The 144,179-nt window shown below is 47.1% G+C and overlaps 3 protein-coding genes across 4 annotated transcripts; 1 reads left to right on the top strand and 2 right to left on the bottom strand.

Moving 5' to 3' along the window:
- Positions 1-30,742: 30,742 nt before the first annotated feature.
- LOC133348616 (leydig cell tumor 10 kDa protein homolog) lies at positions 30,743-40,425 on the bottom strand. The gene is made up of 3 exons (XM_061561523.1): positions 40,228-40,425; positions 36,768-36,823; positions 30,743-34,426 (listed from the first exon to the last, which is right to left on the bottom strand). The coding sequence occupies exons 1-3, from the start codon at positions 40,328-40,330 to the stop codon at positions 34,247-34,249; spliced, it is 339 nt and encodes a 112-aa protein (XP_061417507.1). The 5' UTR covers positions 40,331-40,425; the 3' UTR covers positions 30,743-34,246.
- Positions 40,426-52,246: 11,821 nt separating this feature from the next.
- On the bottom strand, positions 52,247-64,081 carry LOC133348618 (caspase-6-like). Its single transcript, XM_061561526.1, has 5 exons — positions 63,863-64,081; positions 62,239-62,490; positions 54,682-54,848; positions 52,876-53,053; positions 52,247-52,537 (listed from the first exon to the last, which is right to left on the bottom strand). The coding sequence occupies exons 2-5, from the start codon at positions 62,477-62,479 to the stop codon at positions 52,287-52,289; spliced, it is 837 nt and encodes a 278-aa protein (XP_061417510.1). The 5' UTR covers positions 62,480-62,490; positions 63,863-64,081; the 3' UTR covers positions 52,247-52,286.
- Positions 61,574-104,811, top strand: PTPA (protein phosphatase 2 phosphatase activator). Of its 2 annotated transcripts, none has more exons than XM_061561524.1 (10): positions 61,574-61,688; positions 88,136-88,251; positions 89,370-89,456; positions 90,331-90,456; positions 92,578-92,695; positions 94,117-94,216; positions 97,243-97,367; positions 98,687-98,787; positions 100,144-100,251; positions 103,502-104,811. In XM_061561524.1, the coding sequence occupies exons 1-10, from the start codon at positions 61,661-61,663 to the stop codon at positions 103,574-103,576; spliced, it is 984 nt and encodes a 327-aa protein (XP_061417508.1). In that variant the 5' UTR covers positions 61,574-61,660; the 3' UTR covers positions 103,577-104,811. The 2 variants fall into 2 exon arrangements, with proteins under 2 accessions (XP_061417508.1, XP_061417509.1); XM_061561525.1 differs by lacking the exon at positions 61,574-61,688 and adding an exon at positions 85,046-85,133.
- Positions 104,812-144,179: the final 39,368 nt, after the last annotated feature.

Below are 144,179 nucleotides of genomic sequence, written 5' to 3' on the forward strand. Positions count from 1 at the left end.
CCTTCCTCCCCAACCAGGATTTAAACTCGTAACCTTCCTCGTTTGCGAGCCGCTCGATCTACTCGCGGAGCCACCATTGCCATGGCTCGAACCCAGGTGTGCTTAGTATGTTGTGCTGCCAACCTACGACGCCGCACACCGCGGAATGTGCGGCGGTCCGCACACGCCACTTAATGACCCAAGCCTCATTCCCGGTCTCGCATTTCTACAGAGGCAATTGGCACGCGAATGGGACTTGGCCCTCGCCTAGATACACTCAGCCCTAAAGTGACTACATTGCACGACTCTGTGTGGTTGCGTTCAAACATCAGCGTGTTGAGCGGCCCACCGAGCCATCCCGACGTGTTGACGCCACAATGTGTTGCTGGGAATGAACCGAATTCAGCAGCTCTTGAAGAAATTCCCCCCCCCCGCCAGCCAGCACGCGGAGGTCAAAGGTCGGACATCGCGTGCCGGAACAGCCGAGTCCTGTGTCACAAACCACACACTCTGAACCGAGCCCTGTGTCACAAAGCACACGAGGCACCGCTTTGCTTACTTCATCGCGAGTGCGTACAACGTTTCGGTAACGACGGATGTGTTAAATATTTATTAAGTTATAAAGTAGATTTTTTTTCTTCTTCTTCTACACGTCGTTCGCTCTTTTAAGGTCTTAATGTGACGATGGGGGTGGCGTGGGGGTGCCTGCGTGGCTAGTTATACAGTGGGCATTTGCGTGTGGCGCTGTTGTCGGTTCGTGTGGAGGTTGCGAGCGGACGGCAGTGTCCGCGAGCACTGCCGCGGGGTGCCCGGCGGACACTTTGATGGCCCCGCGAACATCCCCGTTGCCTGGATGAACGAAAACGTCGTTTTATTTTGGCGACGCTGCTGTTGTCCGTGTCATTGGCGGCGGTGCACAAACAACAACAACAACATGCCTCAACACATTCGTCAACAACAACAATACTGCTTCCAATAGGGAAGAGGAATAAATATATAGTCGGACGACGTTTCGAGTTAGTGGCCCATCCATGTGCTATGGAGAAGGGCCATCGCCCGAAACGTTAATCTATTATATATTTATTTTTCTTTGGGAGGAGGGGCGGTGGTGCTGTTGTTGTTTATGATGCATGTGTTGAATTGTGTTGTCTAAAAGGAAGCGCTGAGTCAAGCTGGTAGGCGTGCCGCGGTGGCGAGATGTTAACACCCTCGCTTGGTATGCAGGAGGTCGTGGGTTCGATCCCGATCCTGATACCTGCTGTATATTTGGAGTTTGCGTGTCTCTCTGTCTCTCTCCCCGTTGCCACATGGATTTTTCTCTCGGTCCTCCGGTTGTCCCTCTGCATTTAAAATCGACATCACGGGTTTAGAGTATTTAGCTGCTATAAATTCCCACGTGATAAGCCAACTTCGTTGAGCTATCATTTGTGGCCAGGTCGCTTTTGAAAAAGAGCTACGTAGCTCAGTGGGCCTTACGTGGTAAAATGTAAAATAGTTAAGTTTTTAGTTTAGAAGGATTGAAATTATTATATTTTTTTTACTGAAAACTAAATATCACGGTATGTTTTTTTTTCTTGTGCATTCATTCGAGAGTTCAGTTTCATCACTGGCGATTGAACCCGAATTCAAACCCAGGTATCATAGGTACCCGGCTCTTTTGGCCATTGACCGCTGAATAAACGTGGCTCCATTGAAGTTTACTGGAAAAATGTTATTTTCAGGAAAGGCTTCAGGCACTGCTTGGAAATGTTTTCCTAGCCCCTGGTGTATTTATAATTTGACCTGATTGTCAATAAGTCTATTTTTATTTAAGAAACGTATTCAACAGAGCAGAGTCATTTTCGAGTCGCCAAGTGCGTGTTCCTGTTTACATTTGAATGTAAATGACTGTGGACATTGTATTTGTATAAAAAGTAAAAAGTGTGGTGAAAATGTTCACTCTTCGCGTTTGTGGTTTAATGATGACAACTTGTTAGGTGACGTTGCCGCTGCATTGGCAAAAGCACAATAAAAAAAATGAAATCAACACGTTCATCAATAATAACACTGTGTGGCCTTAAAATAAAACAATATATAATCGGCAACGTTTCGGGCAACAGTACTTCTTTATAGCACATGAAGGGCATATAATTATAAGAAGCGCAGTATAATGCAATATAATTAGCGTAATTGAAAGCGCTCAAGGAATTTCTAGATTGACTCCACACTGCATGTGCCTGGGAACTGAAACTGAAGTGAAACTTGCAAAGTCATGAAAACGCATTTCCCCTATTAAATCACAGTCACAACGGTCTCTTATCTCTCGTACTGAACAAGTAGCAAGATGCAATGTCAGCGGAGAGTCTCATCCGGCTAAATAAATCATTTTCGGAATGCTGTGCGATGCTGTGTCAAAAGTGGGCTCAACACCAGCAAATGCCCAACACTACGCATAACGATCGTCACCCGTCGTCAGTGTTACAGCATTCACAAATCCATGCTTTTCGTTTCATGCGTGCAATGTAATTAATTGGAACAGGTGTTTATTTGGTACTCCCATTGTGCCCTGCATGCCACGTGACATCAGCACATGGCGAGTGTAATACGCACCGCCTTCGTTGATTTAAACTTGGTGGCTTCGTGAAGCCCCGGGGTGTCGCGTAGCACGAGGTCGAGAACAGTTCGATTCCCTCTAACGTCAGCCAATTTGCTTCTGTGGAGGTGTGAGCCGACGACAAGCACGGGTTTATCGTTCTTCGCCCAGTTATGCGCAAATGTATTTGGCATGCAAAACAGGTCCCTGCGGGGTGGGCTGGTAGGAACGAATAACCAAAGAATATAAACATAATGTATTATTACACTTGTTTAGCCAGGAAAGCCTCACTGAGTCTAAAGGTTTTTGTAGGGTCCTGCCAAGTGTTTGCAGTAGGGGGCGATGTTGCTACACCTAATCGGACATCGGACGGACGGACGGACGATATAATCTATTGTAGGCTGGTTCACTTCGTTCCTACCAGTATAAACCAGTCCCTAATCACGATGGGAGGCATAGAGTTCAAAGATCAGGGGTCAGCGTTTAGGAATGTTCAGCGTTAGTATAGTGGTTGTGCCTGTGAGGTTAGGATAATGAGTAGGCGCATGAGTGCAGTGGCATAGATAGTGTGGTTGTCATGGGCCCCATGGCGTTCCCGGGGCATGTTCACTGCCTTGCACATACGATGGCACCGCCAAAGGTGTGAGATGTATGTTGGGTTAAAGTTAGGCCCGGTAAAGGGCACAGTAGGTACTGGGGATGTTTCTAATTAACGGATTCATCAAAATAAAAAAAATTCGCACGATCCGGAATGTGTTTATTTGTGCTTTTCGAACCAAAAGTATTTCACCTTGCGTCGGGTGACACCACGAATACATCTTAAAGTAGTACACTGTAAATTATGTGAAAATCGGAAACATACATAATAGAAGCTTTTGGGTTAGATCGCATGAATATATAAATGTGTCGTTAAAACCCACCACCACCCGACACAGCCAACTAGTAAGGGTGGTCACGTAAACAGAACGTGGCCAATTCGTCACTAGTACAACACACCGATGTGTTGGAGAGCCAAGCCACAACATTTACAAACTGAGTACGACGTTTCGCCAGTAATTCGTACTAGCTTCATCAACATAAAAAAAATATTGAATCCTCCATCGTAAACGTTTAAATATAAACTCACCCCGAGTAGTTACTGAACATTTTAGATCGGCGTCAGGGTAATAGGTAAATGTGTGGCACTTGCGACACGTGTTAGACACTTTGGGTTTTTAGGCTATAAGGGAAACCTTATATTTATAGAGCACTTTCATCCAAATCGCTTTACAAGGGGTTATGAGTGATACAATTAGGGTCTAATTCTAGATTTGAAGTTTTCGTGACTGCGAGGATTCATACTCTTTGGTTTTTTCGGTAAAGTCACGTAGGTAAAAAAATGCTTTTTTTAAATAAATAAAATAAAAAAATAAAATGTTTTTAATTACCTATGTGACTTTACCGAAACAACCATAGAGTACAATTAGGGTCGCTAAAGGTAATATGGTGAATAGGAATGAGGTATGGAGGGGGAAGGTTAGTGTCTACGGGAATAGCGGGGGGTGCCTATGGATGGAAGGTTGCGCCAGGGACAAGAGGTGGGTCTGGAAGGAGGAGCAGAAACTAGACGACACGGAGACTACTCTTTGGTTCTTTCGGTAAAGTCACGTAGATGAAAAAGAAATAACGAATAGATCACGACGTTTCGATCGCAACACAAGCGATCGTCTTCAGGTGAAACAATACAGCAGGCGGACTGCTGAGGCAGGAAGAAATGTAGCGAGAGATCTACTGCAACCAAAGGTGATATACGTTTTATGTGGGTACAACCCAAGGGTAAGTGGGCGGGGCTAGAGATGGAATTTGCAAGTAAATGTAAGATCGCAGAGCTAGACATACCTCGGCTAATCCGAGATAATGAATTCCTGCAATCACCAAAGCTTCAAATCAAGATCAGACGGGGAGAGTTATTGCTTAATCTGGAGGGGAAAAGTATGTGGCAGATGCTATATTGGACAGACAGGGCGTAACGTTAGTGTAAGACTAAAAGAACACCAGAGAAATATTAAATTATCACAAACACAACTGTCGGCAGTAGCAGAACATGCATGCCAACAGGGACACTCAATTGATTTTGACAACGTTGAAGTGCTGTGTAAAACTAGTTACTACTGGCAAAGCTAGTTAGAGAATCGATTGAAATTGAGAGAAACAGAAATAACTTTAATCGCTCAGACAGCTACAGGCTTAGTGCGGCCTGGAAGCGTATTATTAAATAAGATACATTACAATTCCTTATAAGGGAAACAAACACTAACTGATTACTAATGTAGCATAATCACAATAAAACACATTCCAAAGCATTACTAATCTACAACTCGCATCGTAACAATAACCTGATTACTAATCTAGTATATAATTACAATAACTCCCCCCTCAAATCTTTGCACCTGATGAGTTAATGAGTTAATGATGACGTCACCCTGCTGCTTCTCTATATAACGGGAGACACAGCAGAGCCTCACCATTCTGGCGAATTGCCCGATGAGGGGGAAACTGCCCTGGCTTGCCAGGGGAGACACCAGGAGCATCGAGGTGATCCTTCCAGCCCGTCCGGATCTCAAGTGAGACCTAGCCACCAGCCCCGAGGCCTGCGAGGGCCCTGACCGTGTGGCCAGGGATGACCACGCTGCCAAGAAGCGGGGACTGCTGGAGAATGGAGACGGAAATCGCAACAGACGAAGAGGGGAAACGGCAAGAGTCAAGGACCACGAGGGCCACCCGAGTTGCTGAAGGAGACCGGGATGACCGAGCCGCCCAGCTTATGCTCGCAGCAGATGAAAAGGAAGCAGGGAGTGCATCAAGAGAAATGAATGCCACCTGCACTGCTGAGGGAGCCTGGGACGACAGAGTCGGCCAGACGGTGACTGCAGGAGATAAGAAGAAGACGCGGCGAAAGCAGAGGGCCACCGACACCACCTACGCTGCCGGAGGGGACTGGGGCAACCAGACCGACCCGCTGGCAGCAGGGGGATGCGTGGAGGAGGCATGGAGACGGATGGAGGGGAACGTGGCGGAGGCACGGCAGAAGGAGAGGATGGAGGAACTGGATGGGAGGGCGGGAGCTGATGGAGTGGGTGAGGGAGGCCGAGGAGAAAAAGGTACGGTGTCCGGACGCAGAGATGCGGGGGCCCCCGAGTGGAGGGTGTGGAATGAAGCCAGAGAGACCCCAGCAACCCTGGGGCAAGGGGAGGCCCGGAGGGAGAACGTGACAGTGGACGCTGGACCGGTGGGAGCTGGGAGGCCCCGGGAACGAGACGGGAAATGGCGAGGCGGGGCAGGGGTGAGTCTGACACCACCTCATGTCAAACGACATAATTGCGTCAGAGTAATGATGAAGGACGAGGTAGCAGAAGAAGTGACCATCGACCGAGCGACCTTTGTACGATCAATAATGATGGGCTTGCTACAAATAGAGCCGACAGACTTGTACTGTTTGATAACTCTGCCGGGAGGGAGGGCGTTTGATGTAAGCTTCAACTCAAGCCCCCTGCTACAAAGATTTATGACCCGCTTCGAGGAAAAGGCGGAGGAGAAGCCATTGATGTCAATGAAGCTACAACTGTTATCAGAGCTGGACACGAAGATGGTGACTATTTTCCTATACAATGAAGCCCTACATGACCACGACGTGGAGGTCTGGCTAAGACAGCACTGCTCGGTACTGTCGGGCTGTAAAAAGGTGAGGGACTCAGTGGGGATATGGACAGGGGCAAGACAATGGAGAGTGCGGCTGAAAACAGAGGGAGGGACCTTGAGACACATCCCGAGTGCCCTGAACATAGGAGGCAACCGGGGATATGTTGTGTATGCCGGACAACCTAAACTGTGTAGGAGGTGTGGGGGCAGCGGTCACCTGGCTGCAGTGTGCAAGACAAAAGTCTGCTATAGATGCAAGGCACTGGACCACGAGGTAGAAGAATGCAGTGTTCCGGCACAATGTAACCTCTGCGGTAGCCGAGAACACCTGTACAAAAATTGTCCGGAGTCGTACGCCAACAAGGTTAGGGTGTATAGGGTAGGAGGAGCGAGGGATGAGGAAGGGGGTGGGACCAAACTGGACCTGGATAAGGAACTGGTGAGGGAAGGACGTGGGGAGGTGGCTGAGCAGCAACCACCAGCGACGGATGGAGGGGGAGAAGGGGAGAGGCATGCAAAAAGAGCAGAATCGACATCGAGCGAGCAGGAAGAGGGGCTGGCGGGGGAGGGGAGCGACGGCATGGGCAGCATCTCCGAGACGACCGTGGAAGACTGGGCGGAGGCGGTGGAGGAGGATGAAGGAAAAGGGGAACAACAGCAGGAGGAAGGCGGTAGCGAGACATGGGAGGGACCAATCGGAAGGAAAAGGAGGATACGGAGAGCCCCAAAAAGAGGCGCCCCTTTAGGCAGCACGGAATCCTCGGACTCTTCGCTGGACACAGAGGCCTCGAGGGAGGGGATGGAGGAAAGGGTGGAGAGCCCGCGCAGGGGGAAACCCTTGAGAACAAGGGGCAAAATGAAATTGCGGGAACTGGCAAATGAAGATGGTTACGGAGGGCGAGCCGAGAAGGCCACTTCGGACTGAGACACATTCCAACATGGAACTTTCTGTGGCGTCCGTAAATGTGAGGAGCTTGAAGGGAAAGGGGAGGAGAGGAGCAATAATACAACTGCTACAGGCTACCAAGTGGGAGGTGGTCTTCCTCCAGGAATGCCACCTACCATACACCCTGGGCCGGGAGGAGCTGTTGGAGAGCTGGGATGGCTACTACTTTTGGTCCGGGAGTAATGAAAATCGATGCACGGGGGTGGTTACCCTCCTAGGCAGGAGGGGTATACAGATAGTCGGGTCCCAAGAGGTGATCCCGGGCCGCCTCCATTATGTGGACGTGTCTTATGGAGAGGCAAACCTGAGACTAATAAATGTGTACGCCCCCACGACGTGCACAGAAAGAGTGGACCTATGGAATAATGTAGCGACCCTACTCGTGACGAGACGGCAAGTCATAATGGGGGGTGATTTTAACTGCCCGTTGTGCCTGGCAGACCTATTATCGGTGGCTGGGAGGAGGAGGCTCGATCCTTCCTCTAGGAAGTTGAAGGAGCTGATAGAGGATTTTAAAATGACTGACACCTTCAGAAAGGTACACCCGGTGAGACCGGGATACACGTGGTCGGATAAGGGTGGTAGAAGGCAATCACGAATAGATTTCATCTTTGTGTCTGCCAATGTGAAGGTGGATGGAGCAGACCTGGAACCCTTCCCCTTGTCAGATCACAATTTGGTGAAGGCAAAGCTCGGTATTCCAGGTGGCCTGAAGATGGGGAAGGGAACCTGGAAAATGAATGTGAGCCTGTTGGAAGACAGAAGGGTTGTGGAAGACTTTGTAAGGAAGTACGAAGACTGGACGACCCTGCAGGAATGCTTTGCCACGAGGGTGGAGTGGTGGAGCATGGTGAAGGGCCGGATAAAGGCCCTCTTCCAGACACATAGTAGAAGGAGGAGTGTAAACAGGGAACTGCAGCTGGGGAACGCTAGAATCGAGAAGAAGCACAGGTTACTTGAGCTGGGATTCCCGGTGGGTGAGGATATACGGAGATTGAAGGGAAGGTTATCCTCGGTATTGGAGAAAAGAGTCAAACAAATGGCATACAGGGCAAGGGTCAGGGAAACGGAACAGGGAGAGAAATGTACGAGTTTCTTCTTTAAGAAATGCAAGGCAGGAGACAACACACTTAGGGAATTGGTGAGTCCGGTCAGAGGCAGGCAGGCAACGACAGAGGGTATGATAGAGATAGCGGAGGAGTACTATGGGGAGTTGTATGGGAGGAAGGGAACGGATAAGGGAATAAGGGAGGCACTACTAGGGGAGCTAAGACATGAGGTTAAGAACCCAGAGGTACTGGGAGGGAGGATCCAGATGGAGGAAGTGGAGGAGGCAGTGAGGAGGCAGAATAAGAATAGGACGCCAGGACTGGATGGAATTCCAGCAGAATTCTATATTACATTCTGGGATTTAATGAAAGGGGACATGCTGCAGATGTATAGGGAAATGCTGGAGGGTGGACTGGTGCCAGAAGAAATGTGTGAGGGGCTCATCATACTGATGTATAAGAAGGGGGACCGGAGAGAGTTGGGAAACTGGCGTCCAGTTACGCTCCTGAACTCGGACTACAAGATTATGGCAAAAATAGCTGCGACGCGACTGGGGAAGGTGGTGGAGGGAGTAATCGAACCCGACCAGACGTGTGCGGTGCCAGGAAGAAGGATTTCGGACTCCCTGATTTTATTAAGGGAGGCAATAGAGGTAGAAGGAGAGAGGGGATGCCCCCTAGGGCTTCTTAGCCTGGATCTTGAGAAAGCTTTCGACCGCCTCTCGCACGAGTATATGTTCGCAGTGTTGGAAAAAATAGGAGTGAGGGGACCCTTGGTCGATTGGGTGAGGCGTCTTTACCAAGGGCTCAAGACCAGACTACTGATAAATGGGGAGCTCTCGGGGACAATTCCAGTAGAGTCAGGGGTGAGACAGGGGTGCCCGATGTCCGCGGTTCTATTTGTAATGTGTATGGAACCCCTTGCACAGGCAATAAGAAACAATGAGGAGATTAAGGGAGTGACCATCCCCGGGAATAAGGAACAGGGGAAGGTGGCGCTATATATGGATGACGTAGTCGTGCTCTGTAGGGACGTGGCATCAGTGTGGGGGGCCATGAAGGAGACAAACCGCTTCGGCCTGGCCTCCGGCTTGAAGGTGAATGCGAGGAAGAGCGAATTGATGGCCTTCGGGGACCCGAGACTATTTGAGGGTCGGCCGCCTGAGTTGGGGATAAAGACGGAGGAAGTCAAGGTCTTGGGAGTGTCCTTTTGCCGAGAAAGGTCGGCGGAACGAAACTGGGACGGGAGGATAAAGCAGGTAAAGGGACAGTTAGGCAAGTGGGCCGGGAGACGGCTCACGATGGAAGGGAGGATTCTGGTAGTGAGGGTGGTGGTTTTACCAACACTCAACTACCTCGCATATGTGTACCCGCCAGGTAGGAGGGAGGCAAGAATCCTGGAATCGATGTTGTTTAAATTCATTTGGGGAGGCGGGATGGATAGAGTGAAGAGAGTGGTGATGTGTAAACGTGTCGAGAACGGGGGGAAGGGTGCCCCAAATATTGCACGTGTGCTGTCCTCAATTTTTGTGTGCAACACTTTGAGGTTATTCTTTTCCGAAGAGCCCCGGGGGAAGGCCGCGTGTTATTTAAGGTATCGCCTGATGTGGCTCCTGAGGGGGCTTGGGATGACCCAATTACCGGCGGGCACGCCCTTGGCCTGGCCACAAGGATGGCTGAATGCGGCGGTGGGTGACTACATAAAAGAGTACAATTTGAGTCAGAGAGGGGGATCGTGGAACTCCAAGGAGGTATTGGCCAAAGTAAACGAAGGGGAGGCCTGCGAGGGGGTGATGGGCGCGAAGAGGACTATGTACCGTCAAGTGTGGAGGAACACTTCATCAACGGCGCTCACAAAAGAACAGAGAGATCTGTCCTGGTTGGCGGTGTGGGAAAGATTGGAGACGAGGGGCTTCATGTTTTCTCGCCGAATGGCACGTTCGCCCAAATGCCCGAGGGGCTGCAACACAGATGAGGACGCGGTGCACGTCATGGTGAGGTGTCCCTTCGCACAGGAGGTGTGGAGACTGAGCAGTCCGCTGTTGTCCTGGTTTTACCCGTCGCAGGTGATAAGTCGGGACATTATGTGGGGAGTCTTAAGGGAGGTGCGGGGAGATGACAGAGATCGAACGTGGGCTATAATAGGTGCGACAAAGGAGGCCTTGTGGGGAGCTCGCAGAAAAGAGTTGGATGGGTCCCCTATATCACCGTTGGAGGTGTGCTACTGGGCGAGGAGGTTGCTAGAAAGGGTGATGGAAGTAGACCGGGTTAGGCTGGGATACAAGGCCGCAGGTGTGAAGTGGAAGTGGCCCCTACCCGGGGTGGGGTAGCGAGGGGACCGGCGGGTATAGGGAAGGGATAGTGAAGGATGGCCACGCACATTTTAGCCGGCCTGCTAAATCGTGTGGGCGAGGAATGTACGTGTTCGATCGGGGGAAGGCGATGTGATGGAGCAGCGCATGGGTGAATGGTGGTGATGAATGTGAATAAGGGGAACGGGGCGGTGTGCGTTATGGCGGCGAGCTTTGTTTTGTTGCATTGTATGTGGGTGGAGCCCGCGGATGTGACGGAGACTCGAAGGAGCCAACCGGGGCGCCCGGGAAGGAGTGGTTTTCAGTACTCTCTTTGGTTTTCCTTGTACCCGTTGAGAAGTTAATAAAAACCTTTAAATCGTAAATCGCAATTACCAGCGAAACGTCGTACTCAAATTGTAAATGTTGTGGTTTCGCGCTTCAACACACCGGTGGGCTAAAGCAGTGAACTAATTTGTCTTTTGTCAACGTGACACTTTTTTTACTGATTGGCCGTGTCGGGTGGTGGAGGGTTACGACACATTTATAAATAACGCGATCTAAACCCAAAAACGTTGATTATGAATAATATTGGTCGCGAAAGCCTACGTGTTAAACATATTAAGTTGTTATCGACCCAATTGTCACAACACTACAAGATCAAGATGTCATCTTGACCAAAGGCGTTAATGCCACCCACCACAGCGTCGCCGATCAATGTTACCCTCCGCCAGGTCCCAAAGCTGCTGCGCAGTAGACACGAGCACCTTTAAACCTATGCCCCTACAGCAAGGCCGTAGCCATGGAGTCAACATTGGGGGGTACCAAATCTTCCAGAGGGTCTGGGGTCCCCCCCCCAGAAAAAAAATCTAAATTTTAAAACGAATTTCCTGCCAGTTCCTGCCTAAAATATTAAAAAATTCACTAACACATAGGATGGACTTTTTATCTATTACAATAATGTCTAATAGTGTATTGTATTACATTGCTCTGTTTTTTCTTTTTTTACCTTTTCTTGTTTCATTGTATGTAATGGCAGAGATTAGGGATTAATAACGTACAACCATAACCACAGTCATATAAACAGAAATCTATTTTATCGCAATATATTGGGGGGGGGACATTTTGAGAATATTTCAATATTATAATTACGGCCTTGCCCTACAGCATTCCACTACCATCTTGCTATTGGGTCGCTTCCCCCTTCCACGTTCTTTCCCACTAAAATCTTGCCGCCTCTCTGGCCAATCGACCCTGCTCCGTCCCAGCGCGCACGTCCCCACCCAGTGCAAAAGTTTTTGTTTTGACTATTCACGAATAATAATTATTATTATGACGTGTAGTACAGTACTCGTAGTGCACGATTTCACAAACATGGAGACGACGATTTGTAATATGGTACTTTTCACTACTTGGTTGAGCCTGGGTCGGGCGATGCTTTCTGGTTCAGTGCTTTAAATTACTGTGGTCTGGGACTGTTATCGTTGCCTTGCCCAAGCTTGCATTTATTTTTCGATTTAAAGCTTTCGTGACTGCAGGGATTCATCTTCTTTGTTTTTTCGGTAAAGTCACGTAGAGGGTAAATACATATTACTTCCCTTCTACGTGACTTTACCGAAAAAACCAAGAAGATGAATCCTTGCATGTATTGTTGAAAAATCGGCAGAAATGTATATACTTTTACAATTTCTACTCATACACTTTATGGATTTTATGCACTTATTGTGAGCGATTTGCTCTCCTATACATACTCTGCATCCCAATCGATTTTGTTTGCATTGTTGGTTGTTGCAGTCACTGCCTGCCCTTACCGGGCATCTGTGAAAAAATAACTTCATAGCTCACCGGGTTTCTCGAGGATAAATACATAAATAACGGCTCGGATTCTCGAAAGATTTACTGCGACGTGGGTCGGAGGTCACGGGTTCTTTCGGTCGGATCCCTGTTACCCACTCCTTCCTCTGCCACCCAAATGGGTTTCCTTGGAAAGCGCGCGAGCGTCTAAACTTAGCTGCGTCCAACAACAGCGCAGCGTGCCAAGTCAGTGGCTCCGACTACCCAAACACCCACGGGCAGCCGCCCCCCATTAACATTGCTCAGCCCCTCGAAGCTGAGCGGCCTTAGCCCGCCTTTGCAAGGCAGCAGTCGTCGGCAGCGATGCCTTTCCCCAGTACGAGCATCAGCAAGCCACTGGTCACCCTACCCCTTTCGTATAGCGAGGTACGGTGATCAGCAATGGTAGTGTCCTGCATCTCGAGGTCGTCATTGTTGTTGTTTTTGTTGAGTCATTTGCTAGCTGCAGGGGTGATTATGTTGAATTTCTTCCGCACCGTACGTAGCCAACCGTGATAATCGGAGGTGCGGAGGAAGGACAGCAAACTAAACACGAACAGCAGCTCAAAATAAATTATTTTAAATCTAGACGATTTTAAAGTGCACAGTTCCAGTGGCTTTCCGAAATCAGAAGTGCGTTCCAGACGGCCGCAGAAGCGCGTCTGATGTGGCAAGAACCGCGGTAGTCTTTCATTTTTTGTCGGTGTAGGGAGATCGGGCGCTCAGAGGTTCGTTGAAGACCCAGGCCAGAATGTCAGGTGGCACGACCTTAATTAACGAATGGGGGGGGGGGGGGGGGGGTGGGGACATGCCTCTTGTGTGGTGCAATGCTTTCTCTATGTGAGACTTACACTAACCAACGCAGTGAATTATGGTTAAACAATCCCCATGTCCAAAAGGCATGGGGGAGGCCTTAATCCAACGGTGGATTGACTGTGGCTGACGGTGACGGTGGACTGTGTAGGGATGCCACCTATCCTGGTTTGAGCCAAGACAAGTCTGGAACTTGGCACCTGTGTTTGGGTGGCAGGAATTGATTTGTACCGAGACCTGGTGCTGTACCGGCATAGTATTGAACTTAATAAACGCATACTGCACAGTAGTTTTGATAAGAGCTCTCTCTCTCTTAGTGCTGATTGGTACATCTAAACTAAACACGTTTTTTTTTTATTTTACCAGGCAAGACCCACTGAGCTATATAGCTCTTTTCAGAAGTGACCTCGCCACAAAGGACAGCTCAACGAAGTGGCTTATCACGTGGACATTGATAGCGGCCATAGACTCTAAACGCGTGGTGTTGATTCCAAATGTGAAGAAAAAAAACGGAAGCACCCGGAGACACCGCAAACTCCACATAAACAGACACTGTCAGGGTTGGGATCGAACCCACGACATCCTGCATACCAGGCGAGGTAGTTTAACATCGCCACCGTTGTCCGGGGTTGGTCGACTGTGGGAAAAGGTGTGAACCACTAATAGTGGTTCTGGCATGAAACCCGCAGCCCTCCTCCGTGCTGTACCCTCGTGGTCCTTCCCCCGCACCTCCGATGAACACGTTGGGCTACGCACGGTGCGAAAGAAGTTCAACGTACGGACACAAATACCCAATGGCAGCGATGCAAACCGCCCCGCCCTCTCCCCCTCCACGCTACTGAATGCGCAGCAACAAAATATTCATTCGGAAGTGCAAAGCAGGGTTTGGTTTCGCGTTTCTCCTTCTGGCCGTTATCTCGGCCTCGCATGTCGGAGGTCCAGGTCCCAATCTGCGCTGCTGCGGAGCAATGGCACCCCCCACGACTCGCAGGCGATGCTAATCGGCGAAATACAGCAGCGACACAAAAAAACCCGATTAAAAACACAACACACAAATACATTTAGAACAGGTGCAACAACATGTAAAACCACGTGCGTGTTTTCCCAGAATGTTGCGATGTGCAGTTTTTTTTTTTTAGAAACGTGGAAATATCGCGCCGTTTAAAACCCAAGTTAACGAGAGGTGACATCGCAGCGATGGCAGCAAATGTGGTGCTACCTGACTTGCAGTCCACACGTCGCCGCCAGGTCGATCTCCCGGCGCGGCACTTAAGGCAATGGGCAAGATGTTTCAACCGCCCACCACTATCCATGGGGCTGTCCATAAATGAAGCCACGCACCTAGGGGGGGAGGGGGAGGGGGTCAGACATTTGTGACGATGTGTGACGATGGGGGGGGGGGGGGGGGGTGGTTGAGAAATGTGACGTCACATCAAAATGCGCAACTTTAAATGAATATAGACAACGCGTTCTACTTAAATAAATAGACCTTTTTTATCGAAATGTTTTCTCCTACAACCTCAGAGTGCAGCGCCACATTAAATACGCATTAGTGGGGTAAAGTGTGGGTACTCCCACCCCTTCCAAAGCGTCTGACCAGCGTGGAAGAGTGGGCTGAATGCCCTCGAGATTTACTCCAGATAGCTTCCTCGACTCGTAGGTGATAGTCTAAAGAGCTCCCTATGCTCATACACAGGTCGTACTCTGGATAGCTTCCTCTACTCATAGGTGATAGTCGAAAGAGCTCCCTCTGCTCATAGGTGATAGTCGAAAGGGCTCCTCCCTCTGGTCATAGGGTGTACTACAGAAGGGCTGTCCAGCGTTCCCTGGGGTGGACGTCATTCTGCCAATCAGTGGCACCTTTCATACCATATTATAAAAAGTATTCCTGGATGTCTGACAAGACGTGACGTCCTGGAGGGAGGGATGGACGGTCACGCCCTGATAATATTTGTTTTAATGTCTCACTCATAACCAGGAGAACTATGTTCACTCCCGTATTGTTAAAAAATGCGTTTACGATGCAAGAAGAGGACGAGAACAAGCTGTATCCCACTCCTGCACTTGTAAACTCCATACGAGTGGAGTGGCTCGTTTCGCCCACGTTCCAATGGGAAAGCGAGCGCTTGGTTCGCGTTTGCCTTGAAACCACGACCACTGAGAGAAGCAAACTGTGAACACCTGCACCCTGGAGGCTGGACACCAGTGACCCGAGTTAGATTCCCGATCACGGATCAACAGCAGCTGACGATTATCTGAACCGGTCATGGGCCTCCCCTAGGTCGACTCAGCCTCAAATGAGTACCTGGTGCGCTGTGTAAGCATCACCACTAGGAGGCAAAGGCGGCCGGGCGTGGTGTTGGCCACCCACCCCCTCGTGTGCCGTGCCGGCCTTCATAGGTGTTCGCTAACAGCACTTGCCCGAACAGTCTGTTAAGGCTATACGGGGTATCTTTGTCTTTGCACAGGTAATGGACTCGAGCGAGTGATGTTTTAGGTGGCGCCACCTTTGTATCCCACAACGCTGTATGACTTGTATTCACATTTACGCTGTTAAGATGGTTCGGTGGTCCAGACTAACGAGGGAATGCCAGCCACGGGAGTGACTGCGCTTGAGAGAACATCCATTCGGGACGTCACGTTCTGCCTGCCAGCCAGAGGTCGCAAACGGGTTTTGATTCCTTACCCGTACCCGGCCGCACTAGGGTCGCAATTGGGTACCCGTACCCTACCCGATACCCGGCTACCCGTACCCAGTCGGGTATCGGGGAGGGTACGGGTACCCGATTGCGACCTCTGGGATGAAGCCATGTTGCAGGCGCGGGTGGGTTGATTCTAGGAACTTGAATTGTGAGAAGAGACAAGACGTTGGGAAATTAGTGACAAACGGTGACTCACCAGTGACTCACGGCCTACCCGTACCCGTACCCGGCCGCACCAGGGTCGCAAACAGGTACCCGTACCCGGCCGGATACGGGTCGCCGGGTATCGGGTAGGGTACGGGTATCGGGTACCCGGTTGCGACCTCTGCTGCCAGCCAATCAGCAAAGGCGCCCTCCTCCTCTAACCCAGCTTAAATATACGCTGCCAAGCTTGGTGGTGTTCATTCGGACGCTGTCTTTCCGACAGCCCTGTTCTTCACCTGAGGACGGCTGCTTACGTTGTGGCCGAAACGTCGTGAGAATTGTATTTTATTATGTTTTATTTTTATTATTTTATTTCCCTTCTACGTGACTTTACCGAAAGAACCAAGAAGATGAATTCCTGCAGCCACGAAAGCTTTAAATCGAAATTTAACCAGCAAAAACTTTTAAAATTATATGTAAAGTGCAGCCATGTAATTACCGACTCACGCCACTGAGACCACTCTTGATGGATTGTCACATTCCAGGCCCGTGATGAATTGTGACGTCTTGGGGAGGCCTTCATCCAGCAGTGGAGTTATTGATCATGGCTGATGATGATGATGCTCATTCAGTGATGCTGACTAGGCTATCCGGCTGCAAGGAAAAACAGTATTTGGCATGATTGCTGGAACCAGATGTCATGTAGTAGCAACGTTCCCATGATGTATAACGATTCAATGACTCCATCACTCGCTGGAGAGATTACGCAACATCTCTGCTGTTATTCATTTTCGTCTGAAATGGACGACTGAGGGTTTTTTTTCCCACGGAAGAGCGTGCGAAGATTAAATATCGTTACGTTCCGATCCTTTACGCAGGGTTCGTTCGTTTTGGTGGAGTCTAAATCCAGCGCTGTTTCCCTCGGCGGTTGTGCTAGATAATGTCAATAATATCTCTGACTATTGGGAAAATATTAAATGTCCATCCACCCCCCCCCCCTTTATTGGTGGGCAGACAGCACGACAAGCCTGAGTCACTGGCAGAAGTTAAACACAGACGAAGGGCTTCAGTGTTTCCAAAGGACAGGCGAGGTTGACTTTACGCTGAGTGGGTCCACATCACCAGGGGCCTGAAAAGTGCACCTAACAATATATCTTAATAACATCTCCCATTCAATTAGAACACACAGACACATACATACATTTCCTTAAATCTATATATAGCCAATTATTCCGATGTATGTCTGTATGTATGTGCCACTTCCACTAAGCCTAATACAAATCCACATTTGTTTCTTCAAGTTATGCGTACAAATTTGGTATCGACCGAAAGCAGACATTCTGTCGATGTACAACAAAAATAAACTTTTGTTTCCCATACTCGTTCTTTGCCGAGTTATGGGTGCGATACCAACGATACCCCCCCCCCCCCCATGTTTATGCCGACTACAAAATTCAACCATCAAGAACCCTAACGTGCTTATGTGTATTACAAAATCAAATGTATCTCTGCCGGTCGCGAGGACCAATCGTCAGCTTAGCAACAAACATCCTTAGCAACGGTATCCCTAGCAACGGTATCCCTAGCAACGGTATCCCTAGCAACGTCTGGGCCTGCAGGAAGTCAGAGGAGAGCATCCGGAGTGGCTGGAGGATTGAATGAGGCAAGAATGAGAAGTGTGAGAAACGAGAAATGTAACCAACATTTTGTTTTTATTTTTCACAATTCTGCGGATGTATGTTGAACTTCTTTCGCGCCGTACGTAGCCAACCGTGCTAATCTGAGGTGCGGGGGAAGGACAACAAATTAAACACAAAAAAGCAGTTCAAAAGAAATGAAAAATCTGCACCATAAAGTGCTTATGTGCATTGCTAAATTCGAAGTTTCACTGATGTTCGTAAGAACACAGTGTGTGTGCGAATGTAAAAATGAGTGATTTAATGAGAGTGGAATGGGAGTGCGAGGATTGATTGAGTGAGCGAATGAATGAGAGGAATTAATAAATGAGGGAGGAATGAGTAAGTGAATGTGGCATGCGTGAATGACGAAATAATGAATACATGACAGAATGAGTAAATGAGGGATACATGAGTGAATGAAAGAATTGAGAGGACTGAGTACGCGAATACATAAATGGAATTATTAATTGAATGAGGTAATGAGAATGAGGAACGAGTGAGTGGACTGACTGAATGAGAGATGCATGAGTAAATGAGGGAGCAATGAGTGAGTGAATGAGGGAAAATAAATGAGCCAGTGTGATGGTCTAGTTTCATGGTGTTGTTTAGTTTAGCGGTGTGGTCTCGTTGCGAGGTATATAGTGTAAAGTGGTGGAGTGAAATGGGTGAGCAGTTTACATCAGTGGCGGAGTGTGGACTGCAATGGTGTAGTGTGGTGGTCTCTTCTTCTTCTTTCGTATGGCTGATGTAGAGGCAGAGCAACAACTACAACTTTCACATTGAGGTGGTCAAGCCAGACAACCGCGTCAGGAGCAGCGGAGTGTTATCATCGCTGTGATGTCTCCTTTGTATTTGTAGGATTCTATTATATTTAGGATTTACATAGCGACCTTTCCATGGTGCTTGGACCGGACATTGTGTCGTTATACGTCGTTATGAATTACCACAGTCGCACACAACTGGATAGTTTTTTTTCTATTTGTGCATCAGGTATCCGCATCTGCCATGGTTTTTGCGGGTGCGGTTTAGGGTGGACCATGAGCTTCGTGGAAGATGAAACACAGGGATCTTCTGAGTTGGGTCTTTCACAAGGTGGTGTTTGTTTGTGAGTTATTTGAACTCCATTGCAGTATGGTGTAGTACATAAATTAAGTGTATTGTGGTGGTGTAGTAAAGTGGTACACATTCTTGTATTGCCATAGGTGTGTGTATGTGGTTGAGTCTTTTATCAGTTGGTCTGGTGAGTGCGAATGATGAGGCTGGTGGTTGGTGAGTGTCTGCCGAGTGGTGAGGTCTCAGATGTGTCTGGTGAGGGTCTGATGGACGACTGGTGAGTGGCATCGTGTCGGTGGTAAGGCGTCTGGTAAGTTGTGTCCGGTGAGGGTCACGTGTCAGGTGAGTGTCTGGTGAGACACTGGCAGTGGTGTTAGGTGAGTGGTGTCTGGTCACAGTGTCAGGTAAGTAGTGTTCGGTTTTTGGTGAGTGTTGCAAGTGGCCAACAGTGGACGGGTGGAGCCAATTATGGAGACACCAGCAAAGGGTCAATAGTTGAGAGAAGGGGGCTGAGTCGATGGGGGGAGATAACCCCGTCTGTAGGAAGGGGTGCTCTCTAATTAAAGATGATATACAAAAGTTAAGAAAGATAAAAGTGCAGCCCCGTATTTGATTTCTAATGCCCCTGCTGGCAGAAGGGTCTCCACTCATGGAAGATATAGAGCCCCTCCACAGGGTAGAGTGCCCTTCCCGTGCACGCTGGTCACACGTCTTGGAAGAAGTGGGAGCACCCACACTTTACCCCACCACACTTGGCCTGCCGATTTACTGTGGTGTCCCCATATTTACTGCTGGGACTTAAGAAACGTGCGCCTTTGTTTAAAAGAGGTATCGTTAGTTTTACCCATCCCATCAATAATGTAATCTAAACCTTTTTTGTAAAACAAAAAAATATATCGAATGAACGTGGCCTTTTCTTGCGTCAACCAGCACAAGATCATGGCTCTCTTGTGCTTGTATTTCATCAGGTCTCTCCCTCTAGCCATGGCTCCACAAGGCATTCACCTTCACGCAGCGTGCAGAGGAACATATATTGAGGAGTGGAATGAGACAATAAAATGCAATGTTGATTTACATACAGTACACAGAAATAGCGTCATCCTCGCAGCGGCTTTTGGCTGGCCATCAAACAATGAGGGTCACTGCATCGCGCGCTTTCAGATGCGCTTCTGCGGCCGTCTGGAACGCTCTTACGATATAAGGAAGCCACTGGAGCTATGCACTTGTCAATCATTTAGATTGAAAACTCATTTCTTTAGAACATTTTTTTCGTGTTTAGTTTGTTGTCCTTCCCCCGCACCTCCGATTAGCAAGGTGAATAACGTACGGTGGAAAAGAAGTTAAACATACATACAGAGTGGGCACATATACACGTGGAACCTTTCTTGCCAATATTTAACATCTTGACACCTGTTTTATTGCCAGAAAGGGTAAACCCTATTGTTATATTGTTAAATGGGCATATATATTTTATACAAATAGGCAGTCAGCCATAGATACCCATACACTAACACAGAATCCCACAAACTCGCATAATATGGAATGTGGACTTGCAGAGCGTCGAAGTGCGACCGCATATCAATACGCTGTCCAGAAACAGTGGGTATGTTGACTTTATGGACAGTTATAGGCAGAGGAAAAGTGAAGTTCTTGAGCCTGAACTGTAGCCACTGGAGGTAGTCGACAGCACGAACCGTGGGAGGAAGGGCATTCGAGATCAGGGGTCGGCAAAGTGCGGCACCGGAGCTGCATGCGGCTCTTAAAGGGCCGCTTCGTGACAGTTATTTATTAAGGACCCATCGTCTCGTATTCATATGCATCGCGTCTCTTGAAATATTGAGGTTTTTTTTACCGAATTCGAAAAACATTGCCTCTGCTTGTTATTTTGGTTGCCGACTCCGATTCTAGATTACGGAGGGTGGACAACGAGCGACCTCCCACGTAACAATCATTCATGTTCCAATCTCGTATTTCAGACAAACAAGTGCCACATTTATTCCACGGCGATTTGACCTCTGAACTCAAGAGCTGTGCCAATGTCTGCAAGTGGTCGAGTGCGGATTGTCTGCGAGGGGCTCGGGTGTGATTCATCAAATCCACCCGGGCCACGGTGGTTCAGGACATGACTCAAGTCGTGTTTTTTGGTTGTGAGCTCTGTTGGTGACACACGCACGATGACCACCCCACACCCCCTTATCCGCTCGTGGTTTTTTTCCTCCCTGCGCGAGTTTCCCAACCCCCCCCCCCCCTTGCTGTGGGCTGTTTATTCCGGAGCTGGGCTCCACCGCAAGGCAAAGATCCGAGAGATCTCAAGCGGATAAAGCCCTGAGCCAATGGAACTCCGGCTGTGGGGGTATCATGCCCTCCTGCATCCATAGTTGGGGGAGGGAGCTGATTTTTTGCGGTATTTATATTTAGCCCATAACACTTTGCCCTCTTCCCCCCCAACCGTTCCGTCTTCTACAATGTGGGCGAAACGTCACGATTAAGGGTCGCGAAATATACATAGAGTAAATATTGTACATGTTGTTTATGTCGATTATTGTGAAAATTCGGTCACAGTTCCTATGATCACTGTTACATTGATTTTATGGCTTTATTTTGGTGATTTCGAAAAGTTTTTTGGTTTGGCCATGTCTGTTTGTTGTAGTACGGAGTTAGACTGATGGCCTTAATCTAAGTTGTCTTGTGGTTGTGGTTGTTGTTGTTTGACTTGCATCCCACTGGGATTTTTGCACACAGAGTTGGTGTATGGTGCTTTTTCTGTAATATTTTGCTGTCTTTTCTTGGCTTTTCTGTTTGCACATAGTTACATAGTCTCTTTAAGATGTTTTCTTGTTCATGTTTTTTTTGTTGCGGTTGCACCCGATTCAAGAGCCGAATGGCTCACGGGGCTGTACCAAATAAATGAAACTAAAAACTGAATGTTTTAACACTGGAGTGAAATTGTAACGCCCCTAGTGGCGACATAGGTAACGAATGAATGTAACAATTTATTTTGAAAATAATTGACGCCAACACACGCATGATTCGATGCGTGTATCATGAGTGTATCCATCGGTTTTAATCGACGCATCGTTCCAAGCCTGACATAACCAGGCACACATTGTCACTCGGAGCCTATATGGCAGTAAGCCCTCTCACGTTATAGATGCAATGCCGAGAGGTCACCACAGCCAATGACGTTGATAAGAATAATTAAAATGTATTAAGTGCCCTTGAAGTGAGAAATACGTTTGAAAATAGCTAAAGAGAGAAAGCCATTTTAAACAGATGTGTTTTTAGTCGAGAGTTGAAGATTTGTAGTGTTTTGAATGTCCTGACCTTGAAGGGCAAGGAATTCCAGAGTTTAGGTGCCGCAATTGCAAAGACACGATCACCTCAAGTGCGAAGCCAAGACCTTGGGACAGTGAGCAATGCACAATCTGAGCATATTAATGATCTTGATGGAATATACGAATATACGTGGCTGAAGGAGGTCATGAATGTAGGGAGGAGCAAGTCCATTTGAGGCCTTGAATACCAGCAAGAGAATCTTAAAATCAATACGGGTTCGGACAGGAAGCCAGTAAAGGGACAGAAGCACAGGTGTGATGTGATCCTTAAAGAGTGTACCAGTTAGCACCATGACGACCGCATTTTTAACATACTGCAACCATTACTTCCTTCCATGGCTTGATGCCATTGCTTCCTTCCTGCTGCATAATCACAACGCTGCCGCCAAGTCAACACCTGACTTCAAAATTCTCTTCGAGTGTCCCATCATCTGGCTTTAGGGTCTTCCCCATTGCGACACAGTTGAGGGTTCACTCCTGAAGTTTCAACACCACCATCACCACAATACTGTATGGCTTTAGGTCTTCCTCTTAGTCACCGACCTCTATCTACCAGTGCCTGTCGCGGTTATTCGCTCCTATATGCTGCAAATAAACACTGCATAGTTAGCTAAATTGACAAATGACATCGGTGCAAAGTGCATTACAAATTCACCTTCTCATTCTGCTGCTTAAATCAGAAGAGTTCTACTGGAGGAATCGGACGAGCTACAAAGCTCTTTTTCACAGATGTCTATTAGGGAAGGTCAGGACGTTACAACAACAAGCAATACAAAAAACACTATAGGAGTGCAAAGTATAGGAAAGGTAAACAAATCATTTTTAAACTATACACAAATAAAACTGAACTATTTTTTTCATCTTACCAGGTAAGGCCCACTGAGCTATTAGCTTATTTTTCGGAATCGACCTGGCCACAAAGGATAGATTATCACGTGGAAATTTTATACAAGAAAAATAATCTAAATAATCTAGAGGCATGTTTCTAAACGGTAAAGGTTTCCCCAATGTTCGAATGAGTAGTGGTAAAACAAATTCCACATTACCGTGGCCAGGATTATTCTCCATAGGGCAAGGGGTTGTTGACTTCTCACCAATCGGTGCAGCCTCGCAGGGTGCTTGCTGGTTCATCCCCCAACCTCGGAGTGACGATGCACCAAGTTGACACTGCCCTGGTGTATTCACAGGACGTGAGTTCCATCTCAAACGGGAACGTGGGATTATGCCCCAAGGTCAACGATAATCACTCTGCATGCATATCCCAGTACTCCATTGCTCACTTTTCAAATTGTGTTCTATTGTTGGTGTTGTTAATAACCATATTTATGAAACCATACCATGAGGTACGTACTGATTAGAAATGTACTTCTGTAGCTACATTGGTATGTTGCTTGTATTATCAAGTTCAGATTTCCAAAAGCGCTCTCATCTGCTTCTTTATTCAATAATTTTCATTCCAGTCCACCCTTCTGCTGTGTTTTCCATGTGTGTCCCTCCAAATTATATCACCTTACATTTTTTGTTATTCAGCAAACTTTTTTGTGCATTATACCTTTCATTTGCTCATGTTTATCCTGAGCTCAACTGACACGGACGCAACACGAGCCACACAAACACCTCGTAAAGGGACACTTGAACTCGAATCAAATGTGGCATTCTCACTAATATTATCGCGCAAGGCTATCGTGTAAGCCATTGTCTTTCACAGACAGAGTCTGCTGTAGTTTCGCAGTAGGGGCCTATGTTCCCGGTATTCTCTTTTTAACAAATTTCAACAGCGACACCAGCGCGGTGGGTGCTCAACATCCAGCAGTGGACTGATCATGGCCGATGGTGATGTTGAGTGTGGTGGATGCGCGCGCGTCTCTTTCTCAAGTGTTACACCACGACGGACGGACCTGGTGCCGTCACGACAACGTGGAATTTCCGCAACCGCGTTGTTTGTCGCTCTCTCACCTTCGGATCACCGCGTGTTTTTTTTCCGTAGTCCTCATCGACTCAACCAAGTTTGGGTTTAATCTTAGTTCATTGGCTCAGCCAGTTAATTGCCTCAATTCATGGCTCGGTGTGCCTCGGCTAAGTTGGCTCAGCCAATTAACTAAGACGCAGGAGTCGTGTTGTTGTGTCAGCCAGTGAGGCTGCATGTGTGTTTGTTTTATATTGCTAATAATTAGTATGGGAGCAGTAGTGCTAGCGGATAACGCGCTGCGCATCAAACCCGGCAACCCGAGATCGATTCCCGCTCACGATCAACACCAGTGACTATTATCGGAACCGGTCCTGGGCCTCTCCTATAGATCGACTCAGACTCCAGCGAGTACCTGTGTGACCATCGCCACTGGGGAGACAAAGGCGGCCGGACGTGGTGCTGGCCACCAACCCCCTTGTGTGCCGTTTCGGCCTTCATAGGTGCTCGCTAACAGCACTTATCCCAAAAGACAGTAACGGCTATACGGAGGATCTCTGTCTTTGTTTTCAATTATAATTGTTAGGATGGCCGTCTGTTCGTCTATTTAATGATTTTATTTGGAATTATGTCTATTGTATTCATTTCAACGTATGTGTATTTTTTAATGTGTTTCTATGTGCTTGCCTATTCATTATTTAATTTAACTGCCTGTTTTATGTTGATGTGTGTGTGTTAATGTCTTTGTTGATGTTATTTCATTCTCTGTGTGGCGTGATGTCATCTTCCTCGCCTGGTATGCGGGAGGTTGTGGGTTCGATCCCGACCCTGACACCTGTTGCTGTATATTTGGAGTTTGCGTGTCTCTCTCCCCGTGGTTGTGGTTTTTTTTTCTCCGGGTCCTCCAGTTTTCCCCTCCATATTTATAAACGTGCGTTTGGAGTATCTGGCTGATATACATGTCCATACGATAAGCCGCTTCATTGAGCTATCATTTGTGGCCAGGTCCTTTAAAAAATAAAACGATCTAAATAGCTCAGTGGGCCTCACCTGGTAATATAAAAACTAGTGTTTTTAATCGTTTCTAAAATACCACGGCACATCTGAAATTTAGGCGAGACACACCGCTTGCCAAAGCACTGCCAGACCAGTGCACAAGGGCTTTACCCTATATTTGAATAATATCATGGCAATCTTTGATGTCCACTGTGGACCAGACGGCGTGCATTTGATTTACGCACGCGCAGTATCAACGAGGGTGGCCGCGGGGGCTTGAATCGTACACGTTTTAGCACGCGTTGGACAAAGTAACTGGAGAAATTTGACTTTTAACTTGCTGCGTATTTTTCACGCACTGTAAACGACCACGCAAGGTTTTTTGTTTTTTAACGGAAGCGGCCTGTGGTTTGGTTTTTTGCACATGCTCATGGAAAAAAAGGTTTGAGGTGTCCATCTTACTTTTTGGTCCATTATTTTGCAGCAATTTAAAGTTCTTTTTTTTATTTACACGCGTCAAGTCCTGGGTTTGTCGTGTAATAAGTCACGCTGACAGGGATTATTTTAGTAGAATGTGTTCCAACATATTACATGGACAATCATCAGCCATGATGAACGCAGATGCCGTCCATCACGGCCCTGCGTTATGCTTTGTAACTGACCTTTAACACCCACAATGCTCCACAACCACGCACACAGTAATGAGTTTCGAGACAAAAATGCGTTTTCTCTAAACTATTATCTATTTTCATTTTACCAGATAAGACCGACTGAGGTATGTAGCTCTTTTTCAAAAGTGTCCTGGCCACAAATGATAGCTCAACGAAGTGGCTTATCACGTGGAAATATATTGCAGCCAAATACTCTTAAATGGATGTTTATAAATGTGGAGGGATAACCCGGAAGATCCAGATACAAATCCACACGACCACGGGGAGAGAGAGAACATGCAAATTCCAAATATACAGGTGTCAGGGTCGGGATCGAACTCACGAACTCCTGCATATCAGGCGAGTTAGTTAACATCTCGCCACCGTGGCGTGTTGAGCAGGGCTCTATCGTTGATATTGAGTGCTCTTGCCAATAACAGCAATGTGTCGAGCAGGCTTAACTGCGGAGATCTATGGCGAACAAAACTGGTCCAGTTCGCCTGCTAAAACAAAGAAAAACTGCTGAATAATATTGAAACTCGACAGTCGTCAACAACACTGCCCTTAAAAGTAAAATAAATATATACTTGGCGACGTTTCGGGCAATGGCCTTTCTTCATAACACATACACGGGATTGATGTTTTTTTGTGTGACATAAACAATGGCTATTGTCTGCAACGTTGCTGCTTGTTTTGTTTTAAGGCAGTGTTGTTGACGAATGTTTTGCGTTTGCTGTTCATTCTACTTGTACACCATTTCCAAGGCAACGTCCTCCAATAAAGTTGATGAATATTGTCCCAGAGAGCCAACGAATTTAACTACGTTATTTATTTACATGTAGAGACAGAACGGAGTTCCGTTTCTATGTAGTTTTACTAGCAATGCGTCACGGCTGAACATGAGTTTCTAGGGTTACATATGTATGTTGAATTTATTTCGCACTGTACATAACCAACCGTGCTCATCGGATGTGTGGGAATGAACAAACTAAATACAAACAACAATTCTCAATGAGATTTCGATCTACATTTAAAATTGCATAGTTCCAGTGGCTTCCTAATATCAGATGAGGGTTCCAGACGGCCGCAGAAGCGTATCTTGTTGACATCGATGATTACATTCAGGACCCTTGTTTGCAGAACTTGCCACGTTCCCCTAAGACTCCTGAGTCTGTCATTGTTCTAAAACAAACTATGAATTATACATTTTATATAAAAGGAAAGATTTATCCTCGACTAGACTGACCATATAAACACACTGTCGTTGACAATAATAGGATTGAAAACAGATATAAAGATGCAATTAATGTTTTTGCCCAAGTTTTATGAATGATTTTCCCTCGATCTGTACGGCATCGTCGGGACTGTGGAATGCTCATAGGTCTCTTTGACGCAGATCCACAATACCACGTGTTTCTTTTAAATGCGTGCGTAGCTCCATAGGATGCACAAGGCGAGTACAGATTTAAATAAAACATTTAGCAACCAAGACTCCCCCTGCTGACAAACATACAATGCAGATTTATACATGGCATATAAATACAAGCACATCTCAAGGTGCTGTACAGAATTTTAGGGGGGGCATCCTGATCACATTTTATTGGGACATACGGAAATTGGCAGAGGCAAAGAGGGTACAAGGGAAAGTGACCTCCCAACGAGCAAAGGTTGACGGTGGGCCTTTCACTAAATGCCTTGGTTGCTGGAGCAGTGTGTGGATAACACGAACACAGTGAAGACGAAAAAAAATCTCACCTGTTGCCACGTTGTACCGCTGGACCGGAGGTGATGGGCAAGGCTTGGAAACGTCATTGGCATCATCAGTGGCGCGCACGCGTAGGCGTGGCTTGCAGGGGGTTTCCTGCCTTTGGAAGGCCGGATGTGGAGAGTCGGCCTGCACTTACATGTTTCCCTCGCTTTATGCGACGGTAGTAGATGCGTTCCCAAAAAATGGCGCACAAAGCGAAACCGCACGCACCAGCTGCCTGCCGAGCAGCGAATGCAGCACGCACAAATATTGTTCCACATTAAAACCCAACAAGATTGTTTTAATTTAATTTTACCAGGTAAAGCCCACCGAGCTATGTAGCTCTTTTTCAGAAGCGACCTGGCCACAAATGATCGCCCAACGACGTGGTTTATCAAGTGGGAATTTATAGCAGCCTGATAGTCGAAACGCGTGTTTCTAAATGTGGAGGGGAAAACCGGAGGACCTGGAGAAAAATCCACGCTACCACAGGGAGAACGTGCGCGACTGCAAAGCCGCATATGAGTGACTTCAAACCTTACATCGCGAATTTTGGGTAGAAATAGGGTAGCCCCATCACGGCGAAATTGCACAAACCGAAACCCACATAAAGCCAGAAAAACCTTTGATCGTCCACAAAAAAGGAGACGTTTATAACATTTAATTGATATTATCGATTCAATTATAATCTAATCATCCTAGCTCACGTCACAAGGACTGGAATTTGGGAAACCCTGGGGTGGAGTTTTTGTTGTATCACCCGTATTTGTATACTGGCAGAGGGTGCATAAGTCCCGCACGGGTACCTTCATAAGTGAATACTACTTCAGGTTCCTCCAATAACAGAGGGAAGGGCACAACCCAGGCTGATTGAAGCAAATGTAGCTGTTGCGTTTGTAATTATTGAGTCCCACAAATTAAGAGCCACTGTGTATAAGCGACTTGATAATACAATCCCAATAGAATCCACTTAAGCAAAATGGAAGTTATATTTCTTGGACATGCAATGAGAAAACAAGAGACTGAATATAATATTTTGACTGGGAAATGTATAGGTACAAGAAGCTGGAGAAGACCGCAAATCAAGTTACATCAGCAAGTTTAACAATTGGATGCAACTGGGCGTAAATGGAGGCCATGATCACAGACATCTTTGACAAAGGAAATGGCATGACAGAATTCACGGGCGATTTCAATTCACTTGCCGGATGAAGGCCTCCCCACCACATGTCGGTTGTGGGGATTGCTTGCCCATTCTTCACCTCGCTGGTCAACGCTGATTGAAGGGGTTCCGAGGTACCCACACCTGTTTAGAAAATATCAATCGCCACCGATGTTAGCCATGGTTAAGATTCAAACTCAGGGTCGTAACATTCGCATGCTCAAATGAGCAGCGAGTGGCACTCATCGTCTGCAGTCCTGAATAGGTTGTAGAAATCCCACATTCCTTTGAGTGGGAATTTCATTTATATCGCCTGAATGTAACTCACAATGCGCTCCAATTTCTGGTGTGTCAAAAGACGGTGACATAATACTGGTAGGAACCTCCTGGTTACACCAGCCCACAGGGGATTATTGTGTCCGTCCGTCGTGCAGGGAGGAGCTGGGTGGGGAGGGTGTGGGGCTGGGTGGGGAGTGGGAGGGGTGGGGCTAGGTGGGGAGGGGCTGGTCACCCCGTGGTGCCCTTATAAAACTCAACGTTTAACCTACTCACGCCGGCTTGTGCCCGCCCTCACAGTCGGCCATATTTGCGGAATACACCACGCCGCCGTTGACCCTGGCCATTGACCGAGCAACCCAACGTTCCTACCAGCTCCCTCCGCAGGAATGTTATATATAGCCTGCTCTTTTGGAATACCAGTGTTTAATATCCGCTTCGTATTATAATTCATCTGCGACGTGGTTTGGGTTACTCTGGGAGCTAATATCAAATCATACGTAGCCAACCGTGCTAATCGGAGGTGCAGGGGAAGGGCAAACTAAACACAAAAAACAATTAAAAGAGCACCGAGCTGCAACCACTTAGATTCTGGGTTTGAATCCAAGAAATTGAATCTCAGCCTGGCCACCTAATGACTGGGGTACCGCAGTGGCAAAATGTTAACGAGCTCACCTGGTATATAGGTCATGGGTTCGATTCCAACCCTGACGCTTGTATATTTGGAGTTTGCATGTCTCTGTGGTCGTGCGGATTTTCCACCGGCTTTTCCCTCCAGTTAGAAACAAGCATTTAGACGCGGTCCCCAACCTTTTTGGCACCAGGGACCGGTTTCGTGGAAGACAATTTTTTTACGGACCGGGGGTAGGGTCATCATTGGGTCTTTCCCCCTTTTCAAAGCTCTCCAGCATCGTTTGTTTTTTACTCATTATGGCTAGGGGTTATCTTGTGGGCTTACCAAAACTGTGACAAGTGCGCAGTGCGGGGAAAGAGGCGCGGACGGAAGTGGTAAATAAAATAATTGGTGGGCCACGCGGACTCACCGCTCATTCCTGCTGTGCGGACCAGTTCCTAACAGGCCACGGACCGGTACCGGTCTGCTGCCCGGGGGTTGGGGACCCCTGATTTAGAGGATTCAGCAGCTATCCATTTCCACAATCCACTTCATTGGACTATCATTGGTGGCCAGTTCATTTGTGAAAAAGTTAAAGAGCTCAGTCGGCCTTACCTGGAAAAATAAAAAGTTTAGTCGACTGGAAAAAATATATTAGAATGAATTTGGTCTGTAGCTTACTTCGGCTCTGGGAATTGAAGGTTTTACTTGATATATGGGGAACACCCTGTTCAAGAAATGCAAAACGTGTTCCAAGCGCCAAGAGGCATTTTGAAGAGACTTCTAAAGTTATTCTGTGACAAAATCTTTTGTAGCCATTCTCAAATATAAGCCTGGTGCACTACTTGATGTTTACTATCCTGTCAAGACAATGCTCCACTATTCGATATTTTAAAAGGGAACATCATTTTACTTTTTTTTATCCAATAACCGATTTATTTATCCACAAAACACACTCTTTTCAATGTGAACACAAATGTCACGCAATAAAGATCCCCATATAGTCTTAACAAACCGTTGTAGCAAGTGCTATTAGCGAGCACCAATGAAGGCCGGCACGGCACACAAGGGGTTAGGTGACCAGCACTACGCCCACCTACCATTGTCTCCCCAGCGGCAATGTTTATACATTGCACCACTACTCATTGGGGCCGAGTCAACCTAGGGGAGGCTTAGGATCGGTTCAAATAATCGTCACTGGTGTTGGCCGTGAGTGGGAATCAAACTCAGGCCACCGGGTTTGTAGTGCAACGCGATAACCGCCGCACTGCCGCTCCCCACACACGTTCACGCACACAAACATCACAAAAACAACAGGTTTTCATTAAGCTTATTTTAATAACTCAAACTAAGTTAGCAAAGCGTAAATATCAACTACAGTACACAAATTAAAAAACACAATCTAAAACCTAAAAATCATGTAAAATTTCAAGAGTTAAACTGAAAATGTAGTTTTGATGACAAAAACCCAAATTTGGAATTCAAGTGTTCTTCGAGTACGTGTAGGTTTTTCTCCATACTCCCATTCCTCCAACAAAAATACTCAAAAATATATTAGCTAAACATCTCAAACAGCACCATTCTGAAAGTCTTGAGACTAAACGAGCCTTTCATAGGTAAACATTATCGAATGCTTGCAATGTTTTGTTTAACGTATATGGTTTTTGAGCAATGTTGTATTCGTCCTGCATTTGCGACAATTTCTGAATGTGGGCGAAACATTTCCTGGGTTTATTGAACACTTTGGTATCTTATAAGGCTGACTTTATTTCACTTCAATACTTTCTCAACGCAACTAACGAGGCAGTTTCAACCTCCAGTATCTGATCTTATTAACTCTTGTTACGTTACTAAATCAGCTGTATTGTTTAAACAGCTGACATCACGTGTACCAAACTTGATAAAGCAGATTTGTAAGCAACCCAGCATTTAGGTTTGGTCTATCGATGCTCAACGTATCGTTACTGAAATCTTTCGATCCCCTCTATTGTCCATATCTTGTCTTGGCTTCTGCAGAATATGCACTGTTACACTACAGGCAATCTAGAAAATGGCAGCCAGACTTCACACTGAGCAAGTCACCTCCAATCCAGAAATCCACCCACTGGCTCCCTGTCCATCTAAGTATTGCCTGCAAAATAATATTTCCAATATCCTTTATGGATTCATCTCCCCCGCTTCTCATTACACGATCCTCCTCATCCCCCATTTTTCCAGTAACCATCTCCTAATGCCATCAGTCCAACTTCACTCAAGGGGTGGGAGGCAGGGTTACTCCTCTGCATCCCTGCCTGTAATTGTCCTCATCAGCGTTGCCAGCCCCCCCACCCCAACTTAAGACCTTCTTTAAATGAACACCTAACTTTGCACTCTGATTACGATTCACTATTACAACTGACTTCTGTGTAATTTTTAATACTGCAGAAACTCGACATCCCTCTCAATCTTTTTCTTTGGTGCCCTGCCTTAACGGCAGCTCCTTAGATGCAATAATCTCCATCCTATTCTCTGCCCTCTTTATTTCCACAAGACCCTTCCTTCGGCTTTTACAACATCCCAATCCTCAGCCTCTCATTATTTTCCCATCCATTCTTCCCTGTACAATATCATTTATCAAAGCATCCTCTTGTAGAATGTGTCCTATCCAGTTCTTCTCCATCCTTCTGATGACTTCCATTATCATTATTTTGTTGATGCCATTAAAGATGTCTTCGTTGGTCTTCTCTTTCCAGCTCTCGCTCTCTCGACATCACTGATGAGCAACTCAGATGAGTCAGTGGGACACACGAGCGGCCCTCCTTCACATCAGTGGGCCACAAGCTTCAAAACTTGCTTGTCCACTCATCATGCCGTCATACATCACCCGAGACACACTTGGATCAGGCCACCACGAGGGGCTCCACAGGTCGTAGGTTGCCCACCACTGGCTCTAGATCCTTCTCCACCTTATTCCATCCTTTCTCAGTCTTCACATTTCCGCTCCAGGCAAAGAAGCGCTCCGCACCTTCATCTCAACTATCTTCCTTTTTTAGTTTCACGGATTGTTCTTGCCAACTCTTTCTTTCTTGCCAATTACCTGATTCACCATATCAATCCTTGACCTTAATCGCACACATCCATTTTCCATGAGATATGCTCCCAAGTAACTGAATGTCTTCACCTGTTCTACCAGTTGTCCAGTAATCAGAATATTCATTCTTCCTCAACCTAAACCTTGAAGTAGTAACCCCTCATCCTATTCAATAATAGTAAAAAAATTGCCACAAACGTTTCTACCCATTTTCACAACCTGTGTTGCACTGCTCTAAAGCGTTTTGATTAGATGTGGCGTTCAAAAGCGGTGCGAGTTTGATATTATATAATTCAAAATAAAAACTGCTATAACAACTGGGTTTCCAAACAAAATGCACGTTGATGCTTGCTGTATTTTACCGTCACCGTTAACCATCACCTCACATGGATCAATGGAGCGCCTCGTATGATAATAAGAGTGGGGGGCCATTTTGGAAACTGTCACCAAGCCAAATGAGTGCAGTATAGAGAAAGGAAGAACCTTGTTTCCTAAACACATCACGGATTTTTCTCCAGTTAGCGAGGCAGGCGCACATCTGACTGAGCGCTTGACAATATGAAATGAACCCATCAAGAAAAAAAAACACCAGTTTGAAACGATAAACAAAAAGGTTAACAGTTACAAGCCTGCAGACTGTGGCGGGTGGGCACATGCTGCTTCAGTTAGGTCGAGGGTGGCACACGGTAGGCACACTGAATAATCAACAAGGAAAATGCAACTGGGGCGTTTCAACACAAAGTGCTGGTCAACACCCCGATGCTCGACACTGATCTAAGCTGGCATGCATAAAGCATTTCCCTTTTTGTTCACCGTGTGTTTTACACATTCATGCGCATTCAACACAAATTGAATCGATCCTTTAACTTGAGAAATGTAAACATACGTACGTACACACTCTCCAATAGAGCTCAAATGATATGTGATAACCCGTCACTTGCATGAGCACCCACAAACTGGGCAACAAGGTTATGCCATCAGTACAGGCAGTAGGCTTCTAACAAATTACCCGTGTTGACTTGTGTGTTCTCCTCTAGTACGCACCAGTTTTCTCTAGGCACTCCAATTTTCAGCCACGTGCCAAAACACTCCCAAAACATAAATGGCTTATCACGTTCGGCACTCTCTTGAAAATAAATCTCGCCTTAAGACTCATCGATGTTTGCTTGCAAGTAATCCAGACAACGTTCTAGTCCACTATCCTATCACAACGCCAAAGCTGATTTTTCCCCACCGCTGGCTGTTCACTTGCTTGGCGTGCACAAACACAAAGTGTACCAAGGACAGTTTTAGGTCCGGATTTATGCCACACTTTTCCCATTTGGCAGCAGTTATGTAGATGCCACTACTAATTCTGCATTCAGATGTTCATTTTCAATTCCTGCCATTGGCTCAGTGTGGCCTGTGATGTGGATGCTTGCGAACGAAGACAATGTAAAAGACATGAGCCCTCAATACAATTGTGCATTATATAAAATGGACCATAAAAAAATTAAACGTGCCAGTGATCATCACGTGTATTTTTGTTGTAAACTTGCAACAAGGTAATGCTTTTACTGGCAGCAATTCTGACGACACACACGTGAAGATATATGGACGGATTTGAGTTGGACCACAGAGCAACTTTTATACTTCAGTGTTAGTGACTGTCATTCGAAGATAATAAACACCTACGTCACAACAGCAATAAAAACAAAAAACATCAACTCAACCACTAATGGGGCACCATCAGGAAATCCGCCACGTTTACTTCTAAGCAGATTTAGTCTTTGCTGCCGGTCTGCCTCGCTTAGGGGCCGACTTGCCTGGCTTGGCTTGGCTCTGACCGCCCTGCGAGGCCTTAGTGGCCACTGCCTTCCCTCTTGATTTTCTGGCGCTTGCCTTGACGCTCAGCTCCTCCTCGATGCGGCCTCGTATGGCCACCTCCAGACGCTGAGACGCGCACAAGCACAACACAAGCGCACGCATGCTTCATTTAACACCAGCAATGCTACGTGTTGTTCACCAGCCATGCCACTGGAGCTAAGTACAAAACTTAAGTGGTAAAAATTTGACCTGTTGCCCGAGTAGGCATTTCTCACATGAAAGAAACTGGTCAAGTTACATCATGCGACCTCCTTTGCCAGTACCAAAATATGAGAATAGGTTTTCCCCTTTTAACTAGCAACGAAACAGGTGTTTAGATGTCACAACACCAAACTGAAACCTTTTACAAGGAATCATGTTTAAATTAACCACAATACTTGTGGTCAGAATGCAAACAAAAAACATACTCTGATAATATATGCATTGTCTTTGAAACTGATTGATGTGGACCACTGATTGGTGTGGACCAATCAGTTTCAAAGACAATGCATATATTATCAGAGTATGTTTCTTGTTTGCATTCTAACCACAAGTATTGTGGTTAATGCAGACATAATTCCTTGTAAAAGGATTCAAGTTGGTGTTGTAACATCTTCACACTTGTTTTGTTGCCAGAAAAAAGGGGAAAACCTATTCTCAATCTGGTCCAGTGTAAACAAAAACATTTTGAAAACGTTTATCAATAACACTGCCTTAATAGGAAATATATAAACATGAAATCACCAATGTTTTGGGTAATGGCCCTTTTTCATGTGCTATGATGAAGGGCCAATGCCCGAAACGTTGCCAATTATATATTTTATTGTGTAAGGCAGTATTAATGAAGAGCATGTTGAATTTTTTGTCATTTGTGCTTGTGCATCACTGCCAACCCACGGTCGCCAAAATAAGCTGTTCGGTGTATTTTGTCCAAACCATATGGTATGAAAAATAAGAGGTAGGAAAAGTGGTCTTGGGTAGGACATGCCACTCAAAAGGATGATGGTTAATAATGTTGATGGGAGACAAAAGTACGACCACTGAGGAGACGGAGGGATGAAATGAGCTTGTGTGCAGGCGCTAAGGGGGATATAGTTGCATGACAGAACCACGAGATGACGATGGCTTGGGGAGGATTAATCATGTAGATTAATCATGTAGATTAATCATGTAGATTAATCATGTAGATTAATCATGGCTGATCATGATGACGATGATTCACGTGATGAGCCAAAAACGACTGACCTCCCAAAATTCAAATTAGGTCAAAGAAGTTGTTATTCGTCTGCGATTTTGTTTTAGCTGTAGTGGTCCCTCTGGCGGAACCGCTTCATGTAAACGAGGCATGCGACGGACAGGTTTTGCTTTGCATAGCAATCTCGTGACCCCTTTGTGCAATAGAAAAAAACACAACAGAGCAACATTATTCACGTAAACCAGCCGAGATCCCATTGAGGCGATACGTACTGGGAATCTGTGACACTAAGTAGGGTAAAAATATTTTTTTGCTTGATTAAATAACACAAAAACTGTTAAATATTCCAAATGTGTAAATTAACCATCTCACGATAAATCACCGTTCCTAAGAGATCAAGGAAAAACGTTATCAGCAGCGACCTATCTGTGAAACGCCCTTAGGCAACGGGCCATTACCCTAGCATTAGCTAAACACTTGATACATTTGTTCAAGTACAAGCCAATGTTTGTTCTAAGGCATGAAAGTGCTCTCGATCTGTGTTTGTCCACACAAGTGTTGTATTCATTAGGCACAATGCCACTTGCCTTTTAAATTATAAATGAGCTCTGGCTGTACAAAGGTGAGACTGTGATCATAAAAATACAAGCACAAACATAGACAAGACACATTTGAACAGTCAGTCTGCCTTTCCAATGTGACTTGGTGTGGAAATTGTTATTCTCAAGTGTTTTTTTTGTGGATTGTTACCGATTAAACACTTAAATATGGCTGATAAAAGGCAAAAACACATCGGCAAGTGATATCTCTGTTTCTACCGTCTATGCAAAAATAGGGTCCGATTTAGGACAATACGATCCAATTTACGATGGGGTTTCTAGGAATACATTGTTGTAAAAGTCTGGACTGCCAGTATATAGTTTACTGCCAGCAAGTAGATAACGCTGACTGAATCCCAGTGCATTTGATTCCTCAATTTATATAAATATGCTATTCTTTAAATGCTTAATATCTGTATCCAGCGACCAGTGGGAATGAATTGGTAAATCTAAACGATAAGTTTCACCGAGTATTAACGGTTTGGCACTGGAGGAGAAACAACTAAAGTGAAGTGACCATTTCTGAATTCGGTGCATGCTTATGAATGTGGGGTTCACACAATTAGCACAAACTGTAATTCAAATTTTAAAGAGCAACAGAGTTCCCTCCCTACAGACCCATTAAGCTGCTTACCTTCTTCAGCTTTTGGGACTCCACAACTTTAGCTTTCTTCGGGGCAATGACACGACCTATGCACGCATTCGCACACACACACACAGAAGCACATCAAGAGGTTACAATGAAGCATAAGAATGCTCCAGACTAAAATGTGTCAACAGTCCGGTAGAGAATATGAATGCATGTGCAAGTCGACTGAATGTTTATATCTGTTTTTCCAGGGAACAATGTGGAACTCTAGTTATACAGGGACAGTTGATAATTTAGACCTACTTTACAACTTGAGGCAGGTTTGCTAATTATTAAGCCTTGATATGAAAAGGTAAAGGTGCAGCCCAGCAATTACTTGCATAGGCCACTGTTGGCAGAAGGGCCTCCACTACAGGAAGCACAAGAGCCCCTCTGAAGGATATCTGGCCTACTCTTCCACACCGGTCAGACAGTGTAAAAGGTGAGAGTACCCACATTGCACCCCACCACACGTGACCTGCCGATCAGGTGGACAGAGGCCTGGAGGTTAAATAACTTGCCCCATTATTACAACTGCCCTGCCAGGAGTCTGATAGGAAGTCTGGATTAGATTGCAAGGACAGTGTACTAATCATCACACCACAGGCAGCATCTCAGCCTTCATATGAACCTTGTGGCAGGATCCCGAATAAACTTAAGTCAAAATCGTAATGAATGTATTTATTTATGGCGACTCCGTCCCACCGCGCACATAAACGCCGCGACCCACCAGAAATTAATGCTCTCGTTCTTCACCAAGCACCCGTCGCCAAAATTGCCAGTCATAAACAAAACTTTGAAACTTTAACTAGTGCATCGTGTAGAGCTCGTCGAGAGGAATAGATTGCCGTACCGTCCGCCTTCAACAGACATAAGATGACCTCGCAGCGCAGTTTATGCGATGGGGGCTTATGGGACCACGGAGTACCACAATGAGGTCCATATGACCAATAATTAATTTTCTTCTTACGCAACACTTTGAAACAAACTGATTAGCTAAAGCTAAGCAGCTGAATTAGTTGTGGTCTTTGTTCTCTGAAAACAAATCTGTCCTATTGGTTACTTACAGTCTATGTACTAGGAGCAAAATGTGTTCAGAACATGAATGCAGTCAATGAATGGCACCTCTTGACTGTCGTAATGAACAAAAGGAATTGGCGTGTGTCGTTACTCAACACGGTGTTGGGTGTTGTTCTCCACTGTGTGCATGAAGCACCGACATGACAGTTAAAAAGACAATTACCAACCCCTTGCATAATCTGGATGGCCCCCTCGAGAAACAAACTACCCATGGTGAGCGCACATTGAGAAGACGCAAATACACAAGGCTGCCCTGTCTCTCAACAGCTGACTTTCATTCAGGTTGTAAATGTCGTGTATTTACATTACTGGTAAGCATATAGAATAAAACCCGGTAAAAATCGGTTACCTGTTTGCATCCACATTATTTATTTTACCTTTCAACCGAGAAAATTAGGGGCGTTTCCGTGGTGTCATGGTTAGCACAATCAACTAGTCTACCGACAGGTCACGTGTTGGGATAAAGTGTGGGTAAGCCCACCTCTTCCAAGACGTACACGGTCAGCGAGGAGAGTAGACCAAATATCACACTACAGGCTCCCTCGAATGGCGTAAGTAAGCAATTGCAGAGCTGCATATTTACCTTTTAACTGAGAAACGAGGGCACATTTACCACGCGGTGACATAAGCCGCCGTGCCCTTTGTAGGCTGGCGCGTGCCAATCTTTACACTACTAACATTTCCCCTGAAATCGATGTCACCAGTTCCTGACGCTGTGAACCGGTAATTGATGAGTACAAACGGTTACCGGTTTACGGGTGCCGATAAACCTGAATGGTTTACGTTACGCCACCACACCTAGGGGAGGCACACAGGTGCGCCGAAATTTAATTTCATGACGAGTACCAACGAGAGGAAATCGAATATTTCTGGGGTTCAGTCGTTGTTCAAAGGGCGATCATAGCAAACATTACCATGCCAAGACTGTCTGTGCAAGAACTGTTAGAGAGCACCTTATGACGCCAGACGATAGCAAACAAATGACAGCAAAGGCCATCGAATTTACGACCACACCGAAGTCAACAATCTCCCCGTAGGACAACAGAATGTTGGGGATGTTGTCGTTCACGACCTCGTATTTCATTGGAGGCCGTGGGTTCGATTCCGACCCTGATGTCTGCGGTATATTCGGAGATTGCGGTATCTCTACTCGTGGTCTCGTGGATTTTCCTCCATGTCTTCCCGCTTTTCCCTCCACATTTGGAAACGCGCGTTCAGACTATTTGGTTGCTATAAAATACCACATCACGAGCCATTTAGTTGAGCTATCATTTGTGACAAGGTCGCTTCTGAAAAATAAGTTAACATCTCGGTGGGCTTTTTCCTGGTAAGATTTTTTTTAAAGTTTCGTTTGATTTCTATAGTATTAAGTGACGTTTACCTTTCCTATATTTTGCACCCATATCGTGTATTTCTATTGTTTATTATTGTAAGGTTCTGACCCGCCCCTCTTGGACATGTCCAGAAATATTATTATTCTGAGCAATGGTTTGGCCAGCACCAGGCTCGACCACCTTTGTCTCCCCTGTGCTGACCTTCGCACACACACACTGCACCATCAAATAGCGAATCATTTCAGACCGAGTCGGGGAGACCCAGGGCAGGTTGAGACAATGAGACATTTCGCCGTCGTGGCCGCGAATAGAATTCGGGTGGACGCAAGGTTTGTGGCGCAGTGCGCTAACCACTGCACCACCGCTCTCCCGTACAATATCTCACGATTTCATCTTAACACACACGGGGGGGGGCAGCCTTATTGAGGCTCAATGAGCCCCAATAGCCATTGTAAGCGCCACTGTGCGATTGGCTTTGTAAGCCCCATGATGATTGCGAGAGGGGGGGGGGCGAGGCTTTTATATTTTCTCTCCCAAAACAACGACAAAGATCCCCCGTTTCGCTTTAACATAATCTTAGTGCAATTGCTGCTAGCGAACACCTATTCCATATCTATATACCGCACACACGATTACCGCAAGCGGACCTCTTAACTGTGGCTCATTGAGAAGACTGCGCAACGTGTTAAGGGGGCAGAGGAACGACGCGGATAGCGTCCAATTGTCGAGACATCTTACGGGCAAATTAAAGTCACCGGGCTGGGTCAAAGCAGCCAGCCCAGCCCCAGAACGAACCCACGTGGAGGACACAAACGCACGTGGAGGGCACCGTCACCGCGGAGACGGAGCGAATTTAAAGATTTAAATTCACGTGCGAAACGAGCGTGATAGCGACAAGGCCTCCATCTAGCAGTGGATGGACAATGGCTCGCTGCTGACGCCGCCGATGATGATGACGATGATGTGGAGCCTAAGGATCGCACGACGCCATCCCAACAACAACAACGACGACGACGACTGCGGTTCGACCGCCAAATCATCCTCTCGCCCACCTCCCTTCTTGGGACTTTTGGCCTTTGCGGGCTGCGCCGACTTCTGCTTCTTGCCCGTGGCTGCACGCGCCTTCGCCTTCAGCTTCAGGTTGCCCTGCGCCATCGCGACCCTCACAGTCGGCGGAGCGGGAGGAGGACGAGGACGACGACGACAACGACACGGAGCCTGGATCGATTCCCGCGACTGTGAATCGGGTGGTTAATGAACGATGTCGATTCGATTCCGCGATTCGCACCCCCGCCCCCGCCCAGTAACGTTAAGCAGCCCGTGGGCTGTGGAATCGAGTGGTTTGTCGATTCCTCGAGAAGCGATCCACGCGTTTGTTGCCATTACAGAGGTTTTTTTTCCCTCTGACCTCGAGAAATATGGCGGATTTATATTTTTTCAAGGGGATTTTTGTTTTGTTTATTGGTGTGGGGGATTTACAAAAGGGGGGGGGGGGCGGAACTGTAGCACCCGGCATTTAGCTCGAAATAGTTAATATTCTCAGGTGGCTGGTTTGGTGATGCCGTCATCCAGCAGTGGATTGCTCATGGTGGATACTGAACATATATACTGGATTTTCATTTGCCGGAAGTTGTGATGATGCGTGCAAGCGATTACTACTGCCAAGCTTCACTGAGCCACAAAGAGTCCCAACACTTTCAGTTGGTGCGTGTCATATTGAAAACTTTACAAATGGAAATGAAAAACACCGTTTCCGCCGGACAATCAGTCGGTCTGGCTCGCTGTGGCCCTTTCGATGCCGCAATTGGTCGCCGATTTAGATGTGGAGATGTCCCCCTCAAATAGAGTGTCGAGATTCCTCATTGGTGGGCAGCCACGGTGCCGCCATTTTGTTTTAAAATGGCCGCTGGAAGGGGCCCTCCCACAAAATGAGAGAGGGGCAGGTTGAGGGTCACCTTGCCCATTCTACAAGGGCTGGTGGGAGATCACAAAACAGCTACAAGTTTTTGGCACAAATATAATTGAGTTGCCCCTTACAACTGTAGAAAGCTGCAATTAGCTTTTTTGGGGCCCTTCAGTTTGGTCTCCCAAAATGGGGAGGGAGGCTAAGGGCTACCAGGGCAGTGCGTACAAATACAGCAGAGTCGATACTCGAAACCAGAACATTAAAAAATTGGAATATTATTGTATTCAAACAAAACTTGTTGTATTTTACCAGGTAAAGCCCACTGAGCTGTATTGCTCTTTTTTTTAGATAAACGACCCGGTCACGAATGATAGCCCAATGAAGTGGCTTTTCATGTGGAAATGTACAACACACAAATACTTAGTGCAAGCGCATGATTCTAAATGTGGAGGGAAAACCCAGAGAAAATCCATGTGACCACGGGGAGAGAGACATGGAAACTCCATATATACAGGCGTCAGGGTCGTTGATCGAATCCACGACCTTTATACCATGTGATGGAGATAACATCTCGCCACCGCGGCTCCCTGTTAGGGCTCCCCAGAATAGGAGGGGGTGAGTTAGCTGACACTCCTAGAAAATGTAGAGCTGAAATTTGCAACAAAAAAAGTCGAGCCAATACAACGAGAATACGCTAAAACTTTCAATTTTCGAATTTTATTGGGCCCCCAAAATACATATAGTAATGTTGGGTTAAAATAATGATCGCTGGATATGATTCCGGCGGGAATTAACAGTACATCACTCAAGAAGATGTGTAATGGGTATTACAGAAAGAATAACATGTATATATTTAAAATGAAAAACTTTTTTAAAAGCTGATGAATAAAAAAAAACAAAGAGTAAAAAATAAAATGTTCATGCAATAGATCTTCCAAATGGCAATCCAACTGCCAGTTCAGCTGACAGTTGTATCCATCTTCCTATGCATTGCCAAAATATTTTCTGTGATCAGGGTAACTCGGTTAACACTTTTCAGTGTCATAGAATTCATAATCAACGTTTTTGGGTTAGATCGCGTTATTTATAAATGTGTCGTAACCCTCCACCACCCAACACGGCCAATCAGCAAAAAAAGTGTCACGTTGACAAAAAAAACAAATAGTTCACTACTTTAGCCCACCGGTGTGTTGAAGCGTGAAACCACAACATTTACAATTTTTGAATACGACATTTCGCTGGTAATTGCATCCAGCATCATCGGGCAATTTGCCAGAATGGTGAGGCTCTGCTCTTGCTCCCGTCTTGCTGGATGCAATTACCAGCAAAACGTCGTACTCAACCCTCCACCACCGTGTCGGGTGGTGAAGGGTTACGACACATTTATAAATAACACGATCTAACCCAAAAACGTTTATTATGAATAATATTGGTCGCGAAAGCCTACGTGTTAAACTGGCATATAGAGCTTGAACCAGTTAAGATGTTTAAGTGCTGTACTGTTCTAGAATAATGCAACGGCCCTTGGATTGCTAAGAAGTAATGTAGTATATTATAAAATAGCTTGATTTGCAAGGGGTGCTACAGAGTACTACTCTAGTGCATTGGTGGCCCATACACCAAGCACTCTGATCCATTCTGGGGTATCTCAACAGGCTCCGCGAACATCAAATGCTAGTGGGATATATTGGTAGATGCTATTATGTTCTTTAATGTTTTAATTCCTAGTCTCGGGTTTTTTTTGCCATCAGCTGTACAGAAAATAGTTTTATCCTCATATTAATGTTTTGATTTCTCCTGAGATCTGCATAAAGTGTTTACGATCCACCCATGGAATGCGATGTATGTGTAGCGACATATGTCTTGCGAGAGTCACTGACAGGAGAGTGGAATTGTGTGTGTGAAAGCCTCTCTCAAATACAAGTGTATGTTATGGCATGGAAGGGGACTCTCGGGGACAGGGTCCCGGGTGGCTGTCAGGGAGAGACAGTCGAGGACGTGACAGTATAGAGCAGGCATGTTAAAAGTCCGGCCCGCGGGCCAATCACGGCCCGCGGGCAGATTTCATACGGCCCGCGGCTTCGGTCTTATAATGTGTTATTTATGGCTCGCTAGCTCTGTCAGAATAAATAAATTCCTCTTTCCGCCACACGGTGGCAGCACCATTCTAATGCTCTCTAATTTTGCATCCGTGCCGCGAACCCTTCTCGAATCATTTCTGCCATGGCGACTGCAAAAAAAAGAGAAAAGTTGACAGTGAGGGCCGCCGCTTTCAGGAGCGGTGGGAATTACGATACTTCTTCACTGGAAATCGAGGAAATTGTGTTTGTTTAATTTGTAAAGAGACGGATGCCTTGTTTAAGGATTTCAACATAAAGAGACACTACGAGACTAAACATGCTACAACATACGACAAGCTAACAGGGAGTGACCGCGCTGAAAAAGTAAAGCAACTTCAAGCTGCTCTGGCATCGCAACAGCGATTCTTCACGCCGGCCTGTGAGTCAAAGGAAAACATCACCAAAGCCAGCTACGAAGTGACCATATTAATAGCTAAACATGGCAAACCTTTTACTGAAGGCGCGTTTATCAAATACTGTGTCATTAAAATGGTGGAGAACATTTTCCCCGAGAAGAAGCAAGAATTTATTAATGTTTGCCTGGCACGCAACACTGTGGCATGGAGAGTTGAGGACATATCGTCAGATATTACGAGACAACTGGGGGACAGGTGAGTGGCTTTTGATTATTTCTCATTAGCCTACGATGAAAGCACCAATGCATCTGACACTGCACAACTACTTATTTTTTTAAGAGGAGTTGATGACAACATGAACGTGACAGAGGAACTGCTTGACCTCAAAAGCCTTAAAGGGCAAACCAGAGGAACAGCTGTATTCGTTTCTGTTTGTGAAGCTGTTGATGATATGAAACTACCATGGAGTAAAGTTTCTGGGATCATTACTGATGGTGCACCTGCCATGGCTGGTGAGCGAAGTGGATTGTTCACACTGATCTGCAATAAAGTCAGCGAAGAAGCAGGTAACGCTATTAAACTTCACTGTATCAGTCACCAGCAGGCTCTCTTGCGCCAAACATCTCAAATTTGACGATGTTATAAAACCAGTGGCAAAGGCAATCAATTCTATTCGCTCTAAAGCTCTATACCACCGACAGTTTCAGCAGTTCTTGCGTGACATCCAGGCTGAATACGGTGACGTAATATATCAACGATGTGAGGTCGCTAAGTCGGGGGTCCGCACTGCAGCGATTTTTCTCTCTCAAAGAGGAAATTTAACATTTTTTGGGTGAGAAGGGACAACCAATGGAAGAACTGTCCGATCCTGTATAGCTGGTAAATCTGTTTTTTTTGGTTGACATGACGAAGGGAAAGATGCAGTGGTGAGCCAGCTATATGCTCACACCAAGGCCTTTGGAACCAAACTGCAACTTTTCCAAACACACTTGTCCCAAACAGAGCCCTGCACCGCGCACTTCCCAGCTTTGAAAAAGGTAATTGACAGTTTCTCACAGGACAACATCGGTGCGCAAATGAAGAGTTATGCAACAGCTATCGCATCTTTTTCTGTGGAATTTAACAAACGCTTTCGGGACTTTGCAGTTATTGAAAAGGACATGTTGCTTTTCTCTTCTCCCTTCTCCGTGGACCCTGATGATGCTCCTCCACAGCTGCATCTGGAGCTAATTGAGCTGCAGTTTGACGATGAGTGCCGCGGGAAACACCAGCAGTGTTCTCTTGTTGACTTTTACCGGCAGCTGGACAAAAGCAGGTTTCCAGAAATGCGGTCATTCGCTAAGAAAATTCTGTCGTTATTCGGCTCTACATATTTGTGTGAGCAAACATTCTCAGTCATGAACTTAAATAAGAACCGATTTAGGTCAAGGATGAGTGACTCCAAATTGCGTGGCATTTTATGCATCTCAACCACTGCCCTCAAGCCTGACCTGGTCTCTTTACTGAAATCTAGATCTCAGTATCACCCTTCTCATTAGTGATCAATCTGAAATTGAGTGTTTTGAACAGTAACATCTGTCACTATTAACAGTGAAAAGCCTAAAGCACACTAATGCACTTGGACTTATGGCACTTGTTTTAATTAAACTCTTGAATAAGATTTGGTTATAACTGTTGATGTTATGTACCTGTAGATGTGACACAAACTCCTGCTTTCTGAAAGATCTTGTAAAAGACAAAATTCACTTGTTTTAAAGTTTAATGATAACAGACCACTTTGCATTACTTATAACTCCTGTTTAAAATGTTCATGAGGCAAATATATTTAACTCATGGAAATTTAAGGTATTCTATACAGTTTGTTCAATGTTATCTGACTGAATGAAAGGCAGAATTGTGTATTTAGAGTTGTTCACGTCTGCCTGAGCGGCTTATATTTGGTTACATTGTCATTTGAAAAATAAAGGTAATTGTGACAATGATAATTGTTTTATAACAGTGTGTTTTCACGTAACTTTTGTGGTAAAAATGTCGGAAGGAACTATTGGCCCCCGAGCATCTTCACTTTATCAAATTTGGCCGTCTTTGCAAAAAGTTTGGATACCCCTGGTATAGGGGAACCCGGGAGGGCACGTGACGAGGAGAGGATATGGAGGGGGGGCGACAGGTGACGAGAAGCACAGGTCGTGTGAGGCCCCAGAACCTTCTGGGAAGATCCTGAAGGGGGCGGGGCTGAGGGCAGAGGGAGCCCCACTCAGGGGATAAAAAGGGGGTTCAGGAGAGCAATCGCGGCTGTCTTATGGAATCAACCCGCCGGGCTACGTCGCTTCGATCTTCGGTCATCACGTTCGGCATCATGGGTCAGGCAGTATTTTCTGACCTGACCCGGTTATGTAGTTAACTCATTGTTACGTTAGGTAGTAGCCCTGTTGGGGCCATATAATGATAAACGTGTTTCCTCCAAATTCAAGTGTATACCTCCGTGGAACTCACTACATATGTATTATTAGCCACAGCTGCCTACACTCTAATGATGATTTTGCCAACAATGTTGATCATAATTATGTTGGTGATTATGGGTTATGCATTGCCATGCATGTGTAGTGAGCGACTTCCGAGACACGACTTGTAGAGGGCTCCTTGTTTATTTCTCACACTTTACAGGCAAATTCACTGAGCAACATATACACTGGGCTACGTAGAGCTGACCCACTCATACAGCCACATCGCTGGCGTCTAACTATATAGCTGGCTGACTGATACAGCGATGACGACGATGGGGACCGTACAGCGGATCGGGTATACGGCCGGACGATGATGAAGAGACGACGGTGAAGACAGCGACAGCAGCCAGGACTCGAACCCTCACGACAGCCCCGAACCTCTGGTTACCTCCCTCTTATATACTCCTCAGCGTGGCCAAGCCCCGCCTCTGGCCACGCCCCCTTCTAGAACTCTCATGCAGGTTCCAGGAGCTTCCTGATTGATCACCGCCTCTGACCTTTGGCCCAGTTACACCCCCTTATGGTTGGCTGTTACGTAGTGCACCCATACCCGTAGTTACTCTTCATGGTCAACACCCTGTCACTACACATGTATGACAGTTTTCTGCGTTCTGATATAAGTAGAGGTAATTTAGGCCTCGCTGAAATATATTGTGAATGTTGCCAACAATCTATACAATTTTGAGGGCCTACAATTGTTTTCCAGACCAGCACAACCACTGTGGACGTGCAGGAGGTACGATTGGTCAGAACCTACTGGACAAGGCCGAATATAATATCGAGGGATTCAGCTTGCCTGGGGAAAAAAGTACATCGTAACTTGTATAGGGACGTGGCCGCAGATGCATTTGGCAAGTGTGAAAAAGGCTATAGAGAGTGTAGATAAACAAGCATTATTTATGGACATGAACCACTGGGTGATTTTTAGAGCAATGGTTATAATAGTAATAATTAAAATTTATAATGCGCATTCCATCCTAGGATCCCAATGTGCAATGGTTGAAAAGCAGGAAACAAAAAAATTAACCCGTAAAAACAAAGTTTTTCACTATAAATCCTTTATATGCGTGGCGGCTAGAGTCCTCTCGTCCTCTGGCTTGAGATGGCTGCCACCTATGGGTCAGATGATTGCCTGCCACCATTAAGCAATTGGTAATTAAATATAAAAAAAATTCCTAAAAAGTGTAAAGTTATGGAATTTTTTTTCACGAAAATAAATTGTCACGCACAACGAGTCTGTGTGCAAAATGTCAGCTCGATTGGATCACGGGAAGTGGGTTTAAAACGACCGAAAGATTTGCACGGTCGTAAGCGCGCAAGCAAGCAAGCAAGTGAACTTAATAGAAAGGATTTAAAAACAGAACCAGGGCAACCGACCAAACTAAAGAGGGAAGGCCAGTTTAAAGATATGGGTTTTCAAAGCAGACTTAAATATATCCGCCGACTCTGATTGCCTGATTTCAAGTGGCAAGGCGTTCCATAGCTTGGGTGTCATGCTAACAAAAGCCCGATCATGAAAAGAGCGCAACCTAGACCTGGGAGTGCTGAGCAGTTGGAGATCACAAGATCTTAAGGACCTTGATGGAATATATACATTTATTAGTTCCTCCAAGCAATGTGAGGTGAGCCCTTTAAAGCCTTTTCGGTTAATAGCAGTATCTTAAAATCCACTCGGAATTTAACCGGTAACTAATGAAGAAAAGAGGACTGGTGTAATGTGCTCACGTAATGGTGTACGTGTAAGTATTCGAGCAGCTGCATTCTGAACAAGCTGGAGTCTTGTTCAACTCGGGATAACACAAAAGCATGCTGCAATCGTCAACGGCAATGGTTGCCACAATATATCCCGTTGTAAAAATCTCGTTGCTCAAAATATGAACAGGTCTGATCACAGTTCCCCCTTGTGGGCAACTGGGGTAGCAACTACCAATCAGCTCAGAGTGAGCTTACCTGAGTACAAGCTGTCACGCTCTCTTTATTTGAAAAAAGTGTGGGATCTGGACGTGATTGTGTGAGATGATTGTGTGGTGGTGAGATGGTGTAATAGACTAATAATGAAATAATGTGGTGAGATGGTTATATTCTATTCTTGGGTATAGAAATATGTTCAGGACAGTGGTGTAACTACATTATGTAATTATGAGCGCAGGGGGTGCGGCAATCGGTCAGTTGGGACCCCAGTCCAGGATTTGGTTTGTCTCACACGGTCGTACCGAGGCTTTATATCGCGGCTCTTTTTGTCTAATCACATCACATACCTGTCAACCCCTTATCAGTACCAACCATATAATAATAATGCAATTTATAACGCGCGCAAATTTGCGGACCTAACGGCCGCAACTCAGAGGCGCAGAGCCAAGCTCAGTCACTCGAAAGCGTCTCTTGAAGGAGACGATTGAGGTGATGCTGCGAATGTGCAGAGGCATTGCATTCCAGACTGTTGGGGCAGCCACCGAGAAGCGGCGCATAGACGTGACCGTCCTGAATCTTGGTATCAAGAGGAGGTCGTAATTCACACTGCGAAGGCATCTGCCGTGTGCTGTGCTGCAAGTCGTCAATAATGACGAGAGGTACGGGTGACAAACCAATTGAGACCTTATTGGTCACCCTCTGCCCTTACAAATCTCAACGTTCATCCTCCAAAGTTCCATCACAAGGGAGAAACATAAACAACAAATTTTGTAGGCCCGTATTGAAACGGATGTACGCCGTATGGACCTGAAAACTCAATTTCCTTGTACAAGAATACAGGTCAACCGTATGTTCTTCATTACGTTCACGGTCTGTTGGGGTGTTCCGTCTTTGCAAAATGCAGCCAATACTAAATGAAATAATTTTTATTAAAATAAAATTTAACTGCGTTTTAAATAAAGTTTTTGTTCTTTTACACTGTTGTTGAAAACATATCTCATGGTGGTTGTCAAGGGAGCCCCAATTCGTAGCTTTGGTCACCAGAGGGGCCAAGGCACCCCCTGCCCCCACGCTCGTTACGTGGCTGGTTCAGGAGCGAAATGGCAATGGCGAGGTCTGCTCATCACGAAAGGGTTTCAAGAGAGAGTTCATGTCGTTTTGCTATTCTTCCACTGAAGCACAGTGGTTTGCTATATGGTCCGTCCATAGTTTGATTTGCATAACGACAGTCACACTGTAGTTATTCTTTATTTTTCCAATTACGAAGGAGATGTGCGCATTGGTCTGTTGATGTTCTGATAAAGTTGATGGTTCCACCATCGTCTTCGTGGGGGAATGCCAACGCCGGGAGGTGTGCGATGTCTGGGTCTCGAATGAAGTGTTTATTATGGACATCTCCATTGTTCCACTGTTCACCAGCGTTCTTCCGGATCTGGGTGATATTCTAGGATGCTAACAGCGCAATCCCAGGAGGGTGAGGACTTCAGTCGGTAGCAGAGAACCTCGTTGAGGTCTTGGTTGATGGGTAAGTGGTTGTGGTTGGCAATACAACGTGTAAACTCTGCAGTTTGCATGGATATTTGAGATAGTGAGATGTGTAAGAGACTAAATAGTGGGATAGTGTGGTAAAATGGTGTCGTGAGATGGTGTGAGAGTATGGGGAGTAGGTGTGATAGTTGGTATAATAGAGTAGCATTGTGTTGTGGTGAGATAGTAGGGTGAGATCGTGTGGCGTAATGGTGTGGTAACGTCGTGTAATGTGATGGTGCGATGAAAGTCAGGAGGGATGGTGTGACCAGTCGAAGTGATGGTGTGTCGTGATGAGCCATAATGGGCCTCTGAGCCTTTCTGCAGATTTTACAGTCCAGTATTTAGACACATCATTGCTAAACAAACGTAATGCTGGATAGAGAGAACTTCATCACCAGATGTTATTTCTTGTCAACTTTCAATAATCGCTCATGATTAATGCAGAATCAGAATCAGATTATTTCTACTGGAGGAATCCGACGAGCTCTCCAGCTATTTTCACACGTCCAGTGGGGGCAGTTAATAACTTTACAAAAACAAACAAGACAAAAAACACGAGAATAAATTTCTGGTGATAGTTGCCGGCAACTAAAATCACCCCTGCAGATCATGGCCGTTTTAGCACCGGGTGCCTAATACGGATCCCTCGGAGAACTTAATGTTTTATAGAACCACCTATGATCGCGTGTGATATAAGATTCACTTTAGTGATAGTATAATGTTGAAAGAGTATATATTCGTTTTGGGATCTGTTTTAAATACAACTGTGAATCAAAGTTGTCACCATTACGTTTTGTTGCTGTAATGCGGTGTTGTTGTTTATTACGTTTTTCAGCCAACTGGCCAGGATTGGGTAAAACTTAGCAGAGCACAGAACGAAGTGTTTATAACCTAAAATTAAAACAAACAATGACTATATAAGAATGATAGTTAAGAAACAAACAACATATACTATTAAAGGGGATTCAAATAAAATCAGGAATCTATGAGCACGGCAAAATAACTCATTCAAATCTACGAATCCAACAATGGAAACAACCATAAATACACGTGGGATTTATACCACATGAAACAGGCTTAAGACTTACAAGGGAAAGTAGCATAAAAAATATATAATCACACAGTTTTTGTAATTTATATTATAAATTAGCTTTACACTCCAATATCCAATATCATCAGTAGTAGCGATGCTACACAGACCTTTATGCCCTGGCTCATGAGTGCGTGCTTTTGAATATATAGTTAGGAGTCTGCTTCTTGCCAAAGTGCACTTTAGGTGGGTGCGAAAAAAAATAAAACGGTTAGTCTTCATTTGAATTGTGAACCTAACGGATTTGTGGAAAACTGCTCGCAGAACCTTTGCCCTTCGTTATCTTTGCTCCTAAAACTGAAGAGAGGCAACCAAAACACAAGAGATAGCCCATCATAAATAGCCATGATCAATCTACTGCTGGGTAAAGGTTTCCTCACATTGTCACTTTCCTTTACAGTCCAGCAATGCCCAGGGCTGGAAATGGGAAGAAATTATTGGGTGCGCCGCTGTTGCAAGATGTTATCTCCCTCGCCTGGTATCCAGGAGGTCGTGGGTTCTGACCCACTGTACAACTGACCACATCACCGGAATCTGCTAGAACTTCCCTCTGGCAAAAAAATGGGAAAAATCAAGTAACAAAACTGATTAATGAAGCCATCGAGGAGTCATCCTCAGTGAGGAGCTCGCATCTGGCTCCAATTCCAAATGGCTCACATGGTGGAGCCTAAAGATACTGAGAGTGTGTTTCGACAGATACAACTCTCTCATGAATCGTGGGGCTTTTGCAAATCATGCATCATCTCCTGAGATGCCCTGCAGCACCCCAGTGCACTCCTCAAAATTTGGCAATGCTAACACCAGAAGCGGTGGCCTGTGCAGGATATTGGAAAATCACTATATTGGTTGGGCAAGAGACACGAAGAAGAATAACGTGTGTAAGTCTCTGTGCACATCTGTGGGTATCGATGTGTGTCTGTGGGTCACTATGTGTGTCTCTGGGTCTTTGTGTGTGTCTGTCGGTCTCTGGTCGTCTGTGGGTCTCTGTGTGTGTCTGTGCATGTCTGTGGGTCTGTGTGTGTGTCTGTGCATGTCTGTGGGTCTCTGTGTGTGTCTGTGCATGTCTGTGGGTCTGTGTGTGTCTGTGCATGTCTGTGGGTCTGTGTGTGTCTGTGCATGTCTGTGGGTCTCTGTGTGTGTCTGTGCATGTCTGTGGGTCTGTGTGTGTCTGTGCATGTCTGTGGGTCTGTGTGTGTGTCTGTACATGTCTGTGGGTCTCTGTGTGTGTCTGTCGGTGTCTGTGGTCGTCTGTGGATCTCTGTGCTTGTCTGTGGGTCTCTATGCATGGCTGTCGGTCTCTGAGCAGGTCTGTGAGTCTCTGTGTTTGTGTATGTATGGGTATCTGCACGTGACTGTGGAACTATGTGTGTGTCTGTGGGTGTCTGTGCACGTATGTGGGTTTCTGAGCATGTTTGTGGATTTCTGTGAGTGTCTGTGGGTCTCTCTGTTAGTCTCGGGGTTTTTCTGTGAGAAAACAATAATAATCTTTCAGTATTTTCAGAATGCAGTCAGATTACATTCTTACTCTCACTATGGTGTTCCGGATTGTTCTGGCCCATGGGTCAGTTTGACTTTCTATAGAGCATGTTATACGGTGCCTATGTAAGCTTTCTCTCATAAAACTCTCCAAAAATAAAACACTCATGCCCCCACAGCAACATAGTAAATGAGTTTATTATTCTGTTTGAGCGTTGTCACTGGGTGTAGCCCTGCCGCTGCACAAGGTACACGTCTCGCGTGAGGTGGCTGACGAGGCAAGGCATCTGCTTCTTGCCATTGTGCTGTTTGTCCCTCGAATTCGATTGGAAGCCTCGCGCAATGCGGTGGGACACGCGTGTGAGAGACTGCACAAGCTCGACGCGCTTCTCCCAGGCTCGCGTCAGCTCAAGTGCCACGGCCTCGATGAACTGACAGCTGCTGAGGTTCGGCCGGTATGAAACGTAACCTGGTTAGATGAGGGAGAGGAGAAGGAGCAGCCGGGAGAAAAGAAACACATGGGTAAATACGTAGATTCATGTGCTGTATTTATTATATGAAAATAGAGCACGAATTATAAACTCAACAATTTTATGCCAGAGACAGAGCTGTCGAGAGTGCAGGCAGTACAACTGCACCGGAGCTCATGGGCCAAAGGGGTCCAGGTATTGGGTTACAATGAGGGGGGGGGGATTTTACAGGGCCCCCCATTCCATTACCTGCACAAGGGTCCATGCCGACCACGATACATCACTGGAGTGTATGAACATTTTTTTGTAAGCAGAAAAAAAACTCCTCTGCACACACCTTCCGGGGTGGAGTAAAGTGTGAGTGTCTCGGGTGGGGCAAACAGGTCGTCCTTTAGAATGCAGGCCTCGTCCACGCTGCTGCTAGCATCGTCTGTGTTTCCAGCCTCCTGAGTTGGCTCGCAGTCCCCACCTTCCTCCAGCTCAGCGCCGGAGTCAGAGCTATCACCACGGCAAGCCTGAGCACACGGCCCCAGCAGAAGATGCAATAATAACGAAGTTTTATGGTGGTAGGTGGCCTCTAACCTTAAATCGGGGTTCAGACCTGCACATAGCTCTGGTAAGGGTGGTCAATTATTTACTTTTGTCAGCAGATAAAGGCTTAGCCTCCTCATTCTGCTAGATCTAAGCACGGCATTTGACTCCATTGATCACAGACGGGGTTCTCCTTGAGCAACTGGAAGTTTTAATGGGGATCTCTGGCCTAGCTTTGTTCTGGTTCCACTCTTAATTAAAGCATCGTAGGTACTACGTTTTCAAAGGATGGCTTAAAATCACCAATTAGACCGGTTCTCTGTGGTGTTCCGCAGGGATCTGTGCTTGGCCAATCACTTTTAGACATCTATATGGCACCATTGGGTACTCTGCTCCAACATGTTGTCTAATCCTAGCATTGCTATGCAGATGATACTCAAATTTATATCTGGTTAGGGCCAAACTATGCAATATCATCATCTGCACTATCTGCATAACTAAAAGTAGTGAATTAATGGTTGTGCCAAAACATTTTGCTACTAAATGCCGACAAGACCGAAGTCATATGCATCGGCTCCCCTCAGCATCTTTCTAAAATTGGTTTGCCTCGTTTGTTGATTGATGATCAAGATGTCAGTCCCACACAGGAGGTTAGAAGCCTTTGTGTTCAGTTTGACTAGTCATTATCCTTTGAGGCACATATATCTAAGGTGGTTAAAATGTCCTTTTTCCACCGAAGAGATATTTCCAAAATGCATCACTTCCTGTCACCTGCTGACATGGAGAGACTCGTCCATGCTTTTGTGTCATCCCGACTCGACTACTGCAACGCCTCAGTGGTTGGGATACCGAGCAAAGCACTGGGCAGACTCCAGCTTGTTCAGAATGCAGCTGCTAGAGTGCTTACACGTACGTACACGATTACATGAGCACATTGCACCAGTCCTCTTATCTCTTCATTGGCTACTGGTCAAATTCTGAGTGGATTTTAAAATACTGCTATTAACCTATAATGCTTTAAAAGGGCTCACACCACATTACTTGCAGGAACTAATACATTTATATATTCCATCAAGGTCCTCTAGACCATCTGATCTCCAACTGCTCAGCACTCCCAGGTCTAGGTTGTTCTATTTGGCAGTCGGGCTTTTGTTAGCATGGCACCCAAGCTATGGAATGCCTTTCCACTTGAAATCAGGCAATCAGAGTCGGTAGATATATTTAAATCTGCTTTGAAAACCCATCTCTTTAAACTGGCCTTCCCTCTTTAGTTTGATCGGTTGCCCTGGTTCTGTTTTTTTGTTTCCTGCTTTTCATGCATTGCACATTGTGATCCTAGGATGGAATGCGCATTATAAATTTGAATTATTATTATGATTACAATTATGCCGCTTAATACACAATGCTGCTAAGTTTCTGGCAAGCTCAACTGGGACACATGGGCTGGCAGTCTCTCCCTCCAACAGCCCTGTCCACTGTTCAAGTAGCTGCCACCCTTTGCCCACATCACGAGGCGAGCATGACGCCAGAACATTTGGGCGACACGCTGGGACGTTTCGTATGTTTAGCTCATGAATCACCGTCCCATTCCTATTCACAACCATGCACTCACCTGTATAATGAAGAGCTTGAGTTTGTGTTCCCAGGCTTTGTTGTTGAACAGGCTGTAGATGTCCTTATAGTACACCTTGGTGTCATCGTAGCACACGAAGTATCCATGCCAGCCGTGGCTCATGATGACGCACACGAAGGCCTCTGCATTTTTCCGATTTTCCGCGACTGTGCACAAATTAACATCATTGCCCAAGCTCAGTTAAAGTGCTGACAAATGGCAGAGTCAAGCCTTTTGTATGGAAATAATATAAAAATCATAATAATATACACTTCTAAAGAGCCTTTTAACAAGAGATCACAAGGCGCTGTACAAAACACACATGCGTGCGCGCAGGCTCACGCCAATAAAATCCAACACCAAAACAAAGGATTCCAGAAATAGAAAAAGTCCGCGAAAAATAAATGCTTCTTAAGGCGTGATTTCAATAAAACGAGGGGGGAGTCAGCAGAGTGAACGTCAAGTGGAAGTGAATTCCACAGCCTGGGGGCCTCGCGAGAAAAGGCCCGGTCACCCATCATCCTACAGAGACGTGACCTCGGCACACAGAAAAGGCCAGACTCAGAAGACTGAAGTACTCTTGTTTGAACTTGTGGGCGAAGGAGGGCCTGTATAAATGAGAGAGCATCGTCATTGAGAGCCTTGTAGGTATGGAGAAGAATATTCAACTCTACTCTAAACCGGACTGGCTACCAATGGAGAGATGCCACCATGGGGGGTAATGCGATCAGCAAGAGGGGTACGCGTACGAATCCTGGCAGCCGCATTGCAATGGACACGAGTCGGCGAGTGGACACAATGGATTGGAAAGTGTGAGGGATAACTCGAGGTGGGACAATGGTGATCGTTGAATTCAAGGAGACTGTGTGTCATCTGTGCGACAAGATAAAGGACATGTCCACGACTCGATGTTCCAGAGAGGGTAAGGACTAGAGCTGGGCTTGATTTGTCAGATCAAGTTGATGAATGTAATATAAGCTGTAAGTGACCACTTTCTGTGGACCAAATGGCAGCCTCACCAACGTCCTGCCTCCCGAAGGCAGGAAACCCCCATACAAGCCACGCCCAGTGTGACGCGGCGGTGACGGTGCACATGATGTTATCAAGCCCTGCCCATTACCTCCCGTCTGGCGGCACACCTGGGAAGAGAGGTGAGAACGTTGTGTTGTTGTTTCTAACTTTTTTCCGGGCTATCTGATTAAGCCGAGCAATCGAATCGACAATCAGTGGAGAAAATCAAATCCGCAAATAATGAATCGAAGAGCCGAGCAACAGTGGATCAACAGTGGAGGCAGGCAGTGGCCAATGTTCGTCTGAACAAGGAGACTCTTTCAACTGTTAATGTTGCTGTTATCATAATTGTCACACAAAGAAAGTCACCTAGAACTTCCGCTTTTCTTTATGAGCAAAGCGTAGTGACAATAGCCCTCTGAAAGACCCTCATAAAATCATGAAAAATAACTTCCCGCGGATGGGGAAAGTGCACTTTCGTACGCAGATAAATGGCATGCCTGGTTCAAAAGGTGGGGTGTTTTTATAGTTTGTGCTTCAAAATAAGTGGTTTTAATCTTTTTTTAAGTTTTGCCCCGCCCCCCCCCCCAACTGCCTCACCCCCCTAATCAATACCTGCGCCCTCTTCAACCTTTTGCAAGACTTCTGACCAGCGTGCAAGAATAGGCACACGTACCTCTGAAGGAGCTCTCTCCTCGAAGGAGCTCTCTCTCTAGAGAGCTCCTTCTCTCTCTAGAGAGCTCCTTCGAGGAGTGGAAGCCCTTCGGTGAGCAGTGGCATGAGCAAGCCATCGCCACATCACTACCTCCTGCTGTTGAAACGGATGTCAGACGAGAGGTATGATTGCGAAAAGACTCACATTTTAGGGTTGCAGAGCTATATTTGCTGACCGTTGATGTCAGCTAAGCTCGAAGCAGACAAACGGCTGTGCACACGACTCTGTGTTTGCTATCGTAACATCCTTCATATTTACATCTTGGCTTTGTTGAGAAAATAACGGGGCTTATTACCAGCGGTGATGGATATGAGCACTGATGATTATGCGAACGATGTTCCAGAGAGGGTAATTTGGCTGACTCTTCCATGCTGGCCAAATCTCTTGGAACAGGTGGGAATACCCACACTTAACCCCACCAAAAGTTATCTGTTGATCAACTATTTGCATTGTAGAAATGTATTCTGTTGAGCAGCCAGGGGTGATGGGATTTAACTGCCGAGCCGGGATTAAAGTCCTGTGTGCTAACCATTACATCATAGTAGCATCCCTGTCACTCCGATCACAAAACTGCAGTATTTATTGAGACATTATAAAAGCTGATTAAAAAAGCAATGAAGACCTCTCATGTAAACAGCCTCTAGAGCAAGCTGTGGGAAAAGCCCGTGGTCCTCTGACAGTAGCCAAACCTCATAAACAGTATTTATGAAAACCGTATATTGCATTAAAATGTTTCGCAACTTTAAGGAATAGATTTAATGACATATAAAGCTGTGCAGCATTGCATGGTGCAAAAGCTGTCCACCTTATATGGTAATTTTGTTGTTTAGAACCACCGACTCAAAAGAGTTAAGAAAATAGTAGCTCATCCCAACAGTGCAGCAGTGAAACAAAGACCGGGTTTGTCCTAGTTAGGATATGTCAGACCATAGAAGGTAAAACGACGCAATGCCTGATCCATAATCATGAAGGAGACATTACAGCGATACATTCCGCTGCTCCTGACGCGGTTATCTGGCTTGACCATCTGATTGTAAAATTGTCGTTCTTGCTCTGCATATACATCAGCCATACGAAAGAAGACGTATAGTGCATGTACAGTCATCATTGTTCGCTGCTGCAATATGCGTCCGGGTGGCCCTATAAATAGAAAGGACTTGCACCTGCATGGCCTCAAGTCCTGTTTACCGTTGGAAAGTTTGTCGCACAACAAACGTGGACAGTTTTCTGTTCCTACCCACTCAGCAACACGTTACTGATTATTAACCTTTGAGTCGCAACGCTACTCAGCGAACATGATTAACAATCGTAAGAATCTGGAACACCTCAACTCATTTACCCTTTCCAGAATTGGCATGAATCCGTATCTCCACAGACATCTAATCAGCCCTTTTAGCTTTCAATAAAATGTTATTCAGCAGCATTTGTTGAAGCAAGCAAACTCTGGGCCAGTTTTGACCTTCTAGGCTGCATCAGCAGAGTCAGACTTATTAAACAAATCCTGCTGGGTTGCCAGATGTTATTGGTAAGAGCACTTCATCTTAACAGATTGCGATTATTTATCCGAGGGGACTAAGATGAGCTATGAAGCTCTCTTTCACAGATGTCCAGTAGGGCAGGGTCAGCTAGTTAAACAATGTGGGCCCCAATTCAATGCAAAAGTCCACCGCGGTTGTTCTGTGGAATAGCTGGCCCCAACCGTAGGAACGTGCTGTTTTCATCACAAACTCAAGGAAAATAACACGGATGTGTTCCACCCCATGCTCGAGTCGAATCGTGCTTTGCTGAGTGCTAATTTCAAGCAGCCAGTCCAATGTCGGTACTGAACCGCATGTGAATATCTGTGTTGTTGGCCTGTGTGCCCGGCAAAACAACCCTCTACCTCCTTGTTGATGCCAGATGATAACGTTGTGGTGAGCAGTGCCGTGGGGGGAGGGCCAATTTCGATTGACCATTCCCCTCATTGCGTTTGTAGCCACCACAGCAGCCAAATGGGGGCTCTGGATGGGTGCGAGGGGCCGGTAACCCCTCCACCTTCAAATAAATGACCACTATACTATGAAGAAAATATCAAACGAAGCTTGTGCCAGAGGCCTAGGGGGGACAGGCGTCTATGACGTCTCCTGGGCAAACCCCATTTGGCGGAGTCAGGAGACTGAATCCTTACCCTTGGGATTCTTCCACAAGCAGCAAAAAGCCACTGCGGGTGGCCACGTGGAATGTTCGAACGCTCACTGCGGATGAGAGGCTGCCAATCCTCTGTCAGGAGCTGGACCGGTACCGCCTGGATCTCTGTGGTATTCAGGAGGTCCGGTGGACCGGCTCTGGATCCTGCCACCATGAGGGGTGGACAGTTTTCTACTCGGGTCAGGAGACTGCCAAACAACAGGAAGTGGCTCTTCTTCTGAACAAAATAATGAAGGTGTGGGAGCGTGGCGGTGAGGTGTGGGAAGCTGTAAGCCCCAGGCTACTTTGGGGTCGCCTTCCCACAAAGAGTGGTGGTCGTGATTACTTATGCCCCCACCGAAGACGAACATCAGTAGAGGGATACAGGCAAGGCCAATGAGTCAGATGCCTTCTATGACCTCCTGGCACAGGTGCTAGCTAAAATGGCCCCTCGGGATAGAGTCATTCTGTTGGGTGACTTTAATGCCCGAGTTGATCATGATGCTGGCACCTGGTCTGAAGTGATTGGAATGCATGGGCCAGATCAGCTCAATAACAACGGTAGGAGGCTGCTAGAGTTTTGTGCAGCCCATGGGCTTGTAATTACCAACACGCTGTTCCGGCATCGGCACATCCACACAACATCATGGATGCATGCCGAGTCCAAGCAAGAACATCTGCTGGACTGTATAGTGACAGAACAGCAGATGCGGGCCCATGTCCTTGATACCAGGACCTACCGTGGAGCTGATCTGCCCACTGACCATAGACTTGTTATCTGTAAGATGCTCCTGCAATTCTTCCACTCCGGTGGTGGGTGTACATTCAGGACCCCATTCAAACCCATAGTCGCCTGGTCTCAGCTAGCTGATGAAAGTTGCAAGTGAGAATTGAATCATCGCTTGCAGCTTGGGTTGGCACCATCCACCACTCCTCCGGATGTCGAGGGGAAATGGGCGAGGTTTAGGACTGTGGTTTATGCAACTGCAATAGCTGCCTTGGGTACACGGTCTAGACCTTCCCAGATTCCCTGGCTGACAGAGGAGGTGTTCAGGCTAGCTGAGAAAAAGCGACAGGCCCACTCTCATCATCTACAGCATCCCACGTCAGAGAATGAGGATGCTTACCACAGCCTTCACTCGGAGGTTCAGAGAGCCATGAGGCGCTGCAAGGATGGGTGATGGTCGCGGGTTGCTGAGGAGATGGAATCTGCATCAGTAGCCCACGATCACAAATCACTCTTTAATTCCATCAAAAAAGTTACTTGTAGTGCCACACATATCACTATCATTCGGAGAAAGAACGGTGATCCAATCTCCGACCCCCAGGAACAGGTTTGCAGATTTGCCGAGCATTTCTGTGAGGTATTGGGGGAGGAGAAATCCCTCAGCCTGGAAAACATGGGGCAAAGTGGGGATGACCCTGCTGAGTCTGCGGTGCCTCAAATATTGGAAGAAGTAGTCACCCCCTGTCAGTGGCTGGCTGAGGTGCCATCTGTTGAGGAAGTACTGAAGGTGATCCAGAGTCTGAGACCAGGAAAGGTACCGGGCAGAGATGATCTCCCAAGCGAAATGCTGAGGGAGGGTGGCGTTTGTGCACAGGCTGCCCTACATGACATCATAATAACATTCTGGACCACTGGACGGGTTCCATAGGGTTGGAAGGATGCCCTGGTGGTCCCCCTCTTTACGAAGGACAGACTGTAACAACTACAGGGGCATCTCACTCCTCAGTGTGCCGGGAAAGGTCATGGCAAGGATTATTCAACATCACCTTGTCAGGTACACTGAGGAGAGGTTTGAAGAGCCCCAATGTGGTTTCAGGAAAGGGCGGTCCTGCACATATGCCATATTTTCTGTCCGTCTGCTACAGCAGAGGTGTAGGGAATTCCAACAAGACCTACATCTCTGCTTTATTCACCTGGTCAAGGCCTATGATACCATTGGTAGCCCTGGGCTCTGGGTTTTTCTTCGTACTTTCGGAGTCACTGACTCTCTGCTCACGATCATTAAGGACCTTCATGATGGTGAGCCCGGGTAAAACTACATGGCCGGGAGTCGGAGCCATTCCCTGTGCAGCTTGGGGTGCGACAGGGATGTTCTCTGGCTCCCACATTATTTAACATCTATTTCGACCACATAATTCGTGAAGCCTTTGATGGCTGTACCGGTAGAATTTCCGTCTGGTACAGATACAATGGGAGGCTGATCGATACCCGCGTGTGGTCAAGGGATGGCTCCCTATTGGTCAACCATGTTATTTATGCCGATGATCTGGTAATTGCTGAACACTCAGAGGAGGAGTTGGAGGTGCTGCTACTGAACCTGGAGTATGCCACTAAGAGGTGGGGCCTTTCCATTAGCCCTACCAAAACTAAGCACCTATCTGGGTATTTCGTACCATCAGACACTCCACCCCCACAATTCCCAATTGGTGATGGGGAAGTTGTACAGAGAGTGGAGAGTTTCCCATACCTAGGCAGTGTGCTCATGACTGGCTCCGGTTTGACAACAAAGGTCTCACTACAAATCAATTGAGCGGCATTATCTTTTCATCAGTTGCATAAGGCTGTGTGGAAGCTACCTGGTCTGTCACTCCACACAAAGCTTCAGGTCTTATTGGCGACAGTCATGCCCTCTCTTCTCTACGCTTGCGACACGTGGACCCCCCTAATGTAACATCTTCGCCGGTTAAAAACATTTAGGCTGGCCTGCCTACGATCCATCCTGGGTTTAACCAGGCTGGATTGTGTGAAGAGCTCACAAATCCTTGAAAGAGCTGGACAAAGTCCCATCGGTGAGCTCCTCTGGCAGGCAAGGCTGCATTGATTGGGTCATGCAGCCCGCATGCCGAGCCACCGCATGCCTAAAAATCTTTTGTTCAGCCAGATAGAGGGGTTAAACGGGCGCGGCACAGGCTAGAGAAGAGATGGAGTGATGTGGTACAAGAGGATGTGGAGCTGAGTGGACTTGCCGATGACTGGTACCAGCCGTGTCAAGATCGACATCTGTGGAGGAGGCTCGTGAAGGACGCTACTGAGCAGTTGGATGCAATTACCCTCCAACAACAACGGATGGCAGAGGAGCGATGCTCACAACAACAAGCGGAATGCCAGGTGGGTAAAGCACAGCAAGTTGGCACAGTAGGGGGCACAGGTGGTGCATCGGCCAGTCATCTCAGTCAGTCGATCCGTGGCACCTGAGTCTGCCTCGTGACCTCCTGCCAGCGGGCGTTCGACACTTCACGTGGCCACAAAGTGCACATAGCCTGGCACAAGCGCCGTGGTGAAGTCACCACCACTTAGTGGCGAATGGCAGTTGTTGTTGGCCTGTGGGCGCAGCACTGGTGCAGTGGTTAGTGCACTGTGCTACGAATCAGTCGACCTGAATTTAAATTATGCCCACGACTAACATAAACATCTGAATCAGTCCTGAGCATCTCCTTGGTCGACTCAGCCTCAAATGGTGTGGTGTGTGTGAAGGGAACCTGGTGTGACACTGACCACATGACCCTCATTGTGTGTCACGTCGGCTTTAATAGGTCTTCACTAACAGCACTTTACCCACCAGCCAATGTGTCTATTCAGTGAATATTTATCTTTATTATTGGCCCAAAAACTGACCTAACGTCAGAACGTTACTCAGGAGGTGATGCAGTGGACATACCTTCTTGGAGCGCCTTCATAATATCATCGGAAGTTTTGTCAAGTAACAGATCGACTTCGAATCCGATTTTGCCCAAAATCCTGGTCATGATCTGTTCATCTTTCTGGGAGCCTTCTCTATCCTGCAGCTCCAAGCCTCTCATGAAATGCACCGAATTAATGATCAGCGCCGTCCCACTTGACACCTCCAGGGGCGAATCATCTCCACCGGACAAGACTATTTCGCACGTCTCAAGCGGCATCTTCTCTGTCCCTGCAAAACATAATGACGATTGAATTAGTGCTTTGGTGAAAGTCAATTTGTTTAATAGATTAGAATACAAAAAAATCCTGGTGATGCCGTTTATAAATAGAGCTAGGATTTTGGGGAATGGTAATTTTTTGAAAAATGTCATGGCCGAGGTGTGGGAATCAGACAAAAATTCACGGAAACAGTCACGGAATAAGGTATAAGTATCCCTCACCATGAAGTAGGGTATTTAATAGTTTCTACAGCTTTTTGAAACATTGCACTCGATTTTATGAAGATAAAAACATTTACGGGACCACCGTGACCCCCATGCCAAAGTTTTCGCCTTGTATAGTATGTATGTTGACCTTTCCATACCTGTCAACCCATACGGTTTACCTGTATTCTTGTACAGGGAAATTGAGTTTTCAGGTCCATACGGGGTAGAGCCGTTTCAATACGGCCAAAAAAATGTTTTGTCTATTTGTTTGTGTTTCTCTCTTGTGATGGGACTTTGTAGGATGAACATTGAGATTTATAAGGGCACGGAGTGACCAATAAGATCTGAATTGGTCTGTAATAAGCTAGGCACTGACAAGGGTTTGACATGTGTGTCTTTCGCACCATGCATAGCCAACCGTGCTAAGCGAGTTATGTAACCACGAGATATACATTCTTTCAGTGTCAAAGTGAAAGGTCAAAACATACCCATCCTCAATTGTGAGTAGGGCAGAGTTATCTCTGTTGGCGGCCCTGAGCCAGTGATGACGATTCCACATACCTATGACGATGGTCAGTATATCCATAGTACTCTGATACGTCCTCAAAACATGCAACTGGCCATTCGTGTACAAATAGAAATGGAAGACGATGATGTTGGAATTCCTGTCAAGTAAAATGTTACTGTATTCTTTGGGTCTTTCGGTAAAGTCACGTAGAATATGAATTCCTGCAGTCACGAAAGCTTTAAGTCAAGATTTAAAAGGTTACTGCTTTCCCGTCGGAAAAATAAATATTTTAATTTGTATCGTACTGCTATGTATGCTTTCAAATGGGCTCGATAATGTTATAACTAGTGTATGTATGTGTGCACCGGTAGTGCAAGCTGTTAGCGCGCTGCGTTACTAATCCGGCTACCCGAGTTCGATTCGCGCTCACGGCCAACACCAGTGACGATTATCTGAACCGGTGCCCTGGGCCTCCCCTAGGTCGACTCGGCCTCAAATGAGTAGCTGGTGCGATGTGTAGACATCGCCATTAGGGGGAAAAGGCGGCCGGGCGTGGTGCTGGCCACCCACCCCCTCGTCTACCTCTACGACCATCATAGGTGCTCGCTGAAAGCACTTGCTCCATCAGCCTGTTACGTGTGTGTGTGCGCTTGTGGTATGCGAGGTACCTGCTTGCGACACTCGATGTGAAGTGAGCCTCTCCTTGTTGAATGCCCCCACCGCTCGCTCGCCAGCCGTGCTCAGCAAACTCTGATACGTAATGTTCAGCGTCCTCGCCCCTGTACAAGGTGTTAAGGCACGTGGCTGGCTGGCTCGCTACCTGGCTGACTCACGCACGCACACCTACGCAGGGTACCGCGGTCTATTTCCTGCTGTGCAATTGGGCATCTTGAGACATCATTGCCTTTTATGCACCTCCCCCACTGCCACTCATATCTCCTACCCACCGATCCGTGCTTGACTCACTGCGCGTGCTAATCCTACAATCAGGACTTGAAAAAGTTACAGGCATTCCATGTTTCCGGTGACTGCGTGCTTGTGTACGTGTTGCCGCCCCGGGAGATCGAACTGGCGACCTCCGGATGACGAGTAGAGCGTTCTGCTGCCCATTGCACGCAACCGGTGTGCAGCGTCATGTACGACCCTTTGTCAATCCACTGGTTAATGAAGGCCTCATGGAGGTGGGGAGGAGTCATAATGGCCATACTTCAACTGCCTCTTTCACTGTCCTCTCACCCCCACCACCCTTCCACATCTCCACATTCTCAAAATATATCTGCCCGTCTCTTCTACTGGAAACTACTATTACCACTGTCCTCACGTGTGTCATCAACGTTTCCATTGCGGTCTGCGATGTCGCATTTTCAGCACCTCCAATGAGCACGGTTGGCGACGTACGGTGCGAAAGAAGTTCAACATACTGTACATAGTTTAACAAATAGGCTTTCACGACCAATATTATCCACAATAGAGGGGGTTTTTTTGGGGGGGGGGGTTAAATCGCGTAATTATAAATGTGTCATTAAACCCACCACCTCGTCACGCCATGTTGGCAAGATGTTAACTATCTCGCCTCGAATACAGGAGGTCGTGGGTTCAATCTCGACACCGACGCCTGCATATTTGCAGTTTGCATATCTCTCTCCCCGTGGTCGCGTGGATTCTACTCCAGGTCCTCCGGGGTTTCCCTCCACAATTAGAAACGTGCGTTTAGAATATTTGGCTGCTGTAAATGTCCACATGATAAGCCACTTTGTTGAGCTATCATTTGTGGCCAGGTCACTTCTGAAAAATAGCCCGATAGCTCAGTGACTCTTATCTGGTAAAATCTTTTTTAAAGAGTTTAAATATTGGCAAGAACACTTTATGTAAACAAAGGGGGCCCTATTCAACGCAAAAATCAACAGCGGTTACTGCCTCCCAACCATAGGAACGTAGAGTTTTCACCACCGGCTCAAGGAAAATAACATAGATGTGTTCCACTTCATGCCCGAGTCGAATTGTGCCTTGCCGATTGCTAAGTGCAAGCGACCAGTCCAATGTCAGTACCGATATGCACGTGGGATATCTACATTGTTAGCCTGTAGGGCAGCAGAGCCATTGCCCAAAACTTCGCCTATTATGTACTTTTCATTCTAAGGCCACAATGTTATTGACAAGTGTGTTGAGTTTGTTCGTTGTGCTTTTGTGCACCTATGCCAAATCAGCATTACCAAATAACGTATTCAGTCACTTGGCGTTGCTAAAAAAGAAATTTGTATCACCGTTCATCGCATAAAAAAATCCCGGTTAAAAAAAATGTCTGTTTTCCGGTTTTCCGCACATACAGAAACGCTTCGTGATAAACGTTATATGTTCACTATTTACCTGTGACAAACGAAGGGAACTGCCGCCCGTGTAATGGTTATCGCACTGGACTTGCAATCCAAATGTCGCCGGTGCAATATGATTGCCCAGTTCGGCCAATAAAACAACGGGGAAAGTTTCTTGAAGCCAAGGGTTTGTGTGTCTACCCGGCAGAATACGTGGCTTCACCCAAGTTAATCGGCAGATCTCGTGCGGTGGAGCAATGTGTGGGTACTCCCACCCAGTGCCGGATTAAGCTAGTGCGGCGGCTGTAGCATATGTTATAAAGGGGCCCTAAATTTTTTTTTACACAAAATTTTAAACACAAATGTTTAACTTGCATAGTAAAGTTATTGTATTTTTTCATTTGCTATACAGCCAGATAATACGACAAATCGCTAACCTTAAACACCCAGTCGTTCATAAAAGTTTAAGGCAGTATAGTACAATAGTAATAGAGCAAGTGCAGAATCACTAGAAACCGGAATTGATAGCTTGAAAGCGTTTAGCGCGGGACCCTTGAAAGTGCGGGGGCCCGTAGCATATGTAGCGGCTCTTGAAAAATTGAGTTTTGTACCGAATTTGAGAAAAAAATGTCTCTTCTTGTTGTTTTGGTTGCCGGCCCCTGCTCTCGATCTTCTTATCGTAGAAGCCCCTTCCACCAGCAGTGGCCGTGAGCAAGCAATTGTAGGGTTGCACCTTTACCTTCCGACTTAGAAACGAGGGCAAATCTACCAAGCGGTTACTTATGCCACCGTGGCGCGTGTAAATCATCACCACGATTACGAGACGTTAACTACCTCGCCTGGTATACAGGAGGTCGTGGGTTCGATCCCGACCCTAATGCCTGTATATTTTGTATGATTGGAGTTTGCCTGTCTCTCTCCCCGTGGTCGCGTGGATTTATCTGGGTCCTGCGGGTTTCCCCTCCACATTTAGAATCAGCATGCGCTCAGAGTATTTGGCTGCCGTCAATTTCCACATGATAAGCCACTTTGTTGAGCTATCATTTGTGACCAGGTACTTCTGAAAATATATATATCGCTCAGTGGACCTTACCTGCAGGTGAAATAAAAATAGTGAAATAGTTAGTTGCATTCACCGTAATATTCTACTGGAAATTATTAGCGGTTTCTGGCATCCCAGTGAGTTTTGGAGGTTTAACAAATCCGCACAATCCACCAACCCTTGTCTCGAAAGCACTGGGGCACAGGTGTGTGTGTGCTACTCCCTGCGAAAGTCGAATGCAAGAATGAAAAACACCCGTTGAGCGGGACTTTGGAACTTGAGCCTTGTGCAATTATGTTAACAGTCACACGAAGCCAAATGTATTCTGGAGCCCAGCTTTTTTTCTAGGTCACATTAAAATGATAAAAGAAAATCCGACACCACACATTGGGCCACAAGCACAATGCTCATTTTTCTTATCGGGGAAAATCCCCACGGAGACACAATACTTTTTGCAGGAGGATCCTGTTTGGGACGTTTGGGCAACAACATTCATGGGTGTTTGGCGTGCGGGAGAAAACCAGAGTACCCGGAGAAAACCCACAAATTAGCGTCTGTCTTTCCGACAGACCTGTTCTTCCCCTGAGGACGGCTGCTTGCGTTGTGGCCTAAACGTCGTGGGAATTGCACTTTATTGTGTTTTATTTTTATCATTGTATTATTTCCATTCTACCTGACTTTACCGAAAGAACCAAGAAGATGAATCCCTGCAGTCACGAAAGCTTTAAATCGAAATATCAAGGGTGTGTGTCACTCCAATGCTTGGCACATGGATTCAATGCACTTGCCGTACTGCCATCTCCTAAGATGCCTTGCGACTCAACGAAATTTGGAAGATGCACAAATGTGTGTGATTTGCCGACCATTTTCTTCTTCCTTCAAAGGGCTGGATCAGCTGACGTGTATTATTGTGTGCAGCCAAATAGAAAGTTCGCATGCCCTTTGTGAATTGTTGAGTGCTGACTGACTGCCGAGTGAACCGTTCGCGCAAAATTCGTCAACTTTGCCCTTGACTCTTGGCTGAGTTCGCAAATAGCGATAACGGCTGAACGGGCTAAAGCGGCGGGAGAAGTTGATTTATTTACTTAAGGTGACTAATGCGGGGCCCTGGTTGCCCAATGCAATGTTATCTCTCCCGTCACATAGCCCCGTGAGAAGACGGATGACTGGGAAAAAAAATACCGCCCGATTGATCGCTTCTCGTAAAATCTAACTGCAGTGTAGATATCCTGTTTGACATTAGCCGTTTGCAGCGCCCCTTTTCCCACTTCTAAACGGTGCATGTTCTTGTCGTGCACATTACACACAGAGAGTGCTTGTCACAAATGAACGACAATACCTTGCTGATATCGTCAAGAAGCATAAACGATCACGCGAACCTTGCACAGAAATGTCAGGCAATAGTTAAGTCCGTTTGCAATTAAGTCTTTCTTCCATCTCTATTCACTCCAGACCGCTCGCCGTTATTTATCTATCTGGACACCGGCTGAGGAGGTCGAGATAGAAGAGAGAGGTCTTGAGGCTGGACTTAAAAAAACAGCTGGTATCCGACCGACAGCGAAGATGGCCGGTGTGTGAGTTCCAGACATTGAGAACATCAGAGGAGAAAAAATTAACCCGTAAAAACAAAGTTTTTCACTATAAATCCTTTATATGCGTGGCGGCTAGAGTCCTCTCGTCCTCTGGCTTGAGATGGCTGCCACCTATGGGTCAGATGATTGCCTGCCACCATTAAGCAATTGGTAATTAAATATAATTTATTTTTTCCTAAAAAGTGTAAAATTTTGGGAAAAATTTTTCACGAAAATACATTGTCACGCACAACGAGTCTGTGTGCAAAATGTCAGCTCGATTGGATCACGGGAAGTGGGTTAAAAAACGACCGAAAGATTTGCACGGTCGTAAGCGCGCAAGCAAGCAAGCAAGTGAACTTAATATAAAGGATTTAATCAAAAGGAGCAACCTCATCATCTACTGGCACGTGCCTTTGTTTAAATATGCGCAGTAAGTTGAGGATTTTTGCTACGGCGCAATGATAGTATTTCGCTAATTTTACCAGCGTTCATTTATGAGTGGAGTGAGCAGTTGTAGCGAATTTTGTAACAATGCATTGCGCGCGGTTGCAAGTCTGCCCATGAGTAGACTTTACGTTACAGTATGTAGCCAAGTGAAATTGCTCTCCATCTGACGCCAGTAGACAAAACAACTGCAATAACCGCGACAATTGTTCCAGGTCAGGCGTCAGCAAACCAAAATAACAAGAAGAGTCATTTTTTGTTCATTCAAATTCAGTAAAAGGAAGAAGAAAAACCCTTCATATTTTAATAGCCTGCAATGCCACGTTGTGAATACGAAACGGTGGTCATTAATCAGCTTGCCGGTCTCCTTGTTCTAGGTCCATCTGTATGATCTCACACGCGTGACACATACCCACCTCATTTGAATTAAGTACACATATCCTGCCCACAGCGCATGGGTTTGGAAAGGTCAATGAGCTCCTTGAACAAAGACAACGCCAAGGGGAACCGTTTAACTTTAAACGTTGGTTTCAGAATGCCACATTCTCTCAATGAGTATCACACATGTGCTGGATACACGGCAAATACTCAGCATACAAATAACTCATGAGACAAAAATGAATCATGCATCAAGTCATTTTCTGAATTAAATATGCTAAAAGCCATTTTCTGTTTTAAAAATGTGCATAGACTTTGAGGTCTTGATATCCCGTGGAAGAGCGATATAAAACTGTTATAAACTCTACATTTTTAAATATTTATTTTACCAGGTAAGGCCCGCAGCTATATCGCTCTTTTTTTCAGAAGCGACTTGGTCACAAATGATAGCTCAACGGAGTGGCTTATCAAATGGACATTTAGAGAGCAGCAAAATACTCTAAACGCGTGCTTATTCTAATATGAAGAGGAAGAAAACCGGATGACCCAGAGAAAAATCCACGCGATCACAGGGAGAGAGACACGCAAACTCCAAATATACAACAGGCGGTCAAGGATCGGGGATCGAACTCGACGACCTCCTGTATACCAGGCGATGTAGTTAACATCTCAGCACCGTGGCGCCGGATATGGCTTGGTCGCCCGCAGTAATCGACCCTGATCGAGGCTTCGGTCTGTTTGATCTCACGAGATATTTTATGCTTTGTGTTTTTCGCTGTGTCCCTTGCAGTGTTCTTGAGATGCTCTATGAAAGGCGTTATGTAATTATTTATTCGCATGCTGCAGCGGATGTGGCAATGCCTTGTAATTCTATCGGCTTGCCTTGGGCTCCAGACAATTGCGATGACGCAGAGCGAAAAAGGGGAAGTTGGCTCTGTGTGGTTACCAAATATTCATGAGATAAATTACCCATTACTGTGAAAAGCGTTGCCACCACCCTTTGTCAATGCACCGCCTGTGTCAAGGGCGTGTCGGTCGTAGGGGTTGTTTGACCATACTTCACCAGGCTGACCCTATCTCCAGCCCTCCCTGCGGTGTTTGCAGGGTGCTGGAGAGGGGCTAAGCCTCCCTGCCGAACACTCACCCTGCCCTTTAACAATCTTATAGTCAAGTAAAAATTAGTAATATTAAAAAATACTTTTTTTTAAACACACTTTAATTAAATGTACCGTGATAGCAATGGAAGAACTCCAGGAAGTGGCCCCGAAGCTTGCCATAACGTAAGGGGCCGTGGCCAATTACAGCCAACGTCAGTTGAGTGTGGACAATTAGACCCAAGCCGAAACATAACATATAGAAATGAATGTTTAAAAATACTTTTTCATGTTTTAATGATAGAATATAGTATTGTCACCAGTATGACATACGTATACCAAGTTTGCAGTCGATACGACATTGTGAAATGGGTTAAAATTGAGTTACAAGATTTGAGGATACGACAACAGACAGAGTGAGTTTAACATGTAGGCTTTCGCGACCGATATCATTCATAATAAAGTTTTTGGGTTAGATCGCGTTATTTACCAATGTGTCGTAACCCTCCACCACCCGACACGGCCAATCAGCAAAAAAGTGTCACGTTGACAAAAGACAAATAGTTCACTATTTTAGCCCACCGGTGTGTTGAAGAGTGAAACCGCAACATTTACAATTTTTGACAGAGTGAGTTTATCAAAAGCGTGTAAAGTACTGTTTTTAAATATATGTTTTTTTATTTTTTTATGATAGAATATACTATTGTCATCAGTATGACGTAAGTATACCAAGTTTGCAGTCGATAACACATTGGGTATTGGGTAAAAATGTAGTTACAAGACTTTTTTGAGGATACGACAACAGACAGAGTGAGTTAAATTAAAAAGCGTGTAAAAACAAGATAGTTTCACGATTAAACGCCAGTAGCAATAAAGCGACCTGCGTCAAAGACTCTCCTCTTATACATAATTAAAGTACAAAAAGCCGAAAGTTCAACTTGGAACGCACTGCCGCACGGCATCCGCTCACTCGCGAAGAGAAACGATTACTTGGAGGCGCGAGAAACAATTACAGACAAGCGGGAAACGCACGTGGTTAGCGGCCAATACATGACACCCCACGCTCCGCGAGTATTATTAATGAGGTATTATCGGCCAATGAATGGGTTCTAGATTTGAAGCTCTCGTGACTGCAAGGATTCATACTCTTAGGTTTTTTCGGTAAAGTCACGTAGGTAGAAAAATTATAAAATTAAAAATAAATGATAAACGTCGTGATTTAATTTAGTTATTTTCATTTATTATTTTTATTATTTTATAAATTTTTACCTACGTGACTTTACCGAAAAAAAAACCTAACACAATGAATGGGTGTTCACGTGTGGTAAGAAACCGGAGCATGTGGAGGCAACATCGGTGGAAATAAGTATAACCCGTAAAAACAAAGTTTTTCACTATAAATCCTTTATATGCGTGGCGGCTAGAGTCCTCTCGTCCTCTGGCTTGAGATGGCTGCCACCTATGGGTCAGATGATTGCATTGCACCATTAAGCAATTGGTAATTAAATATAATATTTTTGTCCTAAAAAGTGTAACATTTTGGAGAAAAAAAATTCACGAACATTAATTGTCACGCACAACGAGTCTGTGTAGAAAATGTCAGCTCGATTGGATCACGGGAAGTGGGTTAAAAAAACGACCGAAAGATTTGCACGGTCCTAGCAAGCAAGCAAACTTAATATAAAGGATTTAAAAACCCGATTTTTCCAGCGGCAGGCATCGGGTTTTTTCTTTAATACAATTAAACCCGATTTCGGGGAATTAAAACCTGGTTTAATGAATACGAAACTGATAGGCTTAGGCTGCTTCCTCGTCGGTGCTGCTGTCGTACTCGAGGCCGTCGGGCACGGGGTAGTCGTAGAATGCGGCGGGCAGGTTGGTCTTGATGAACACGAGGAGCTTCTTCTCCACAATCGTGGGCACTGCCAGTGAGTTGCTTAGCTTGGAATGGATGAAGCCCATCGTTGAGAAGTTGGCGACGGGCGGTTCTGCAATTAGAACCAATTAAACCGGATTTCTCCCAATCTCAGATGATCGGGTTTAATATAAAAAGACAATTAAACCCGATTGTAAAAAACCCGACTGTGCCACACTTGAGAGGCAAACCACGCTTGCGATGATGGGAACACTGTCCCATACAGTCGAAACAAGCCTCGGTATAACGCCTCATTTCCCAAGGGAATGGAGAATCACATTTGTATGCAAGTACTTTGAACCTGTTCTGCACCGACTCAGAGTGTGGTGTGAGTGGAGGTGACTCAGAGTGTGGCGTGAGTGGAGCTGACTCAGTGTGGTGTGAGTGGCGCTGACTCAGTGAGTGGTGTGAGTAGAGCTGACTCAGAGTGTGGAGTGAGTGGAGCTGACTCAGAGTGTGGAGTGAGTGGAGCGAGTGGAGCTGACTCAGAGTGTGGAGTGAGTGGAGCTGACTCAGAGTGTGGAGTGAGTGGAGCTGACTCAGAGTGTGGAGTGAGTGGAGCTGACTCAGTGAGTGGTGTGAGTGGAACTGACTCAGTGAGTGGAGTGAGTGGAGTCGACTCAGAGTGTGGTGTGAGTGGAGTCGACTCAGAGTGTGGAGTGAGTGGAGCGAGTGGAGCTGACTCAGAGTGTGGAGTGAGTGGAGCTGACTCAGAGTGTGGAGTGAGTGGAGCTGACTCAGAGTGTGGAGTGAGTGGAGCTGACTCAGTGAGTGGTGTGAGTGGAGCTGACTCAGTGAGTGGAGTGAGTGGAGTCGACTCAGAGTGTGGTGTGAGTGGAGTCGACTCAGAGTGTGGTGTGAGTGGCGCTGACTCAGTGAGTGGTGTGAGTAGAGCTGACTCAGAGTGTGGAGTGAGTGGAGCTGACTCAGAGTGTGGAGTGAGTGGCGCTGACTCGGAGTGTGGAGTGAGTGGAGCTGACTCAGAGTGTGGAGTGAGTGGAGCTGACTCAGAGTGTGGAGTGAGTGGAGCTGACTCAGTGAGTGGAGTGAGTAGAGCTGACTCAGTGAGTGGTGTGAGTGGAGCTGACTCAGTGAGTGGTGTGAGTGGAGCTGACTCAGTGAGTGGTGTGAGTGGAGCTGACTCAGTGAGTGGTGTGAGTGGAGCTGACTCAGTGAGTGGTGTGAGTGGAGCTGACTCAGTGAGTGGAGTGAGTGGAGCTGACTCAGTGAGTGGTGTGAGTGGAGCTGACTCAGTGAGTGGTGTGAGTGGAGCTGACTCAGTGAGTGGTGTGAGTGGAGCTGACTCAGTGAGTGGTGTGAGTGGAGCTGACTCAGTGTGGTGTGAGTGGCGCTGACTCAGTGAGTGGTGTGTGTAGAGCTGACTCAGAGTGTGGTGTGAGTGGAGCTGACTCAGTGAGTGGTGTGAGTGGAGCTGACTCAGAGTGTGGTGTGAGTGGAGCTGACACAGTGAGTGGTGTGAGTGGAGCTTACTCAGTGAGTGGTGTGAGTGGAGCTGACTCAGTGAGTGGTGTGAGTGGAGCTGACTCAGAGTGTGGTGTGAGTGGAGCTGACTCAGTGAGTGGTGTGAGTGGAGCTGACTCAGTGAGTGGTGTGAGTGGAGCTGACTCAGAGTGTGGTGTGAGTAGACCTGACTCAGTGAGTTGTGTGAGTGGAGCTGACTCAGTGTGGTGTGAGTGGAGCTGACTCAGAGTGTGGTGTGAGTAGACCTGACTCAGTGAGTGGTGTGAGTGGAGCTGACTCAGTGAGTGGTGTGTGTGGAGCTGACTCAGTGAGTGGTGTGAGTGGAGCTTACTCAGTGAGTGGAGTGAGTGGAGCTGACTCAGAGTGTGGTGTGAGTGGAGCTGACTCAGTGAGTGGTGTGAGTGGAGCTGACTCAGTGAGTGGTGTGAGTGGAGCTGACTCAGAGTGTGGTGTGAGTGGAGCTGACTCAGTGAGTGGTGTGAGTCGAGCTGACTCAGTGAGTGGTGTGAGTGGAGCTGACTCAGTGAGTGGTGTGAGTGGAGCTGACTCAGTGAGTGGTGTGAGTGGAGCTGACTCAGAGTGTGGTGTGAGTGGAGCTGACTCAAAGTGTGGTGTGAGTGGAGTCGACTCAGTGTGGAGCGAGTGGAGCTGACTCAGTGAGTGGTGTGAGTGGAGCTGACTCAGTGAGTGGTGTGAGTGGAGCTTACTCAGTGAGTAGTGTGAGTGGAGCTGACTCAGTGAGTGGTGTGAGTGGAGTCGACTCAGAGTGTAGAGTGAGTGGAGTCGACTCAGAGAGTGGTGTGAGTGGAGCTGACTCAGTGAGTGGTGTGAGTGGAGTCGACTCAGAGAGTGGTGTGAGTGGAGCTGACTCAGTGAGTGGTGTGAGTGGAGTCGACTCAGAGAGTGGTGTGAGTGGAGCTGACTCAGTGAGTGGTGTGAGTGGAGTCGACTCAGAGAGTGGTGTGAGTGGAGCTTACTCAGTGAGTGGTGTGAGTGGAGCTGACTCAGTGAGTGGTGTGAGTGGAGCTGACTCAGTGAGTGGAGTGAGTGGAGTCGACTCAAGAGTGTGGTGTGAGTGGAGCTGACTCAGTGAGTGGTGTGAGTGGAGCTTACTCAGTGAGTGGTGTGAGTGGAGCTGACTCAGTGAGTGGTGTGAGTGGAGTCGACTCAGAGTGTGGTGTGAGTGGAGTCGACTCAGAGTGTGGTGTGAGTGGAGTCGACTCAGTGAGTGGTGTGAGTGGAGTCGACTCAGAGTGTGGTGTGAGTGGAGCTGACTCAGTGAGTGGTGTGAGTGGAGCTGACTCAGTGAGTGGAGTGAGTGGAGTCGACTCAGAGTGTGGTGTGAGTGGAGTCGACTCAGAGTGTGGAGTGAGTGGAGCTGACTCAGAGTGTGGTGTGAGTGGAGCTGACTCAGTGAGTGGTGTGAGTGGAGCTCACTCAGAGTGTGGTGTGAGTGGAGCTGACTCAGAGTGTGGTGTGAGTGGAGCTGACTCAGTGAGTGGTGTGAGTGGAGCTGACTCAGAGTGTGGAGTGAGTGGAGCTGACTCAGAGTGAGGTGTGACTGGAGCTGACTCAGTGAGTGGTGTGAGTGGAGCTGACTCAGTGTGGTGTGAGTGGCGCTGACTCAGTGAGTGGTGTGAGTAGAGCTGACCCAGAGTGTGGTGTGAGTGGAGCTGACTCAGTGAGTGGTGTGAGTGGAGCTGACTCAGAGTGTGGTGTTAGTGGAGCTGACTCAGTGAGTGGTGTGAGTGGAGCTTACTCAGTGAGTGGTGTGAGTGGAGCTGACTCAGTGAGTGGTGTGAGTGGAGCTGACTCAGAGTGTGGTGTGAGTGGAGCTGACTCAGTGAGTGGTGTGAGTGGAGCTGACTCAGTGCGTGGTATAAGTGGAGCTGACTCAGTGAGTGGTGTGAGTAGAGCTGACTCAGTGAGTGGTGTGAGTGGAGCTGACTCAGTGAGTGGTGTGAGTGGAGCTGACTCAGTGAGTGGAGTGAGTGGAGCTGACTCAGTGAGTGGTGTGAGTGGAGCTGACTCAGTGAGTGGTGTGAGTGGAGCTGACTCAGTGAGTGGTGTGAGTGGAGCTGACTCAGTGAGTGGTGTGAGTGGAGCTGACTCAGTGTGGTGTGAGTGGCGCTGACTCAGTGAGTGGTGTGAGTAGAGCTGACTCAGAGTGTGGTGTGAGTGGAGCTGACTCAGTGAGTGGTGTGAGTGGAGCTGACTCAGAGTGTGGTGTGAGTGGAGCTGACACAGTGAGTGGTGTGAGTGGAGCTTACTCAGTGAGTGGTGTGAGTGGAGCTGACTCAGTGAGTGGTGTGAGTGGAGCTGACTCAGAGTGTGGTGTGAGTGGAGCTGACTCAGTGAGTGGTGTGAGTGGAGCTGACTCAGTGAGTGGTGTGAGTGGAGCTGACTCAGAGTGTGGTGTGAGTAGACCTGACTCAGTGAGTTGTGTGAGTGGAGCTGACTCAGTGTGGTGTGAGTGGAGCTGACTCAGAGTGTGGTGTGAGTAGACCTGACTCAGTGAGTGGTGTGAGTGGAGCTGACTCAGTGAGTGGTGTGTGTGGAGCTGACTCAGTGAGTGGTGTGAGTGGAGCTTACTCAGTGAGTGGTGTGAGTAGAGCTGACTCAGTGAGTGGTGTGAGTGGAGCTTACTCAGTGAGTGGAGTGAGTGGAGCTGACTCAGAGTGTGGTGTGAGTGGAGCTGACTCAGTGAGTGGTGTGAGTGGAGCTGACTCAGTGAGTGGTGTGAGTGGAGCTGACTCAGAGTGTGGTGTGAGTGGAGCTGACTCAGTGAGTGGTGTGAGTCGAGCTGACTCAGTGAGTGGTGTGAGTGGAGCTGACTCAGTGAGTGGTGTGAGTGGAGCTGACTCAGAGTGTGGTGTGAGTGGAGCTGACTCAATGAGTGGTGTGAGTGGAGCTTACTCAGTGAGTAGTGTGAGTGGAGCTGACTCAGTGAGTGGTGTGAGTGGAGTCGACTCAGAGTGTAGAGTGAGTGGAGTCGACTCAGAGAGTGGTGTGAGTGGAGCTGACTCAGTGAGTGGTGTGAGTGGAGTCGACTCAGAGAGTGGTGTGAGTGGAGCTGACTCAGTGAGTGGTGTGAGTGGAGTCGACTCAGAGAGTGGTGTGAGTGGAGCTGACTCAGTGAGTGGTGTGAGTGGAGTCGACTCAGAGAGTGGTGTGAGTGGAGCTTACTCAGTGAGTGGTGTGAGTGGAGCTGACTCAGTGAGTGGTGTGAGTGGAGTCGACTCAGAGTGTGGTGTGAGTGGAGTCGACTCAGAGAGTGGTGTGAGTGGAGCTGACTCAGTGAGTGGTGTGAGTGGAGTCGACTCAGAGAGTGGTGTGAGTGGAGCTTACTCAGTGAGTGGTGTGAGTGGAGCTGACTCAGTGAGTGGTGTGAGTGGAGCTGACTCAGAGTGTGGTGTGAGTAGAGCTGACTCAGTGAGTGGTGTGAGTGGAGCTGACTCAGTGAGTGGTGTGAGTGGAGCTGACTCAGTGAGTGGTGTGAGTGGAGCTGACTCAGTGAGTGGAGTGAGTGGAGTCGACTCAAGAGTGTGGTGTGAGTGGAGCTGACTCAGTGAGTGGTGTGAGTGGAGCTTACTCAGTGAGTGGTGTGAGTGGAGCTGACTCAGTGAGTGGTGTGAGTGGAGTCGACTCAGAGTGTGGTGTGAGTGGAGTCGACTCAGAGTGTGGTGTGAGTGGAGTCGACTCAGTGAGTGGTGTGAGTGGAGTCGACTCAGAGTGTGGTGTGAGTGGAGCTGACTCAGTGAGTGGTGTGAGTGGAGCTGACTCAGTGAGTGGAGTGAGTGGAGTCGACTCAGAGTGTGGTGTGAGTGGAGTCGACTCAGAGTGTGGAGTGAGTGGAGCTGACTCAGAGTGTGGTGTGAGTGGAGCTGACTCAGTGAGTGGTGTGAGTGGAGCTGACTCAGAGTGTGGTGTGAGTGGAGCTGACTCAGAGTGTGGTGTGAGTGGAGCTGACTCAGTGAGTGGTGTGAGTGGAGCTGACTCAGAGTGTGGTGTGAGTGGAGCTGACTCAGAGTGTGGTGGGAGTGGAGATGACTCAGTGAGTGGTGTGAGTGGAGCTGACACAGAGTGAGGTGTGACTGGAGCTGACTCAGTGAGTGGTGTGAGTGGAGCTGACTCAGTGTGGTGTGAGTGGCGCTGACTCAGTGAGTGGTGTGAGTAGAGCTGACCCAGAGTGTGGTGTGAGTGGAGCTGACTCAGTGAGTGGTGTGAGTGGAGCTGACTCAGAGTGTGGTGTGAGTGGAGCTGACTCAGTGAGTGGTGTGAGTGGAGCTTACTCAGTGAGTGGTGTGAGTGGAGCTGACTCAGTGAGTGGTGTGAGTGGAGCTGACTCAGAGTGTGGTGTGAGTGGAGCTGACTCAGTGAGTGGTGTGAGTGGAGCTGACTCAGTGAGTGGTGTGAGTGGAGCTGACTCAGAGTGTGGTGTGAGTAGACCTGACTCAGTGAGTGGTGTGAGTGGAGCTGACTCAGAGTGTGGTGTGAGTGGAGCTGACTCAGAGTGTGGTGTGAGTAGACCTGACTCAGTGAGTGGAGTGAGTGGAGCTTACTCAGTGAGTGGTGTGAGTGGAGCTGACTCAGTGAGTGGTGTGAGTGGAGCTTACTCAGTGAGTGGTGTGAGTAGAGCTGACTCAGTGAGTGGTGTGAGTGGAGCTTACTCAGTGAGTGGAGTGAGTGGAGCTGACTCAGAGTGTGGTGTGAGTGGAGCTGACTCAGTGAGTGGTGTGAGTGGAGCTGACTCAGTGAGTGGTGTGAGTGGAGCTGACTCAGAGTGTGGTGTGAGTGGAGCTGACTCAGTGAGTGGTGTGAGTGGAGCTGACTCAATGAGTGGTGTGAGTGGAGCTGACTCAGAGTGTGGTGTGAGTGGAGCTGACTCAATGAGTGGTGTGAGTGGAGCTTACTCAGTGAGTAGTGTGAGTGGAGCTGACTCAGTGAGTGGTGTGAGTGGAGTCGACTCAGAGTGTAGAGTGAGTGGAGTCGACTCAGAGAGTGGTGTGAGTGGAGCTGACTCAGTGAGTGGTGTGAGTGGAGTCGACTCAGAGAGTGGTGTGAGTGGAGCTGACTCAGTGAGTGGTGTGAGTGGAGTCGACTCAGAGAGTGGTGTGAGTGGAGCTGACTCAGTGAGTGGTGTGAGTGGAGTCGACTCAGAGAGTGGTGTGAGTGGAGCTTACTCAGTGAGTGGTGTGAGTGGAGCTGACTCAGTGAGTGGTGTGAGTGGAGTCGACTCAGAGTGTGGTGTGAGTGGAGTCGACTCAGAGAGTGGTGTGAGTGGAGCTGACTCAGTGAGTGGTGTGAGTGGAGTCGACTCAGAGAGTGGTGTGAGTGGAGCTTACTCAGTGAGTGGTGTGAGTGGAGCTGACTCAGTGAGTGGTGTGAGTGGAGCTGACTCAGAGTGTGGTGTGAGTAGAGCTGACTCAGTGAGTGGTGTGAGTGGAGCTGACTCAGTGAGTGGTGTGAGTGGAGCTGACTCAGTGAGTGGTGTGAGTGGAGCTGACTCAGTGAGTGGAGTGAGTGGAGTCGACTCAAGAGTGTGGTGTGAGTGGAGCTGACTCAGTGAGTGGTGTGAGTGGAGCTTACTCAGTGAGTGGTGTGAGTGGAGCTGACTCAGTGAGTGGTGTGAGTGGAGTCGACTCAGAGTGTGGTGTGAGTGGAGTCGACTCAGAGTGTGGTGTGAGTGGAGTCGACTCAGTGAGTGGTGTGAGTGGAGTCGACTCAGAGTGTGGTGTGAGTGGAGCTGACTCAGTGAGTGGTGTGAGTGGAGCTGACTCAGTGAGTGGAGTGAGTGGAGTCGACTCAGAGTGTGGTGTGAGTGGAGTCGACTCAGAGTGTGGAGTGAGTGGAGCTGACTCAGAGTGTGGTGTGAGTGGAGCTGACTCAGTGAGTGGTGTGAGTGGAGCTGACTCAGAGTGTGGTGTGAGTGGAGCTGACTCAGAGTGTGGTGTGAGTGGAGCTGACTCAGTGAGTGGTGTGAGTGGAGCTGACTCAGAGTGTGGTGTGAGTGGAGCTGACTCAGAGTGTGGTGGGAGTGGAGATGACTCAGTGAGTGGTGTGAGTGGAGCTGACACAGAGTGAGGTGTGACTGGAGCTGACTCAGTGAGTGGTGTGAGTGGAGCTGACTCAGTGTGGTGTGAGTGGCGCTGACTCAGTGAGTGGTGTGAGTAGAGCTGACCCAGAGTGTGGTGTGAGTGGAGCTGACTCAGTGAGTGGTGTGAGTGGAGCTGACTCAGAGTGTGGTGTGAGTGGAGCTGACTCAGTGAGTGGTGTGAGTGGAGCTTACTCAGTGAGTGGTGTGAGTGGAGCTGACTCAGTGAGTGGTGTGAGTGGAGCTGACTCAGAGTGTGGTGTGAGTGGAGCTGACTCAGTGAGTGGTGTGAGTGGAGCTGACTCAGTGAGTGGTGTGAGTGGAGCTGACTCAGAGTGTGGTGTGAGTAGACCTGACTCAGTGAGTGGTGTGAGTGGAGCTGACTCAGAGTGTGGTGTGAGTGGAGCTGACTCAGAGTGTGGTGTGAGTAGACCTGACTCAGTGAGTGGAGTGAGTGGAGCTTACTCAGTGAGTGGTGTGAGTGGAGCTGACTCAGTGAGTGGTGTGAGTGGAGCTTACTCAGTGAGTGGTGTGAGTAGAGCTGACTCAGTGAGTGGTGTGAGTGGAGCTTACTCAGTGAGTGGAGTGAGTGGAGCTGACTCAGAGTGTGGTGTGAGTGGAGCTGACTCAGTGAGTGGTGTGAGTGGAGCTGACTCAGTGAGTGGTGTGAGTGGAGCTGACTCAGAGTGTGGTGTGAGTGGAGCTGACTCAGTGAGTGGTGTGAGTGGAGCTGACTCAATGAGTGGTGTGAGTGGAGCTGACTCAGTGAGTGGTGTGAGTGGAGCTGACTCAGAGTGTGGTGTGAGTGGAGCTGACTCAACGTGTGGTGTGAGTGGAGTCGACTCAGTGTGGAGCGAGTGGAGCTGACTCAGTGAGTGGAGTGAGTGGAGTCGACTCAAGAGTGTGGTGTGAGTGGAGCTGACTCAGTGAGTGGTGTGAGTGGAGCTTACTCAGTGAGTGGTGTGAGTGGAGCTGACTCAGTGAGTGGTGTGAGTGGAGTCGACTCAGAGTGTGGTGTGAGTGGAGTCGACTCAGAGTGTGGTGTGAGTGGAGTCGACTCAGTGAGTGGTGTGAGTGGAGTCGACTCAGAGTGTGGTGTGAGTGGAGCTGACTCAGTGAGTGGTGTGAGTGGAGCTGACTCAGTGAGTGGAGTGAGTGGAGTCGACTCAGAGTGTGGTGTGAGTGGAGTCGACTCAGAGTGTGGAGTGAGTGGAGCTGACTCAGAGTGTGGTGTGAGTGGAGCTGACTCAGTGAGTGGTGTGAGTGGAGCTGACTCAGAGTGTGGTGTGAGTGGAGCTGACTCAGAGTGTGGTGTGAGTGGAGCTGACTCAGTGAGTGGTGTGAGTGGAGCTGACTCAGAGTGTGGTGTGAGTGGAGCTGACTCAGAGTGTGGTGGGAGTGGAGATGACTCAGTGAGTGGTGTGAGTGGAGCTGACACAGAGTGAGGTGTGACTGGAGCTGACTCAGTGAGTGGTGTGAGTGGAGCTGACTCAGTGTGGTGTGAGTGGCGCTGACTCAGTGAGTGGTGTGAGTAGAGCTGACCCAGAGTGTGGTGTGAGTGGAGCTGACTCAGTGAGTGGTGTGAGTGGAGCTGACTCAGAGTGTGGTGTGAGTGGAGCTGACTCAGTGAGTGGTGTGAGTGGAGCTTACTCAGTGAGTGGTGTGAGTGGAGCTGACTCAGTGAGTGGTGTGAGTGGAGCTGACTCAGAGTGTGGTGTGAGTGGAGCTGACTCAGTGAGTGGTGTGAGTGGAGCTGACTCAGTGAGTGGTGTGAGTGGAGCTGACTCAGAGTGTGGTGTGAGTAGACCTGACTCAGTGAGTGGTGTGAGTGGAGCTGACTCAGAGTGTGGTGTGAGTGGAGCTGACTCAGAGTGTGGTGTGAGTAGACCTGACTCAGTGAGTGGAGTGAGTGGAGCTTACTCAGTGAGTGGTGTGAGTGGAGCTGACTCAGTGAGTGGTGTGAGTGGAGCTTACTCAGTGAGTGGTGTGAGTAGAGCTGACTCAGTGAGTGGTGTGAGTGGAGCTTACTCAGTGAGTGGAGTGAGTGGAGCTGACTCAGAGTGTGGTGTGAGTGGAGCTGACTCAGTGAGTGGTGTGAGTGGAGCTGACTCAGTGAGTGGTGTGAGTGGAGCTGACTCAGAGTGTGGTGTGAGTGGAGCTGACTCAGTGAGTGGTGTGAGTGGAGCTGACTCAGTGAGTGGTGTGAGTGGAGCTGACTCAGTGAGTGGTGTGAGTGGAGCTGACTCAGAGTGTGGTGTGAGTGGAGCTGACTCAAAGTGTGGTGTGAGTGGAGTCGACTCAGTGTGGAGCGAGTGGAGCTGACTCAGTGAGTGGTGTGAGTGGAGCTGACTCAGTGAGTGGTGTGAGTGGAGCTTACTCAGTGAGTGGTGTGAGTGGAGCTGACTCAGAGTGTGGTGTGAGTGGAGCTGACTCAGTGAGTGGTGTGAGTGGAGCTGACTCAGTGAGTGGTGTGAGTGGAGCTTACTCAGTGAGTGGTGTGAGTGGAGCTGACTCAGTGAGTGGTGTGAGTGGAGCTGACTCAGAGTGTGGTGTGAGTGGAGCTGACTCAGTGAGTGGTGTGAGTGGAGCTGACTCAGTGAGTGGTGTGAGTGGAGCTGACTCAGAGTGTGGTGTGAGTAGACCTGACTCAGTGAGTGGTGTGAGTGGAGCTGACTCAGTGAGTGGTGTGAGTGGAGCTGACTCAGTGAGTGGTGTGAGTGGAGCTTACTCAGTGAGTGGAGTGAGTGGAGTCGACTCAGTGAGTGGAGTGAGTGGAGCTTACTCAGTGAGTGGTGTGAGTGGAGCTGACTCAGTGAGTGGTGTGAGTGGAGCTTACTCAGTGAGTGGTGTGAGTAGAGCTGACTCAGTGAGTGGTGTGAGTGGAGCTGACTCAGAGTGTGGTGTGAGTAGACCTGACTCAGTGAGTGGTGTGAGTGGAGCTGACTCAGTGAGTGGTGTGAGTGGAGCTGACTCAGTGAGTGGTGTGAGTGGAGCTTACTCAGTGAGTGGAGTGAGTGGAGTCGACTCAGTGAGTGGAGTGAGTGGAGCTTACTCAGTGAGTGGTGTGAGTGGAGCTGACTCAGTGAGTGGTGTGAGTGGAGCTTACTCAGTGAGTGGTGTGAGTAGAGCTGACTCAGTGAGTGGTGTGAGTGGAGCTTACTCAGTGAGTGGAGTGAGTGGAGCTGACTCAGAGTGTGGTGTGAGTGGAGCTGACTCAGTGAGTGGTGTGAGTGGAGCTGACTCAGTGAGTGGTGTGAGTGGAGCTGACTCAGAGTGTGGTGTGAGTGGAGCTGACTCAGTGAGTGGTGTGAGTGGAGCTGACTCAGTGAGTGGTGTGAGTGGAGCTGACTCAGAGTGTGGTGTGAGTGGAGCTGACTCAAAGTGTGGTGTGAGTGGAGTCGACTCAGTGTGGAGCGAGTGGAGCTGACTCAGTGAGTGGTGTGAGTGGAGCTGACTCAGTGAGTGGTGTGAGTGGAGCTTACTCAGTAAGTGGTGTGAGTGGAGCTGACTCAGTGAGTGGTGTGAGTGGAGTCGACTCAGAGTGTAGAGTGAGTGGAGTCGACTCAGAGAGTGGTGTGAGTGGAGCTGACTCAGTGAGTGGTGTGAGTGGAGTCGACTCAGAGAGTGGTGTGCTGTGTGTGTGCGTGTGTGGTGTGTGGGGAGCGGTAGTGTAGTGCTTAGCGTGCTGTCTGTGTGTGTGTGTGTCTGTCTGTGTCTGTCTGTGTGTGTCTGCGTGTGTCTGTGTGTGTGTCTGTGCGTGTGTGGTGTGTGAGGAGCGGTGGGTGTAGTGCTTAACGCTACGCTGCGCTACCAACCCGGCGAACCCAGTTCCATTCCCGCTCACGGCCACCACCGGTGACGATTATTTGAACCTCCCCTAGGTCCACTCAGCCTCAAACGAGTAACTGGTGTGGCGTATTAACATCGGCACTTGGGAGACAAAGGCGGCTGGGCGTGGTAGATCCAAGTCCCGGGCGAAGCCGGGTCATGTGTATGTGTTTATGTGTATGTCTGTGTGTCTGTATGCATGTGTGTATGTATGTGTGTGTATGTGTTTATGTGTATGTCTGTGTGTGTATGTATGTCGGTTTTTCCGCCGTGGTGGATCCAAGTCCCGGGCCAAGCCGGGTCATGTGTATGTGTTTATGTGTATGTCTGTGTGTCTGTATGCATGTGTGTATGTATGTGTGTGTATGTGTTTGTGTGTATGTCTGTGTGTGTATGTATGTCGGTTTTGCCGCCGTGGTGGATCCAAGTCCCGGGCGAAGCCGGGTCATGTGTATGTGTGTATGTGTTTATGTGTATATCTGTGTGTCTGTATGCATGTGTGTATGTATGTGTGTGCATGTGTTTGTGTGTATGTATGTGTGTGTGTATGTATGTGGGTTTTTTTGTATGTGTTTATGTGTATGTCTGCGTGCCTGTATGTATGTGTGTATGTACGTCTGTGGATGTGTTTGTGTGTATGTATGTGTGTGTCTATGTATGTGTGTGTATGTGTTTCTGTGTTTGTATGTGTGTGTATGTATGTGTGTTATGTGTCTGTCTGTGTGTCTGCATGTATGTGTGTGTGTATTGTGTATGTGTTAGTGTGTGTTTACGCTCGCATTACACAAATGTATAATGCGGGTCTAAGGCGTTCCTTACACAGCATTGCCGCTTTATTATTTCAGTCGTTTACTGCCGTATGCACCCTGAAAGTCGTGTGTGTCTGCAGCAAGCGCGTGTATGTGTACCTATGGACGCGCGCGCGTGTGTTGTGTAGGGGGAACGGTAGTGTAGTGCTTAGCGTGCTGCCTGTGTCTGTGTGTGTGTGTCTGTGTGTGTGTGTCTGTGTGTGTGTCTGTGTGTGTGCGTGTGTGGTGTGTGGGGAGCGGTAGTGTAGTGGTTAGCGTGCTGTCTGTGTGTGTGTTTCTGTCTGTGTGTGTCTGCGTGTGTCTGTGTGTGTGTCTGTGTGTGTGTCTGTGCGTGTGTGGTGTGTGAGGAGCGGTGGGTGTAGTGCTTAACGCTACGCTGCGCTACCAACCCGGCAAACCCAGTTCGATTCCCGCTCACGGCCACCACCGGTGACGATTATTTGAACCTCCCCTAGGTCGACTCTGCCTCAAACGAGTAACTTAACTACTGTAGCGTATTAACATCGCCACTGGGGAGACAAAGGCGGCCGGCCGTGGTAGATACAAGTCCCGGGCGAAGCCGGGTAGTACAGCTAGTACAAATATATTTGTACAAATAAAATAATAAAAATATATTTGTATTATTTTATTATTTTCCTTCTACGTGACTTTACCGAAAAAACCAAGAATAACGCTCAACTCATTCGTCACTAACACTATCTGTCTGGCCTCACAATATAACAAATCACACGCGACGTTTCGGGCAACGGCCCTTCGGCACAGCAACATCAAGCGACGACACACTTCGACTGAGACAATCGATTCCTGAATCGAAACTAAACAGAAACTGCGACAAGCTCCGCATCGATTCCTCTATCCCTTCCCCGCCGTTGAGAATCCATCGCGAATCGATTCGTTGGCATTACCAACATAATCGGAGTTTCGATTCCATCACCACAGCTGATCGTCGATATGGCTGCAACAGCGGGTGAGGTTTGCGCGCAGAGCTCCTGAGTTTTGAGTGTCGCTACGAATTTTCGCTTCTCGTTCGAAGGTTTCGGGGCGACACCGTCACCGCGCGTAAGCCTCGACTTTGATTCACAGCGGCTGTGGGACGAATAGCCTCGAACGAAGAGGCTCAGCTTTGGGGCAGGCCGCTAGCTAGTCGACGAGCTGTATAGGCCCCAATTGGGGCAGAACGAACTCAAGGGAGACGAACTCGTGTTTTAAAGTTCTACGGTTTTACAAACTCGTGGTTGGAACTGCAGTGGCCGGGTCAGCTGGCCTAACAGCAGCCTGCCTACAGCAAACGCGTCAATGAGGAGTGTGTGGTAGTGTAGTGTACTGTAAATTGAGTGGATTTGTGTATACACTGCCGAGCTGAATCTCGATTTAAAGTTTTCGTGACTGCAAAGGAATCCATACTCTTTGGTTCTTTCGGTAAAGTCACGTAGCTATAAATTAAATTAAATCACGACGTTTCGGGCGCAACACAAGTACCCGTCATCGGGTGGAACAACCACAGCAAGAAACAATTGCTGAAGTGGGCAAAAGGGGGGCTGCTCTTAACAAGAGGCTCTATAATCACACACATAGTGCCGAGCTGGTGCGGTAATTGACAGCTTACAAAGCACGGATCATAGAGCACCATGGTACAGCAGCGGTGGTACACCATGTGGACAGCTTAGCGAACAGAGTCGAGCTGATATAGCTTAGTATACACACTATAGTTGATGCAGCACGGGACCGCTTAGTGTGCACACTATAGCTGATGCAGCATGAAACAGATTAGTGTGCACACTATAGCTGATGCATCATGAAACAGATTAGTGTACACACTATAGCTGATGCAGCATGAAACAGATTAGTGTGCACACTATAGATGATGCAGCATGAAACAGATTAGTGTGCACACTATAGCTGATGCAGCATGAAACAGATTAGTGTACACACTATAGATGATGCAGCATGAAACAGATTAGTGTGTACACTATAGATGATGCAGCATGAAACAGATTAGTGTACACACTATAGATGATGCAGCATGAAACAGATTAGTGTGCACACTATAGCTGATGCAGCATGAAACAGATTAGTGTGCACACTATAGCTGATGCAGCATGAAACAGATTAGTGTGCACACTATAGCTGATGCAGCATGAAACAGATTAGTGTACACACTATAGCTGATGCAGCATGAAACAGATTAGTGTGCACACTATAGCTGATGCAGCATGAAACAGATTAGTGTACACACTATAGCTGATGCAGCATGAAACAGATTAGTGTGCACACTATAGATGATGCAGCATGAAACAGATTAGTGTGCACACTATAGCTGATGCAGCATGAAACAGATTAGTGTGCACACTATAGATGATGCAGCATGAAACAGATTAGTGTGCACACTATAGCTGATGCAGCATGAAACAGATTAGTGTGCACACTATAGATGATGCAGCATGAAACAGATTAGTGTGCACACTATAGCTGATGCAGCATGGGACAGATTAGTGTACACTAGCTGATGCAGCATGGGACAGATTAGTGTACACACTATAGCTGATGCAGCATGAAACAGATTAGTGTACACACTATAGGTGATGCAGCATGAAACAGATTAGTGTGCACACTATAGCTGATGCAGCATAAAACAGATTAGTGTACACACTATAGCTGATACAGCATGAAACAGATTAGTGTGCACACTATAGCTGATGCAGCATGAAACAGATTAGTGTGCACACTATAGCTGATGCAGCATGAAACAGATTAGTGTACACACTATAGCTGATGCAGCATGAAACAGATTAGTGTACACACTATAGCTGATGCAGCATGAAACAGATTAGTGTGCACACTATAGCTGATGCAGCATGAAACAGATTAGTGTACACACTATAGCTGATGCAGCATGAAACAGATTAGTGTGCACGTTATAGCTGGTACATTAGACAGCTTATAGTACACAGTATAGCTGGTACAGCTTAGTGTACACAGTATAGATGATGCAGCATGAAACAGATTAGTGTGCACGGTATAGTTCGTATTAGGCAGCTTTGTGTACACGTTATAGCTCGTACATTAGGCAGCTTAGTGTACACAGTATAGCTGGTACAGCTTAGTGTACACAGTATAGATGATAGGGCAGCTTCGCGTGCACGGTTTAGTTGATACAGCATCGTACGTCGTAGTTTACACGCTAGAATTCCTCATGCCATAGTACAGCTTGATTTATTTAGATAATTGTATAGCACAGCCTAGCACGTAGCAGTAAGATTGAAAATCTCTGTACACAGCATACCACACAGCATGGCATATCACTGCATGGTGGAGATTAATATACAAGGCATTGGCCATACAGAACGGCACGTACAGCACAGCATAACTTACCCTACCACATTCAGCAGAGTATAGCACGATAATTCTGTACAGCATAGTGTAGCACATAGAGCATGGAACTAAAGGTACAGGACAGCACACAACATAGCATACACAGCTTAGAGCAAAAAGGGAAGGCAGGCCATTGAGATTACAATTAGACACGGCATCTTGCAATGTGATACGATGAAAAGAGGCATCATGCAATTGGCTTGCATTACAAGCTCTCACCTGAAGATGGTCGCTTGTGTTGCGATCGAAACGTCGTGATCTATTATTTTTCTACCTACGTGACTTTACCGAAAGAACCAAAGTATAGTCTTACAGTAATTTATACTGGGAAGTATTTGTCAATCATTTGTAAATGCAGCAATAAAAGTATGTCTTTTGATTCTAAACCCCTCTCTTAACCTCTTGCATTTTTTTCAATATTCATGTAGTCTTGCAGGTCGGTGAATTGCCCCTGGAGACACTGCTGTGCCTGACGCAGTGTATAAGGGACAGTGCTGTGTTTGCATGACAGTGCATGGCACTGTTGTGTGGGATACACTGCTGTGTATGACACGACTGTGTGTCTGTGCACGCTTGTGACCCTGGCTCTTGTTTCAGAGCGCAGTGGGGAGCAGGATGGCCAAGGCACCCACCTTCTCGAGGGACACAAATTCATGGTGCCAAAGAGGGAGATCCTCGCAGTTCCAGACATGGGGAAGTGGAAACGCTCACAGGTAACATCGCAGAATCAGCCCAGTTGCTTTGATTTGGTGCTTTCAATAAATAGATCATCTTGCCGAGTGGCCTCTATAGAGTTTTCGTCATGCAATCAGAAGGTTGTGAGTTCAAATCGCAGTTTGAGATCAACGCTTTATTTTTCCAGGTTCCATATAAATACTGCTTTGTGCAAAGTCTGCAGTGGTTGTCTTGTGGACAGTCTGGTCCCTGGCATATGAATATAGATTTGTATTTATCAGCGTGGCCAATGGAGATAAATTTCTCCCCATTCGTTATTGAACGGGGAAACACTTTTGGAATTACACAAATGTGTAGATCACCAATTCGGTGCTGTCACACACACATTTCATGTGTGGCACGTGACATTGATCAACGTTGCACGCTCACACCAACACGTGGACGTCACACGCATTTTGGGCGAGTGATGTCCGTCACTTTCCCCTTCCCTAGGCAAAGAATGCGCAACGAAAATGCACACACCACACGCGGATTGGCCCACATGTTCACACCAGCACCTCCCACTTCTCCCCCACAGATTTCAATCTAACAGTAATACAATTTACCGATTGCAACTCTTATGGGAACAAACCAGTAAATATAATGTATTAGCAATCCCACCGCTTGACAACCCTGCCTGTTGCATCTCACTCAAGATGTTGGAGTCACGTCATCCAAATAAACATCCTGAACCCCATCGGACGAGCAGAGACTTATGCCTTGTCGAGAAACAGCCCCTTCGATAGATCTACGAATACCTTACCCAGCAGTAGATGGTGCTCCTTCATGTTCTGCAAAGAGTGATTCGCTGTGTATCTTACAGTGATATAAAATAATCACGTGTTAACATTAAGAGCTAGGATTAGCCAAGTGAAATGATGAACCAAATACATGTTTTTTTGTGCAAATAGTGACTGCTCTGAGACTCAGGTTTACTTAAATCTGCTTTGAGTGGCTGGAACTCAGATTCAAACCTATGATTTCATTGCTGTGATACTGCCATTTTGAGCTCTACTGAGCCAGGTGGCCACTATCATAATGTTTCCATTATTAATGAAACCTAAAACGTATATTGGTGCTTAATTATGACTGTCTCTTTTCTCTCTTGTATTCTCAGGCCTATGCCGATTACATGGGTTTCATTCTCACCCTTAACGAGGCTGTGAAGGGAAAAAAGCTCAGTTCTGAGTTCAAGGTTTCTGAGGTGAGCCTCATGTGTGTGTTTGTAATCGTGTGGGGAGTGTGCAGGTGGGTCTGCATGGATGGGGATGTCCATCTCGGCGTGTGTGGATGTTGTGTGCTTAGATCAGGTCGGTCAGTTGGTATGTGTGTGATTGAGTACGTGAGTCTTATTTGGTTGGGTGTGTCTGTTAGGAGGTGGATGCCTTCGTAGGTGCTCACTAACAGCACTTGCCCCAACAGACTGTTATGGCTATACAGGGGATCTTTGTTGTAGGGAGTGGTAGTGTAGCGGTAAGCACGCTGCACTATGAACAAGGCGACCCAAGTTTTATTTCTGCTCATGGCCAACACCAGTGACGATTTTCTGAACCGGTCCTGGGCCTCCCCTAGGTCGTACCTGGTGTAGTGTGTAAACATCGCCACTCAGGAGACAAAGGCGGTATTGACGGCCATCACCCTCGTGTTCCTTGCCGGCCTTCATAGAAGTTTGCTAACACCCCTTGCCCCCAACAGTCTGTTCAGGCTATATGGGGTATCTTTGTCTTTGGTGTGTATTGAGGAAGCAGTGGTGCAGCGGTCAGCACACTGCCCTACGAACTCAGCAATCCGAGTTGTATTCCCGCTCACATCGGTGACAACTATTTGTACCAGTTTTGGGCCCTCCCCTAGGTCGATTCGGCCTCAAATAAGTACTTGTTATGGTTTGTAAACACCAGCATTGGGCTGTCTTCCCTCTCGGCCACGCATTGTGCTAGCCACCCACCCTCTTGTGAGCCGTAGGTGCTCGCTAACAGCACTTGCCCCAGTAGCCTGTCACAAAGACTATATGGGAGATCTCTGTAGGTGTGCACAAGTGAGCGTGCACATGTGCTCAGCTTGAGTGTGCTGCCCTGCAGGCTGTGCAGCAGCTCGTGTGCCTGCTGGACATGATGGATCGCTGGATCGAAGAGGTTCCGCCTGTGGATCAGCCCCAACGCTTCGGCAACAAGGCCTTCCGCACCTGGTGCGCCCGGCTGGAGAAGGCACGCACACCTCGCTCGCATCACACCAATACTAATACCCGCCATTCGCCACTAAGTAACGGTGACGTCTCTTACACCACATATATACACACACGCACGTCACACTATAGATTACACAATATGCTACAGTGTACGTCACACATGTACACACACAAGAATACACCACAGACCACATGGCACATGTACACACGATATAATACATATTTGACGTTATAGCATGGGTATACTGCACACATGTACACGTACATCACACTACTCTACTAACAACGTGCACTTCATACAGATGTAGTTTCAGGGAGTCGGAGACGAGGTTTGTAGAGGCACCTTCTTTATTGAGCACACACGATCTCGCCTGCACACTCCACAGTCGCTAGCCTATACACAGCAATAGCCGTCTAACACCGACAGCACTGACGGAGACAGCCAACAACTCTCTAGCAGCGCAATATCGAGCGACGATGGCAGCGACGATGGCGACGAGACGACAGCAGCAACGAGACGATCCAATCCCAGAACCGGCAGCCTCAAGCTCCCGCTCTCGGCCCCTTTTATGCTACCAGCGCGGCCTGGCTCTTCTCTGGCCGCGCCTGCCTTCTCGAACCCACCAGCTCCTCCGCCCTGCTGACACACCCGCTCACATGCTCGCCCCGGCGTGTGTACTGTTTGTCCACCACAGTTGCCGCTGCTGGCCACCAGTCGGCGCTATTACACTACACATACACCACAACCATAAATAACATGCACACACACTGCACAGTACACTATATAATACTCTACAGGCTAAAATATCACACTTACACTCTGCACATACAATGCGTGCATGCATGCATACAAATAACACACTACATACACGCACAACACTACACACGAGATAATAGATGTACCAACTACACACACACATGCCACACATGTACATACACTATGTAGCAGATTTACACACTGCACATAAACATCCCACAGGCACACATACCACACACATTAAACGTGCATATGACAAACATACCACGTGCTTAATGACATGAGTGAAACGCATATTCAATTACAGACCATGGCCGATCGCAGTGAACATCATCCTAATATTGATCGTCTTTTACTCAGCCAGAAACCTCATCCAGGAGATTCGTGCTTGGGTTCAGAATCAGATTATTTTTAATCCTGAAGAAATCGAATGAGCTATGACACTCTATATCACAAATGTCCAGTAGGGGCAGATCAGAATGTTACAACATCAAACAATATAGTACAGGTAGTCCTCTACTTACGATGGAGATGCGTTACTACGACCCCATCATAAGTCGAAAATATTGTAAGTCGAAGATGGCCTAGCCTACCCAGAAGTTTAAAGAATGGTGATAATTTATCAAAACAGAGCAATTTACAGTACCGTACTGTATAAACTATATACTGTATGTATTTATGAATTACAATACTGTATTGCACAGTAAAATGTAAAGTAAAAAAACAAGGTAAATTCTTAGCCTACCTATATGAACTGCAATTTAATAGAAAGTTTTTTCAGGAAACAATCCTATCTGCTATAAAAACTTTTAACATGCATTGAACGTATCGTATCGTGGTAACCTTAAAATGAAATCGCTAAAGCTACGTATCATACATGCATTGAATGTATCGTAACGTATCCTGTTGTACTGTACTCGCCAAAATTCTGTCCGTCGTCTGCATACTTGAACGATGTTAAGTTGTTGATGGCAATTTTGTCGTATCGCCATCGTAAGATCGAAATATCGTAAGTCGGACCATCGTAACTCGGGGACTACCTGTAAAAGTAGAAGACGATTGATATGACTATGATGCTCACTGCGATTGGCCATTGTTTAGTTTGTTGTCATTCCCCCGTACCTCTAATTAGCACAGTTGGCTACATACTGTGTGAAAGTTCAATGTACATAGGAAAGGAAAGTAAATCACGTGTAATTTTTTGCATCTGGGAAAAAATGTAAGTGCCCGGAGAAATCCCACACACGCGAGGGTATAATGCTCAAAAGTCCGCACAGGTGGGTAGGAAATCTACTTCCCGTTCTCGCGTAAGGGCTGTGATAGAGTTGTGTGCGTTGCCGAGCGAGCGTGTGTGTGCGCGTGCCCCCGTGTGCTTTGGTGCAGGAGGCCCCGGCGCTCGTGTCACGGATGCTACCAGAGCGCCTGCACGAGGCAGTGCCCGAGGCCACCACGTACCTGCTGGAGAGCGTGGGCAATGCCACGCGCATTGACTACGGCACCGGTGCCCGCCCGCATTCACTCGCACATTTACTCCTCGCACTCGCTCCTAGTGCTTGAATCAGTGGTACGTCTACAAGCCAATTGTTTACGACAAGTACAAGGGTTGAGCAAAAAGTACCGGGACTACTTTTGTTCGAACAAAACTAAAGGACGATATGTCTAATTGAATGGATCTCCTTAAAAGTAGTCTCCTCCTGATCGAACACGGTGATTCCAGCGGTCCTGACGTTTGTCAAGGCATCTCTTTGGGGATGGCTTTCAGGTTCCGAGTTGTATTTGGATGATGGTTGGGCACATTCTGTGAAATCTCTTTCCTCTTAGGGTGCGTTTCAATCTAGGGAACAGGAAAAAAAGTTATTTGCCAAAATTGTATGTACAATTCATGAAGCATATGCTAATTTCCCCCTTTGGGGTTGCGCTATGGTGCAGTAGTTAGAGCATGCCACTGTGAACCCTGAATTTGAGTGTTGCCCATGGCTGACATCAGTGGCGGGCGATATCAGAACCGGTCCTGGGCCCCCACATAGACCAACGTGAGGATGCTTGGTTAAATAACCCCTTCTCACCGACACACAATGGCAAGGCCTTCATTCAACAGTGGATTGACAAAAGGGCTGCATGTTATTCGAATTTATTTACTTTTAGACTTGTGGAATAGAAAGAGACGACACAAGACAACGTGATTCAGGCAATACAACGGGATCGTTCAAACAAAACAAACAAGGATCGATTCTTGAAATCGTCATCACGAACCATGACGAGTCATGAAATCTCTGAGTGGCGGAAGTAAATTGTTGAAATTATGGGTCGGCAACCTGCGGCTTCAGAGACGCACGCAGCTCTTTAAGGACCGCTTCATAACGTTATTTATTAAGCACCCACCGTCTCGTATTCACATGCATTGCGGCTCTTGAAATATTTGGGTTAGCGAACTCGACAACACATTCCTGCGGAGGGAGCTGGTAGGAACGTTGGGTTGCTCGGTCAATGGCCAGGGTCAACGGCGGCGTGGTGTATTCCGCAAATATGGCCGACTGAGGGCGGGCACAAGCCGGTGTGAGTAGGTTAAACGTTGAGTTTTATAAGGGCACCACGGGGTGACCAGCCCCTCTCCACCCAGCCCCATCCCTCCCACCCGCCACCCAGCCCCACCCTCCCCACCCAGCCCCACCCCACCCTCTCCACCCAGTCCCTCTCCACCCTCCCCTCCCCACCCAGCCCCTCCCCACCCTCCCCTCTCCACCCAGCCCACCCCTCCCATTTTTGGATGCACGACGGACGGACGGACACAATAATCCCCTGTGGGCTGGTGTAACCAGGAGGTTCCTACCAGTAAAAGTGGCTCTTGTCATTTTGATTGCCGAGCCTTGGTGAAATCAGTCTGTGTGGCTAACGGTGAAACGTGTGCACGTGCGTTTGCAGGCCACGAGGTGGCGTTCGCCTCCTTCCTGTGCTGCCTGTGCAAGATTGGCTTCCTCAACGCTCATGACCAGGCAGCCATCGTTTTCAAGGTGTTTGAGAGGTGAAGAGGGCACGTTGAAAATCAAGCACAACATCCACCAATGATACTCGGGCCGCCATTGATAATGTAAACAAATTATCGTATGTGCAGGTTTTCATTGGGTACTCCAATTTACTTCCACTTAAGCAACTGGCTTAAACATCCCAATGCAGGAACCGACTGAAGTATAATTTTAAAACTTGATGGTAGATGTTCTGAGTTTAGGTTATGCTTGACCCTTTCCCATTCCGAGACGTCTGTAAGTTGCAGGGTGGGTCCCTTTCACCGCTGAATCTCGGAACTTGCAAGCGGCTCAGCATTAATTTTATTTATAGAATCATAGCACCATTGTTTTTCAAGACATTGTTACTCACTGCAGAGAACCGTAGCGACACGACCGCACTCTACGATAGCTGGCGCCAAACTGTCCTACATGCCCTCCCGCATGGCCTTGTGGGAGCCTCGGTACCGATTAACATTTTTTATATTAGTTTTTTTTCTGATTCCGTTCTGATGATGTACAAACGTGTACTTCATTGGAATGGGAGAGGGTTAATGTGTTTCATATTTACGTCAACTAGGAAGCACTGTGATAGGCAATATGTTAAATTCTTGATAGATAATCCACACCGTGAAATGCATCTTCACAATTTGTGGAAAGTCATCAGTGGTTGTCACTTGGAGAGCCTGCTACCCACTATAGGAATGGGGAATTTCTGCTCCTGGCATTACCCAACGCTCCTTTGGCCATGGAAATTATTTAACTCTTATACAATATACTGTATTGTTAAAAGTATACACAGATGAATACATGAGTGAGTTTGAAGTGTATGTGCCAACATGTTTGTGTGCGAATGTGTGTGCGTCTGTTTAATCAAGCTAGATTGTCTGAGGAGCTCACATGTCCTTGAAAGATCTGGACATAGCCTATTGGTTAGCTCCTCCGGAAGGCAAGGCTGCATTGGCTGGGGCATGTAGCCTGCATGCCCAGTAACCGCATGCCCAAATAGCTTTTTTTGGCTGGCTAAACGTGTGTGGCATGAGCTAGAGAAGAGATGGACTGGTGTGGTACAGGAGGATATGGAGCTAAGTGGCCTTTCCGATGACTGGTACCAGTGGTGTCAAGATCGGGCTCTGTGGAAAATGCTTGTGAAGGATGCTACTGGGCAGTTGGCGGCAGTCGCCCTCCAGCAACAGCAGAGAGCAGATGGCAGCTAAAATGCAGCAAGTTGGCAAAGGGTGGGGGGGGGGGCACAGGTGGTGCATCTACCAGTCAGCTCAGTTAGTCAACCCATGTCACTTGGGTCTGTCCTGTGACCTACCAGCGAGCCTTCGACACTTCACGTGGCCTCAAAGTGCACATAGTCTGGTACAAGCACCGTGGTGATGTCACCGCCACTTGGTGGCGATTAGCGGTTTTTGTTGTTGTGGGTCTGTCAGAATCAGAATCTTTTTGTAGACTGGAGGAATCCGATGAGCTGTGAAGCTCTTTTTAACAGATGCATATAAATGTGTGTGTAAGGAAAGTTTCCAGCGTTATTCTGGCGACCTGGGTATAGTTCTTTACAATGGGTAGCAACATTGTCAAGTGGTACTCAAAGCCTATATTGGCCTTTTACAAGGTCAACTTCACTTTAAATGACGTATATGATGCAGTCAGTAAACATCAGCATTTGGAAGACAAAGGTGGTGGGGCACAATGCTGACCAAACTACCCACTTTCGTACAACGGCAGCCCTAATAGGCACTTGATAACGGCACTTGACCCATTAATCTATAAGCATATGCAAAGCTTTTTGCCTTTCATGTACTTGACTGCCTAACCCTCACCTCTGCCGACTTGAAAGTTTTAAAAAGGACTAAATGGATGACTGACCCCCTGCACTCACTCTCGCGCGCCGCCGCTCGGATTACGTTTTAATATTGCCGGGGAGCTCCGCACCTGGGCAAACACGGCTACCCAGCGCAGCTCTGCATTAAATATTTACCATGAGCGGCATCGTTTTAATGGAAAAAAACCCTCCCTCTTTAGTTTAATGAGGTCGCTGATATACAGGGAACAAAAGAAGAGTGCCTATGACTTGCGTGACTTGCAGGCTCGAAGCATCACTTAAACGAACATTTGCCATGTTACTGTATGTGCACGAGGAGTCCGTAACATCGCCGCATGTTGTTGTTGCTGCCTCATATTTTAATTGTCACCTTTCCATTGTCGTGCTGCGCTTGAGCCCCCCCTCCTGCTTTCCCAGGGCTATTTTGTGAATGGTGGAATTCATGTCTCGCTAGAAATGAAATGGTTCTACATCATTACGTAATTATAAAAAAAAAAATGTGTTTTATAGTGACAGCTTTTCTTATAATGATATGGGTATGCTGTGAAGCAAATTATGTTATAATGGTGGTAATTATGATTATGGTTTTGGTGATGATGATTATATTAGAGTCATGGTGGTACTGATGATCATGATATAATGACGACGAGTTATATTGGCAGTGATCCTTTTCATGATGATTATGGTGATAATTGCAATAGTGGAGGTGGTAATGATGTAGAACATAGTGTTTATGATATTCATCATGGTCGTGTTCACTATGATGGTGGTTATGCTAATTATTTTATGATAATAACAATGGCGGTAATATGATGAGTTGATTGTTTATAAATTTACAGCCCTCTGTCAATCCACTGCTGAATGAAGGCCCACCCCAAGCCATGTTGGTCTTTGGGGGTAGTTAAACTCCGCTTCACCACGCCAGTCTGTATGGGTTGGTGAAGTGGGGGGGGGAAACAGGACCGGTTCAGATATCATTCGCTACTAACGTTAGCCAGGAACTGAATTCGAATCGCCAATCTCAACTCCTAATGGCGGGATATCAATGAAGATCGTGATCATTGTAATGCCATTTCTATGGTACGACCTCATACCACCTCATGCGTGTTTGAGAATCGAGCCACTTTGATCGGGCTATTCGTGGTTATTGGTGATGGTGGTGATAATGGCAAGGCATTGATGATGCGTACATTGATGCAAACCCCTGCTGTGTAGGTACCTTTGCGTGATGAGGCGGCTACAACAAACGTACCGCATGGAGCCGGCCGGCAGCCAGGGAGTGTGGGGCCTCGACGACTTCCAGTTCCTGCCCTTCCTGTGGGGCAGCGCTCAGCTTATAGGTGCTGACCGCACGCACGCCGCAACTCACACTCAGGAACCCCATGGTGGAGAGATGTTATCTACCTTGCCAGGTATACAGGAGGTCATATACGCCTGTATATTTGGAGTTTGCGGTGTCTCTCTCCCCGTGGTCGCATGGATTTTTGTCTGGGTCCATCCACTTTTAGAAATATTTGTTTAGAGTATAAATGTGATAAGCCACTTTGTTGAGCTATCTTTTGTGGCCATGTCGCTTCTAAAAGAAGAATTCTATAGATAAGTGGGCCTTACCTGGTAAAATAAAATAAACTTTTGGGGCAAGTGCTGTTGGCGCGCACGTATGAAGGCCGGCACGGCACACGAGGTGGTGGGTGTCTAATACCACGCACGACTACCTTTCGTCTCCCCGGTACTGATATTTTGACACGTGCCAGGTACTCATTTGAGGCTGAGTTCACCTCAAGAATGCCCACAATCAGTTCAATTGTTTGCCAGTGTTCATTGGTCATGAGCGGGAATCGACCTCAGGTCGCCCGGATTCGTTGCGCAGCGTGCCAAGCACTACACTACCGCTCCCCACAGGAACACATAAACACACACATGCACATATGGACATGCGTACGCATGCGAGAGCAACAACAGCAGTCGCCATTAAGTAGCGATGACTGCACCAAGGTGCTTGTGGTGCACTTTTGAGGCCTCTTGAAGTGGCGAAGGCTCGCTCGCTCGCTGGAGGTGGCACATGCGCATGAACACTCATGTAAGCACGCGCAGCAATACTTGCAAGCTCACACGCACACCAACTTTTAGCGAAAGTGTTGTTAGAGATCACCTATTAAAGCCGGCATGGCGCACCAGGGGATGATGTGGCCAGGACTATATCAAGCCACCTTTGTCTCCCCATCGCTCATGTTTACACATCACATCCAGGTCTAGGCATACCTCGTATAGTGCTCGGGATGCGTTCCTGGTAAATGGAGCGCGAAATATACGAAACAGCGCTATAGGAGGTCATTGTCACATGGTTCCAAAGTAGATGCGTACCAACAGCGCTATTTTTCTTCTTACCTATAAGCGATAATTTGAGGGCTTTATTTGGTTATCGGCCTTAATCATCAACACTGTGCACATGATAAATGTATTAAAGCATTTTATGCTAAAATACAGATGCAAGCGCGTGCATCGATGCCAATGTATTATTCCTTTAATAGTACCCTGTGTTGGTGGGGTGTAACTATAATACCAGTAGGCGTGGAAGTGTATTGCGATTTAAGTCTTGTGTGTTGCCTGCAATGCGCTGTGCCGCTGAGTTGAAGCCCCATGGCCCTGCCATCCGCAGACCATCCCCGCCTCGAGCCCAAGCACTTTGTGGACCCGGCGGTGGTGAACGAGCATCACAAGGACTACCTCTTCTTCCAGTGCATTCACTTCATTAACCAGGTAGCTGGCGTGCACATGGCATCGACTCTACCGCGCAGTGTCCTCAAGGATTGTGTTATCAAGCCGGGCGTGGTGGTGGTGGTTGTGGTGGCGATGGTGGTGCACACCTGTAACCTAGTGCTGTGCGGGAAAGGTGTGGTGGATCACAATTCAGCAATCCAGATCTGAGGATTGAATAAAATTTGAATTTTCATAGAGAAACATGGTAAAGTGGTTTCCCTGCTTAAATTTGCTTTTTGTGGGGCTCATCTATTTAGGTAGCCCTGCAGTTGGTGGTGTTAATCCCTGTTACCATGGCAGGGGCCAATCTCTCCATAGTATGACCACCTTTAATACTGGTAGGAACCTCCTGGTTACACCAGCCCACAGGGGATTATTGTGTCCATCGTGCAGGGAGGGGCGGGGTGGGGAGGGGCTGGGTGGTGAGGGGCTGGGTGGTGAGGGTGGGGCTGAGTGGGGAGGGGAGGGTGGGGAGGGGCTGGTCACCCCGTGGTGCCCTTATAAAACTCAACGTTTAACCTACTCACGCCGGCTTGTGCCCGCCCTCACAGTCGGGCATATTTGCGGAATACACCACGCCGCCGTTGACCCTGGCCATTGACCAAGCAACCCAACGTTCCTAGCAGCTCCCTTCGCAGGAATGTGTTTTCTCAGTGTCACTGATTGCATCAACTACAGAGGGATGATGATGATGGGCAAAGTTGACCCCAGACTGGTGACCTGATAGTAAATCAGGCAATTTCGCCACAGTGCCATCCGACCATGTGTAAGACTAAAGTAAGTATACCCCACGGCGCCATTGCGGTCACCAATCTTATACCATGGACCACATAGTAATACCACTAACTACTTGAATCTTTCGCCAGCAACATCATTAATTAATATATGCACCGGGCTACTCCTGAAGCTGGATCTGCTGGCTCCACCCACCAACACGCATGTATTAAGTGTTGATCATTATCGACTATCCCCATCACACTAAAGAAGATGGTGCAACAGGAGGGATATAAACTAAACTATTAACTATTTTTATTTTACCAGGTAAGGCCCACTGAGCTACATAGCTCTTTTTCACAAGCAACCTGGCCACAAATGATAGCTCAACGAAGTGGCTTATCATGTGAAAATGGATAGTAGCCAAATACTCTAAACGCGTGTTTCTAAATGTGGAGGGAAAAACCGGAGGGCCCGGATAAAAATCTACGCAACCACAGGGAGAACAGACAAACCTTCAATATACAGGCGTCAGGGTCAGGATCGAACCCACAACCTCTTGCATGCCAGGCGAGCCAGGTAACATCTCGCTTAACATTTCGCCACCGCGTGTGCCTGTGCGCAAATGTGCGTGCCATTCAGATGAAAACGGGCCCGTTCGCCGAGCACTCAAATCAGCTGTGGAACGTGAGCGCTGTGGTCTCCTGGAATAAAGTCAACACGGGTCTCGTGCGCATGTACCGTGCTGAGGTGAGCGACTGCATCCCGTTGCTGCTGCTGCAACACAAAAAAAGAGACAACCCCGAAAGCAGTCGGCTCCGATCCCTTGAGAGAGCTCCAATCTCTCACGCGCGCACGTGTAGCAGGGCTACGCATAGCATATCACATGGTCTCCCACACGAGTTCGAAGCTCCGTTAATGAACGACAACGTCTGAAAAGTCGATGAAGTCCAACGCATTGTTCTTCCGCTCTGTTGACACCGTGGTGATGGGTAACCAGGGTATCATATCTCACGCGATATTTTCTGCAACGCTGCTAGGCTGGCTTGGGGTAAGGCACTACCACGAGAGACCAAGGTATACCTATCCATCGTTATTCTAGGCTATGATACCCTATCGGCTTATAATCCTACAAGCAGGTTTGTAAGAATATCGGGTACAAAGAGCACAAAGTAAGGCAAAATGGATGTGGAATGCTAAAATAATTTCTGGAACAGCGTTCTGAAATCAAGTGCTAGATGTAACTCCCATACAAGTTCAGTACACCGTCGGCGCAACTCCGATTAGCATGGTTGGCTACGTACGGTACGAAAAAAGTTAAACATGCATACAATGCAGCGATGTGCACACAAATGTCCTTTTTCAAGTTTAATTTGTGCGCGTTATAAATTTCTGAATGAATTAAGGATTCATAATAAACGTTTTTGGGTTAGATCGCGTTATTTATAAATGTGTCGTAACGCTCCACCACCCGACACGGCCAATCAGTAAAAACGTGTCACGTTGTGGATTCACTCTTCAACACACCGGTGGGCTAAAGTAGTGAACTATTTTGTCTTTTGTCAACGTGACACTTTTTTACTGATTGGCCGTGTCGGGTGGTGGAGGGTTACGACACATCTATAAATAACGTGATCTAACCCAAAAACTTTATTATGAATAATATTGGTCATGATAGCCTACATGTTAAATTGAATTAAGGATGTCATTAAGTTGCTACGACACAGCCCATGACCGTGAATTTAAAGGATTTTTTTCACTCCTACTTTTTAGGGATGTAGTTTGAGTAGCAAATCGTTCTTCGATATCCAAATTTGTAATCAAATTGATGGCTTGAGGGTACAATAGCCATCTGGCACTCGCACCTCATAAGATGCTCGTGTAAACAAGTTTTAAGGCTGATGAACGGGGTCAATGAGAACTCGTGTTGAAAAGCCTGGGATACACAGCCCGAGTACAGATCTAGGAGATGAGATAAGAGCTGTTCGTCCTTCGGATATTGTCCACACTGTGCCAAAACCCTGTATTCATGTTGCACAGACACACGGGGACTTGACAGCAAAGAATAATGCTTGGTAGCTGCACTGCAGCTGTTATCTCTGCCATCTCTGCCCAACATAATTGTGCTGATAATTGGTTCTTTACCCTTCTATCTGGCAACAAAACTGACACCTTTTTACAAGGAGTCATGTTTGCATAGACCGCAATACCTGCAGTCATAAATACAAACAAAAGACATAACTCTGATAATGTGCACTGTCCTTGAAGTTGATTGGTCCACACCCGAGACAGCTTTTGTTGCCAGATAGAAGGGTAAAGAACCAATTATCATACTTTTACTGGCAAATGAGGTCCCCATAGAGTATAATTGTGCTGATTGAAACACTCGGCGGAGTTTTTGAATGTAATTAGGTTTGGAAGCCGATAGCATATGGTGACACACGGCTGTAATCCACCGTTTTGGAGGCAAGCGTTTTGTGGATCATAGAGATTTGAGAGACTTTGCAGATGATCAAGAGGTGGCGGAGCACCAAGTTGGTGCATTAACCCATCTGTGTGGCGTTTTGTTGTTTTCTATGAATGTGTATGTGTTCCCCCGCACGCTCGGGTTTCTTCTCACATGCGCAAAACCTTCCTAAAATGAATTGACCTAGTCGTTCCAATGCGGGATCCACCATAAACATAGTTCTGTGTTAACCCTTTCCCGTTCCGATGACGTCTGTGTAGCTCAAAAACGAAGATAAAATAACTTTATCGATACCGAGAAATCCACAAGGCCATGCGGGGGGGGGGGGGGGGGGGGGGCGTGGCACAGTTTGGCCTCAGCGATCATAGAGTGCAGTCGTGTCGCTGCAGTTCTCTGCGGTGAGTACAATGTCTATAAAACAACGGCGCTGCGCCTCTAGATTACATTAATGCTGAGGCGCTTGCGCGTTACGAGATTCAGCAGTGAACGGGATCCACCCTGCAATTTGTAGACGTCTCGGAACAGGACATCATTACATTGCAGTGGTGGGCCATGAGATGCCAATGCTACACAATATATGGCTGTACTGTTCTCTGTACTCCTCCCGGCTGTGCTCCCCACGTTCACTAACCTACAACAGCCAGCATGATGAAGTATGGTTAAATAACCCTGACGACCCGGAAGGGTATGGGGGAGGACCTCATCCAATGGTATTATTCACAAAATGTGCTCCACATTGAGTGCACATTTCAACGGTTAAAATTCAACTCGGTGTCTCCTGCTGAGCAAAGCAATGTGACCACTCATTCATCACGGTCGGCAGTGGGGAATGCCACCACTGATGGTGCTGAACAGCGTTTTCCAAGGGAACCAGGCACCGTCAAAAGTACATTTTCGCTCTCATTTTGTTTGTGCCATCATTACTGCTGATTTCACCAAGATAAAAATGTAAATTGGGTTACATTGCATGATCACAAATGCCGTTAAATCATGCCAAATTCGTAAGGTTTGTCACGTGAACAAAACATGCCAATTAGTTACTACTTCAGCACACCGGTGTGTTGGAAAGTAAACCCACAACATTTACAATTCGAGTACGACGTTTCTCTGGCGATTACAACCAGCTTCATCAGGCGACAGCCATAATTGTGAAGAAGTTCTCCTGTTTCGGTCTTAAACAGAAGAGTCAAAGGTGATGTCATCACAGTGAACCTCTCAGGTGTGAAGACCACGTCTGCATGCATCGGGAAAATTAGTCGTAGTTTAGTCATGATGTCACTCGAGGGTAAGGTGGCAGGTTTCATGCCAGAAAGTACGCTTACGTCCTAATCGATTATTTAAACTCGCATTTAACTGCTAGGGTTACACGCCTAGTTGTTTACTGTTTTGCACCCCTATTTAATATTAATATTGGGCTTGGTGGCACTGTGTAAGAAGAGCACAGCGGGGAGACGGCCTTTATTTTGACGCTTCTAATCCGTTGTGTTTTTCTGCGGCCACAATCCTCTTGCCTATTCCCCCTCCTGTCCACAGTGTCTGGAAAAGTTCCCGGTCATCCAGCATTTCAAGTTTGGAAGTTTACTCTCAATACAGCCGGTCACCAAGTAACAACCGGCATTCGCTCGCTCGCTCGCCCACCCGCACGCACGCACCACCTCGCCCCCATGGAACACATGCCTGACTATTTTTGGAAAGTCACATCAAAGGGACTAAAGTAAACTATTATGTAAGAGAGGGAGGAAACAGCAGTCCATGAAAATGAGCCTTCACATTTGAAATTTAATTGTATACTTTAAGGATTGCATTTCAGATTGGAGTTGTGCGCTGTGTGGAATGCCCAAGGGATTGGCTTCTCAGCCTGCATGTCAGGTTTATGAAAATTATTTTTAGCACAGTGCCTCAGTGTGAGGAACTGCAGGGTCGTGAGTGATTCAAATGCATATGCCGCGTATTACGTCACGCATGGTAATAGGATCATTAACCACCACTGTCATTTTTTTAATCATCAAGCATATGCCAAGTAGGAGGGTGAGGGCAGTTTTGTTCTTACATGGACCCGTCAGTGTAGCTCAAAAAGAATCCACTTTTACCCAGAAAGCACTTATGTGAGCAGACTATCTGGCAAAACCTAACTTTGGCAGCTATGATAGTGAATACTTAGATAACTCTCAATCATTGAGCGTTTTAACGAGGTGAGCTCATTAAGACTGTAGTTTTATTGGAAAGGGGGATAATGTCCAAGCAAACATACAAATGCACTCGGCAGCCCAACCCCATAGCAGATATTGAAGTACGCAATGTAGCAAGCAGGCTACTGGATGACACATGTTGGCAAGGGCCTCGTCTCATAATGTAATTAATCTACTTCAAGTTATGAACCCATCATTTCATCGTACATTGGTGATATCGATTCCTTTCGCCATATTCTGCAAAATATACTTGGGCCACCTAACCCGCCTAGGCAGCGAGGGGGGGAATCCACGAATGGAATTGGTTAAATGGACGTGTGCAACTTATTTTATGTGTGGCTTTCAAAATGTGGAAGGTCCATTTTGAAACGTTTAACCTCGTTAGTCCCAGCAGCCAAGCGGGCATGTAAACGTTTATTTTGTTTTGCAAAAAAAAAAACATCCCGCATACCCTGTGGTAAGTTTCTGCTTTCCTCCATGAAGCACACTGGCTGTCAAGGAACCACCCCGAGGGAATTGTATGAGGGCAGTGTATCGAGTTCACGGCGGAAGATATGCTGAAAATGCACGCACGTGTAAATGCCATTGCCGTGATCATTAAAATCAATGGACCTGAAGTCCGGGCGGTGGATTGAAATGTGAGCCAATTGGAAATTGATGTTGTGATTGTCTTGTATTTGGTGCTGCTGCTGTGTACACGTGTGTGGGGCTATTGAACATGATCAGGATTACTATTGCGACGACGCTATTGGGTGTGAGGAGCGGTAGTATTGTGGTGAGCACACCACACCATGAACCAGGAAACCTGAGTTTGATATCTGGCCGCAGCTTATATCGGTAGTGATTATCAGAACTGGTCCTGGGTTTCCTCTCGGCCGACTCAGCCTTAGTACCGAATGTGGTGTGTAGACATCAAGACTGGGAAGACAAGGTGGCTAGGTATGGCACCGGCCACACCACCTCATGCACTGTGCTAGCTTTCATAGGTGCTCGCTAACGGAACTTGCCCCAACACCCTGAGTAGGCTACATGCGGCGGGAGCGGGGAGTTCTTTGTGTGGGTATCGGTAGCGTTTAGTATTTTGGTGGTTGGTTAATGGTTAGCACACTGCCTCAATCCCAGTGGCTTCGATTTCATTCCTGGCCCTGCACAAATCAGTGGCACGTGGCATGTCCTGGGCCTACCTTAGGTTGACTCAGCCTTAGTTGGGAGTCACCTCTGGTTCCGTGTACAGTACTCCCCTTTGAACCATCGGATATGCCGCTCCTGTATGTACCATGAAGATATTGCTTTTTTTTTACGAACAGCAATTGCCCTGACAGTCTGTATGGCTAAACAAAAAATCTCTGCATTTGTGAGGATGTGTTTACAGTACTTTGGACCTTCACCAGGTATCTAAAGTCAAGGTGTTGGTTCTGATTAAATTCCCCACACCTTCACTGCAGCAAACAAAACCCGTGGTGTCTGTAACCCTACCTGACCCCACATGGGCTTCACAAGACTCGCCTCGCAAAAACAGTGCAGAGCACGTGTAGTGCATAGGCAAGTCGCCATGGTGTTGAGATGTTAAGTACCTTGCCTGGTATACAGGACGTCGTGGGTTCATTCCCGACCCTAACGCCTGCTGTATATTTTGAGTTTGCATGTCTCTCCCAGTGGTCGCTTGGATTTTTCTCCAGGTCCTCCGATTTTCCCCTCCACATTTCGAAACATGCGATAAGAGTATTTGGCTGCTATACATTTTCACATGATAAGACACTTCGTTGAGTTATAATTTGTGATTGCCAGGTCGCTACAGGAAAAAAGCTACACAGTTCAGTGGGGCCTTGCCTGGTAAAACCCAGGTCTGTTAAACCTTAACACCTGGGTCTGGCCCATGACCTGATACTGAGCTTTTATGGCTATACACCTACAGTCAATTTGTCATTTCACTGCCGGATGGAAGCCTCTCCACGCCGTGTGAGCCATACGTGTATTTGACCATACTTCACACTGCATTGGTGAATGTGGGGGGGGGGGGGGGGAGTCAATAACGTAGGATGTTGCTCCACTGCCCTCTATTGCCCACAATGCCTAATTTAATTATGCGGTGTGGTCACCCATACCAAGCACGATCCAGGCTCAACCCTGTTTAGCTTCTGAGGTCTTTGAGGTCTCTCGGCATGGGGTGCATCCCGGGTGAATTTGTCATCGATTGTGTTACTCCGCACGGCCTCGGACTGCATATTGCATGGCACAGGTGCGAAGTTGCCGTTACCGCCACGATGTGGCAATTGACGGTGGGGAGATTTGGGAGCGGCGAGATGTTACATACCTCGCTTGGTGTGCAAGAGGTCGTGGGTTTGATCCCGACCCTGACGCCTGTTGTGAATTTGGAGTTGGCGTGTATGTTTGTGGTTACGTGGATTTTCTCCGGTTCCTCCGGTGTTTTCATATTTATAATCCGCACGCGTTTAAGAGTATTCGGCTGCAATACGTGTCCACGTGATAATAAGCCACTGCGTGCATTCATATTCTTGGTTCTTTTGGTAAAGTCGCGTAGAAGGGAAAGAACCAAGAATATGAATCCCTGCAGTCACGAAAGCTTTAAATCGAAATTTAAATCCACTGCGTGGAGTTATCAAGTGTGGCCACGTCGCATCTGAAGAGATTTCTATACAGCCGAGTGGGCCTTACCTGGTAAAATAAGTTTATTTTAATTTCGGGAGTGGCGGTTTTGTGATCTGTGGCACTGCGTTATGATCCTGGCGAACTGCGTATTCGATTGTTGGCCTTGCAACACGACTGCCAGTTTTCACTCTGAACTTGACCTGGACCTCTCCATGGTCACCTAGGCCGATAATGACGACGTGTTGCAGTGTGTACGCATCATCGCTGGGGGAGACGAACACGACCAGGCATGTGGTTGCGGTCTGACCACGTGTGAGTATGTGTTTACAGTACGTACTATGGACCTTGACCAAGTCACTGAAGCGAAGTCTGACCCCCACCCCTTTGTGTGCCATGCTGGCTTTAATAGGTGCTCGCTAAAAGCACTTTCCCCGGCAGTTTGTGAGGCTTAATGGGGCGGGATAATTTTTTTTACGTGTGCATGTGCAATTGTAAATGTAGTGCTGTTGACGATGGGAAAGTTTGGACAGCATCAACAGTTCACATCCCTAACTCGTAATACTTGGTCGTAAACATCTACGGTGTATTATTGACCAGAGCGTTGCCGGATTTTGTCAAGTGGCTATTAAACATACCGTTTCGCATGTTTTTTGTTTAACCAGGTGAGAAATCGTGAGACCAAGATACTCTTTATTTGCAAGCGTGACCTCGGGCATTATTAGTCTGTCAGTAGGGGGCGGTGATCGCTGATGTTTATAATCCCAATTGAAAGATTTCAAGGTAATTTTCACATTTGGACCCCGACATCAGCACACAATGGCCTACTCTTGCGAATGACCTCAGGAGATCTTTGGCATGCACTGTGAAACAGACGGCGGGTATTATTAGAACTACGGCTCATGCACGCGCAGTAAAGTGCTTGCCACAAATGAACCGCAAATACCTTGCTGATTTCGTCGAGCATAAACCATCACGCAAACGCTGGTCATCCTCGCAGCGGCTTTTGGTTAACCTTTGAAAAAAAGATGGTAACTGCGTCGTGCGCTTTCAGATGCGCTTCTGCGGCCGTCTGGAATGCTCTTCCGATATTAGGAAGCCACTGGAGTTCTGCCCTTTTAAATCTAAATTAAAAAACGAATTTGTTTAAAACTGCTTTATGTGTTTAGTTTGTCCTTTCCCCCGCACCTCCGATTAGCACGGTTGGTTACGTATCGTGGGAAAGAAGTCCACCATACATACAATCAGGGCGGCCGCTGATTTTGAACCACCAATCTTTGCAACGAGTGCCGAATGCACGACAGCGAGGCCTTGTTACTGCCCACCGTGATGACAACATTTGTAAGAGTAGTCCGTATACTTATCCCAAATAACAGATCTGAAACACTCATAAGAAAAACTCTGGTTTGACACTGGCTGGAGTTCTCAAGTCCTCGGGAAGGTTGAGCTTTCAAATTCTAGTCGAGCATCGGCTCACCACTTTCATCCTGCCAAAGTTGATTAAAAATGAGTTCCACTTTGCAAAAAGGATGCAGTTGTCATCCTTTGTAAATACTGTTCCTTGCCATGAGAATGTAGATATTACACCACTGGCTCAGGATTGCCAACAGATATGAGCAATGTTTCGTTGATCATTAGAGCAGGAATACAATGACTGCTGAGAGAACCAATATACCACTTATTTAACCAAGTTAATAACTTACCATGAATGACTAAAGTCACAGTATCCCATCTAATGTAAGATCGTTCATCTTGGCCTGTCAACGCCTGCGAGTATCCGTCCAGAATTGGTGACCTGCTCCGTCATGTCTGCCTTGTTTATTGTGCATCTGCTGTGTTGACAGTTTGCATTTTCGCCTGCCCTCTTTGTGACTGTTATACATTGCCAGTAAACGACTGAATTTAAAGCCTTGAAATACACTGCCTGTCTGAAAATGCGTTCAGCTCTCGGGATAATTGAATGCATCAGCGTGAAGTGACTTCTCGACTAGACCATGAAGACCGACGCTGTGAGCTGAGGTCATAGCCTCATGGATACGGTCTTCGTTTAGTGATTTTGGTCCCTGAGTTCAGATTGCAGACGTGAGTTTTTTTTTACATTAATTTCAAAAAGAAATATTGCTGTGGTTGTCACACCTGATGATGATTGCTTGTGTTGCAATCGAAACGTCGTGATTTATTCATTTATATTTAATTTAATTTTTTCGTCTACGTGACTTTACCGAAATAACCTTGCATTCACGAAAACTTCAAATCTAGAATACATTAATTTTGTGATCCTACCAGGTAGTGTGTTCATGAACGTCTCCGATTAGTGTTTTTTTAACAGAGTACTGGTCACACTGGTAAGCGTGGTTGTGATCTCGCTCCAGTTTAACCAAACGTGCACAAGTGATGAGCGCATAATTGCTGAAAGTATGGAAGTTAAGAAATACCATCAGGTGACCTACGTCAAACACCAGCAGCAGCGGCTGACAACTTAATCTCATCGAGCGAAAAGGTGAACTGCTCCGTCGACTCCGAAGGAAGCTTCCATCAACGTGGGGTTGAAATGACGGACATCGTGCCGAGCAACGCACGGCGCAACCTGAAAACGCGGTTGCGACATGTGATCTTCCTCGCCTGGTATCAGAATCAGAAAGGGTTTTATTCGCCATGAAAGTTCGCACAGACAAGGAATTTACTTTGGCCAGAAGGTGCATACATTCAACATATAGGAATCTTAAATCTTAAATAAGTGGTTTACAAGTCTAACTATACTAAGGAGGGTCGTGGGTTCGATCCCGACCCTGACGATGCCTGTTGTATATTTGGAGTTTGGTGGCACGGATCTTTTCATCCGGGTCCTCCGGTTTTTCCCTCCATATTCGGAAACATGCATTTAGATTATATGTCTGCTACCATAAATTCCTACGTGTGATGATGATATAAGTCACTTTGACGAACTATCATGTGTAGCCAGATCTCTTCTGGAAAATAGCTCAGTGGGCTTTGCCTGGCAATTGAAAGTTTACCAGACGTGACAAAAAATTATTTCATGTTTTACATTTTCTGCCAAATGTATTATTCTAAGTTGTCTGAACACACAGAGCAATGCATTTGTCCATCTTAAGTCCCCCAACAGCAGCTGAACTAAACACTGTGCTGAGAACAGCCCTAGAAAGAAAGTCATAACAGGGTTGTCCAGCCTCTTGAGAGGCAAGAATAACATGTGGGATGGTATTTAGGGCGATGACCGTCTTCCAGGGAATTTAGAATATGCAGTCCGTCAATGTGTATGCTGCCAACCAGCGTTTGCCTCTGCTCATCTGTTGGCAGCCCTAAAGCATATTTGGACATTCCACGTTTCTGTGACAGGGCCAAGCACAACTACCGTTGACATCCTGCAGTGGCACTCATTAAGTCAAACGTAGTTTGGCTTCTGTGAAGAAGGTCCATTGCCTGAAACTTCCTATTACAAGGCAGCGTTAATAGTCGAGGTTAATCGTAGCATGAGTCCTTAGTTCACCAGCTAAGAACTCGTTTGGAGACATCAAGGGTGTCCTGGAATAATGCATTTATTTCAGTCCTTAAACTCACCATACATGCATCGAATCACATAGATCGTGTTTTTCAAGTTGTACACGTAAAGCTTCACAGTGAATTCAAGGATTGCGCTACATTCGCTTGTGTTGCATAACTATTTGGTCCTTTATCTGAATTGCGATCCTGAATCGGAACAATTCATCCGATCGCCAGATAAGTGAATCATTTAGTTACACCTCTAGTTAATAAAGATAGTGGTGTAGATGTGCACCACTACCAATACTATCCGCTTAGTCATATATATTGTCAGCGTGGCATCTATAGATAAACAATGCATAATTATAATTTAGTTATAAACACCCCAATCGTTTATCATAGAGGTGTTTTTTTGTTCGATCGCATTAAAACATAAATGTGTCGTTAAACCCGACACCACCTGACACTGTTAATTAGAAAGGTTTGCCACGTACAACAAATGCCAATTCGTAACGAGTTTAGCACATCAGTGTGTTGGAGTTGTAAATCCGCACGATCCCAATTGTGCAGTACACACACTGTGTCATTTATCAATTTATTTCAAGTTCATTGAGTTAAAATATGATTTAGAACAGTTTTTTTAATTCACCACCTCCTCTTACAAGGCAATTCAATTCTCACAGACCCTGCCATAGGAATGTGGAATTTCCACCGCTGGCCCAGGGTCACGAAGGCAGTTGACCCCCCCCCCCATGCTCGTTTAAACAAACACTTTTGAGTTGTTCCGTGCAGCTTGTAAATAAACACGGCTCCGTGGAGTCGGACTCTCTGTTGTGCACAAAGATCGTGATACCCTCTGATATTTATAAATCTCCCCTCCCCACAGCCTCAAGTTGTGTTCACACTGCCTCTTTGGCTTACGTTAAGTGAAAGCCACGTGCCTGACATTGTGAGATGTGTTCACACCACCACCACAGAGTGCAACCGAAACCATTATCCACTCCTTCAACGGAGGAGGAACAGCAACACCACACTGACCCTCTCCTGAAGCTCTTGTGGTTGCGAGCATGCATGCACGTATGTTGTTTGTGGGGGAGCGGTAGTGGAGCGGTTCGTGCTTTGTGCTACGACTGGACTTCCCCTAGGTCGATTCGGCCTCAAACGAGTACCTGGTGTGGTGTGTAAACATCGCCACTGGGGAGAGAAAGGCAGCCGGGCGTGGTGCTGGTCACCCACCCCCATGCGTACCGTTTCGGCCTTCATAGGTGCTCGCTAACAGCAATTACCCCAACAGTCTGTTAAGGCTATACAGGGGGTCTTTGTGTGTTGAACTTCTTTCGCACCATACGTAGCCAACCGTTATAATCGGAGGTGTGGGGAAAGGACAACAAACGAAACACAAAAATTAGTTCTAAAGAAATTAGTTTTCAATCTATATGATTTAAAAGTGCATAGCTCCAGTGGCTTCCTAATATGAAGAGCATTCCAGACGGCCGCAGAAGCGTATCTAAAAGCACACGATGTAGTAGTGACCGTCTTTGTTCGTAGGTTAGCAGACCTCGACATTGGCATTTAACTCCCGAACATATTTCTGCCAAATGCAAGTTTAGAGTCACCAATGTGGAATTCAACATTCGTGTCATGTGGAATGTGAAAAATTTGAGTGGAGCCCTTTGGCTCTGCCCCTTAACTTTTATTCTGATTGGCTGCCTACACTTCCAATACAGTACATGCAGTCATCTACTTACGAACACTCGCACTTACGAACCAGCTTCCATGACATGTTTTGTTTAAATTACGTCGACTTAAAACGCGAACTCGCACATTTTAACTGAACCGCAGGACGACAACAAAAGTAGCGGCACATTCACGTGACGTCTGTGACATCGACGAAGCGGGGCTTACATACAGAGCTGGGATATCTTGATTATGTAGGCAATCGATGGCTCTTCTAGCAGTACAATTATTGGACTCGTCGGATGGCACCACAATTAAAGTCCCACCTCGGTTCTCAAGTGTGCCGCTGGACGGGAGGTGATAGGCGGGGCTTACATACAGAGCTGGGACATCTTGATTATGTAGGCAATCGATGGCTCTTCTAGCAGTACAATTATTGGACTCGTCGGATGGCACCACAATTAAAGTCCCACCTCGGTTCTCAAGTGTGCCGCTGGACGGGAGGTGATAGGCGGGGCTTGGCTTATGCCATGAACATTAGAGCCCGTGTCAGGGTGTCCGTCGCTGGTCGGGAGTGTCCTGCCTCCGCGAGACAGGATGTGTGGCGGGGGAGGAGAGGCTGGCATTTCAAGTAGATTTACTGTCAGTCGATTCATCTACTTAACACATTCCTGCGGAGGGAGCTGGTAGGAACGTTGGGTTGCTCGGTCAATGGCCTGCAGGCTCAACGGCGGCGTGGTGTATTCCGCAAATATGGCCGACTGTGAGGGCGGGCACAAGCCGGCGTGAGTAGGTTAAACGTTGAGTTTTATAAGGGCACCACGGGGTGACCAGCCCCTCCCCACCCAGCCCCTCCCCACCCAGCCCCACCCCTCCCACCCCCCACCCAGTCCCACCCTCCCCACCCAGCCCCTCCCCACCCCAACCAGCCACTCCCTCCACGATGGACGGACACAATAATCCCCTGTGGGCTGGTGTAACCAGGAGGTTCCTACCAGTATCATGCCAGCTATAGCTATGTACATGAAGTTGATCCGGCGTGACTCCACCTCGAGTGCCTTGCCCTGTGCCCCCCTGTGATCGGCAGGGTTTAAAGGCTGCCCATATGTTCGCCCCGAGCTGCTCATTGTTCGCGGGGTTGAAGCCCCCTTTGTTTGCTGGCTAGGAAGCTTTGCCGGGTGCATGTTATTGATGTTGTGGCCTAGTGACGCAGTGATTCGTTGGCTAAAAGTGATACTTATGCTCATGACGCGTGCACCTCTTGTCTAAGAATCGTATTACTTTCAATTCGTACACTGTACATATGCTGACATGAGGTATCTTGTCCCCTGGAGGCATTAGGGGCCACTGCAAGTGAAGAGAAAAAACCCAGATTGGCTTAAATCGCACCTTCTAATGCTCACGTTTGATCCAATCGTGGGGAGAGAGGGGCCAGACAATCAATTCCAGGCCTAGTTATGAGTATATATAAATATGAAACCATTTGAAAACTCTACATAGAAATGTGATTTCCACCATGTGAGAAATAACACTAATACAGTGCTGTACAGGAAGCTGACTCATTTCCCAGTAACTGCCAGTAATTTTTCGATGTTTGGAATTCGGTCACGATCACAAAACGCCAGCCTGTCCTTCACAAGAAGTGACGTCGGGAATTTTGACCACATCACTGGGTAGACAGCATACTTGTGTGTGCTTTGCCAGGTACCGACCGTACCATTTTGTATGTTAAGGCTCTTAAATGTGACTGCATCTCAGAATGCTGTGCTATGGGGACTTTTATATTAAGACTTCCTGTATATCTGGTGTTGACTGCACTTCCAAATGTATCAACCCAAAGTAGCCATAGCCTGGGTTCAAACTCATAGAACTTTCTGGGAGCCACCAAGAGGAAGAGAAAAACTGGATTAAATGTTTTCCACTTCGCACATTACAGCAGAGCCATCACGTAGCCCTCGCTATATGGTGTTTTTTTTTAATCGCACTTTGCTCTGAACCATAACCAAACCGTGAAACTCTGGCCTCACACGACTGTGAGGACACACGACCGGGTCATCTACATGCGTCTTGACTTGCATTGCTTGTGCCGTCAGTGACATGGCTCGGTTTGTGCAGTGGAAAAACGGCAATGCGTCTTGAGCCATGCCAAGCCTGCCCAGTATGCAGCCTCGGTTGTAAATTGAGCCGCACATGCAGCTACAAGGGTTGTTTTTTGTGGGTGCAGTACAACTATTGGCGATTCTCACTAATGAATCATGCAGCTTTTAAGAATCTATCTCTTACAAGAGGCTGTTCATTCTGATCATGGATTCATATTTTATTGACCCTCAAGCATAAACATTTTATTGGCTATGAAAAAAACCTGTTTTAAGTTGTGTTGGCAAGGTTTTACACCAATAATACGAGAGTCCATGCTTATAAGATCAGCGTTTACCAGCATCGATTCAGGCACACGAGTCAAAACTTTTAGTTGGCTTGTCTTGAAGCAATGCTGCTGAAATGTTGGCCCTCCCAGGCCATGCGGCTGATGGCTTGTGTAATACACTTGTACACAGATATGTGAAGGATATGCATTGCCTGCTTATTTTTATTCTCAACGACATTCGTATTTTACGTTGTTTCTTGAGAAATGTCATGTTCCGTTTAGGAGCTCCCGCCTTAACCAGTGCCATTAACACTCATTCTCTTCGTACCCATGATGGCAATATCTTCTGGAGATGAATGGCAATGTGGACGTATGATCGGCACGAGAGGGCTTCTTAAGTGTCCGTGCAGTGTTTGACTATGTCTCTTCCCTTGAATGAGTGCAAGACTACAGTTGTGTTTACGAAATGGTCCATAGTTTGGGTTACATGCCCAGTCGCACGACTGCGGCTTCTTGTTAATCATCAATTAAAAAAAGGGGAAGCGAAAGAGATAAAAAAAAATAGAATAACCTTTATTCAGACCCCTCCTCCAACCGTGGCCAGACAAGAAAATTGAACACAAACGCGATGAACAAAGGAATAAGTTACCAACAGCAGGCAGCGGAGCTTTCTCCACAACAATTGACAGTAATCAATAACATCATTCAAACCAATCCCCCCCGCCCTCCCCGTACATCGGACAGTCTTATCAATTATAGAAAATGTATCACTAACTTTATAGTTTTTTGTAGGTTCAATTCAAATCAAGAACTCAATACAATTTCATTTTAACCGGTCAATCATCAAGTATTTTGTCTACTTTAAATACACCAAAAATGTTAAAAGTCAACACAGTATGCCACTCGAATTCGAAATATCCCCCCACCCCCTGTTTTCTCCAGAATCACAACGTAATAACAATGAGCTGCTGTCCCACTCGACATTCAAGCTGGATCGAAGTAACGTTGTTTTTTTACGTGGATGAGACCGTTTCAAGGCTACAACTTTTGACAAAGCAGCACATATAAGAGGGTTACGTTCAGTTTTAAGTACTGTACATGGCCACATTAATATTAAGACACCCAGGTATTTGAAACTGCCTTAAACATAAGACAACCAGAGTCAAGGCATGACCATCAGGCAGGCCAGACTGCGTTCCACAACACATCGCCACAGTCCAAACTGCCCAAGGCCTGGCAATCGAGGCAGTCTACACCATCACCATGATCTACATGGGAGAGGGGATAGAGCCGTCAACAATGAGCCATGGTCAATCCACTGCTGGAGAAAGACAGCGATTCAACTCGGTCTTATACAGAAGGCTAACTGAAAATGATGCACATTCACACCAGGTTGGGAGTATAGTTCTCATACCATTTGTTATCGTCACCATCGACTGCCCTGCAGTATTTCGGGACGAGGCCAATTGCCACCACTGCTTTAACAACTTATTATTCTGTTCATTATAATTAACGTTATCCGTGCGCCGTTGGGTACACTGCAGATGTAACCACTGATAGTGTTGTCTAGGCCCTCCGCCGCCTAGCAGGAACCAAGGTTACAACCGCCTCGACTCCACACTTCCATATACTTAGAGGATGAGGCCTTGTGTCAATCCACTGCTGGATGAGGACCTCCCTGCACTGTGCAGCTCATGGGGGGGGGAGGAAGAGGGATTATTTGACCAGATTTAACCACACAATTGCATAAATGCCGCGAAACCTTTTTTAATCTCAGACCTCCCGATTTCCTTCCACCAACAAGCGTGACATTTCACCACACCGCCACCCTTCCACGTATCGAATATATTCGCGCGAGGAATCTTCAGCGCCGCGTTGGACTCCTTCGCCCGTGCATCGTTTTCCACAAAAGTGGGGGAGGGGGGGTAACCCCGACTTTTAAACCCAGAGCCATTCGGTGGACATTCCACATTCCCCTGGCGGTTACAGGATGATGAGCATATTTGCTGTATCTGTTAAAGAGGTGCTCGTTTTTATCGACCGCGAAGGATAGGGATGATGTGCCTGAAATGCGACCTCTGTCAGCAGATCGAACAGTCAAGGTAACTTTTTTAACACTTGGGTTAATTAGTTAGGCGATATAAGGCAATGTTCTCACTAAATAATGGATACACACGCTAAAGTTACTGGTGCTCGGCCAATAAAGCCACTTTAAACGAGAATGTAACTTTAATGGCTCTCAATTCTTTAAAAAACCCTCTACGAAGAGTAATCATTGCAACCATCTCTGAACAGCGCTGAAAGGTGGGGGGGGGGGGGGTAAAATGACAACTCCCGTGTCGCACTGCCAGGCCATGCTGCCATGTGTCTATGCCCTGACCACTGGCAAACCAGCGAAGTGAATCATCATCCGGGAGACACGAGACGACCCTTGGCGGCTCACCGTATCAACCGTGCGGGCAGCATAACACCACTTTTAGGATAAATCTTTCGAACAGTAATAATCATATCCCAGCCCCCCCCTCCCACTCTAAGCGGGCCTCATTATTAGCAAGTTTCAGCAACCAATTGAATAGCAAATAGCTTGAGAAGAGTTTCGTTTCCCCTAGACAACACCATCTCACCTGCTGACCATTATCATAAACTATTGATGGAGGGGGAGGGGAGAGATACAGGCGCTTACTTTAATATTAAACGCTCTCCACTGTCAAGTGTGGAATTTTTTTTAAACGGTTTTGCTTACAAAAAAAAAACAAAAAGACAAATCATCTTTCAAGTTGTTTTACAACTACGGTACGGGGCCGTATCGGCACCTGGACAATTTCCTTTATCACTTCAGGCTGAGCACGTAACAAACACGGATAAAAAGATCTGTATGGCGTATCCCGTGTGTAACGGTTATCATATCATATCCCTGTCGCATTTTATAACCCAGAAGACACACACAGCCGCCGATGATTGTGCTACTCGAATCGCGGGATGACCGGGAGGTTTGTCGCCAAGGCCACGTGTCTGGCTGTCAGTCTCCGCGTGTTATGAGCGTCCCCCCCCCACTCTCACAATGATCAATTTGGCCGATAACGCGCCTTCATTTTTTTTTATAGAAGAGGACCGCAGAGCTTGGGAAATTATTGGTAGCGAAAGATTTCTCACCCGCGTGGCTGCTGCCGCCGTCTTCCAGGTTCGTGTCTGTGGTTCCTCCTCCAGCCCCCCCACCGACCCATCTCTACTCGATCTCTCGCTACAAGTTGAAATAATTAACTCCCGCTTATTTAACTTGACGAAATAGGCGGAAAACAACCAACCAACCCTCTCACACCCCCCCTCGTCTTCACTCGCTTTTCGTTTTGGGTGATGGTGGTGGGGGTTAAGGCTTTAGTGTTGAGGTTAGAGTCGAGGGGTTGATAGTGAACGACAGGCGAGTCGAGAGAACTCCCAAAGTCAAGCGGAATTCTTCATCACGCGTTCGTGGGGGGCAGTAAAGGCGACTCCCTCCCCCGCCACCACTAGGGTGGGGTCGTCCCCCCCCCCCCCCCACCGATACATATCGGGCAGCCGATTGCCACCAAAAACATACATTTCACTCCGGCATAACAGGGCGAGGCTGCATTGTCATACAACAATAATAAAAAAAATTCCACAACGCGCACCGTCGTAGACGTTTTGTTTGCAGTCATTCGTAACGGGAATGGTTCCCTCCCTCCCTCTCTCTGCCCGGCTCCTCTCAGTCGCTCCCGAGCTCCTGACACGTCAATTATGAACCTCGCGAGGCAATCTCCTCCAGGCCGATGGACGGGGCCGTGGTGGCCCGCGTGTGAATTTAAAAACTCCGCGCCTCCATTCACAGTTCCGAGCCACGCGGCCCCGTCTCTCTCGCCCGGCCACCCCTCCCCCCCCTAGCACTGCTGGTGGGCTTCAGTGCCCCCCCTCTTCGCCTGCCACCGCGGCTAACCCTGGCGGTGTGTACAGCACGACAGTCTATGCGGACAGCGCAGGCGTGGGGAAGAGGGGGAGGCGATTAGACCCCCACCGCGAACAGAGTTCGATTCCTCCCCGTCCAATGGTTCCCATCGCTGGGAACCAAAACCCTTCCCAATCTTGGGACCTCTCTCTCGCGGTGTGAACGCCAGCGTCGAGAGGGGGGAGGGAGACAAAGACGGCCGGGCAAGCGTGTAACAGCCCGGCACGGCCACCCCGGTGGGGGGTAGGAGAGAGAGGAGGGGGGGGGGGGTTATTCAAACCCCTTCCTGTCGGATTTGCGAGGCTGCACGGGGAGAGGATCGGAGTAGTAGCAGTAGCAGCAGCCCCCGGCAGGCCTCGCGTCACAGTCAGAAGGCCGCGATGGGGGTCTGCCACGCGGCGTCCAGGGCTCCCCCTCCGCCCGAGGTCCGCGCCGGCGCCGCGCAGAGCCCCGCGAGCCCCGACTCGAGCCCCGTGAGCGCCGCCGCCGAATCTCCCGCGCTCCGCCGGGGCCGCTTGGCACCACCCTCCTCATTCTCATCTTCATCCTCCTCGGCATCTCCTCCTCCTCGCCGCCGCTGCTGCTGCTGCCTCTCGTCCCGCAGCCCCGCGTCACCATCTCCCACCCCCGCCGCGTCGTCCTCCTCCTCCACCACCACCTCGTCGTCGTGCGAGCTCAGCGCGGGCCGCGTTCGCCGCGGGCAGCAGTTGCGGCGCTTGCGGCGAGCGGCGCCGCGTTGCTGCTGCTGCGTGGCGGCCACCACGTTGGCGTCCAGGTCCCACACGACGCTGCACTCGCTCGCGCTTTCCGCCTCCTCTACGTCGCCGTCGCAATCTCCACAGCCGCCGCGTCTTCCTCCTCCTCCTCCATCGTCGTCGTCGTCGACAGCTCCCGCCCACGTGCCCGCCTCCTGCTCGTCATGCCCGCCCACTGTGACGTAGCCCCCCTTGGCTCCGCCCCCACGTAGGGGGCGTGGCGATGACGTCACGGCCGGACTCGTCCAACGAGTGGTGGGAGTGGTGGTGGGGGTGGTGGTAGCTCCCGCACAGAGTGGCGGCGATGGCGGCCACGGCGCTCAGCGTCTCGGCGTCAGAGCCGTCGCCGCTCTCGGGCGGCGTCGGAGGCAGCGGCGGCGAGAGCTGCGGCGGAGGTAGCGGTGGCTGCTGCTGCTGTGCTGGGAGAAGATCGCGGCGTGTGCTCGCTGCGCGGCGACGAGACGCGGCTCCTCGTCGAAGTAGGCGCGCTGGGCGCTGCGCAGCACGTACGAGACGAGCAGGCTGCGGTGGAGGCTGAGTCCGCCCCGCGGGCTGCAGTGCATCTTGCCCAGGGAGAGCGCGATCAGGCGCTCCGCCTCCATGGCCAAGCAAGCGTCCGTCCCCTTCCCTTCTCTCGCTCTCTCTCTACACCGCCGCGTTGGGGGTCGTGCGTTCAAGGAGGCTACGCGGAGTATCCAACACACACCGGCCGCGTTCCTAATAATGTAATGTAACGGATCGTGTTAATAGTAGAGAGGTCTTTCGTTTCGCTAGTGCGTTTAAAGCGGCTGTGGTGGGGATATTGTCACAAAGTCGGGGCGCGAAACCCGGGATCCTGCATCACGAACCTCGAACCAATGACTGAGCCAACCGCCGCACCGGTGCTTATGTACCCCGGTAGTACGTGACGTCACCCGTTGCCACCTACTTCTCCGTCGCCGGCCAATCGCAACGAGGCGCGCGAGACTTGGCTCCGCCCATCGTTGGAAGGCAGCCAATCGGAGCGCGACCCCGCCGGTTTGAATGGAATGCTGCCACAGGCCCCGAGTCTTGCGCAACGTCCAACGTGGGGGAGGGGAAGGGGTGACAGGCGAGCCGACTGAACCAACTGGGAAGTGCCACCGAGAGGGGGGGAGGGAGAATCCATTGAGACCGGCACCAATTACCCCGCGCGTTTCGTAGTTTATCTCGCTGCCCATTCACCGCCTGTTCAATTCTTTAGCATCTAAAAGCCTCAACATTTCACGTTGTACAGAAGTGGCTTAAGTATTCGCTCACCCCTCCCATCACCTCCCCCCCCACACCCTTTCGGCGACTTCGTATAATCCACCCGCCCCCTCCGGAATTTTCCACGTGACGTCATTCCCGCCTCGCACGGGTGACGTCACCCCGGGGTCGGTCACGTGAGCGCCGAGAACAACGAAGCCTCCCCCCCTCTCGCTCCCTCCCCCCCCCGGGGCGTTGTGGGGGATGGGTTATTGATTAGAAGCGAATTTTTTAGTATTTGCGTTTTAATTCCCACTCGACTATCGCTATCTGTGCGTGTGTGTTGGTGGGGGGGAGGGGCACCTGGCGTGTTTGTTTGTTTTAATTCAGTTAAAGACGTCCCGCTCGTGTGTGGGGTTCATACACGGGACGTGATCAGTGCTGTGTGGTGTACAGTGGCCCTGACCACGTGTGCACTGTACCGCACTGTACAGTGACTTTATAGGCAATGTGTGTTGCAATTCGAGACGATTACATTACTGTCTGCGTTTGTACGATGTGTACATCACTGTTTAGTATGGATATAGGTACTCACGTGTTTATCGACCATGTTTGTGTGTGTGTGCACCTAGCTTGGCACAAGGGGCCGTGGTGATGTCACCGCCACTGAGTGGTTGAACGAATGAAGTTCCCCTTCTCATTGATCGGCGAGGAGGAAACGTGGACGACTCGACGCCAGTTCCTCCATGGGGCCGGCCATAAATGACGTCACGCGGTTTTGGACGATTTTTGTACTCCCCCCACATGGCATCACAAAAAGTCAGACCCCCCCCCCCCTCAAATATGACGTCACAAAGCTCTGCCCCCCCCCCAAAATGAAACATGCTTCAAATCGCTTTAAACTATTGTCATTGTAGTGCGTATTTAATGTGGCGCTGCACTCTGATGTAGGAGAAAACATTTATTAAAAGTCTATTTGATTAAGTAGAACGTGTTGTCTATATTTATTTAAAATTGCGTATTTTGATGTGACGTCACATTTCTCACCCCCCCCCCCCCTCGTCACACATCGTCACAAATGTCTGACCCCCCCTCCCCCCATAGGTGTGTGACGTCATTTACAGACGGCCCCCATCTGCATATCGGCGGTGTCTTTACTTCATAACCTGTCAAAGCCATACGGTTTAACCTCCCCCCCCCCCCGTATTCTTGAAATTTTGTTTTGAGATCCGTACGGTCAAAAGAAATGTTTTGGTCTGCGTTTCTCCCTTGTGATGGGACTTTGTAGGATGAACGTTGAGATGTATAAGCGGCACGGGGTGACCAATAATGTCTGAATTGGTCTGTAATAAGGTAGGGCACTGATAAGGGGTTGACAGGTATGGTACTTGCAGTTCATGTTTGTGTACAGTGTACGTTGTAAGAAGTAACAACAGCACCTCGCAGTGTCCCGACGGAGCCACGCGTACCACATTCACTAAGAGCACGTGGCCTATCGGGCAAAGATTCCCCCGTGTAGCCTTAAAAGACGAACACTTATGAATGCCGGTACGGTGAACGAACGGGTGGGTGACCCATCACCACGCCCGGCCGCCTTTATATCCCCAGTAACGATGATACATCATCGAACTAGGAACTCGTTTGAGGCTGAGACTATCTAGGGGAGGCCCAGGACCGGTTCAAATATATTAGTGGCCGTGAGCGGGAATCGAACTCGGGGGGGGGGGGGGGGGCAGGGTTCGCAGCGCTACTTGTCATCACTACACCATATTGATATATTTCATGATATATTTATTTGCATATAATTTATATTAGATTTATATTTACTCTACATTTAGTATTTTGTACTGAATGCCTTCGGGGCGTGTTCGGCCACGTGCTTCCGGTCACGTGATACGCGTGGCTCTCCCACGGGCCACGTGCTAAAGAACCACCCCACATGGTATCCCGAGCCAAAACCAATACTTTATACATGCACGGAGTACTGAATGTTACGTTTGGTCAATATTGCTCTATACTCCTGCATGTTTCGTCAGTATTGCTATACTGAACATGGACTCTTAGTAAACGGATGGAACAACATGTGATGGGTGAAATGTGGATTCTAAAGGGATTTCTGGAAATCAGCACGTGTGGAAAGAGTGATGGCTTGCAAAAAGAAAGCAGAGCCATCGGCTAATAAACGTTGAATTGATAAGGCAGCATTTTGCACATGTGATGAGGACAGGTGTTGGGGAGATCAATAAGGAAACACGTGAGTGGACTCAATGTAGGCGTGTGATTCACAAGAATGGACAAAGTCTACCCTTTCGGGTAGTCTAGGACTTTCCAGGCACACCCAGTTGCATGTCTGACAACGTTTTGGACTGAAGAAGAACTGTTAAAGTTCAACGCGGCTTGTATCCGTCTTTCCTATGGAAATGTGTCTTGTGGTGATAGCTGGAAATGTATATACATTCCTAGGACATACGAAGCGAAACAAATTCGACATAAGGGTAGAGCGGTGAGGTTATTCTCTTCAACTCAAAATGTTAGAGTAGTGCGTGGCAAATGGTTGAGATAAAAAAAATGCTCTACATGCAGCCTAACCCGGAAATTCCACGGTTGGATTGATGAAGTCGTTTCCATGGTGTGCGAACGACTTCACCACCTCTTCACCCATAACAAAATAAGATAAATCTAAGTCATTCTCAATCACCCTTATGGATGAATGCCTGCCTACGTTGGTTATGGGTGTTTTTCTCGACCATACTTCACCCTGCTAGTCAGTGCTGGTTTGTGAAGGGAAGGGCAGGATCTGTTCAGATATCACTCATCACTGATGTTAGCCATGGCTCGGAATTGAACTCTGATCGCCAGGTTCACTGTGGCGCTTACTAATGGTACCACTTCACATAAAATGAATGGTCCGAATTGCGTTTCATTCCTTTCTGTCCTGTAGCAAACATGGGGTTTATTCATATTTTTTTCTTCTCAGATTGAGATATTTGAATAAAGATTTAGAAAATGTATAAATGTGGAAAATTACACCTTGTAATGAATTTTATTTACAGACAAAACACGTCATATATTTTATTTATGCTGTAAATACATTTCAGACAAACTGAGAAACATACATTTTATATCCAGTATCTTTTTAGTGATAAAGGAAAGCTCTCTTACAGTCACAAGTCCTTTGGACTTATCTCTTAGTAAGGCAATTCATTAACTTCTGTCTGTACTTACAGCTTAATGTGCGTGTCCAAAGATTGAAGTCAAACGAGCACTTCCCGCTGATGGGAAAAAGCCTCTTCCATTTTCTTCCTGTAGTTGTTGATGGCCAGTAGTGGCCTCTAAACATTTAGATATCAATAGAAAGTTATAAACATCTAGCCTAATGACGTCGACAGCGAGAAGTTGTAATGAATGAATGACTAAGCATGCAACAATGTATTGATTCAGCGTTTTAAAATACATTATCATGCTCATGACACATGGATCGCATCGTCAGGGTGTGAAAACGAATTACCTTTGTTTTTTTATACACGGTACAATTACATCAAATGATTCCTGGCGGGCACTAGAGACGCTATGTTCCCCACTAGAATCATTGATTGTTGAATTGAATCGTGAGCTCAAATCATAATGCGTCATCGAATTTCAAGAGGGCACGCTATAACTGGCCTAGGACCAACCACAGAACCGCTTCCACACTGATGTTTTGGGTGTAGATAGCTTTGCCAAATAGCTTATTATCCCAACGTTGGACACGCGAACATTTTACGCAATTGATAGGTACGGCCCCTTCCATAGGAATGTGGAATTTCCACCAGTGAATATGGTTGTTTAAACAGTGAGGTGATTTAACAACAAAAAAGTATTGGAAACCGAGTACTGTACATAACAAAAAATAGCGACAATGTGTGATTCATAGTGTAGTTATGTAATTGTTAATGTCACTTAATGACCCAGAATAATGAGACCCGGGAGGTCGAAACTGGTGCAGAGTTTGCTTGCTAAACAAAGTGCTGCTTGGACTAAATTATGTGTATTGCTTATATTTCAGTGTTAATGGTGAGATTTTGACAATGCTCGTTGGGGGTTGTATGTATGTGTGTTGAACTTCTTTTGCACTGCACGTAGCCAACTGTGCGAATGGGAGGTGCGGGGAAGGACAAACTAAACACAGAAAGCATCATGGAATTCGTTTTCCATCTAGTTTTAAAAGTGCGTAGCTCCAGTGGCTGCCTAACATCAGAAGGAAGAGCATTCAGATGGCAGCAGGAGCGCATCTGAAAGCATATGATGCGGTAACCGTTTTTGTTCGATGGCCAGCCAAAATAAGCTGATTCGAGGATGACCGGAGTTCGCGTGATGGTTTATGCTCCTTGACGAGATCATCAAGGTACTGTGGTACATTTGTGGTAACCGCTTTGTTGTCTGTAATGAGTGGGGGGTGGATTTAGTGCAATTATATTGTGGGTAGTGACGTGGCCAATGGCAAGGCATTTGCAGAGGATTCACGTTTCGAATCCAGCAACCGCCCTGGTTAATACTGCGGATGTGTTAACCGAGATAATACTACGCGCCGTCTGCTCCACAGTGGATGGTAAATGATCCCGTGACGTCACTCCCAAGAGTCGGGCCATTTTTTTGCTGGCGACATTGTCCAAATTTGAAAAAAAAATTAGCCGCAAATTACTGACCCGCAAATTGGAACACACACAACAATAATGGGCCCCCTACTGTGAAAACTTGGCAAGACCCTCCTGAAACTGATTTAATGAAGCTTTACTGAGTAAACAAGCAGAATGTATAATTTAAACAAATCAAACATTCGTCGACAACACTTCCTTAAAGAACAAATATATACAGTAATAGGTGACGTTTTCGGGCAATGTCCATTCTTCATAGCACATCAATAGGGTCGAGAGAGAGAGATAGAGTGGATAACAAGAGTAGGAGACTGCACTTTAATGTTTCTGCGAAATTTAAAGGGGGTTTTGGTGAACAGAGCATCACACAGATTAAGAGACAGGAAAGAGCACATCTCATATCTTAGGAGCCTTGTGGGGTCCGTTGAAAGCCGGTCTTCTAATTTGTGATAGATGCCCTGAACGACCAGGGGAGAGCCCACGGGGACTGAAAGTCCAAGGAAGCCTGGATTGAAACAAATGCAGGATCACAAAGGGACAGCGAATACAATAAAAACGGAAGCAATGTGGTAAACAAACAAGCTAACAGCTTATAATGCATTTAAAAAGTCGCAATATACGTTCAAAATGAGCTATAAAGATAAACATTTATAATAAAAAAACACGCAGCCTTTCTGTGCAAATAAAAACATAAACAGCACGAGCATTAAAAACGCCCAACTAAACAATTGAGAGTGGTTGTCCTAAAAGAAGACTTGAACCCCACCATAATAATGTGGAATTATGATAAACTCTGACCCATTTTATCGCGCACTCTTCTTATTATTCCCGTTCATCACGAATGCGCGTTCACTCATCACACGTAGAAAGCTCTTTGCAATAACTCCCATGTAGGTTTGTTGAAAAACTGGCTCAGACTCCAAGGATACATCCCGAACAGAAGGGAAGCGCTTCGTGCCTAGTTCGTGTGCTATAAAATGTGCCATCATTTATCACTAAAACTGTGCTCATATCTCCACCAAAAAGGGGAAATTGCTGGGCTATGTGTTTCAGAAGTTTAATCAAAATATGAACCTGGCCCTTTGATTTTTGGCGTAATAATTGTATTTTCTTTCCCTTTATTTATCCACTGCTGGATGCAGGCCTTCCTATTTTGCGTCGGGCATCAGGGCTTATTTAACCATACTTCCCCACTTCCGATTGGCGCCGGTCAGTGAAGGATGGAGCACGGGGACCGGTTCAGATATCACTCATCACTTCATGTCAACCGTAGCCGGGAATCGAACTCAGGTTGCTGGGTTGATAATGACCCAATGCGCCAACTTCTGTTTTTGGAACGTGCGGTGAATGCAGCTTTCTTACAGCAAATTATATTAAAACATTCATCGGAGAATTATGCTAGGGGTTCGAACACATTCCTGCGGAGGGAGCTGGTAGGAACGTTGGGTTGCTCGGTCAATGGCCAGGGTCAACGGCGGCGTGGTGTATTCCGCAAATATGCCCGACTGTGAGGGCGGGCACAAGCCGGCGTGAGTAGGTTAAACGTTGAGTTTTATAAGGGCACCACGGGGTGACCAGCCCCTCCCCACCCAGCCCCTCCCCACCCAGCCCCTCCCCACCCTCCCCACCCAGCCCCTTCCCACCCTCCCCTCCCCACCCACTCCCCACCCAGCCTCACCCTCCCCACCCGACCCCTCCCCACCCTCTTCTCCCCACCCAGCCCCTCCCTCCCCACCCAGCCCCTCCCTGCACGACGGACACAATAATCCCCTGTGGGCTGGTGTAACCAGGAGGTTCCTACCAGTATAATTTTTTTTACTGTCGAGCACGCGATGTGCGCAGTTGGCCTTGCACGCTGTTGCATCATCTCTCCCGCTCTCTTCAGAAGTCAACACAGGCTACAGCCGTGATGCTTTTAACCGAAGCGTAGGCTTGTGGAGGGAGAACGGAAACCAGCCTGCATGGCACTCCTCCCAATCCAACCTCCTGTAATCCTCTAGGGCATCCACCACCATCATCATTATCATCATTATCAGACTTAGGTCAATCTGCTGCCAAATGAATGCCTCCCCAAGTCGTCGCCATCTCTTGGTCCAACGATGTAAAATATATATCTACTACCGCTACGTGAGCTGAATTCATCGCTCCATCTCCATGGTGGACAACTTGGTTGTGGTTCCTCCTTTGGCTGCCACTCTCAATATTTAGTCGCGAGCATTGGCCAGAATCCCTTCTATTTCCGTGTCTTGCCCAGGTCCACTTATTTTTCTTAATCGTAAATGATGGATACAAACTGTTTTTTAAAATACACAGGGTAGCATATGGAGAGGCTGGCTCTCGTCATATGAATGTGTAATGTACACCAATGGTTCCAGACCAGAAGTAAAAATTTGAGGTCTCATTGCACAGTTCACGAACTTGAATGACCAAATAGCTAAAATGTGTAAAAGTGAATACTTATCAATCTACATATTATTCAGCTATCTCTTGGGAAGAAAATAATCTCTGGAGATTTTCACTTGATTAAAAATATTGTTATCTTAAATAAGCCGTCATCTGATTAATGGGACATTGGTGGTGGTGATTTAATTAGTAGTCATTTTAATTAGGCTGACATCTAATTAATGGCACGGTTTAGAGTGAAGTGCATTTCCTTTTTTTAATCTCTAAAACGAATTAACATTCTTTTTCACACCTTTGCGACGGAGACCTTGAATTCAAAACCGGTGTGGAAATGATCACCAACGAGTACAAAGCTGATGAAGCAGACGTACATGGAAATCCACAACTATGCTGTGTGGCTTGGTCGCATCTATTCAAACGCCAACAATGGCTATGGGCTTAGCACAGGAAACCACTCATTCAGCATCATAATGGGCCCTACATAAGTGTGTGACACTTCCTGCGATGCCGTTTTGCAGTCACATAATAAAATGTAACTCTATTGTAAATATGTTCATGAGGTATATATATATATATTTTTCACACTCAGTTTTTTTTCTGATATATTACTTTTTTCTCATACGTTTTATTGCTAAAGGAATTCGTTTTCAATATATACTTAAAAGTGCATAGCTCCAGTGGCTTCCTAATACAGTATCGAATTTCAAAAATGTCCGTGTCAACTTCGCTCATGTAAAATGTCCCACTTTCCTCGGGGGCAGCACACTTGTGCGGTCTCAAACTACAACTTCAACTCTGTGTGCCCCCCCCCCCCCTTCTCGTTGGGCTTGAAGAAGGCCCATTTATTGAAATGTTAGCCGGTCTGTTACGTACGGCATAGCGATCCATGTATAGATACCTCAGTGATTTATGATACGCTAATGTTCTTCTGAGCAGGTCATTTGATATTGTGAGAAATTGATGTAAGATGCGAATCTTAAGTGTATGGAAATTCGTGGGGGACATGCAGAGGCCTTTAAATAAATTGTTGATTTCCCTGTAATTTACCCCACATTATTTGAGTGAGGTAATTACACGTGGATCATCACCCTGTGTTGTGGTGTGTGCTGTAAGGCAGTAGTGACAGTGGACGAGTGTGGTGGATGTATTGTTTTTGCTCGTGCTGTGTAAACAAAATCAAAACACCATCACAACAACAACAGCAACAATCACCACCACCACGGAAGCTTACAAGTAGATTGTAGCAATACGCGCCCATTGTGCTCTGGGAAATAATTTCCATTGTGTTGGGAAGCGAAGTGCCGCTGTTTGTAAACACCGTTGTGGGAAGCCCCTCTGTATATACTGATGGTGGTCTTCACTCGTTGTTATGAGCTTGTGTGGGGACTTATTTTGTTAGCAGCGTTTCCATGAAGGATGAGTAATGTGCCGAACGCAGACCCAACGCGCGCGCGTGTGTGGACTGTATAGAGCGAGCTTGTGTTTGTGTTTCCTTGTGACCCTGTCCAGAGAAACCGGTTTACAGTCGGCCACGTTTCTTTGCCACAGCACCAGGAAGTTTGAAGCCACCCTCCCCCCTCTACCTACTCCCATAACTTTTGAACAAAACAAATGGGCACACAATAATGTCTCTTTCACACATTTACGTCTGTCCACATCATGAAAAAATAACAACGGTGATTCTTACGCAACCCATCAACCGATACAGTTGTTTGGGGGCGCATAAAATCAGCAATATTGATTCGAGACAAGCAAAACTGGACCGGTTTCGACTTCTAGTGGCTTATCAGCAGAGTCAGGCTCGCTTGAATCAATGCTGGTGAAATGTCAGATATTACCAGCCAATGACCTTTGCTTTTACAATGTGACCAGCGATTTTTAGTCATTAAAAAAAAACATTCACGAAACTCAACAATCTTACTGCCGTAACAAACTGTCAAATCGAAAGTATACTCTTTGGTTCTTTCGGTAAATCAAGATTGAAAGTATCACGTTGCATTTTATATTCTCAGTTTCAGTCGCAGGCCAACGAAAATACATCTTGGGTGTGATACATTTCAACCGTGCCAATAATAAAATGTGCCTTTCACGATCCCTGGTCTGCTCCCCTTTTAACGGAGACAGCATTTGAAATGCGTCCCCACGATTACGCAATCTTACACTGGAAATGTAACGGAGACAGACGATGACCTTTATGCGTGTATAAGAGGGTCAAAATAGTTGTGGTGCATTTGTACACAATATGAGACAGCAGTTGGAACTGCGGTTGAATGTTTTGCGTTCAGTGAAGGGGTAAACAAGGTATTCGGCACAAACCAAAGAGAAAGGCAGAGTGATCCTTATCAGCGCATGACAAAGAGGAGTTGACACAATCACAAGTATGTTGAAGAGCAGTTGGGACTCGCATCTCAATGCGATGTGTTACCAATAGGACGGTGGGCACATGGGAGTTATTTCGGGATCAGACTTTCACAATAAAAAATATACTTCATCAATACCAATGAGCAATTTTGTCAACATTGCTTAAACTATACTCTTTGGTTCTTTCGTTAAAGTCACGTAGGTATAAAATATAAAATAAATTAAATCACGACGTTTCGATTGCAACACAAGCAATCATCATCAGGTGTGAAAACTACAGCAAGAAAATTTTATACCCACGTGACTTTACCGAAAGAACCAAAGAGTATAGATCCCTGCAGTCACGAAAACTTCAAATCCAGATTGCTTAAACTGCTGTCTATAACCTCTTTTAAATAATCGATTATACCTATACTGTATGGATAACCTGCATTTGTAACTGCATGTGGCAGAATGTGAAAAACATTCTGGACATTTGTGATAAAAGAGCATCATAGCTCATCGGATTTGTCCAGGGTAAATACATGTTCTGATTCTAAATCACCTGGAATGTGCGTCGCAATCTCGTGGTGAGATCTGGGAAGGTAAGCTGGGTTTGAGCCTTGCTAATGCTTTGATGGGTGGTGACTCACTACTCACCAACGTGCTGTCATCATAAGGCTCGGGGCTACGATCGACAGAACAGGGCCATGCAGCTAACTAAATTGTTGTGCAAGCACCTCCCATACACATTGCTCATAAAATGAGTTGAGGTACATGTTGCAATCTCGGTTAGGGGTCGACTCAAACTAATATTCATCCTCAGTGCGGTATAATAAAGCACCGGCTTGTGGCTGTACTCACACTGAGAGACTCACCACCATCATTGGAATGTGGAATTTCCACATCCGGCTCAGGTCCGACGAATTTTGACGCCTGCTGTATATTTGGAGTTTGCGTGTATTTTTCTCCGGGTCCTTAGGGTTTTCCCTCCACATTTAGAATCAACGTGCTTTTCGAGTATTTTGCTGCTAGAAATTTCCACGTGATAAGCTACTTCCTTAAACTATCATCTGTGATGTCCAGGTCGCTTCTGAAAAAGAGCTACATAGCTCAGTGGACCCTTACCTGGTAAAATAAAAAAAATGATTCTAGAGACAATTTGACACGCATGTATAAGGGTGCGTGTGTGGGGGGGGGGCATAGAAGTACAATACAACGATGATTTTGGCTGGCGATCTGTAAGATATCTGCGCATCCGGCACACCACATCCCACAGTCTACCCTATTTGATAGTTCCCCGTCAATTCACGTGCCACTACCTGCCCTACCAGTGAGGTGGCGATAATTGTCATCAAGTATTCATTATTTAAACCGCATCTCCCGTTCAGCGCCTCATTTCGAAGCGCCAGAACAAAGGGCTGGGCGGCGGGGGGAGGGGGGCATCTGAGAAAATTACTCAGCGCGTTACGAAACACAACGTTCAAAAAACAAGACGGTATCGGACATATACGCAACAAAGGTAAAGGCTCAGCCCCTGCAAATGCTCGCACACGCCGCTGCTGCTGCTGCTGGCAGAAGAACCTCCACCACCAGAGAGAGATAGTTTTGGCCCACTCTTCCACGCTTACCGGACGTCTCGGATGAGATGGTGGGAGATACACACATTTTACCCCACGCATTGGGTTTTTTTTCTCTCCCTGATAGGTGGACAGGCTGCAGGTAGGGGCAGAGGGATGTGGTGGTGGTGGGGGGCTTCCATTATATTGAACTGCCGCGCCGGGAGATCGAACCGACGACCTCTGAATGAACGTCCGGTGTCATAACCCATGACACGACGGAGATTACACACCGAACACGATGTCACATTCTGTCATGTACATACAGTATTTAAAACAAGTTTTGCTGTCTGGCTGGAGGGACGGACGAACGAACGATCACGTCCAAAAGAACGTTGATAGTTTGTGTTCATTTAATTGAATATACAATTGTTATTGCCATTCAACAACCCAGGACTGAAAAATATAAAAAATTTTTAAGATGGGGAGAGGGGGGCGTTGTTAGTTTTTAGTTAAAAAAACGAACGATCACGTCCAAAAGAACTTTGCTAGTTTTTGTCCATTTAATTGAATATACATTTGTTATTGCCATTCAAGAACGCAGGATGAAAAATATATTTTTTTCTAAGATGGGGAGGGGGGAGGGGGGGAAGGCGCGTTGTTAGTTTTAAGTAAAAAAAAACACACAAAAATGAAATCCACTGCAGACGACATAGACACAACACGGATGAATAAACAGGCTCGCAGGGAAGCGCAACGAACGTCGTGGGCTCGACGAGACCGTGGGAGGCCAGGGCGCTTTGTGCGTTCGGCATTTGCGGAATGTGGATGAGTCACTTGGCAGCAGTCACACGCCCGCCGGTCGCGGCTATATTGGGGCTGTGGGGGAAACATCACGCAGGAGGGGGGTGGTGGTGGTGGTGATGGCTGCTACACTCACACACTCACAGGCACACACACACACAAAGGGCAAACACACGCAGGAGGTTGATAGCTGCTACACACTCACAGCCAAGCACGTACGCAACACGCAAAGGGGAAACATCACGCAAGGAGGTTGATGGCTGCTACACTCACTCACACAGCCAGGCACAGGCACACACACAGGACACAAAGGGCAAACATCACGCAGAGGGCGGTGGGGGGAGGGGTGATGGCTGCTACACTCACAGGGGTACAGGCACAGGCACACACAGCACACAAAGGGGAAACGTCACGCAGGGAGGGGGTGATGGCTGCTACACACAGACTCACAGGCACACACACACACACGAAGGGGCAAACATCACCCGGGGGGGGGGGGCTACACTCACAGGCAGGCACACACACAGGACACAAAGGGCATACACACCCAGGGGGGGGAGGGGGTGATGGCTGCTACACTCACATAGACTTAGACTGTAGGGGCAAGTGCTGTTATCGAGTAGCAGCACCTATGAAAGTCGGCACGGCACACGAGGAGGTGGGTGGCCATCACCTCTCCCGGCCGTCTTTGTCTCCCCAGTGCTGATGTTTAGACACCGCACCAGAGACTTATTAAGGCTGAGTAGACCTAGGGGATGCCCAGGAGCGGTTCAGATATTCCTCGCTGGTGTTAGCCGGGTTCAAAGTGCAACGCGCTAACCACTGCACCACCGCTCCTCAAAGGCACACACAAAGGGGATACACATCACGTAGGGTGATCGCTGCCAGAAAGACAAAGATCCCTCGTGTAGCCTTAACAGGCTGTGGGGGCAAGTGGCGTTAGCGAGTAGCACCTATGAGGGCTGACACGGTGGGTGGTCAGCACCACGCCCGGCCGCCTTTGTCTTCCCAGTGCTCACGTTTAGACCAACATCGCGCAAACGCTCACAGAGAAGTAGACGGGACGTCCCGTCCCAGCCGAGAGAGATCTGAGCAGAGGACTTTGCTTCTGTCGTGGATGTATCCTTTATTTCACCACGATAATAAACGAAGCCCATTGAAACCCATGAAACAGCATCGCCTATTTTACAAGGGCGACCCAGGGTTACATCAATTTAAGAACGCGATATTATTTTTTTTTAAGTAACAAATACATTAAATTATAGCTTTAGAAAATTACTACAGGAGGCAATGGAAAACCAAGAGGCCTTCTGTTGTAATAGGAGGCTCAGAATCTTAATATTTATGCTGGAGGAATTCGATGATCTGTACATCCATAGATGTTGTTTGCTTAGGGGCCGTCCATAAATGACGTCACGCACCTAGGAGGAGGGGGGGTCAGACAATTGTGACGATGTGTGACGAGGGGGGGGGGGTGGTTGAGAGATGTGACGTCACATCAAAATGCGCAACTTTAAATAAATATATACAACACGTTCTACTTAATTAAATATACTTTTTAATAAATGTTTTCTCCTACAACATCAGAGTGCAGCGGCACATTAAATGCGCACTACAATGGCAATAGTTTAAAGCGATTTTAAGCATGTTTTTTTGGGGGGGGCAGAGCTTTGTGACGTCATATTCGAGGGGGGGGGGGTCTGACTTTGTGTGACGAAGGGGGGGGGGTCAAAAATCGTCCAAAATCGCGTGACGTCATTTATGGACGGACCCTTAGAAGCAACGGCTTGATTTGTCACTGATTACGCGTGCTTTCTGGGTTGCTGGGAGACCGAAAGTAGGTGGCATGTAGCCACAGTCATTGCCGTATACTGGATGTGGTGTGCCCGGTTATGGATATATGCTCCAACATCACCAGACCCGGCTGAAATGAATGAATTCCCTTAGCTTCCATCCAGCCCTTTGTTGTGTAGAAGAAGCGTGGGTCTGAGCTCGTCAGAGGTCACACTGTACTGTACTACTAAACATGTGCTCCCCCCTCGTGGTCGGAGTGAGAATTGCACCCAGTGAGTTCATCACCTTGCGATGGTCAATGCCCGAATTGTCAGTCCACTGCTGGTTGAGGTGGGTGTGTTTCTCCACACTCGCCCAGTAAACGTGGAAAGTTGTGGCCAACGTTGGGCCAACGTTGGTCCGATGGTTTCCTCTACAGCGCCACGGTGGCGAGATGTTTGCATGTTTTCCCCGTGGTCGCGTGGATTTTTCTCCGGGTCCTCCGGGTTTTACCTCCCCATTTAGAAACGCGCGTTTCGAGCATTTGGCCGCTATAAATGTCCACGTGGTGATAAGCCACTTCGTTGAGCTATCATTTGTGTCCAGGTCGCTTCTGAAAAAGAGCTTTACAGCTCAGTGGACATTGCCTGGTAAAATAAATAAAAATGTGAATCGTTTTATAGTTTTACACTCCAACAATGTGGCCCAACGTACTGGGAGGCCGCCTATGACGTACATCAGCTGGAATGCGCTCGATCTCGTCGAAACCTTTGGAAGAAGCTAAACAGAGTTGGACGGTGCTTTGGTTGGACAACCACCGTGAGTGACATGTGTTAAAGGCTACGTGGTAGGTCGTGAGTTTGTCGTGGGGGTGGTGGGGGGGTATACCACCATACTTCACCACGTCGGTCAGGACGCGTTGAAGGCTGCGATCATAGACGCGGGAGCCTAGAAGTTGAGTACAACACTGGATTTTTCTACACCGCCCTCTGTTGCCCATCACAGATGATATCGCGCGTGCTGTGTTCAAGGAGTTCTGTATGTTTAGTTGAGACCCGAGTTTCTGTTATAATTGGGTCAAAGGTCACCTTAAAAGTGTCCCCACTACGATGAGCGTGGGACCGTAGGGATACTCGTCTCCACTGGTGGCCCTGAGCCAGTGGTGAAAATTCCACATTCCTATGACGGCAACCAGTGTCTCCAAAGTACTGTTATAATTATACTGTTAGCTGCACTGATGTGATCATCGTGGAGGAATGATGGGCCAAGCCAATCTCTAACCACACTCTGAGGTCCTGGTATCATTAAGAGTGATCATCTGACCAAATCATTCGGAATGCACCAGATCCCATCACGTGCCTTTAGATCTCGATAGCTCAGCAGGCCCGAGCCTGGATAAGTGCTCGGTTGAGTGACTACCAAGCACCAACAAAGTTGGCAGCAGAGGGCTGTACATCTTCACCAACCCGCAGTGACAAGTGTGGTGAAGTATGGTCAATTAACACTCACGGGCTCACACGACCCAAAGATACCCTCATCCAGCGCAGTGGATTTAACAATGCTTGTGGTTAAAAATGAAACATGCAAACAAACATGCTCCGCACCTCCGATTAGCACGGTTGGCTACGTAGGGTGCGAAAGAAGTTCAACATACAGTACGTGTAAGCGGGCAAGTGCATGGGCATGCAGAGAGTCCGAATCCACCGGCGCCAAGCGCCCTAACCACAGCGCCACCCACCGTCACCTCTAAACCACGGAGAGTCACTTCAGCTGGGCGATGCCAGGTCCACCCCCCCCTTCCCCCCCACAGAAATATCCCATAGCAGCATTTACTGCGGGCCAAACAAAGACGTGCCCGAGCAAGCCCAGGCCAGCAGGGCTACGTGAATCGGGGTCATATCCAGGCAGCGGCAGCTGTTGTGAGCGAAACACCAGTTAAAAGTGTCTGAGTTTTATTTTTTTTTACGAAGATTCTATATTTTGTCTTTTCCGTTCAAATGCGATCCGCATTGTGCCATGGGTGTCACGTCGTGAGACCAAAGTGTCCACAGGATATTTGAATATCTCACCAGAGAGCAGCGCAATCGTCGTTTGTGTTCGTAAACGACTGCAGAAGTGGATATCACAGAGCTACGTCTGAAAGCTCTTTCAAGTGAACTTTGGTCCTCACAATCCGAAAGTGCACTGACATTAATGTGTCGCATGACACTTAAACTAGTATTTTTTATTCTAGGAGCATAAATTGAACACATATTAAGCTCCGTAAAGAACCAAAGTTAATGTGACGGGTGTTTCTTGCACAATCATTGGCGAATGGGCTGAGACCATCCAATTCTCGACATTCTCTTGACGGTGCCCTACGTCTCTCTTCGTGGGCCCTGTCTTGCGCGGTAGCGTCGAGGGCGGTTTGGCTGAACGGGTTGAGATTTACCAGAGTCGGGGGCCCAACTGGTGACCTCAATATTTATTGCCGGCAGTCACGTGTGCGTGGTAGTACGGGGGAGGGGTGGGGGGGCATTTGCTGCTGCTGTTTGGGTAATTTGTTTGACCTTTCTTGTACTTTGCACGACTATTGTTGTTATTTTACAAGCTTTCTATGAACTCACTTTGTCTGTTGTTGTTGTCGTATCCTCAAATCTTGTAACTCAATTTTAACCCACTTCCCAATGTGGTATCGGCTGCAAACTTGGTATACTTATGTCGTACTGATGACAATACTATATTCTATCATAAAAAAATTAAAAAAATATTTTTAAACAATCTTTTTACACGCTTTCTATTAACTCACTCTGTCTGTTGTTGTTGTATCCTCAAATCTTGTAACTCAATTTTAACCCACTTCCCAATGTGGTATCGACTGCAAACTTGGTATACTTATGTCATACTGATGACAATACTATATTCTTTCATAAAAAATAAATCAAATATATTTTTAAACAATATTTTTATATGTTATGTTTCGCCTTGGGTCTAATTGTCCATGCTCAACTGACGTTGGCTGTAAATCACCACGGTCCCTTATGTTATGGCAAGCTTCGGGGCCACTTGCTGGAGTTGTGGAGTTCTTCCATTACTAGTACGGTACACTTAATTAAAGCGTGTTTAAAAAAAAGTATTTCTTAAATATTACTTGTTGTACTGCTTTGTTGTTGTAACGTTCTTACCCGCTCCGACTGAACATCTGTGAAAAAGAGCTGTAAGCTCAATCGGGTTCCTCCACTATAAATAAAGATTCTGTTCTGCCGTCGTAGTGACAAGGGAGTGGTCCTTCTTAAGTGATTAAGCCCCTAACTAATCATTCCATAAGTGGCCTATATTTAGCCGGGGCGAGAACGCTGAGATTACGTATTTCCCTTCCGATGAAATACTTTCACCGCTGTGAGGTTAATTTTGCTCAAACAATTGGGGTGGGGGGGGGGGGCTCACATACCCGTAAAATTAACAGCACGTACGCTCTAAAGTTGAAGAGACCAACCCAACATTCCAAGGGGGCAGATGACGCTACAAGGCCGCCAAGTTGAACTTAGTAACAGCTATTCCGTTCGAGAACGATGGCCAGACAGAAAGATGAGCATGCCCGCAGAGGCATAGCTAGGATATTTGGCGCCCGGGGACGAACTATAAAATTGGCGCCCCCCCCTTCCCGTTTTATCACATTTTCCTATTACATCGAATAAGGAATAACAATTTTAATGAAACATTGTATTTAAAGAAGCAAATTTATAGAAATTATATTACATGGTTCACTCAGTCACTGTCGTAGACTGGTTGATATAGTCTACAAAAGATTTTTTTTCTTGATTTCACTGTCGCAAACTGGTCAATCACGTAATCAAAATCAGTTTTTTCCAATGTTTCTCTTTCAACGCTAAGAAGAGCAAGATCTCTGAGACGATCTTTACCCATTGAAGCACGCAAATACGACAAAATAAGTTTCAATTTGCTGAACGACCGCTCACAGCTTGCAATTGAAACTGCTATTAATACAATTTGCAGTGAAATTCGCAAATTCGGAAATATGTCGTCTCCATAAAACACAATAAAACCAAGAAGATCCAAAGGAGTTTCTGGTAGAACTTCATTCCGGTTACTGAGCAGCATTTTGCAATCTCCAATTTCTGTGAAAAGTTCGTGGCCATTGATGTCGGTGTCATAGAAATTTCCAAAATCTGTGCAATTTCGACGAATTGCATCGACATCTGTGTCGGATAGAAGAGTTTTGACGTCCAGCAGAAATCCAAATTTTGTGTTCAGGTCTTTTAGTCGTAAAAACCGTGTTGACATCTCTGTTGAAGTCGATAAAATACGCTCTTCATAACGCGCACAATTTCTTCTGCTGAAACTCCTGCATCTCTTGCCAGTTCTCCTGGCATCTTCCGACATCGCTTAATTCTTCTGTCCACATCGATCCCACAGGCTGTGCGGGATATATAAACTTTTAGGTTGAGGTGTAGATTTGTGCAGTAGTTTCAGGCTTCCGCGCGAGCCGCAATAAGTTATAATGCAACGTTGTAAGCCTCATTTTGGCGCCCCTTTACCTTGGCGCCCGGGGACATATCTACCCCCCTGCATCCCCCTAGCTACGCCTCTGCATGCCCGACACGCCCAGGACAAAATGAGCAATTCGAAGATCGCATTCGATATGAAACAATACGTCTCCTACACATACCTACTATAATCACCCAGGAATGTCTGTCCTTAACGCTCGTGACGTCAGTCCACATCGACCAGCCCCTCTCCTTAATAATCATGGTTAGATGACGTCACTCCAAATGGACACCCCCCCTCCATTCATAATAATTAGCGGGTGACGTCACCCCACATGGGGGGCCGAGGCGCCTCCTCCCCCCTCCTCGGCGTCAACTCACAACCCTCACTACAAAGGCAGAACCCTCACTTCACGCGGTCTACGTAACGCTGTTGAGACATTGAAGTAAAAATGACGTCATAATGAACAAGGGATTATAACCTTTAAATGAAATAGGTCTGTGTCACCGCGGCCTTACAAACTGCACACGAATGGATGTAATGAATATCACGTCGCGGTCAGCTATTCGCTTGCAAGTTTCAGATTTACTGCAATACACCCGTCCTTGGATGGGCAAAAGGCTAGTATCCATATAGTCTGCGTACGAGAGAGAACGTATTTAACACGTGGTCCGACACTTAAGACCACCCGTGGAGTTGACGTTACATTTGGGGGGTCAACTCAGCCCATCGTGGCATCATTGTGCGGGCACATCCCAGGGTCAATAACGTGAGCGCCACTCGTCCTTTGACTTCGCAGCCACTCAGGTAAAAAAACAATTCATGGCATAGGAATGTGGAATTTCCAAAACATTGGCTCGGGACAGTCAAAGGAAATAAGTGTAACTGCATTGTCGTTTGTGCAGAGATGCTATGCACGAGGCCGCCTGTAATGCAAGAGCCGAATGGCTCACAGGGCTATACCAAATAAATGAAACTGAAAAATGAAACTGAAACTGCATCTTTATTGAGCGCTAGGGCACCCTTTACGTGCATAAAGAGCGTGCTTTACACGAAATATAATTCCCAACGCTTTTGGTTTAAGTCTTATCAAAATAAACGCACCCATGGCAATATAGTAACAAACATAACAATTGCTTATACGGTATTATAACTCGGACCAGTTGCTAACATCAAGGAATAACATGGCAAATACCGATACTCAGCTCTACCAAATGTTTGCGGCCCAATGCAGATGCAACAAAGAAGCACGTTTTGAATGACTGTTCACATTTCATGATTTACTTTTTGGGTCAGAGCGCAAAAGTAAAATGTGTGTTCAATCCTCCTCCGCCCGACAAAACCGATTACTGAAGTTGTCACGTTATTCAAACACTGCCAAGATATTGAGTGGAGTGCTGACGTCATGTCACACTCGCCTCGGGGGGAATGCTGTCAAGGTAAAGTGACGTCATACCCCCCGGGGTATTTGAGGGGAGACCCGTGACGTAGCCGGGGTCTTTGCTGTGAGCCAGAGGAGTGGATCACACGTGTGTGTGTGTGTGGTCCACAGTGCTGGATTACAGGCCACTCGCTTAGCAACCACCACCGTCCAGCTATTCTTAGTCACGGCTCGGCTGCTGGCTTGACCTCTTAACACGGATCGGTTCAAGACTCGGAGACGCTAATTCTCTTCCAAAGAGGCATGGGCGAGCGGCTCAGCAGTGACTTGGACTCAGGCTCAACTCATTTAAATCCTCACTCAGCACAAGAGCCGGCTGGAAGTTGATAGGCGTGGATTTGAGGCAGCTCACTTGAGCCAGAGTCATAACTGTCAATCCATAGGGCTTACCCGTATCCTTGTACACATGGAAATTACGTTTTCTAGTCAATAAGGCGTATAGCCGTTTCAATACGGGCAAAATTTAGTTTTGTCTATTTGTGTTTCTCCACTTGTGATGGGACCTTGCAGGATGTGATGGGACTTTCTAACGTTGAGATTTACAAGGGCACGGGGTCACCATTAATGTCTGAAATTGTCTGTAATAAGGTAGGCACTGATAAGCGGTTTACAGCTATATGCAGATCCAAGCCTGAGCCGAGCGGCGGCTAAGACCAAGGCAGTTGCATTCTGCACTGGCTGGAGACATTGAATAGTGGTGACGTTGGCTGAGCTGCTCATGGAGCCTGAGACTCACAGTGGAGCAGATACCACGAGTAATTGCTCAAATGGTGATACGCATTATCTCCTCAAGTCCCTTAATAAGAAAAAAAACCCAGTGATCGGGAGCCATGTGTGTGTGTGTGATGAGCGACGTGCGTGCATGGTGGTGAGGCCACGTGTGTGTGTGTGTGGTAAGCCACGTGTGTGTGCATGTTGGTGAGCCATGTGCGTGTGTGTGGTGGGGAGTCGGGCATCACTATAGCGCTCAAAATAGCACGGCCGCCTTGGTGTTCCTGCAGGACACGAAGGAGGGGCAGGCAGGGGGAGGCAGAGTGTTTTTACACACACACTACCCTTCATGGCAATACATAATACGCACAACACACACAATGCATTACATAATCACAATACATGACACGATAAATCAATTACGTTACCGACAATATATACAATATGTTAAACACGATATTATACAGTACCCAATGATATAATACATTTTATACAAACTATGTTACATCATCCATAACAAACAGTACACAAAGTAAAATACAATACACTATATACGATGTATATCTAACGCGTAATATCATCTGGACAAAAACAATCATGGTTGGATTTTTGTAGGAATACACTCATTCCAATGTACGTCCTGACAATTGTTTAATCTGTCACAGTTCAATTTCCAAATACAGCGAGAGGCTTTGCACACACGAAGCTAATAAGACGTGCCCTGAACGTTGTGAAAGCCCCACTCTGAAATGCTCTGGCAGTGTGGAAATGATTTGTAATCGGCGTTACTCAATGTTACAATCGCACATTCAAAAACATGAGCGGAAGTGGGATATTATTGCGTATGACTATACTTGCGAAATAAATTCCAGAGTTCGTGTGGATTTGCTTTTCCTTCTCCTTGATCCCGGTCTTCAGAGCAACCACCAACCATTATTGACATGACATGGAGGCGGGGGGGCATTCATCTGGAAGTGGATTGACAAAGGGCACGTAAGTTATTATTACACATGTAACCCAAGTTTTCGACACAATAATTGAGTTTTCTTTTGTAAATATTGTCATCTGGGGCAAAAAAGTCAAGTACCAGTAACCTGATTAAGCACTCATAACAGACCACTTGTTACTGGTAGGAACCCACTGGTTACACCAGCCCACAGGGGATTATTGTGTCCCTCCGTCGTGCAGGGAGGAGATGGGTGGAGAGGGAGGGGCTGGGTGGGGAGGGGAGGGTGGGGCTGGGTGAGGGGTGGGAGGAGTGGGGCTGGGTGGGGAGGGGCTGGTCACCCCGTGGTGCCCTTATAAAACTCAACGTTGAACCTACTCACGCCGGCGTGTGTCCGCCCTCACAGTCGGGCATATTTGCGGAATACACCTCCGCTCCCTCCACAGGAATGTGTTTAACACTGGATTACTACTCGTACATGATGGCAACAAAGTCGTACTTTCCAATGTACAACACGTACTGCCTGCCCTTCTGTCAATCCACTGCAAGACGAGGGCCTTCCCACACTCTGACCGCGTTGTTCAGTGCGGGTTATTGACAAGTACACAGGAGCGGTTCGACTATCGCTCACCAGCGATGTAAGTCTTGGTTGGGAATCAAACTCAGGTCACTTGGGTGGAGCGAGCCATTGCTCCACCAAAAACCAGGGCTTGGGTGAATGCAACACAAAAGCACAATGTGTATGACTCCTCCCAACAATTGACAGCCATGAATCTACAATCGAGTTTAATGCAGGATATAAGGGAACGAGGTACGAATATTTCATTGCAAAATGAGAACAAATAATTTTTTATAAATTGATAAGTATAAACTGTGGAAACGTCTAACAAAAGTTGATTGATTCGTGCCGAAATTTTATTTTAATATTTGAATGCAGAGAATGGTTCTCAATATTAAGCGAGGAAAGCAGATCGAGTCTCAAGACCGATTTCCAGGAGCCTCTTGCAGCACGATGTTTGACTAATTACCTTCATGAGTGCGTGGCATGGCGGAGGAACTAAATATAATCGGTTAAAAAAGAATAATCAGCCAATGTCTATCTACTGCTGGATGAAACCCTCCGATGATTATCGTCATCTTTTATGGTTCGGAGATTTTAAACACAATCCATTTCCCTCCTGCACATGAACTGATCTGATCGCTCTATCGCGTTGCTGATTGCCCCCCTCGATACGTTCCCTCTTTTGGCTGCCATTCCATCACTAGTCTCGCCCATTTGATAAAAAAAAATTAAATTGAATGTGATAAAGCTTTACAATGTAGAACGAATATTTCAATCTTTACCTTTTAGCGTACATAAAAAATACACATTGTATGGATGTACAGCATGTAATTTAGCAATCACATCGTTGAACGGGAGAGAAATAAACGACGAAAGTTTTATTTGGCACTTCACATGTAGCTAGCTATGTTACGCAACAGTCTTCGTGCCGCGTTTGTGTTGCTGATAAAGATGAAGAATATTTTGTAGATTCCGCTGCGTACGGGTTCACGGTTGTGCTGCACAGCTGTCCGTAGAGCATGTTGCTCAGAATGACGTCCAACGTTATGCTCCACGTGCCGGGATCTTCTTCACGAACTGAAACGTCAAAGACGTGTCGAAGAACGTGCGGAAACACAACCCGAAAACACACATCGGAGTGCTGTGCTTTGTCGATTGCCTGACTGACCATCGGGACAAAGCGACTTATTTTCACCTTCACCCTTCATCATGGCTTGAGCTCTGTGCCTCTAGAAAAAAAAAATGGATTAGCATTCAGAGCGCTCAGCTGCGCGAATCCGTTTAGGGCCAATTGGGAATTCCCGACGTATTTTTTTTTATTAACGCGATGAGTACATGGCTGCTTCATTGCAGCAAGTAATGCCGTGTTGCACGTTTTACGTGTTCCGACAGTCATGCGATACGTAACGCATTCATCTTACCACTTCAGTCGATAAGTACATGACGCACGGCTGTACTGTACGCGAGCCGTTGTTCTTTATTTTGCAAGGTTACGAGCCAGTCTGGTTCATTCTCACTTTTGAAAGACCCTGGTAACCATAGTCATATTTGGGACTTAATCATTTTTATCGGGTGTTACTTTTCCCCCAAGGTTTCTCTTGAGAGATACCTCTTGAGAGAGAGACCTTGGTATACCCAATAAATGAGAAAGACGTGCATCTCAATGGTCTCTTACCTATGTAGCCGACAGCTGACATTTCATCACGTAGCTGCCGACAACAACAAAAATGGATATTCACACCAGGTTCAGCAGTGTCCACTTTGCAGCACATCGCATGCTTTTTGGGTAAATCCTGTAAACAATAGCAATTGCTGACCGGCAAACCGTAAACTTTGGGCGCAATTGTATCGTACACTACTCAGATTGTAAACAATCCATTCAATTATAATTGAGTTATCCACAAAAACGTCTGTGTGAAATGAATAAACCATTAGATTTGATCAACCGCAAAATCCAACCAAGTAATGTTTTTTTTATCATCGCCACTAAACACTTATTTTGGCCAATTGCCCTTTTTAGTAAAACAAATGTAAACGTATCTATTGGCAGTTTTTTCATCATCTAATTTCAGAGTAAATGTTCATTGCCTCATGTCTGTGGCTTCTGCTCCAACCACGACCCCCATACTGCCCCGGTGTTTTCATTCATGTCAATGTGTGTTGGGGGGACATTTGGCCTATCTTAGTAGGGCGTTACTCGGGGCCATCTGTCAACCGAACAATTGGGCCAAGCCTTGGGAAACCCTGGCCCGCCCATGGGAACGAAGGCGCCTTTGTCTTGCCAGGCTG

This window comes from Lethenteron reissneri, chromosome 27 (genome assembly GCF_015708825.2).
Source record: "Lethenteron reissneri isolate LAM-NWPU_2019-01 chromosome 27, ASM1570882v1, whole genome shotgun sequence".
In the NCBI taxonomy this organism is placed as follows: Eukaryota; Metazoa; Chordata; class Hyperoartia; order Petromyzontiformes; family Petromyzontidae; genus Lethenteron; species Lethenteron reissneri.

Excerpts from the sequence above, each read along its gene's own strand:
- PTPA (XM_061561524.1), top strand. The coding sequence starts at position 61,661 with ATGCTCACAACAACAAGCGGAATGCCAG. Across the intron at positions 61,689-88,135 it reads AACAACAAGCGGAATGCCAG|AGCGCAGTGGGGAGCAGGAT; the intron begins GTGGGTAAAGCA and ends CTCTTGTTTCAG. Across the intron at positions 88,252-89,369 it reads GGAAGTGGAAACGCTCACAG|GCCTATGCCGATTACATGGG; the intron begins GTAACATCGCAG and ends TTGTATTCTCAG.
- LOC133348618 (XM_061561526.1), bottom strand. The coding sequence starts at position 62,479 with ATGCCGCTTGAGACGTGCGAAATAGTCTTGTCCGGTGGAGATGATTCG. Across the intron at positions 54,849-62,238 it reads TATGAAGGCGCTCCAAGAAG|TCGCGGAAAATCGGAAAAAT; the intron begins GTATGTCCACTG and ends ATTTGTGCACAG. Across the intron at positions 53,054-54,681 it reads TCAAGCTCTTCATTATACAG|GCTTGCCGTGGTGATAGCTC; the intron begins GTGAGTGCATGG and ends CCGTGTGCTCAG.
- LOC133348616 (XM_061561523.1), bottom strand. The coding sequence starts at position 40,330 with ATGGCGCAGGGCAACCTGAAGCTGAAGGCGAAGGCGCGTGCAGCCACG. Across the intron at positions 36,824-40,227 it reads CAAAAGTCCCAAGAAGGGAG|GTCGTGTCATTGCCCCGAAG; the intron begins GTGGGCGAGAGG and ends ATGCGTGCATAG. Across the intron at positions 34,427-36,767 it reads AGTCCCAAAAGCTGAAGAAG|CGTCTGGAGGTGGCCATACG; the intron begins GTAAGCAGCTTA and ends TGCGCGTCTCAG.